The 117,500-nt window shown below is 40.6% G+C and overlaps 8 protein-coding genes across 16 annotated transcripts in view; 5 read left to right on the top strand and 3 right to left on the bottom strand.

The window, feature by feature from the left end:
• tyms (thymidylate synthetase) overlaps window positions 1–4,186 on the bottom strand; it is a 15,987-nt gene extending 11,801 nt beyond the window's left edge. For both annotated transcript variants that reach the window (XM_035998086.1, XM_031292868.2), the window contains exons 1-5: window positions 3,817–4,186; window positions 1,557–1,630; window positions 1,062–1,236; window positions 254–355; window positions 1–130 (exon numbers count right to left, since the gene is read on the bottom strand). The exon at window positions 1–130 is cut by the window's left edge and continues 46 nt beyond it. In XM_035998086.1, coding sequence (XP_035853979.1) covers window positions 1–130; window positions 254–355; window positions 1,062–1,236; window positions 1,557–1,630; window positions 3,817–4,051 — 716 coding nt within the window. In that variant the 5' untranslated portion in view covers window positions 4,052–4,186. The remainder of the gene's footprint in view (window positions 131–253; window positions 356–1,061; window positions 1,237–1,556; window positions 1,631–3,816) is intronic.
• A 2,045-nt stretch (window positions 4,187–6,231) lies between these two features.
• LOC116045281 (clusterin-like protein 1) lies at window positions 6,232–10,958 on the bottom strand. The gene is given in 10 exon segments (XM_031292866.2): window positions 6,232–6,629; window positions 6,632–6,791; window positions 7,157–7,371; window positions 8,160–8,288; window positions 8,361–8,817; window positions 8,937–9,098; window positions 9,515–9,579; window positions 9,582–9,653; window positions 9,750–9,856; window positions 10,666–10,958. Coding segments are annotated over 9 exon segments (1,392 nt in total). The 5' UTR covers window positions 9,844–9,856; window positions 10,666–10,958; the 3' UTR covers window positions 6,232–6,591.
• A 2,999-nt stretch (window positions 10,959–13,957) lies between these two features.
• Window positions 13,958–46,969, top strand: LOC116045308 (collectin-12). Its single transcript, XM_031292920.2, has 10 exons — window positions 13,958–14,285; window positions 15,198–15,248; window positions 37,792–37,914; window positions 42,613–42,699; window positions 42,787–43,830; window positions 44,014–44,511; window positions 45,029–45,165; window positions 45,308–45,417; window positions 46,473–46,618; window positions 46,726–46,969. The coding sequence occupies exons 1-10, from the start codon at window positions 14,279–14,281 to the stop codon at window positions 46,743–46,745; spliced, it is 2,223 nt and encodes a 740-aa protein (XP_031148780.1). The 5' UTR covers window positions 13,958–14,278; the 3' UTR covers window positions 46,746–46,969.
• A 718-nt stretch (window positions 46,970–47,687) lies between these two features.
• Window positions 47,688–57,933, bottom strand: hacd1 (3-hydroxyacyl-CoA dehydratase 1). The gene is made up of 7 exons (XM_031292921.1): window positions 57,815–57,933; window positions 53,971–54,088; window positions 53,792–53,810; window positions 53,581–53,669; window positions 53,028–53,149; window positions 50,479–50,657; window positions 47,688–49,068 (listed from the first exon to the last, which is right to left on the bottom strand). The coding sequence occupies exons 1-7, from the start codon at window positions 57,931–57,933 to the stop codon at window positions 48,986–48,988; spliced, it is 729 nt and encodes a 242-aa protein (XP_031148781.1). The 3' UTR covers window positions 47,688–48,985.
• Window positions 57,934–58,493: 560 nt separating this feature from the next.
• LOC116045351 (transmembrane protein 236) lies at window positions 58,494–65,117 on the top strand. 2 transcript variants are annotated; one of them, XM_035997995.1, is made up of 5 exons: window positions 58,494–58,738; window positions 60,566–60,846; window positions 61,053–61,125; window positions 63,032–63,155; window positions 63,768–64,465. In XM_035997995.1, the coding sequence occupies exons 2-5, from the start codon at window positions 60,575–60,577 to the stop codon at window positions 64,463–64,465; spliced, it is 1,167 nt and encodes a 388-aa protein (XP_035853888.1). In that variant the 5' UTR covers window positions 58,494–58,738; window positions 60,566–60,574. The 2 variants fall into 2 exon arrangements, with proteins under 2 accessions (XP_035853888.1, XP_031148846.1); XM_031292986.2 differs by lacking the exon at window positions 58,494–58,738 and having other exon boundaries at window positions 60,575–60,846; window positions 63,768–65,117.
• A 2,269-nt stretch (window positions 65,118–67,386) lies between these two features.
• On the top strand, window positions 67,387–80,077 carry mrc1a (mannose receptor, C type 1a). Its single transcript, XM_031292957.2, has 30 exons — window positions 67,387–67,627; window positions 67,746–68,147; window positions 69,445–69,618; window positions 70,666–70,821; window positions 70,911–71,024; window positions 71,212–71,352; window positions 71,451–71,633; window positions 72,533–72,690; window positions 72,769–72,885; window positions 72,975–73,090; window positions 73,336–73,484; window positions 73,840–74,039; window positions 74,129–74,244; window positions 74,339–74,417; window positions 74,512–74,656; window positions 74,975–75,013; window positions 75,464–75,627; window positions 75,784–75,848; window positions 76,017–76,117; window positions 76,231–76,370; window positions 76,585–76,693; window positions 76,802–76,974; window positions 77,224–77,329; window positions 77,502–77,734; window positions 77,815–77,980; window positions 78,071–78,223; window positions 78,306–78,422; window positions 78,997–79,155; window positions 79,241–79,273; window positions 79,358–80,077. The coding sequence occupies exons 1-30, from the start codon at window positions 67,498–67,500 to the stop codon at window positions 79,588–79,590; spliced, it is 4,371 nt and encodes a 1,456-aa protein (XP_031148817.1). The 5' UTR covers window positions 67,387–67,497; the 3' UTR covers window positions 79,591–80,077.
• A 1,906-nt stretch (window positions 80,078–81,983) lies between these two features.
• On the top strand, window positions 81,984–90,975 carry LOC116045340 (zinc transporter ZIP12). 4 transcript variants are annotated; one of them, XM_035997992.1, is made up of 13 exons: window positions 81,984–82,231; window positions 82,822–83,324; window positions 83,939–84,253; window positions 84,331–84,538; window positions 85,707–85,858; window positions 86,012–86,183; window positions 86,720–86,892; window positions 87,019–87,174; window positions 87,384–87,455; window positions 88,464–88,536; window positions 88,672–88,830; window positions 88,937–89,124; window positions 90,474–90,975. In XM_035997992.1, exons 2-13 carry the CDS (start codon window positions 83,085–83,087, stop codon window positions 90,600–90,602), a joined length of 2,037 nt encoding a protein of 678 aa, XP_035853885.1. In that variant the 5' UTR covers window positions 81,984–82,231; window positions 82,822–83,084; the 3' UTR covers window positions 90,603–90,975. The 4 variants fall into 4 exon arrangements, with proteins under 4 accessions (XP_035853885.1, XP_035853886.1, XP_031148826.1 ...); XM_035997993.1 differs by having other exon boundaries at window positions 82,004–82,231; window positions 82,814–83,324; XM_031292966.2 differs by having other exon boundaries at window positions 82,007–82,231; window positions 83,034–83,324.
• A 3,913-nt stretch (window positions 90,976–94,888) lies between these two features.
• The window catches only part of cacnb2a (calcium channel, voltage-dependent, beta 2a), a 70,952-nt gene continuing 48,340 nt past the window's right edge, over window positions 94,889–117,500 (top strand). For 2 of the 4 annotated variants that reach the window (XM_031292961.2, XM_031292958.2), the window contains exons 1-2: window positions 94,889–95,139; window positions 97,192–97,284. In XM_031292961.2, coding sequence (XP_031148821.2) covers window positions 95,056–95,139; window positions 97,192–97,284 — 177 coding nt within the window. In that variant the 5' untranslated portion in view covers window positions 94,889–95,055. Of the gene's footprint in view, window positions 95,140–97,191; window positions 97,285–105,716; window positions 105,983–113,792; window positions 114,162–117,500 lie in introns of those variants that run through there. The other 2 variants (XM_031292962.2, XM_035997991.1) reach the window with 2 other exon arrangements.

Raw genomic sequence — 117,500 nt, 5'->3', positions numbered from 1 at the left:
CTGGCGATATTGAAAGGCACCCCCAGGCCCATATCACCTGAACGCTGGTACAGCTGACACGACAGCTCGCCATCACACACGTAGAACTGACAGAGGGCGTGGCAGGGGGGCAGAGCCATGAGGGGCAGGTCTGCAACAACATATGACAAGACGAGATTTAAAATGATAGAACATCACTCGATCAGGTTTAAAGAGAGCTTTAGAGCAATTAGAGATTCATTCTCAAGAAGTTTAAAATGTGTACATGCCACACCTTTGGGGTTCCACGCACACATGATGATCCGTCTGTCCTCTGGATTCTTATTGATAGTATCAATGACCTTCTGCAGCTGGTCAACACCTTGTCCCGTGTAATCTGTTGAAGACATTTATAAAAAAGGATCCTTTAAGATCTGAGGCACAGTATTAAACAGTTATGTGCGTGTAGCTGCTATTGTGCAATATGCCTACCAAATATGATCTATTTAAAGGAATATTTCTACATTAGTCTTTATGCTAAGCTAACTGTCTGCTGCTTCATATTTACTGTCCAGACATAGGAGTGATAAGAATCTTCTCATGTAAACAAATTTCCAACTAGTCCTTTAAGATTGCAAACATTTGAAATATAGCTGTTTCTATTGTGCATACATCTCTTATAATGTACTTATATTTTTGTCAGAGATGGTCCTGCTTTTAGAAATAGAAGCCTAACTGCAATGCCCAATGTAGATCCCGCAACCAGTTGCAAAGTCTTTACAAAAGATACCCAATTAAATGTCCATTAATACTTTGTGTGAATAACTGCCTGGATGGTGCCTCAGCCAGCAGCATCTCCAAACGACTTTGATCATTCAAACCAAATCCACATTTGGTTACTTCAAATTCTACTTAAAACAGAGTGCATTTGTGATGACTTGATTTAAAAAAAACGAGATGTTTAAACCTTCAAAAAGGGGAATATGTGATTGTAAATATGGACTTGAGTAGATGCCACACACTTAATCCATGTAGCAACCAATAAACAAAACAAGCCTTTGTCACTGCACGTTAAACTGGGTGCAGCTGTACTGTAACTGTACCTGCATGCATGTTTGTGTACTCTGCACCAAAGTGCCTCCACTGGAAACCATACACAGGCCCCAGGTCGCCTTCCTCTCTCTCTGTTAACCCAAGGTTGTCCAGGAAGTCCCGGGACCCGTTGGCTTCCCAAATCTTCACCCCTTTCTCTGAGAGCTCCTTGGCATTTGTTGATCCCTGTGACCACAGTAAAAGAAATATCAGAGCCCAATTCAGTGCTTTTTGACACAAAACCTGCATGTGAACCTAAAGAGTGAGTTCACCCAAATTGCTAAATAAATATTTTCTCAGCTATCTTTTCAGGCATGTAGCCATGATGTAGATATTTTCTGGTTTAGGTTTTCAGATTTTAATCTGAGGTGTCTCAGGAGAGCCATGGTAGTCCTTTTTCCAAATGGGGATATTTTACAATCTACAGTAAGCCATTAAACCCAAAACTATCTGCATGGCTTTATACCACTAGAGGAAAAATTATTTTATTTATCTCTCATCCTCACCTTAATAAACCACAGCAGTTCTTCAAGGATCCCTTTCCAAAATACTCTCTTGGTTGTCAGCAGGGGAAAATGATCTACAAGTAAACAGGAACAGGTTATTTGATATTACGACATAAACAAACATGATTATAAAGATCCCTTAAATTTGGTTATTAAAAACTATGACTAAGGGCGTTTTCACACATGAAAGTCCGAACCAAGGTCCGGACCAAGGTTCATGTTTTTGTTACATTGTATACATTTGATCCGGTAAGTTTTGGTTTCACACTGCAGTTATGCAAGCGCACTAAAGATCTATACGTGACAAAACTACGTCCTGCCGTCATCACATACGTGAGCTGCGTCTCCAGATACTTATAATTGATTGGTTTGTAGACGGGCTTCCCCATCCTCTCGTATCCTCTCTCTGTGTCGGAGTTTTTTCAGCTGACTGCTGCTCTCCCCTACTGCCGCGGCTCTTTTTGTTTTGTTGTGATGTTGAGAAGCAAGACACTGGAACTTTCTGGAGAATTTATTCAGAGACAAACGGAAACCTACACTGTACATTTACTACCACTTAACAAATAAACTGCTGATGTATTCTCAGCTCTCGTAGCAGACAGCTGTCTGCTCTGAGCGCAGTCACCGTCACTCTCATGTAGCCTACACACTAAGCACCGAGCTATTCCTTAAAGGAGCTTCCCCGGTCTTGTAACACAAGGAGAGCCTGCCAGAGCTTCTTCTATTTGGTCCGAAAGTCCGAACCATCCAAAAAATGCTTTCACACTGTAAACGAACTGGACCATGGTTCAGTTTGGTCCGGACCGAGACCACCTCTTTTGGTCGGACCAAAATTTGGTCTTTTGATCCGGACCGTGGTCCGGGGGAGGTTTCACACCTCTAATTTTGGTTCGGATCAAACTGAAAAGTCCGAAAGTCCGGACCAAATGAGGTATGTGTGAAAACGCCCTAAGACATGTATGGGAAATGTATTACAAATAAACCTGTCAGTGCTCCCTGGTGGACAAACTATGTACTGCTGATACTGTTTTCTGAATGAACACAAACATACAGTGGCTTGCATAAGTTTACACACCCATGCTAAAGTTGACAAAAAAGAGAAATAAAAAAAAAAAAAAAAACATCTTTTGGAAATTGATCTTAATGCCTTAATTAAAATAATTAGGGAAAATCCAACCTTTAAGGACACCAATTTTCTTTGTGAATTTATAATGTATCGTAAATAAATAAATGTTCTTCCTTAAAATACAGGGGGCATAAGTATACACAACCCCTATGTTAAATTCCCATAGAGGCAGGCAGATTTTTATTTTTAAAGGCCAATTATTTCATGGATCCAGGATACTATGCATCCTGATAAAGTTCCTTTGACCTTCAGAATTAAAATATGTATGCATAGTATCCTGGATCCATGAAATAACTGGCCTTTAAAAATAAAAATCTGCCTGCCTCTATGGGAATTTAACATAGGGGTGTACTAACTTATGCCTCCTGTATTTTAAGGAAGAACATTTATTTATTTACGATACCTTATTCAGTCACAAAGAAAATTGGTGTCCTTAAAGGTTGGATTTTTCCTTTTTTTTTTTTTTTTTAAATTAAGATCAATTTCCAAAAGATGTTTGTTTTTTTATTCCTCTTTTTAGTCAACTTTAGCATGGGTGTGTAAACTTATGCAAGCCACTGTACATGTATTTGGCATTCCTGTAGCAATATATCTGTGATAAACTAATTTCAGCCGGGTTCATGTACTGTACATTTAAACGCATGTACTGAATAACGTTTACTTTACTTGAGTACTTTAATTCCATGCTATTTTAAACTGTTACTCCACTAAAATGGAGAACTATTGAATTTCTTACTCCACTACGTTTGACACCTTTATTTAGTAGTTACTTTGTAGATTAAGATTTAACAAACAAAACGTGGTTACTTCATAAAAAAGGATGCACTGTTGATTAATTAAACGACCAAATAGTGTGTACATCTCATGATTATTATGTCTTTAACGTTATATGACACTCTGAAGAGGGCCGTTCTGGATAATTTACTTTTGATACTTATTTTGCAGATGCTTTTGAATTTTGAATGCAGGACTGTTATGCAGGAGTATTTTTTTTTTTATTACATAGTAGTAATACTTTACTTCAGTAAAGGAAGGACCTGAATAACGTTACTTCCTCCACCACTGTTTACCAGCATTCTCAACATTTACAGTAAATAGATAATTACCAAACAAACAAAGTGAAACCTTACAAACCTCGCAGACTGTATCTGCTCTGAGCACCGAACACAGAGATGACTCCTGTCCCGGTTCGGTCTCCCTTCCTGCGGCCGTGCTGCATGATGTACTCGATCTGATTCAGATACCCGCGTTCATCACAGAAAACCCCGAAGTTCTTCTTTTCTTCCGCCGCCGCGGGCTGCTTCTGCTCCTCCATTTTACAACCGCTTGCTGTGTGTATTTCTGAAGTTGCGGGCATTTTTGTGGACATACAAGTAGACGATTTTACATAGACAAGACTGTTGCGTTGTTTGAACGCCAGTGAATATTTCCCGGGTAAATAAAGAAGACTTCCGTATTGACGAAGAAAACTCGCGAGAGTACTGGAAAAAAAGCGCGCCTTGCTTTTGTCAAAAACTCAAATAGGAACCATACTATGAAGGTAAATATGGTGCAAAAAGGGAGAGCTTGTAGAATACAATGTGAGAACTTGCAGAACAAAAAATCTGAACTTGTATGTTAAAATTTGCACTTGTAAAAATAAAATTTGCACTTGTAAAAATAAAATTTGCACTTGTAAAAAATATTCACACACATGTGATCTGAATTTGAAGTCATACAAAGAAAAAAAACATGAGAGCTTGTAAAAAAAATCTGAACTTGTAAATTGAAATTTGCACTTGTAGAAAATGTTCACACACCTGTATTCTGAATGTGAAGTTACAGAAAAAATATTCACAAATGTGTAGATTGATATTTACATGAACACAATGACAGCTGCAAACTTATAATGCAACATTTACTCGTATACTTTTTTTTTTTTACTCTGGTTCATTTTCCATCACAACCACAACTCAGTGATTACAACCTCTGGAATCTGTCACTGCAACTTCACATATGTGCTCTCTCGCATCACAAAGTGGCCAATCTGCGCACCTCGAGTTTCACAACACTCTTGACGATACATTTGGTGCAAAACTAATTTGTACCTGTGGACTTAGGCTGTGGAGCTCTGAGCTAACAGAACGGGAAAAGCCTTCTTATATACAGTCTATGGGAAAAGCAGGGTTTCTATCGCCAGATGAGGGACAACTCTGTCTGGCTTATTTATGTAGCATGGAAACTTGGTGGAATAGCATGCTAGCGTTAGCTAGCTAACTAGCAGCCAGCCCGCTTCTAAATAAATACCTTTTAATTGTCTAAACACTTTTTAACAGTCAAACTAAAACACTGGCGGTGAGCTCCACGGCCTGCAGCCGCAGACACATCCGGTAGCAGCGGCCCATCCCCCGGCCATGACCAGAGCTTGCTTTGCTGATGTTGTGCATCCCTGCTAAGAATTGCACCCGCTTGGGCAGAAACAATAATTTCTGCAGAATTCATTGCTGCCGAAAATTGCATCTAGGTAGCAAGGAAATGCTACTACAGAGTCTGATAAAACATTGATGTCTCTAAACCTTCTAAAATCCTAATCATTATTGATGAACATGACAAAGAGATTTACTATTGCCTAGTTTTTAAACAGTACTTTGCCTTATAAAATCATTATTTTCCCTAGTGGATGCAATTCTCGGCAGGGATGCGAAACTTGGCACCTGTTACCCACTGGTGACGGTCCGTCTGCGGCTGCAGGCCGTGGAGCTCACCGCCAGTGTTTTAGTTTGACTGTTAAAAATGTTTAGACAATTAAAAGGTATTTATTTAGAAGCGGGCTGGCTGCTAGTTAGCTAGCTAACGCTAGCATGCTATTCCACCAAGTTTCCATGCTACATAAATAAGCCAGACAGAGTTGTCCCTCATCTGGCGATAGAAACCCTGCTTTTCCCATAGACTGTATATAAGAAGGCTTTTCCCGTTCTGTTAGCTCAGAGCTCCACAGCCTAAGTCCACAGGTACAAATTAGTTTTGCACCAAATGTATCGTCAAGAGTGTTGTGAAAGTCGAGGTGCGCAGATTGGCCACTTTGTGATGCGAGAGAGCACATATGTGAAGTTGCAGTGACAGATTCCAGAGGTTGTAATCACTGAGTTGTGGTTGTGATGGAAAATGAACCAGAGTAAAAAAAAAAAAAGTATACGAGTAAATGTTGCATTATAAGTTTGCAGCTGTTATTGTGTTCATGTAAATATCAATCTACACATTTGTGAATATTTTTTCTGTAACTTCACATTCAGAATACAGGTGTGTGAACATTTTCTACAAGTGCAAATTTCAACTTACAAGTTCAGATTTTTTTTACAAGCTCTCATGTTTTTTTTCTTTGTATGACTTCAAATTCAGATCACATGTGTGTGAATATTTTTTACAAGTGCAAATTTTATATTTACAAGTGCAAATTTTATATTTACAAGTGCAAATTTTAACATACAAGTTCAGATTTTTTGTTCTGCAAGTTCTCACATTGTATTCTACAAGCTCTCCCTTTTTGCACCATATTTACCTTCATACTTGTTTGTTCAAAACCTAGATTCTTTATTCAGCATCTGAAGATCATGTGTGAATGCTGAAATATACACATTACTCAATTCAATTGTAAATATTCCCATGGCTCCAATATCAATGCTACATATTGCACATGGTTGCATTTTAATCATTGAATACAAAGTCAACGAAGGATTCAATTTATGATTGTTTCTTAGTTACCTCATCATTTTGGATTAAAACATACAATTTGCATTGTGGGTCTCAGATTTAAGAAATGCACAGGGATTCATGGTATTAAGTTGGTGGTTTCATATTTCAAATCAAATTTAATTTTACTCAAATGCAGTTTGGAGCTCTGCCAGGTGAAGCTGGGAGCCAAATAATGAACTAAGCCACAACGCTGCTGGGATCAATACCTCTTATCTGAGTGTCAGAGCCTCCTGAGCTACATATTGGATAAATGCATTATCATCCACCTCCAGCTCTGCTGGGACTGAGATGGTTATTGGGGCAGAGTCCAGTATGGTTACAACCACACTGCTGTCAGTTTTAGGTCTGATGCTCTTCATCTGTTGCTGTGGATTCACCTGAAAAATGAAATTGAGTGAAACTGCATCAGTGATGGCAATACAACAAATAATATTCTGCCATAGAAACAAAAATAATAACTGACAATATTCTTGCCTGCCAAAAATAATCATACACATTTTTAGGCTACATTATATACAGTCAGGTAATCTTTCTTTGGCTTGGCTTTGGAGTTTAAATTTAAACCTTGTTAATGCATTTTAGGTATCAAGTCTTTTATCTATGACAGAATTAAAATAGCATGTTGCAGGTAGAATTAACTGTAAAATAAGTAATAAAAATGCATTTGGCACTTAGCAACCCTTGTAACATCCCAATTTGACTAAGATGAAGTCTGACAAAACCAGCATTACTTCAAACATACTGTGATCACACTGAAGATGTTGTGTGGGCCCGCTGTGCTGTTGGACAGCTGGCTGACCCAGCCGTATTTGTCATCCATGTTTCTGTACCATCTCTGTGTGTCCGCTGTGTGTCTCTGGACCAGCTGCAGCCTGTCGTCGTACTGCAGACAGGAGGCGTTGAGCAGCATGTGCATCTCCTCCATCTCAGAGTGTAACTGCTGGACGCCGGGACACTCAAGTACAAATGATCACATGTACAGAAGCGTGCCATGTCAGTATAAACCTTTATTTTCTCAACCTCTTCATCAATCAACAATTTTGACAATCAATTAAATGTCTAAGTTGTTTTCTATCAGTGTTAAATTACATATAAAACAAGAAACCTGAAGATGGCATTAAACAAATGATTAATCCAACAGTCTAAGTGACAAATAATTGATAACGGAAATCATCAAAATATTACTATAGATAGATAGATAGATAGATAGATAGATAGATAGATAGATATTTATTGATCCAAAAATTGGGAAATTATAGTGTTACAGCAGCAAAATATCAGTCACACATCACAGAATATACATGAAATACTAGGATACAATATACATGGAATAATAGAATACAATATACATACATACAATATACATGAAATAATAATAGGATAGAATACAAGAACAAGTATTTAAATATTTAAAATATATACAAGTTGGGAATACAAAACGTACAACTGTTTAACTAGTAATGATATGGTGAATGTTTTCACTCGTGATGCCTATTATACCCTTTCAGTTGAAAGACGAGTTTGCAAAATTAGGACTTCAGTGTGAGCTCTGCAATGTATGAAATAGCGTTTTTAATTGTCCCTCTAGGTAAAAAGCTTATTATTTGGGACAGAATTTGTATTTAAGATACAAATTGGAACATTTTTGCACAACTACTATATGTGCATACTATATGTGACTGATAAACACATTTGGAACCAATAATGCTCACTCAAAAAAAACTGTTTTTGTGCCAGTTATTTACCTTGTAACAGATAAACTTCACATGCCTCGCACAAACTTTGGAGCTGCCAGCACTCTGATGCTTGTCTGCGGAGTGGTCTGCACAGATATCTGCTCTGGGACAGTCCCAAAGCAGAAAGGGATCCTGAATCTGTGTAGATAAACATACAATAACAGCAGTGGATATCATGATCTAATATCTAATACAAATGACATCAGATACCTGTGCTTGATTGCTGAAAGTACTCCTCTGCTTCTTGTATCTCTTAAAACACATCAGCCATGGTGGAGCTGAATTCTTCCAGCACGTTCCTCCCAAAGTCAGACACTGAATCAAGGATGTGATCCAGACCCACCGTCCTGAAGAAGCCAGCGCTCAAGTCGCCCTGCATGGCCGACAGCGGGCTGGGTCGGGCCTCTGCGGTGAAGGCCGCCAGGAAGGAATGCCCCAACACCTGTTGCATCCTTTTCACCAGTATGATGCTCTGGTTGTACAGGAGGCTGATGTTTGACAGCAGCTGGCTGAAGGATGCATCTGCCTGCAGAAGCTCCAGATCTGCTCCATCTTCTGTGACCTGGTTGTCAGGTGGGTTGGTGCGATCCACATTCTCCTCGTTGTGATTGTAAACATGATCCATGGCTTCCAGTTGGGTGGCCATTTTCCTGAAAAAATCCTCCACCTGCAGAGAGAGATTGGCTGAGAACCATCATGTTTGGAGCCTGTTACAAATCAGTCTTAACGCTTATCATTTTGGAGCTCTGAGACAGTTATAATAGGCTAATATAAGTCAAGTCAAACCTTAAATGAGAAAGAGGCGAAGCCACGGCGACACTTAGAGGTAAAGAAGGCCTTATAAGTATCTTCAAGACAAGGTCGACATTCATCGAAGGAAGACTTGGTTAAATCTTGATCAGCCTCCTTCAGTTTTTGCTCTGTTTCCCAGACCAGCTGCATTGCCTTCTGAAGGAACCCCAAAACAGAAAGTTCTGTCTCAGATACATTACCTCTTAATAAGCCAGAGTGTATAAGATGTGGTTTGGGGCCTTGGCACAAAGCAAAAAAAAAACAGATTCATCTACAGACAGTTCATTTATCCTGACTGCTGTAAAACTACACTTTCAACTCCCTAAACTAGCTCCACTCCCCCATTCATTATTCACTGTCTGCTTTGAGGTTTCTCTGTGAGGCTTCGCCTTCATGAGGCAGAAAATATGTCATGGGCTTCAGAATAACCCACAAAGACGAGGCATGTAACTGCTCAACTACACTGGTCATCTTCTGTTAGAAGTTATTGTGTTTAAATACAGCCTGGCTTCATGGTACTGTGTATATAATAGGTCTGCAGAGGCTGGATTGAACAGAAACTCATTTTATACCATCTTCTTGTCACTGCTGTGTCTCAGGGCGTCCATGAGATGTCTGTGCTTCTCCTCTTTTTTCCCATCACCTGCTTCACCCCCAGTAACGCTCGCTTTATCTCCTCATCAACACACTGTTCTCCTGCTGCAGACAGCTCTACACACACCAATGAAACACAATGTATTTAAGTTTTGCAACCAATATCAGTAAGAAAAGGTGCATCTAATTGTTTTCTATAGATAAAGGCATTACCTTTCAGCGTGTCCTCCTCACTCAGCGGAGGAGAGTCAGACGCACAAAGAATCACTTCAGTGATGTAAAGAATTTGAACAAGCAGCCTCCTCATCCTGTCCTGAGCTCTGTAAAAAAAGTGCAGAATTTACTCATTATTCTGCTACAGGGACCACCCAGCACCATATCTTTATATAAACAAAAGACATGCTTTGATTGTACTAACATCGACCTGCCATGTAACCTGCCACAAGGTGGTGCTATTTCTCAAGTAGTTTTAACATAGAGGACATTTAAAAATGAATACAACATAAAGGGCAACTAATTGTCCCAATGGTGGTTCATTAGCATTGGATATCACATCAGTGTAAAGCTAAATAAACATGATTACCAAAAGAGATCCCCAAAGCTACTGCAGTCAACGGATCCAATCACATTACATAACAAGGATAATAACACTGCAATTTAATTATTTATTATACATAGAGTACTCCTGTTCTAGCACATGTAAAGGTGGACTGTGGACATTTAGCAACAGTGTGCAACTGTTGATTCTATGTATTACATCTCTGTGTGCGTGTATCAATCAACAGAATTGAAAGAAATAAACAAAAACAGAACGTATGTATCAAACTGGCACTGAACCTGCCCACATAAAATAAATATGTCATATTGTAATGACTTCTCAATGCTAATGCTAGTTCCTTTAATTAACTTTCACTGAAAACACAGACCATTAACTCTATATATCTCTCAGGTTGCAGGTGTTACATCCCACTGTCCATGCATGTGTCATAAAATCAATCTTAATAGAAAGTTATTATGGCATTTGATGCTACCTGTGAAGAAATACCTTGTCCAAATCGTTATGTGGCAATCCTATATGCGAAACAGAAACAAAAGAAATTGCAAAATAGTTTTTAAATAGTGTATTTACCTTGATTATGAACAGATCAGACTCCAGAACAGAAGCAGCAGGGTGTGCTGTGTTGTGGAGAGATGAGAGTGAGGCGCCTGCTTCCTCGAAGGATTGTTCTATTTGTATTGATCTACTCAGCAGCACAGATCCTATTAGTGTGCATGATTAAGCCTTACGCACACAGCATAAGTACAGATCCATTTAGGATGGGTTTTAATGCATGGTTAACATTACTTGCTCAATTGTTTGCAGGTCTATCTCACTTAATTGTCACCCAGCATACTCCAGAGCCCTCCTCAGGTAAAACGTTCTCCTCAAATCTCCATCAGGCTGACAGTAATAAGCCTGAGCTTCCTGCAGAGACCTGGCACACACTGGCATGCTCTTGGTTAAGCTCTGTATTGTAGGTCTCAAGAGGAGCAGAATGACTGCATGTGCAAGTATGCACGCTAATACAAAAACATCAAAGAGGAAACCAGTGTTACTTTAACTACAAATCATGTGCATTCAAATTCAGCATCCATCATACTGTGTCAGCAGCACTGCATGAGAAAAAGACTTCTTCCTTCCTGTCTTTCAGGCCTCTACCAGCAGCGACTTTCTCCTGCTGCATACAAGACAAAGTGAGTTGTTCTTATCATGATATCTAAGCATGGCAGCAGCATGGTAAATGTGGAATTCCTGTGTGTTTTTGTAGCTCTCTGTCAATCTGAGCCCACTGCTATAAAGCCTTGACCCAGCAAATGAGGTCCCAACCTCTGTATGAGGACCAGCAGCAGCAGGGCTGTAGGATACCTGACCTTCAGCTGCTTTTTATCAGTTCGCCACGATCCCTATCTGGGCCCTAATACCAGCCTGCTGCTCCAATTATAGCCGACAGTAAAATAACAGTTTTGAAGCCTTTAGGAAAACAAGTAATTAGTCGGTTTATCATCTCAGGCTGGTCTGGAATCTAAGACATGGTGGACTAGGTCAAACTCCAGCTATTAGCACCAAGCCTGGGTTTGAAGGCTCTGTTATCCAAAGAAATTAGAAAAACAGATCTGAGTTTGATGTCTGTGTCACTTTTTTCTTTTCTTTTTTAAAGCTCAGAGGATTTTAGAGCTGAGACACTTGGTGTTATCTGTATCTTTTCCGTGTAAATCAATTGGTTTGAACTGAGCGAGTGTAAAAAGATAAGCATCAAGGCCACATCAGTGCAATGTAAGGCAGGGACACTAACCTGCACTGTGAAGATATGAGAGCAAATCTGTCTAATTTCTTTTATGTCGGATGCAGCTGTTTTCTGCCTTTGATCAGTGATCTGCATCTGCAGGTCGGAGAGATTATGGACACAAGAACTGTTATAATTATCACTGCACCTGGAGGAGTCAAAGGGTAATGGCCACTAGTGAACCTTACAGTCTAATTTTGATGGATTGTGGTCAGTATTGGCTGCCATTTGGGAATTATTTTGTGCAACAGAAATAATTGTAATGGCAAAAGTAAACATGCACATATCTAGCCTATATGATCTAATAAAAAAGTTAGGAAGGGTATTTTATATCTAGTTTCATATCAAACAGGCATAACAAGGAAGATAAAAGTACTAAATTATAAAGCATATGGTAAAACTAAAAACTAAAACTATTATGCCTGATAGGCTACATATCTAAAACGCAAAAATCTATATATTTATCAGGTGATTTAATGAAGTCCAAGAAATGTTGTTTTCATCAAACAAATAAATTAGACAACTTAATTTATTAAATCAACTTACTACAAAATGTTTCTAGAATTTGTTTCTTGATTTTTGTGAAGCTATGGGCTACTGATATATAGCCTAGGCTAAGTTAGCCTATTTGTACTACCAGGTTGAAATAATTTAACTAACTTTTTAAAAAAAAAAAGTCTTTTAAAATATGTAATGTTTTGTAGTAGTAACACAGGAATGTAGAGTTATTGTGATAAATCGGTTGATAAAATAACCCAAACCACATGAGTAACATATGCTATTTTTAAAGGACACAACACAGAGAGGCCAAATGGCCCTAAAGGAATATCATGTATATGAAAGTGATTTTTCATCCTTGAAGGAAATGAGATGTGAATATGTAAAAACACAGGAACTGCGCTGAAATGTCGCCGTTTCGGTGTCGTTTCACCTCCCCAAACCTTTGAAATTATCTATAATGGGTACCAGATTTTACCCGGGGACGCGATTGCCATCACCCCCCAGTAACTTAATCTCATCTCCGGCTGGATTACTGCAGCACCGCACGACGTCCCGGGGCCTGTCCGCACCTCCTCTATCCCGACACGGGGAGAGTCAGCAGGAGAGGACGGGACAGTCACTGGTATGACTTCAAAAACCTGAGTTGGACCATGGATGCATTAAGAGAACAGAAGAGTTGGACAGTGGTTGTGTCCAGAAGAAAGTGATGACGATGTAAAGTTAAAAAGAGAAAGTTAGGGGAAACCGGAAATGAGATACGCTGCTTCAAAAATAAGAGTTATGTGGGTCCTTTTTGACTGGGTTGAACATCAGTAGAGTTAAAGCAGCACTGTGTAAATGAGAGTCACTCGTTAAAAGCACATTTAAGTCCCTTTGAAACTCACGAATATAATCATTTTATTGTTAAATTACATTTTACATGTACATTCACGGTGAAAACCGTGAATCATGACCTGCTGCTAGAGCATGTGGGACTATGCATTAGTAGCCTACATTGCAGTTTGAGAGCGAAGAGTCTTTAAAGTTCTGAATACAGCAGTGCTATTGGTAAGCCCATGTTTGACATCTGAAACACGTTATCTTGTTTGTTTAATCAATACAAAAACAAAAGTGTAAAAACGATTTATGTAGCCCACTTTTTATTCTTTCTTGTGCAGAGCTGTTACTATTTATTTAGCTAGCAGTCTACAATTTAGCTACATTACTAACATTAACAGAAACTCGAGGAAGGATAGCTAACGTTAATCCCATAATATTGTGTGTTTGCAGTTTTGTACGAATTAAACCAACATAACATAGCGTGTTTAACAGTGAGCTTTAGAGGTAACGTTAATGGTAAGTGACTTTTGTTACCTTTCTTTGAGAACATGGCTAGCTAGGCTAGTTTCCCCCATCTTTCCAATCTTATGCTAAAGCTAACTATAACGGCTATACTATATATATATATATATAACTATAACATCATTTCCCAAAATGTCAAATTATTTCTTTAATTGAGATCTTGTGTTTGGAGGCATCAACATAGAGGCTAAATATTAAGAGTGAAGAGTATTTTTTATTTTCTTTGCTCTCTCTACGCAACAACAAAAACGATTTAATTCTGAAAGCGACACCGGAAGTGCAGCTCGCCTTTCTGTTTACCACTGGTAGTAACAGACATCACTTCTTCCTCCTTCAGGCTCCGGGAACATCACCTCACTCCTGCAAAAACTCCCCTGAAACTAAGCTAGCAAGAGACAATGGGATTTTAAACTGAAGACTCAACATGAAGACATACTTATAGTTGTATTATTTCTTTTATTAGTGTGTGTCGTTCTTCGTGAAACAAGTTTACACTTTTGCACTGGATGCTGAGATGCGCAGAAAGTGACAGCGCTCCTCATCTCTTCTACAGTCCTCAACGAGTTATAAAACGCCATGAAAGGTTTGTTTCCTTTACGTGTAGCCGCTTTTAAAGTGCATGTGTTTTAATTCAAACAAACAGATTATACTCTTTACAGGTTGTTGTGCCTATTTCTTTGTGGTGCGCGATTCACATCTGGATGACATTACGGTACTGCGGTGCAGAAGTTGTGAAATACTTGGAGTTTTTTTCTTACACCACTTATTTGCATCTTATTGACGGATATAAAAGACTAAATAATGTTTGAACAAGTAGGCTGTGTATCCGGTAAAGATTTTCAGTGAATTTCACTGATGATCAGTGAACAAACCTTGTAGTGCATGTGGTTTTCAGACTTGGTTAACTGCTGTATTTGTGCTAACACTCCAAACAGTAGCCTCTTAAAGCAGAATACTGTATTTGTTCCATCAACAACTACAATATTGTATTCATTTTACCAAGATAAACTATGGGGAAATAGCACAGGAACCTCCTCTGACCCCCCACCAACAAACACACACTCAGCTCATCCCTCCCTACATGTCTCCCCCCTCAGTCCCATCTGTTTACCATTACCAGTGATGTCCTCTCTGCTCTGCTCCAGTCTTCAGTGTAGTGCAGCAGAGTGTAATTAGGGTTTACTGTCAACAACCCAAAGAAACCGCAGCCTGTGGCTTTTACAGTTCTCTGGACCTCCTATCTCCACATACACACCTACAGACTAGAGATGATACTCCACTATCTCCAACCTAATGCCTTGTTGGCTGCCTCCCCTCTGCTAAACAGAGATCATTGTACTCAAGGTTAACATTATGAATTATTGGCTCTGTGCAGCTGCCCTGGAGCGCATCTTTCTGTTTTATTTTGTTTGTAGAATCCTACCAATTGCTTCAACGTACCCCCAGTAGCGTGCATATAACCTGCTCTTGTCATGTTTCTGATTATGTCACGCAGACGACTTTGCAGACGAGGAGGAAGTACAGTCTTTTGGATACAAGAGGTTCGGTGAGTGAAAAGTCCTTTTTCATATGGTGGAAGAGCGAAAAGCTGACACACTTGGAGCGCTATTCATAAAATGTTTTATTGTTTTCAGAATGAAATGTTATGAATTAAAGCCAAAGTGTGTGGGCTCTTTTTGTCTTTTCTGCTGTTACGTACCTTGAATTACCTCGATATTTATGGGCATGTCGGTCTAACTGAATCTTCCAGTTAACACATATGACACTCATCTGTCCTGATATGTGGCTCGGTCACTAATGGTTATGCGGGGTTTGGGTTTAACATAAATGTGGCTGACAGTCTGTGAGGTCTACCTCACCACAGGCCCAACGACTGCTCACAGAGCTCACCAGATCAAGAAGTTTCAGAAACTCTCTTCTCTCTTTCATTAACTTAAATTAAGTCACTTAAAAACGTTGACTCACAGGACTCCAAAAAATGTGTAGTTACTCAAACTGAAATTGTAATGAACATATATCTTTATGTAGTGGTGCAGACAGAGTTCACATGCATTTGGTTTGCATACAAGTGTACTAATACACATGCACCATGTAGCTAAAAAGTAGCAGGCGGACCCTATTTTCAGAGGTTTTCCCAGGGGACTTGTACACTGGTAGTGAACCAAACAAGAGCAGAATGATATGCTTTAAAAATGCTTAAAGGGTCAGTTCACCCAAATTACAAGCACTTAGCTCTAGTGGTATCAAGCCATGAAGCTAGTGTTGGTTGTATTGTTCTGGGTTTTGAGATATCTGCCCCTGACATGTTTGCTTCCAATAAATCCAATCCAATATTGTCCCCATTACACTGTGTAATCCGCAGACCTCACTGTCAACAGGTTTTATTTTCTGCCAAACAAATAGTTCGTATGACTAATACCTCCTGTAAAGTTGAAAAAAATTTATTTTCGTAAATTTGGCAAACTAACCCTTTAAAATTTGAAAGTTTTCCTGTGGCAACTACAATATGGTCCTTTCTTCTTCAGTGCATGCATTTGTATTTTATACATGCACATTTGTTACTCTCATGCTGCATTAATGATCGTTAATCACAAATACTTATGTGTATAAAGGATCGGTTACTTTCACCGCTCCTCCAGTTGCTGCCGTTGGGTTTGTGAGGCATATGTTTGCCATCAAGTGCATGCATTCATGCTTTTGGATAAAGAAGAAAAAACTGGCAGCAAGGGGCAAACACTGTGTCACACACACCCTCAAACACATCATTATTACTTTCCTTGGAGATGGAGCATGTGCTCCATCACTGTTAGATTCAACACTGATTTGGAATCAGGAGCCTCTGTGTCTCTGTATTTAGGGTGTTGCTGCAGTATGACTCATCCGCACAAAGTTCGGCTGAGGTCCATGAGAGTGGATGTGAGGCAGTGGACTACAGCATCAGCTGAGAGAAATTCAGACTGTGTTAAAACACAATGTCTTTTATCCAAGTCACTCGAGTAGAAGCATCCTGTTTGTCTTTCTCTGTGAGCGCATGCAAGTCCCGCTCATGGAGTACATTAGAGAGCTGCGGGGCGGGAGCCAAATCCTGCTCACTTTTAACTTTATCCAAATGAACTTTTGACTTTCGGAGGAGTAGGAAGAGCGAGTTGCTGAACTCTGAGCTGAGTGCTGTTGGCCCTCTCAGGGACACGGCAGCTGTTTGGAGGAGCCGACTCCAGAGGCTTTGTTGTGCAATAGAGCTGCATTCATGCAAACCATCACAATCCCTCATTCTTCCACTATTAGCACTATAATCTCAGTACTCAGGGGAAAACAAGCAGTTATTTCCTCTCAGCACGTTTTGCTTAAGTTTATTGCATTCTCCCAGGAGACTGATAGTGTTTAAATTGCTGTGATGTGTCAAAGCTGGGACTGTTATAAAGTCACGACTGAGAACCAATTTGACAAGTGAACATAGGTAAGAAACATTGCACGCAATACCAGTGGGTTTGGGTTTTTCTTAGCCTATTTACATACACATTTCAAAAACTTTGCTAATACTGCTGACCATTTTCTAAAGCGCACCAGAAGTTTTTCCAGGAAGCCATTGACTCCCACCAATTCTAGTACACAATGAAAATCACCTCTCAGTTGTTTGAAACATGGAGACATATTCCAAATTGTGAAGCACTTTGGGTAAAAGCATCACATTAATACGGTATATAAGAAATCAGATATGAACAACAAACAAGATGTCATGATCAGGACAAAAGAAGTTTGTATTTTTCTGGATTATTAGGCTGTTTCGGATCTTGTAGTTTCACACAAGCACTTGAAGATATCACAAATCAAGTGCCTTTTTGCAGCTGCATGACCACAGAAAAATATGAAGGTAACTATATGTTCACTGTGATGAATTAGCAATCTCCGCAAGTTGATTTTCGTACCTTACTGAAATGATTAGAAGTCAATGGTTGCCAATAAAGAAATTAGTCTTAAAACTCTTGATATGCCTTGGAAAATGGACTCCAGTATTGTAAAAAATACATGGCTTGTAGTTAATTGGCAAAAATGTGCAAAAACACTGTGGTCTTTAAAGCAAGATGCTTCAACGATAAAGAGCGGGCTTGGAAGTTTTTCTTATAACAATGCACCAGGAAAGATAAAGGAGCAATGAATTCCAAGAAAGTTCTTTACAAAACTCTCCTCCAATTCCTTGAATTCCAAGATTTGATGCACCCATCTCAGTTTTGTAAAAAATGCTATAATGCAGTTGTGATAAAAATCTGACACAGCTTTCATTTAGTTTCTTCACTGATTTGGCAGCAATTCATCTACACCAATTTTAAATGGAGTGAACTGTTTTCTGACTCTCTATCTTACACAAACGTCATCCAGAAGGCAGGCATACATCATGTGTCTTTACACAAATGCACGCATAGACAAACATTTTTCCACTCTTTGTATACAAGTGGAAATGCTCAAAAAACACACACACACACACACACACACACACACACACACACACACACACACACACACACACACACACACACACACGTACATTCACTGAGTGAATTCATCTGGTAATCCCATTCCCATCTCTCTCCCTGCCAAGTTAAAGCCATGCCGGAATTGCTTTTACAGTGCTCAAGCTTTAAACATATTTACTTTTTCAGTGGGGGGTTGACAAAAGAAGGCCATCAGAATAAAATTGAAATTTACCTGAGCTTTGGCTGAACTCCCTTAGAGCTGGTATAATCATCGGTCATTGGCAGTCAGCAGCTGTTGAATGAAAGCAGTTTGAGCTAGCACAGCAAGTTAGCAAGCAAGTCAAACATGAAAGGATTGAGGCCTACAGTATATCTTTACTTATGTTGTAGCCATTAGATACATTTCAAAGGCTGAATTAAATTGTCTTTCTTAGGAAATGCTAATGCAGAACAGCGTGGCAAAATGAGTTTTCCCAAAGGGTACTCTGTAAAGGAAGATGAAGCTCTGTACATCACATATTGACAATAAATAACTATGTGAGAATTTCTCACAATTCAGTGAGTTTACATTTATAAGTGACACCATATTTTATATAAATGGCATTAACCACCATCCTGCACTGGGTCTCATGCCGTGCGTTCCTGGATGGTACTACTGTATTGATTTTTACTGGAGGCATGTTGGTCAGCAGGTAGGAGTCAGGGCCAGTCATGATAATAAGCAGCAGGTCCTCCTGGAATCTGCACTCATGTCTGGATGGGGGTCTTTCTCCCTCCGCTGCTGTGTCTTCTGTTCCCACACATGTGGATTTGGAGAGGTTGGGCTCAGGAGGTTTGCGGCCGGCGTGGAACCTAGAGTGCACTAATCTATTTCCTGCACTTGTTATGGTTTCTCCAGCGAGGCCCGGAACATTCCTGGAGCCGAGCATGGCGTTGGAGTGTCTGTGCCTGGAACCAGCTGTGTCAGCACAGCCAGGGATCGGTTCGGTCCGGTGGGTTTCTCTGGCAAAGAGCATTCCCCCGCTTCACAACCACCTTCAGCTGTAGTCATAATGACACCTCACCCACCACCTCATCCATCTTGGTTAACATGGAATCAAACATGGTTATGTTAACACTACTAGCCAACTTTTGTCAGACCCTGACACATTTAATACATACTGTCATGTGATACTTTGTAGTGTGTGTCGGAATGTCTGATGAGGATTTTTATGCACTTTGCTGTGGTTTCTTGGCCTTTTTTACAGAGTTGTGTTGTGGTTTCTTAAATTCTGCCTCTTCGTTCTTTCTTAAAATTGCATGACAGGTTTTGATCACTTAGTATTTGGTAAAGCATACAAAGCCTTCTTCATTGTCGGCCATACCACTGTCAAAAATGTTCCTTTGGCCTTGCGACTTCACAGTCAGCTTGCCTTCGCAAATATATTTATTCTCATCTCATTTTGCTGCTAAAGATTACATTTTCTCTCAAGTGATTATCATAGTCCATAAAGTCACAAATCCTTTCCTGAATTGCAACTTATTGTTACAACTGCTGTAATCCATATTTTTATATTAACAATGGATCAAGTGACCATTTATAACTTGAAAGGTGTTGCTCACAGTGAAAAACCAGAAGATTATTACTTGACTCTGCAGTTCACCTCAGTTTTGTGGAGCTTTATAGCATATTTCAGCTCATTGTTTTTGGTTTTACAGCTTGTAACTTTACTGGTTCAGTCTCCGGAAAATAAAAAAGCTCCAGAAACCCACTGTATGTGACCAGTTAGCGACTAGCTGGTGAACATAGTGGAGCATTTTGCTGCTAAAGAGCTGCAGTACATCTCTCAGGAGTTGGTGGAGACCAAAAGAGAGTTAAAAGGAGAGCTAATAATATACTCACATACATCAGATGGACTCAAACGCGACTCAAATGAATGCTTGAGTTCCTCTGTGTCTGCTGGATGAATGCAACTGTTTGCTTACATGTTACCATATCGACCCATCTCTCTCACTGCCGTTTTTTTTTTTTTATACATCCATGGCCTCTTCCCTGTCCTGTGCACGAGTGTGAACGGAATAGTCTTGTGTGGCTCAGCCCGAGCCACTTTGTTTGTTCCCCATTTCCAGAGCCAGGGCTGTATATGAACACCGGTTTTTATTTCAGCACACGCACAGAAAGGACCTTGAGGAGATATTCGCTGATTTTGACAAAAAAAAGTGTTTTAGATTACATCGCAGACTCCACCTTTAAGTGTTTCATAGTGAACTTTGTTATTGAAAGGAGCTTTTGCAGAAGGTCTAGACGTAGACATATTGACCTGCAGCGGGTTAAACAACTGTTGTAGAGAGCAAACGTAAATGGAAAACACTTACTGAAGTCACCTGCTAAAATGGGGCAGACCAGCAATAAAACACAGCGTTTCTCTTTGACTGTCAAAAAAGTAAAAATTGGCTTTTGGCATAGTGATGCAATTGGGTGCTATTTAAAATATAAAAAATGTGTTTATTCAATTCACTTTTAAGCATTTTCAAGCACACGTTTTATTCTTTATACTGTACATGTTTTCCTCCAATAAAAGGTAGCATACATCTTTAACACCTGTTGCTTGTTGATTAATTAACCTGCCCATTCAGTATAAACAGAACTGTGTGCTGTTGCTCTGTTTGGCTCTGATGATGATCCTGGAGAGTCAAAATGTCTGCTGCACTGCAACTATAATTTAAAAAAAGATAGTTTCTTTTAATTTCATACAGTCATGTGCAGGAGATTCCCAAGTGTGTTTTTGCTCATATGCGCTAATTCAATTGCAATAGCATGCACTTTGATTTTTTTGTTTGATTTGTCTCAAAAACCTTCATACCCCCCATACCTCAAAGCAATTATAAATAGAGAAATAGAGAAATTAAAGTGGTGACAGAAGGAGAACGAGGTGAAATACTGTAAGGGTGCGTGTTTGTGTGAGTGAGAGCGAGAGAAAAATGTAGGCAGACAAATTATATTTCCCAAGAAGACACCCAAAAACAATGAAGTATAATGTGATTGAAATAATTGAAATAAAGTCAGATGTCAGCCAGTGGCTTACAGAAACCAGCTCCATGTCTTGGTTTCACATGTCAGACTTACAGTTAAGTCTTATTTTCTTTGTGTAGGGAATGGAAAGTTCACCCAGCGAGTTTGGAGCAGGCTGTAAACAAAAAGATGATGTACAGACCCAGGATGAGGGATTTCCTCGTATCTGGTTTTGGGAGAATCTCACACTGTCGGACAGACAGGAGGAGAGATAACACCAAGATGCTGAATGAGCTAAAAGAGCAGGGGTTGCTGGGCGAGAGGGTATATTTTATCCCAGGAGATGGGGAAGGGAGTGAAAAGGAAGTGGGAAAAGGTGGAGGAGAGGCAGCCGGTTGTGAGAGAAGGGCAGGAAGTGGATTGATGGCTTTAGAGGTGCATGAGAGGAGTTCTTTGTGAGGAGATAAGGGTATGTGAGTGTGTGTGTGTGATGGTAGTTGATAAAGAAGAGAGGAGGAAGTTGTACTGGTATAAGATTCAGCTGGAACTGTTTATCTGCACACCTTTATGACATAAGAGCATTTGCACTCACAGATGCAATTAGAAAATCATTAGTTTAGCGCTGCAGTTTTTCAGAAGTCATTACTCACGCTCTCAGACGTTTAGACACACTCTTATCTCTGTTATAATTCAATCCTTTCAACCAGGAATCCCACAGAACTTTTGAAGGCAAAAAACTGCAGCCAAAAGGGCAAATGGCAGCCGATCACAGAGGAATTTTATGAACACATCATTTTTCTTTTTTCTCTCAGTTTACAATAGTACAGCCTTGGATGACAGAGCCAGGGGTGGAAATTACTTTTACACACATGCTGTCCTTGCCTGAGCTTCTTGGATGTCAATGTTACACGAAAAAATAGTAAGTAAAGTAAAAATATAAATTCATACTAACAGACGGCTAGTTACTTGCATATTATGATTTTAACATATATTCAGATATTTTCTGTTTGTATTTGGGACCCCTTGAAAACAAGATGATGCATCTCAGGAGGTTTATCGTGATATAATAAATTTGACTACTAATATATTTATTTGTCAAAAAAGTAAAGTTTTTAATGCAAGGGCCTGTTTCATCAAATTTGCAAAACGAGATCACTTGCCCTCGCATTTATTTCAACACATTTCAGAAATCGTTACAAATGCCATACAGTACTTGCAACCCATGCATGGGAACTCAAAAGCCCTGCTGTTCTAGCACATTTATCTGTAATTTGCGAGCAACAATCAAATGTGACGTTGCAATCTGGACTTGGGAGAAACAGTGAGTGGTCATTGATAATCAGTTTGAAGCAGCAACGGCTGAGATATTCTAACTTTTAGTCCCTAATATTAGTCAAGATCCAAAGACCTCGGACCCATAATGCAACTTGGTTGTAATGCAGTCTTTTGCCATGACATGATTCACTTTTTTGGTACCTGTAGTTTTCTATTTCCGTTTTCCACTACGTATCGGCTCAGCTCGCTTGGAACCTCAACCGAGGTGGTACCAAAAACAGTACCAGGTACTATCCACAGCATTTGTTATGGTAAAACAAAAAAAGAGTGAGTGGCAAAACGGCATTAGCGTTGAAAATCCAAACCCAAACTGTGATACCCGGATGATGTAAGTTTCTCATTGACTTTAGAAAGTTAATAATGAATTGAGTGACATGTAAAATCAGTGGACTGCAACTTTAAGTAAATGATCTGAATACATGTTACAACACTGGGCACTGTAGAGAAACCACGGCAAAATAGATGATTTTAGCATCACAGTCAGTTCAGAGGGATCCTGTAAACTTTTGTCCAAACCTTCCACCCCCTCCTCTCTCGCTCTGTTACGCCTTCTTTAGGTTGAATAAAACATGACTTTGGGCGCTAGATAGGAAGAGCAGGCATCAATCGGTGATGTTTTTGCCAGGACAACACATGTGCTGGTAGTTAGCTGCTATTTTCAACCTGGCCTGTGATCATCCGAGTGTCAGTGACTTGACACCTTTTAGAGTGAGGAAAAGCAGCAAAGTCCCCCTCCAGCTCTCACACACCATAATAACCCCGGTGTCCTTGATGTGACCCACATACAGATGTCAGGGGAGGGTTTCTGGAGTAAGGCCTCTATTTAAGAGCCTTAGAGGGGGTGTTTAAACAGGGGGTCTGAGTCATTGATTTAGTAATTAAATAAAAGAATTGCAGAGCACAGAGAAGGCGCTCCAAGACACCTGCGTTCCTTTAATGCGTCCCGTGAAAAGGCTAGTGTTCCATTTGGTGAGCTGCAGTTCTTTGTTCCGCAGGGAACATGCTTCTCCATTAGATCTTACATTTGTATTCCCTCCAGTGTGTGTGTGTGTGTGTGTGTGCTTTTTTATTATATTCGTGGGGTCCAAAAACCGGGGAATACAGTATACTTGTGGGGTCTGCACAGCCTTGTGGGGCCCAAAATGCTGGACCCCACAAGGTTAAAGGGCTGTTTGAGGGTTAAGACTTGGTTTTAGGATTAGGGTTAGAATTAGGTTATGGTTAGGGTGAGGGTAAGGGTTAAGGTTAGGCATTTAGTTGTGATGGTTACGGTTAGGGTAAGGTGCTAGGGAATGCATTATGTCAATGACGGGTCCCCACAAAGATAGTGAAACAAGTGTGTGTGTGTGTGTGTGTGTGTGTGTGTGTGTGTGTGTGTGTGTGTGTGTGTGTGTGTGTGTGTGTGTGTGTGTGTTCAGCCTTACAAACACAACATCACACTCTTATAATACAAACGGATGACTTTTATATGTGAGTCTCTTGTTTCATTGTTTCAACGAACACCTCCGGCAGCAGAACACAGAGGGACTATTTAACAATATATTTGGGGATTCTAATTCCTTCTCTTTTAGTATAAGTAATAAACCTCCTAAATCTTGTTATTCACAGTCCAAAATGTTAATGAAAGGGGGGAAAATGACTGTGAATGGTGCCAAGATCAACTTACAGCTTCCTGGTTTGCAAAAGGGAGTTGAAGCGGAGAGGAACAGTGAGGCGCTGCTCCAAAACTCTGTCAGACTCATAATGACTATCACATTTTCCATGTGTGGCAAAGACTGCAGACAGAGGGAATTCACTAAATTCATTTTCTGGCACTTTGCAGAGCTCTTCACAATGTTTGCCATGCATGCATATGGTTAATTAAATTAAAAATGAATAAGATAAAGTGTATTTCTGTTGTTCACATACGTCAGAAAATGTTGGTGCTCCACTTTGAGTCAAAGCTACTCTGAACATGCAGAGTTTGTGTTAATGTAGCCCACATTCACAATAGTCTGTATCATAAAAATAAAATGGTTAGAACATTTTCCGTGGTCATTTGACAAAATGGCGATTGTTGGTCCAGTAGTTGTCAGGGTGACAACACACGTCAGTGGGGCCGTAAATTGTGTGGCGAGTGAGGAAGAGGGACACTGACAGGGACTGTCAGCAGACCGTTAGACCCAGCCCGCTGTTTGGCTCATTCTTTGTAACCAATGCAGCATGAAAGCACGGCGGAAAAAGCCAGCCAGCCAGCAAGCCAGCCAGCAAGCCGGCCAACCAACCAGTGGACATCTTGTTAGTTGGCTAATGTTAGCTTGCTGACTCTGTGCCCCACCTGTCGCAGAAAATTAGCCGCACAAACCTGTCACTCATCTGGCGATAGCAATGTGCTTTGTGTGGATGAAGCATTCACTTGTGAAATCTGACTCATTTAGCGGCTGGCTCTCTGCCTCGTAATGTTACTACTCCACTGCTCGTTTGTCCATTACTGCAAAACCTCACTTCCGCGACTTACCACCATGCTTACCGCAAGTGGGTTTATATGGAAGTTTATACATTGCCATGGCAATGGTACACCTGCAAACAGCTGCCACTCTGACCATTCTTCTACGTCGATTTGAATGGGAATAGCCTTTGTATCCATTTTATTTCTATGGTCTCTATTCAGTGACTCCATATGTTTTCAACTTCCCATGTATGGCAGGTATGACCATGCTTTTATTGGCATTACCTCTCCTTATAGGCATGTAAAGAAAAGTACCAAATACAGGGCCGTATTGCAATAGACATACAGTATGTTAAAAGGAATAGAAGCAATTTTATGTCTTAAAAAGCAGTAGTAAAAGACAATGGTTAGAATGTAAAATGTTAGCCTAAAGTGCGTGTGTCTGCACGCATAAAGTAGGTCATTTTTAATCTGCTGAGTCAGTCTGGCAGTCTGGTGGTGTTGGCCTGGATGCTGGGGGTCAACAATCTGTGGGAGGGGTGCGTGGGGTCTTTTATGATGCAGCCAGCTTTTTTTGATGCATCTTTTGGTGTAGAGGTCCAGTGTGTAGGTTTCACTGTCAAATTGTCAAAAAAGTGAATCCTATAACTTTCTTTGAGTATGTGTATTTTGTTTAGTTTTGTTTAGAATGAAGTACAGGATGAAAGAATACGTGATCACTTCAACAGTTTTCTGTTACCCGTCTCTGCAGAGCACACAGCAGTTTGATAACAAAATGTTTTTGCTTTTTGGAGTAACAAAATCATCTCTTTGGTCCCTGATGACTCCTGTGCAGCACAGATTCTTCCAGAATCAGTTTCCCTTTCCAGCACTTCCTCTAGATTACCCTAAACACAACTGTTTGTGTAGTAATTTAAAGCCATTGTCTGGTGTTGATTACTACTTTCAGTAAGTGGTGTGATTCACGACCCAGATGTCAGACAGCTCCTCTTGATGCTTCGTCTTGACTTCAGGCTGCTCTGAGGTAGAAGAGCGTGCCATCCTCATGTCTGGAGTGTGTGTGTCTGGACAGATTTTGGCAGAAAAACTTCCTCTTCTTCCTGACCAGGCTGGCGTGTTGTCATTCAGACTGACAGACCACACCCCTGCATCCGACCGCAGATGTGGTGGGCCACCCAGAAGGAACTCCAACACCCATGATGCTGCATAACAGAAGGCATTTCCATTGTTACCTACCTCAGAGAGCATCCCGTCGGTTTTTAGACCGGTTTTTGTATTTTGTCTTGCTGACTTTGGAGAAAAAGTGTATCATTTTGTAATTGAACATTCTGCTTGCGGTTTGCGCTCACCCTTGGATATGAATTATTGTTCTGAGCAAATCATACAAGGTTTCCATTCAGAATTTTCCACTTTCTGAGCAGTGCATATTTTGTTCAAAAGATATTTTTTTTAAATACTTCTTGTACACTGTAAAAAATAATCAGGTTGAAGAATCACCTGTGAAGTTACAAAAAAAGCTCAACTACAAGATTAGATTATATAACCGTATTTTTCAAATTTGCATACATCTCTTTAAAGCCCAGTTTAGATCAAAGAGTCGTGACAAGACGAGTTGAAATTTGCAACTTCTCGCAACCAGCCGGTCTGCAGCGTTCTAAAACCTGCCAGTTCACACCAATGCGACGAGACGGTGTATCATCTCCATAACAACACCTCTTTGTACTTCTAACTTCGTTCTAACTGTGTTCTAACTTCTGACTTTCAGGCTTTTTTTTATAGCTGGATATATCATTTGTTGTGTCTAAATATGAATGTGGATAACGTTAGTGATATTGAGATGCTTGCTACAGTTGCATTTCTAGTGATGAATCTGCAAAAACGCGTTTTCTTTCTCTGATTCACCGCTCTATTCTAACGTCGCTGGGTGCTCCCTCTCTTCAGTCACTCTCTAGCTCGCTTGACCATATAATGTTACCGTGATTTTCTGGCGGTCGTTGACGCTCCGTCTAAGACTCTGCCATTTCGACCAGCTGTTTGTAACATAAAAATAAAATGGATTATGGATCATTTTATTTTCATAGTTTATAGCTGACTTTACCAGCTGACTTCTCTATTGGCTGTTGAAGCAGGTGACGTCCCTTACGTTCTAAAACCAGCCTCTGCGACTTAAACAGCTGAGTCGCAGCGAGTAGAGACCATGATCTGGTTTGAGTCGAGTTTAGAGCGCTGAAACTTTTCCCTGCGACGTTCTAAAATCGTCTTGTCACGAATCTTTGGTCCAAACTGGGCTTTAGGCAGTCTAACCTTCTAACAACACACAACAGACAGTCACAATATTCATATTTTACAGCCCTCAATGTTCTCTCAAAGCCACTGTTAAATGATAGAGCTTCTTATTACAAGCAACCCTAAATCACAGAGCGGCTTTCTCCACAATGACCATAATGTTATACCGACATTACCCACAAGTGACACCAGAGCAGAAACCACCGGGTCGGGAAGAAAATGTCAGTCTACAGTTAAAAAAAAAACACATTCAGAGAACACAAGAGGTGCTTCGGTGTAGACCTGTCCTCCGTCCATATGGCGGAGTGAGCGGTGGATGTGGCCAACATGGTGATGTGTTTGGCTGATGTGGGCATGGCCTGTAAAAGAACTGTCCCATTGAGATTTTCCCCAACCGGCTTTCTGTCAAGTATCCTAAAAATCTGCAAGCTCTTTAAAGCCTACCTGGTATTGTCTGGCAGCAGAACAGGAACTGTAGTTCAGTACATTTACATTTCAGACACTGTTTTAGAAGGACATGAAGCGTGACAGTAGACTGTTACGACAGCTGAAAAATGAGGGGGTTTTCGTGGTCATTTTACTACAATCTGGGTTATCTTGGAACATGCTTCTAGTGGCCTTTATCGGTTCTGCATGTTTAGGTGATTTTGCATTAACACTCAGCTGTTGTGGTTGCAGCTCTGAAGCCTAAATCCCCTCTTTAAAGCTACATTGTGTAAGAATTTCTCCCATCTAGCGGTGAAATTGTATATGACAACCAACTATATATTACTTTCTAGCCCCTCCCATTCCGAGCGCGTTTTAACTCCTACGGTGGCCGAACCCGAAATTAGCTCTTAGAATCTCCATCGTTTACACACAGCTGTTCTAGCCACTCCAATATTAACTTTGGTCTTGTTGCTTTGCCTGTCGCGTTGTCATTTTAATTCTCTTTTTCGCTTCCTTGGCGACTCTGTTACATGTCCTCGAGAATAGGTGTGATCCTCCATCTTCAACAGGCTTTAAAATCTGCCGGCAGTCGCGAGTAATCTCCCGGCTGGCATTCGTCACGGTGCCACTGAGTGTAAAAGCGCGAAAGGCGGAGGTATGTCCCTCTTTGGCTAATGTATTTTAAAGATGGAGGCGCAACATGGCTGCCGCCATTTGAGCGACTCGCTCGTATGTATTCTGAATGATTCTGAATGGCAGATTCTACACTTACGAGAATACTTTGATTAGTTGGTGGAAGTAATTACACATGAATGAGCACATATTTGTGAAAGAACAAAGGGGTTTTTGCTAAGAATCAACTCAAAAAATTACATAATATAGGTTTAAGGGGAATGACCTCAACCCTAATATGCATTTTGCATGCAGGAGTATACAGTACACCACATTCTTTACTATAACCAGGATGCTGTTTATGCTGTACTAGCAAGTAAATAAAAAGTTTTGTGAACAGGATGCAAACAAAACAGAAAAATTGTAGTCTTTATTGCCTCAAATACATTTTTTCTTGGTTTATTTTCACAGCTTCTTATCAAAGGGAAAATGTCCACTATTTATTTTATTTCTGGTTTTCTCTAACTGGCGACATTCAGCTGTTTGTTTTTCTTTGAAGTACTTGCTAGTGCTCCTTCGGCACTGGGGGTCTTTGTAGTGGTTTTCACATTTTTACTGGCACCTGAAGCAACCAGCGGGAGGTCTCTAGACATCGATCAGATGTGGTTTCGGAAACAGAAACTCAGATCCAGATCCTTGCAGCTGAGAGTCGACTTCAATATTGAAAATGCTGAATGAAAGAGACTTCTTGCGGTGCAACATTGTTTAAAAGAAAATAAGATTCAAATACTGTATGGTTACATTGTGAAGTGCTGCACTTTGTAATCATGTCTTCCAGTTGAATGGCAGCTGACTGAAAACAAACAGCCGTTGAATCATATCTTTCATTGGATAAAGTATTTCTTTTGTTGTTCTTGTGCTGCTCTCCTTCATTCTCTCTTTGAACTGACTTCTTCTTTTTGCTGATGGTGTGTCTATGGATGTTTCCTTCAAAGTTGAGCGTAGGCAGGCTATCAAATTATGGATGCTAATGTGAGGGTTATTAAACAGTGGGCCACACACACACACACACACACACACACACACACACACTTACTAGAGAGCTGCAACGTTTTGGGGTGCTTAAGCTCTGATGTTTTGCTTTGTAACCAAAGCCCAAGTCACTCCGTTGGGCCCCAAATCCCTAAACTGAGTAAGTCCATTCCCGCTCCCCATCTCTCATTGTTGATGTAGTTTTCTGGAAATACGACCTGTTTGTGTAACTGCAGCGAGCGCTGAGTCTGTGCAGAGCCGAGCGGGGCCTCCGGGCTCATGGGAGGGGGTAAGGCTGCAGGGCGGGACGATGCTGCTGCGGGCTGCGTGCCTGTCTGACCTCAGCTCATCTGAAAACCATTTTGGAAGTGTTTATTTCTCTACCTTTACTATCAGTCAGTGAGATGTCATTATCGTAGCATGAGGAGTGGGCAGTTTGGCCATGTTCTCTGTGTCTGTTCCAAAATTATTTGCAGAGCTGACAGACCACTCTCTGTTTCAAGAAAGTGAACAACTACAAAGGTTCTTTGCATCTTTCCAACTTGCACATTCAGTGGAGACTGGCTGATATAAGTATTTTTGCACTTATTAAGCCAAAATACAACTAACAGAAACCCACATTTTCTACTTCTTGCCTCTTTGCTTTTTTAATGTGTCTAGATTAGATTAGATTAGATTCAACTTTATTGTCATTGTGCAGAGTACAAGTACAAAGACAACGAAATACAGTTCAGTCTAATGGAAACTCATAAACCTGTCATTGGATCAAACGGATCTGAAAGATGAATTTGATTTTTGTGTAGAAAATAAAAGTTCTGCCTCACTCCCCCACAGCGAGGCGGCAGACAGTTGGAGCCTGAGCTGCTGGGTGCTGCAATCTTGTTTGCCTCATAATTTGACAATGCCTTTTGTTGGATGTGATACAAAGCTATGTCACAAATATTCCTTTTTTCTCTCCTTCCCATTTTTACGTGGATGATCTGGCCCATGTCACAGTCCCTGAGAGGTTCCTGGCTCTCTGTGGACGATGTGACAGGGGTTACTGGCTTTTACAGTTCATCCGTCATTGCTTTCTCTCCACCTCTCAAATCTTTAAATGATTTAGCTTTTTATCACTCCCCCGTCTTGTTTTCTCACGTTTCGTTTTTTTTCTCTGAATTCATTCTTTTGCGACTGAGCATTGGCCTTGTCCTGCCTGTCGTCATTCCTCTACTCGCTCCTCCTTCATTAACTTATAGCCACGAGCATCATGCCCGTCTGTCTCACGTGATGGAGGCGTATGGTTTCCATCATATGAAATAAACGAGATGGAGCCTGAATCAGGCCACACATGGAGCCGAGATGGTGCCAGTTTCCTGCAAGGCCCCAAAGCCATCCCATGAACTCAGAACCCTTTGGCCCTAATTCTGCACTTCCTCTGATTGCGTCATTGGCAGGTACAGCCTTGAAGTGAGCGCAGTGGGCATGCTGCAGGACGGAGTATATTCTCCAAGCTGTTAAACAGTCAGTTATTAGGCGAGGTAACCATGAAGCCAGGACCTCCGCTGCGAGAGAGCTTTCTGCATTGGCTGTGGATTGTGTTCAGTGTGTACTCTCTTCACATGTTCCTTTTAAAAGGAAAATTAATCCAAAAGTATAACTACAAGAACTAGTGATTTTATTTTAATGTCCATGTTTTTGTTTTGTGGTTCCAGAGTTATGTATAAAGAAATCCAAATCACATTTTCTCTGCCGGAAAGTCTCCTTTATCTCCTTCTGTATGGCTACAAAGTTGAACACAACAAGTTTACTTCTGATGCTTCCTAGAACATTTTAAAGTAAGAAATGACCAATTGAGATAAATGTCACCAAGACAGGCTTAGCGAAAGTAGGTACACCAAGGTGCATTGAAACATATTTCTTTAAAATCGTGTCTCAAAGTCACTGATTTATGTCCACCAACACTGAGAGTCATGCACCAGTACACACACACACACACACACACACACACACACACACACACACACACACACACACACACACACACACACACACACACACACACACACACACCATTGCAGCACATGATTTAGTGCAGGCCACCTCACCATGTCATTGAGAGAGCTGAGCGGTGTATGACTCATTCATTGAGCCATCATCTCCCTCCTGACTGTAAAACATCTTGGCTAAGATTACAGTGTATCAGAGATCTTGTAAAACTGAAAAATAATTCTGCTTGAGTAATGAAGGACATATGGCATAATGGATGACTGTTTAAGAAAACTATTGGAAACAAACAACTACAGTTTTGGCATTCAGTAAAACAAAAACAAAAAACATTTCACAAACAGCAGAGACACTGTTGGTAGATAACAGCTATCCACTCTGTAATGTAATGAAGATGCATTTAATCAAGTTCTGGACTTGAGTGCAATTTTGAGGCACTTTAAGCCATGTGTAGAATGTTTATGTGATTGAAGTATATTTTAAATGATTCTGAGGGCATAATTTTTGTCTGCAGAGAAATTAGACGATTATGGTGAAAACTGGAGAAGTTTGTGTCACTTTGCGTCCGTTTATCTCAGTGTCGCTTGAATCTGTGGGATGATGGGAATGTTTAGATACTACCACTAGGGGGTGCCACCGTCCCAAATCTTTAAAGCAACAAATAGTGGCTTAAATATTTCCGTTTTCAGTCGAAAAAATTTGCACTTTTTACTTCTCTGTTTTATCTGGCAGAAAACTTTAACACGGGAGGCCGCTTTACAATTTGTATTGTATCCATGACGACTAAGCTTCCTTAACCTACCCTTTCCCTAAACCTAAGTTGTTTTTGTGCCTAAAAGAAACCAAAATGTAACCATAGCGTTATCATATCATAAAATGGATTTACTTTTGAAACAGTGCTGAGTCCTTTCAATAGTGATGAATATCAGAAAGCACTTGCATGTAATTCTGGAGAGCATGGACATATTTTGTTGTTTAATTTGGATGACTTGTTCTTTCTGTCCCTCTTCATTCAGTTTTTTTCTGTCCCTTTTTCTCTCTTATATCCATTTCCTTCTTTCTCTCAAATGTTCCTCTGTCCTTCCTTTCTGCCTTTCTTTCTTTCTTTCTTTCTTTCTTTCTTTCTTCCAATGCCTGAAATAGTAAAAATTGAGGATATCAAGTTACCTCTCCTTCTTCACAATGATTGTTTTTCATATGGCATTGTAGAATTTTAAATACAGGATTTTTACTTGTAACAGAGTATTATCCCGTTCTGATATGCTTTGACTTAGTTCGAGGGTTAGAGGACTTCTTCCACTGCTGTAGTTTGTCTTGAACTCCTCTCTTTGTCTTTGGTGCCAGGTATAATTCACTGATTGCCCTCTTGGAGTAATGTGCACTTTGGTTCCTGGAAAGGGGTTGAGTGTTTGTTAGGCAAGGCAGGGATCCAAATCACAGTTTTTGTGACCTCAGCTCACAGCTTTGTGTTCCCATCCGTTACTATAGCGTCCCTTCTGCTATTTACAGTAAATAAACATTGTCTTTTAATGAGCAGGGCCCACGCTCCGGCCATGCTTTGCTGTGGAAATTACTTTGGCATTTCTGGGGCTAATGACCGGCCATATGAGATGAAAAAGATGATGTTTGGGTAATCCTTTGTTTCAGGAAATGAGGCTAGTGAAAGACACAGGCTTGAAGACACTTAATTACCACTAAGGTGGACACTGTCTGGATATTATTTCAACATAAAGGTTTTGCAGGAACAATGGGTGACTTCATCCACCCAAAGCACACAAAGACATTCACATTTGAAAACCCGCTGGTGTGTTGTTGTTGTTGTTTTGGAAAGGCTCTTTGTCTTTGGAGCATCAGTTTTGTTTTGCTATGAGCAGTAAAAGTGTTGTTGTCAGCTTGTGGTCTGAGCATCCTTGGACGATGGTTATTTTTGTGGTTGTGGTCGGTCAGATCCGACTGTGTCTGGCGAAGGGAAAGATGACGAATCAGAGTCCGATTTAATGACGAGCAGCCAAACTAAAGGAAAGCGAGTCTCTGATGTTAAACTGTGAACAAGGAGGTCAGTGTTCACTTGTGTTTTTCCACAGTCAGTTGCAAGTTCTTTTTCAATATTTAATAAAAAAGTGTGTCACACTAGAAGCTTCTTCTTTAACTTGATTACATAACTCCACACATAGCCAAACTTCATGTGCTACAAACCTCAAGATATTTTATCCATGTGTGAGGATTTGTGCATCTGGGTCGTGTTAGTGTAACAGATAGTTGAGAATGTGTGAAAGACGTTTGTCCTGACTGTCTCATATCCATCTGGCCATTTGTCATGTAAACAGGCCATACCCTAGGTGTCTCTATGTTTGGTTTTTCTGATTGTGTTTAATATATAGGGCTGCACGTTATGAGGGAAATATGCAATAACCTTGTTGAATATCGCGATAACGATATTACTTGCAATAGATAAACATATATTGAAATGTTCCCAGTTCTGCATTTCTGCTGCTTTCAGTATTCTGCTACAATACAACACATTGCTTGTTGAATTTAAAACAAATGAAAGGAAATAATTTCTAACATTCTTTAATTGAACACATTGAACATGAAATTGAATGTAAAAGGCACCACTAAAAAAAGAATGACAGTTACATTTTAGTGTGCAGTTTTCTGCTGATATTTTCTTTCAACAACACAAAAAAATCTCTGAGTGTCTTTCGCGATATGTTGCAGCCTTTTGCGATGTGTTTATTGCGGCAGTTTATATCGCGATGACGATAAAAAATTGATATATTGTGCAGCCCTAGTTTAATATGGAGTCAAAACTTGATTTGCTTTGTCTATTGTATAGTCCCCTATAACACTTTAGTAATGCATAATATCTTGGATTTAGGTTTTAATTTCTTTATGCAAACTGTGTCGAATCAAATCATATTAAACAAAAACAGCCCGAGTAAGAGGACATGAATGTGACAATATAGTTTACAAAGCCACATCCCATGTAAGCATGGCTGTGGTTATTTGCAGGGTAAAATAGACCAAGTTCAAACTGAGCTAAATTTGGTGAAAAAGTGAGCTTTATAGATCGTCTATACTTACATATAAACATTGTTTTAACAGGACTTCAATGATTACCTTTTAACGTGTAATTAGGACCTGCTTCTCATTGAAATGTCGTCATTTAAATGCTGTTGAAACACGTAAACTAAACAGTTACTTTTCAACCCAATTTAGCCCAGTATAACCGTAACACCTTGGATGACTTTTATCTCTCCCCCTGTAGGTATGTGGCAGAATCTAGCATAACTAACTAACTAACTAATGCTAGTTATTAAACCTCAATACGTTTTTTGTACCGACCAAAATGTTTCCAGACGTTTCAAGTACAGAAAGCTGGCATCATATTGATATATGTTGATATGAGTCATACTCTTATTCAAACTTTCTTTGATCAAACAGTTTCAAAGTGCATGTATGGCTGTAAACATGAAATGAAAAGATTTTTGTAGAAAACATTTACGCTACTCAAAGTAAAGTGAGGTGAAAATACCTGAGTTTCAGTACTGAAACTCATATTGTTTGATTAGTAGTAGCGCTATACCGATCGGCCTATCGCATTATCGGTCAATATTAGCTTATTGCAGATATGGCGTAGTGGATTATACACTATGTTGGCCGATAAGTAACAAGACATTTAGTTTAAGGTCATGTAACTGTTGACTTTCACTATGTATCTCGGTCGCAATTCTTTAAAAATTCGGGATCCTAGATTGTTTTGTCTATGTTCCGTGTTTATGTTTTTTTTTTACTGTCGACAGATATAGTGTTATTGGATTTTGTAAACTCCCAGATATCAATATCAAAAATCCAGTATCAATTGAGCTTTAATTAGTGTTTTTGTAAACCCCGCCCAAATAATGTAGCCACTGATATTAACCCACTCAACACCAGCCAGTTAAAATCTATTTTGAAATTGAAGTTGATTGCGAACAATAAATGAATGGCAAACAAGCCCTGATATCTTCTTTATGCTGATGCTGTACGTGTATTTAGAGACATCACAAGGTACAACAGAGATAGGAAACACAAATGATTAGCACATAATGTAAAACCAAGAACACACCAATATTATCCTAAAGCCTCACTCAGCATTCCAGTCCAGCATCTGTCTCGTCTCCTTATTTGTCCTGCTCATCCAGGAAGTGACCCACTGGGAAATGAACAGCAAGCAGGTCGCAACCCCCGATAAAGCCTCGGACAGCCCACTGGTGTGTCGACACTCGGGGGTTGAAGAGATTACAGCTGCTCCATCTGATGTCTGTGTGCTCATAGAGGAGCTGTGAAACTGAAATCTCTCTCTTTGTTGTTGTGTTGTTGGCCATGTGTTTTGTGTTATGTCAGGTGTCCTCCATATTGATATGGATATACATATATGACAGCCAACGCAAAATTCTCCACTTCTCCACTGAGCATTTGAAGATCACCAGTCAATGAGCACTGAAATGGAAAAGCCTTTTGCTTGTGCAATAGTTTATCCCCTTACAAAGTGTTTTGGTATCATTTCAGTGCAGCAGATTTGTAAACACTGTCAGCCTGTTTGGATTGGAACAGCAAATTTGGGCAGCAGTGCTTTGATTACTATGAACTGATGAACTGATATGCTTGTTTTTTTGTGGAAGCATGCATGGGCTGACACTCCAAACATGTCAGCAGTCATGAATGATTCAGAAGTGCAATCATTTATCGTGGCTGTATTCCCAGAGTGCACTTCTCTCCTTTCAGTCACCGGTGGCGAGGGAAGACTTTGGTGACTCCTCATACACAGCTGTGTTAGCTGCTTTGTGCTTAGTAACTGGCTCCATACACCCAGAGCTGGAGCTGAGACAAATGTCTTTTATGTATACACACTTGGTAATACATTTTAAGGAGCCCGTTGAGGCTCTTTACATGATTAAGACATGAGCATCAGCCATGTTTTAGGGCTCTAAAAGCTAAGTTCACTCAGGTGTGTGTGGTACAATACATAAGCAGACAACAACACACCACAAAGATCAAAAAGAACGTTAATCTCGCGATAAAAAAATTGACGCCGTTAAAATGGGTTTGCGTTAACGCCGTTAATAAGACGTTTAACTGACAGCACTAATTAAAACCCTTTTCTGAGTTTGAAGCTGCTATAATCAATATTTTTATATTCACTATCAAATGACCATATATTGGCCAATAGTATTTTTGTTCAACATAAATAACAAAACCATCTTAATACTGATTCCTTAGAACTCTGGTGGAAAAATAATATGTAATGGTGATTCTTTTTTCATTTCTGTAATTTCTTAATTTGTACCTGCATTAAGCTTGCACAGCAGCAGCTTTAGGCAGATGAAGTAAAGTAGGTCTCTGTTTTGGTGGTGGTGTCATTTGAGTTGGAATCAAAACCATAGAAGGATTAAATTTAAAACCCTTTTTAACTCAGTTAAAACTTGCCCACTCTTTTTACCGTAAATCTCGTGTTCTCTCCGGTTGGTCGGACGCTGAGGAGGTCTCCCTTCCAGCTGGACTTGGTGTTTAACTGAGGTCTAACACTCGGTGATCATTAACAATCCCTTAACACCCATAAGAATGAATCAAGTTGTTAACTTTGGCATCTAAACTCCCATCGAGACCCCTGACGAGCCAATCAACGCTGCATTTTTAATTTATTGAAGTATTACCTCATGTATAAAACTAGATGTGTGGTGAAATGTTTGCCGCTAAATGGTCCTGGCTCTTTACTGGTTGATGAATAATGCCCTTGTAATTGACTGGCTTTCACATGGTGATAGTCATGTATTGCACTCTTTGTGCTGCCATGTTGAATAAGAGCTATTCCTTCATATTGTGTTTGTAAAGTGAGTTTCATTCCAGGTGCATGAAAACCACCCCCAACCTTTCCACACACTTCCTGAATTGAAAATAAAATGCAGCTGTGTTCCCGTCAGCGCTATGGATCTCGCCACTCATCTGTCATGAAAGACATCCTCGGAAAGAAATATTTCACAAGTGTCCCCACCAGCTAAGGCCTTTTAGTTTGACTCCAAGTCAACTGAAGCTGCAAGAAGAGAACTGGAAAAGTGCAGATTCACACAGAGGCAGTATCTAATGTTAAACAAAAGTACAACACGCATGGTTTACTTTCAGTGCTTCTCGTGTAAAACTCATGAAGTCTGAATCTTTGTGCATACAAAACAGACATCAACTGAAAAAGAGGAAGTTTGCTGAGTGAAGACTGAGTGAAGGAAAATAAGCATGTTGCTGAGTGTAAACAAATCAGTGGGGGGGAATGTTTTTGTGTCCCCTGCCCCTTCACCACCCAGGCCCTAAGGGAACTGCTGGACTCTTAAATGTAGACTCCAGGGCTGTTTGTCCAGATGTGGGACTCCTGGACATGGAGAGTCTCGAGCTAACACCAACTCTACCCAGCATGTCCTTTTTTTAGACCCCTCTGCTCCAGAAAAAAAATGTATTGGATCATGCAGTCTTTCTTTTTACACAGGGATCCAGGAGGGCACCCAGTGCACTAAGTGTAAGAATGAATGGGCGCTGAAGACCTCCATAGCTCTGCTCTATGTGCTGTGTACTCTCCTCACCATCGCTGTTGCTGTGCTTGGATATAAAGGTAAGACGGCCCAGTGAACTACACTCTACACTCTCTTCCATCACTGTGAACTGATGGGTACAATTATAGGATGACAAACATTTTTAAACATCACTTTGGTGCTGCAATTCGATTTCTAAAATGTTGAAATGATTTGCTTACAGTGTGCTGAGAGAGTGGGCGTCCAAACATATCTTTTGGTTTCTTTTCATGCTGCCAAGAAATAAGAGCTTTTCTGTTTGATGTGTATGAATACACTGAGAGAGTGTGTGTGTGTGTGTGTGTGTGTGTGTGTGTGTGTGTGTGTGTGTGTGATAGAGCTCATCATTACCAGAGTGGCCTTCTGTGTGCCCTAGCATGACATGAATCTTCTTTGGCAACATTTTCTTTTCATTATTGAAAGGCAATAGATCAGTAATGGAAAATATGAGGAGAGGACCACCACACCTATAAGAAAAAAGCTGCAGTCTTTCTCTCTGAAATCACTCATACATACAGATACTGGGTCAATTCACCCAAAAAACTATTTCCAAAACAATCTTACTTAAAGAAACAGTTCCACACTTTGGGAGACACCACTCTCATGTGGTTTGTCTGTACGTTAAATATGAAGCTACAGCCAGCAGCTGGTTAGCTTAGCTTAGCACAAATACTGGAAGCAGAGGGAATCAGTTAGCCTGGCTCTGTCTAAGGGTAACAAGATTACCAGCACTTCTAAAGTTGAACATTGTTTAATCTCCAGTGGTTGCCTGGCAACATCATAGTGACGACAAGGCAGAAAGTTACTACCCCTGAGAAAATAGTTCAGCACTTGTTATTAATACTTCAACATGTTAATTAGTGAACTTTAGAGGTGGTGGTATGCAGATTTTGTTACCTTTGGCTAGCTGTTTCTTCCTGTTTCTCCCTGTTTCTAGTCTTTATGCTAAGCTAAGCTAAATGGCTGCTGGCTGTGGCTTTATACAGTATTTAGCTTACAGACATGAAAGTGGTATCAATCTTCTCATCTAACACTTGGCAAGAAAGCGAGTAAGTGTTTTTCCTCAAATGTTGAACTATTCTTTGAATGGGAGTGGTATGTAGCCATGCATATACCATAGTTTGGGTATTATTTGTCCAGGTTTTGAGATAACTGTCTATCTATCGGTTTCAGCTGCTGGCTCAATACAATGGAGTTCAATTTTCATTCATTGAATTCATCAACAGCATCTTTCCACAGACCTCATTGTCAACTATTTTTATATGGACTATTTATTCAGTAGAAAAAACTGTTCACAACGTCCCGTAACTGGGACACTGATTTTCATTCAACTCCATTGTATTGAGGTGGAGACAGAAAATGCATATTTTGTTGTAATTTCAGTGCACAGACCCTTTAAGTTTCAACACTGACCCCTCTCTCTGTGCTTTCTGTCTCCACTCCACAACCTTCTCTCAGTTTATTTTATGAACACCTCCAAAGCTCACTCCTCCGGGAAGGGCCTTCAGGCTTTGTGGAGCTGAACGTCCTGTTTGGCTTTTTCACATTTTTTCCAGGTCGGGAAACGGTCTTTCAAAGAATTGAACTCTGCATGTTCCTGCTATAATTGTGCAAAACGCTCCAATATGCGACTGCGTATGTCCCCTCCTTGTGTTACGGTTAAGGTTTGTGAAAGTTAACATGTTCAGGGGTTATCTGTGCGTCTTGAGTGCAAAAACAATGATGTCCCCTTACTCTCTGAGCTCAGTTAGCCCTACTTGTTCCATAGTGCATTTTTTCATGCAGGCCTAATTGATCCCAGATGAGCAGTGAGTGAACTCAGAGCAACTCCAGCAGAACCCACTAAAATTGGGTTTTTACTGGCACTGAAGTAGTGCTCTGTCAAGGGAACCACAGCTCAGGCTAAACACACTCCTAGCTCCAGATGGTTATGTAGTGAGACCCAGAGTGCTCTATGCACTTAACATGTGTACTTCTCTCTGTCCTCCATCACGGACCCACAGAAACGTCCTCTATGTGACTCTTTTGTTTTGATGCAATTTAACCTTAGAGGTTTGGCCTGGATTCAGTGTCCTCTCTCTCCTACAGCCTTGTTGTCTATATTGTTGTCTACAGTTGTCTTGATTGACACGACCAAAAGCATGATGAGGTCATTCTTTGGACTCTGGAGGATTTAAATCCCGCTAGTTTTCCCTAAAGACAGTAAGAAAAGAGACTGGAGGAGGACATAACCTGTGTATTTTACTTCACTTCCTATGTGAATGTCCTTTTATTCTCAAACCTCTCTTGGTCTGGTATGACCAGTAGCTTATAGTGGCTAATGTTAGCAAACTTTAGTTGCTGTGTAAGTTTCTGACTTTGTGACTCTTCTCTACTTGTGCTACTGTTACGCTATGCTTTAGCATTTGACAGTCAAACAGTTGAATGTTTTTTATCACAAAAGTAAAAAACAAGGCGTAAACACACCGTACCTCACTGGGAGGCATATTTGTTTTTTTCCTGCTTGTGGTCCCATTACACTCACACTCTTTCAGGTCACCTGAAGAAGCCCTGACTTCACCTTCTGGCCAGCTGCTGTTATACTAGCTTCTGTGACTCAGTGCAATCTCTCACTAAACATTTCTTTCAGCAGTCTTTCTGAACACATTAAATGAGTCCCTCGGGTGTACTATCCATATTCTTAGACAAATGTACTGCAGCACTGGCTATTAGAAGGATTTAAAGTTAAATAACAGTTAATTATTTAACATTTTGCTTAAGCATTTGTAAAATACCTGCAGAGGAGTTTGCAGATACTATCCAATCCTGAGTACTGCCAGCAGGTTACCTTTCAGGCTTCAGGTACAACCACCACCAGTAGTATTAATGAAAGCCACAGGTTTATATGTAGATGCATTTCCACTTCATTTGTAAATTTGACGTCAAGCATTTACTCCTCTGTCCTAACAGTTGTACTTTCAGTTGTACATGGAGTTTTGAGATTGCCCTGTGGCTAAAATATAAAATAACCAAAGCATGGAGTGTACAATTCAGTCGCTTCATAACTATTTTTACTATTTCTGACTTCATATGTATAAGGAAGCTGGATTTTACAAGACAACCCGGGCGGTTTTAAGAACCACTCACACAAGAGCTGGAAAGAGTTCAAACTGGGTACACACCAGCTCATTTTTATAACACATATACCTATAGGGTTTCTGCCAAAATAATGCTTTTCCTCTGCAGCCCTGTTGCAATTTCAACTTCTTTGCATGTGTGTTTTATGGTTCATTTTGCCACAGTATGATGCAATGAATCTTCCAGAAAGCCAGTTCACGAACAGAACATGTGGAAAAGGCCCAGAAATGTCTGTGTTTGGGAGTCCGCTTGTGTTAGTTTCAGTTTCCAGGCTAGTGCACGCGTGAGTGTCAGTGAAAGAAGCAATGTGCCCTAGGTGTAGCCTATGGTTTGGTCTGTGAACGGGAAGTCAAAGTGTCTTTGTACTCTGCAACTGTACGTTCTGTGTCTGGAAATGTGTCCCATTTCATTTTATGTGTGGAACATTTCCTGTCAAACAGTAAAAGATCTTTTTTACTTGCAGTCTGCAAACTAAAGAATAATTTTCTATTACTTTTGAAGTATTAAACCTAAAGAAATTGCTGTGATATAATGTGTTAATTAAGGAGCTTTAGAAGTGCTGGTAGGCTGACTTCGTTACCTTTGGACAGAGACAGGCTAGCTCTTTCTCCTTGTTTCCAGTCTTGCTAAGTTAAGCTAACCGGAGGCTGGTGGTAGCTTCATACTTAACTTAACAGATAGACATGAGAGAGGTAACAATCTTCTCATCTAACTCTCAGCAAAAAAAGCAAATACACATATTCCCCAAAATGTCTTGTTTTGCTATAAATTCTATATAGATGGGATATAAAGTAGTGGAAATTAAGGCCAATATTAGTGCTAAAATAAAAGGCTCTACCTGCGTCTTCTTTTGGAGGGATGGATGGATTTGAAGAAGCTCATGTTGTCTTTCTGGTGATTTGAAAGCCTTGTGACTGGACTGTTGTCTTAACTGTTGGGAACAAACAGCTGGGGTGCAGCTTCCCAGCAGAGGAGCCCATGCAGTTCCTAGTTAGAGGATGTGTCCCCCTGGCGAAGCTGGTGGTAGAAGTGGGCTGATTTCCTGGAATCCCAGACACATTCCAGAGGAAATGAACGATGGTGTCGCCTGTGGGGGCGTGAAGAGCCTCCCTGCCACAGCGTCTGTCTACTCTGGGCTGTCTTTGATCCGCCTGTTTACTGAAGACCCCAGGTCACTTCCTGTCCCCTAGGGCCCTCGCCAGTGTCTCCCCATGTACCTCCAACCTCTGTGTCTGTCATTGACCACCCACTCCATCTTTGCTGAATCAATGTTTCTTCCTCCCTCCTCCTGTCTCTTTCGCAGTGCCTACCTTTCTCTGTCTCTCACCCACAATTTAATTCCAGTCCAACTCCAAATTCTGCTTTTTCTGTGTCTCGCTTCCTTCTGTCACACTCTAAATCTGTCCTATCCCAAGAGATTACATTAATCGAGTCCAGCATTATTACATGCCTACCAGACATGTAGACACATCTCTTATAGTATCTGTCAGTGGTTTCCTTTCTGATCCCTTTTATATATGATGTCTGTGGTTGCAGGCAATTCTGGTCTGTTAATAAAGGATGGAGCCTGTGATGAGACTATGACACTAACCTTTGTCCTACCTGTCCTGTTTTTCTTCCAGTGGTGCAAAGAGTTGACAGTGTGTCTGAAGGTATTGCAAACTATGGAGGAAAGATAATGGCTGTTGAGACTGATTTGAAAAAGCTTGGTAAGTATCTGGGTTTAAATTGAAGTAAAACCTACAGTGAGGGCCTGAAACATTTTTGTAATTTATTGTACAAATCTCCGTCATCAGATGATCAAGCAGGGGAGAAGTCGGAGAATACCACCACAGAGATCCAGGCATTTAAGGACAACATCTGGACTCTCCAGAGGCAGCTTTCTGCAGTGGAGGAACGCATCCACAGCGATCAAGTTAAGCTGAGTCAGCTGCAGAACATTGGCTCAGACATTCAGAAAAGCCAGGGCTCTATTCAGGGACTGCTGGATAGCAACACAGCCACCTTGCACTCTGTGAATGGCACCCTGCAGTCTTATGGCGGCACCATTGGGGGTCTGCAGGACGACACAGCCCGGCTGCAGAGAGAACTCCAGCAGCAGGTGAAACTTCAGGACCAGGCGCTGCTCAGCATCAGCAGCCTCAACTTCACACAGGCCCAGCAGAGAGGCCTCATCGCCGTTCTGCAGCGCTCAGTGGATGACACCAGCCAGGCCATCCAGAAAATGCGCAATGACTTTCAGAGCCTCGAGCAGAAGGCCCGGCAGGCGCACTCTGATACCGAGTGGCTTCGTAATAAGGTGGAAAACCTGCAGGTCATGGCCAGTAACACCTCGGCTCTTGCAAAAGCCAACAACGACAGCCTGGAGGAGGTGGGATCACAGCTGGCTTTCATGGCCAACCAGCTCCAGAACACCAGCAGCCTGGCTGATGCTCACGACCAGACCCTGAGGGAGATCATGGACCGGCAGAGGGACTTCGGTAACCTCACGTCCACCAAGTTTGACCGGCTGGAGGTGCGGCTGGATGAGTCGGAGCAGAGCATGGACCGCGTGACCGGCAACATCAGCTTCACCACGCAGCTCCTGGGCGCCATCAACCTCAACCTCAACGACTTGCGCACGTGTTCCGAGACCGTCGGCCGTCACTCGGACTTCTTGCTGAACCTCAACAGCAGCGTGACAGACGTGAGGACAGATGCAGCCAGTCTGAGGTCCCAGCAGGAAGAGCTGGCAGCACGGGTGGACAAGGAGGTCACCAGCCTCTCTATTGTCATGGAGGAGATGAAGCTGGTGGACAACAAGCACTCCCAACTAATAACCAATTTCACTATTTTACAGGGTGAGGGATGCAGTGTTGTACTAATGAAATGTTTGTTTTAAAGTTAAAGACTTTAGTTAGATAAGAAGATCAATACTATAATATAAGCTTTGGTGTCAATCTTCTCATCTAACACTTTTTGTCAATGTGGCGCTATTCTTTTTAAAATACTTCCACTAGCTTACAGTTTGTCCCATTTTTCAGGTCCCCCTGGTCCCAGAGGACCAAGGGGGGACAAAGGACCTCAGGGACCATCTGGTCAGCCTGGCCAGAAGGGAGAGAAAGGGGAAAATGGTGGTCCAGGGATACGAGGACCCAGAGGAGAGCAGGGTTTCCCCGGACCATCAGGTCTGCCAGGGTTAAAAGGCCTGCCAGGCGTATCTGGCAGCCCCGGATCCAAGGGCTCCCGAGGGTCAGGAGGAAGGGCCGGACCTCCTGGAGCTAAGGGAGAGCCAGGTACTGCCGGTCTGCCTGGAAGAGACGGACAGCCTGGTCCTCAGGGGGCACAGGGCCCACCGGGTATCAGAGGCGCAATGGGACCAGCTGGTGAGCAAGGGCCAAGGGGACTGCTGGGACCAGTGGGGCCCCCAGGGCCACCAGGACCACCGGGACAACCAGGGATTCCAATCCGGGCTCCGTTAATTCCTTTGGGCCCTGTGTCTCTGCAGGATGAGGCAGTAGCTCCTACACTCTGGGCCCCAGGTACGACTTTAAGTCTTATCACCAGTTGTAACGTTTCTGTTGCAGTTTTACATTTCAACACTTTGCTAGAATCAATTTACGAGATCCGGAAGTATTGAACTTAATCAGCTAGCATCAATGTACATTACTCAACTAGAATATTCCCACGATGGCATTTGTTTTTATCATTCCAGAAAAATAATACAATATTACTCAGAATGAATGGCGCGATAAAAGAATAGTTTTACGTTTTGTGAAATAGCGTATTCACTTTCTTGCTGAGAGTTAGATGAGATGATTGATACCACTCTAATGTCTGTACGGTAAATGTTAGGCTAGAGCCAGCAGCTGGTTAGCTTAGCTTAGCATAAAGACTGAAAACAGGGGGGAAAAGCTAGCCTGGCTCTATCCAAAGGTAACAAAATCCGCAGAAATATGACAGTAGTATCATTCTTGGCAAGAAAGCAAATAATGTCCCAAAATGTCAATTCTTTTATAATGAATACTATTTAGTATAGTTTTTGACACTGTTTTACAGGATGCCCTTTTGAGTGGGTGAACTACAGAGACAAGTGCTACTTTTTCTCTAAGGACCTTCACAGTTTCAATGACGCAAAGGCAACCTGCGAATCAACGTCTGCTTCATTGTTGATCATCAACGATATGGAGGAACAGGTGACTCTTCATGATTGTATCTTTAGCATGTAAAGAATGAAATCCACTAAAATCAATATGTACTGGAAGGGAAGGTCGACCTTGCTCTGTAATGTGAGGTAACTTCTCAGTTGGGACTTTTTCTGTCCTCTTGTGATCTCAGAAATGGCTGAAGAAGCAGACTATTGGAAAGGGCTACTTCTGGATGGGTCTGACCGACAGGGAGGAGGAAAACGTTTGGCGCTGGCTGGATGGGACTGAACCTGCTTTCGCGTCAGTATTAAATCAGAAAATACCTCCATCATAGGGAACATCTTATCCTGTATGGACGTAGGTGCTGTTTCTCTGATGGATATTCTGTTTCAGAGCTGTGCAAAACACTGCTTTCCAATCATAATAATTACAAGCGGTAGGTTTTCACTTACATGAAACAACACCAAATAAACATGCAAATTCTTGTGATATTTTCTGATTGCTTTGACATGCAAAGCATGCAAAGCTCAACTCCTCTATCCCAGCTGCCCATTCAAACAAAACAAATACTTTCACATTCAGAGCAGCCAATCAGAGCGGTGCACTCTCTTGCAACAAGAGCAAAAATCCAACATTTAGACTAACATTAAAGCTTACAAAACTGCACATAAAGGATAAAGATACAATAATGAAATGCATCAAACCAACACTGAATAGAATCTGAACACAGCAATATGTCATAAAAGCCTAGTTAACCTCAAAGATCTCCACTCCAAACAGCCAAACAAATCAAAAGAAATCAGATCAGGTTCAGGTTACTGTATTGGTACCCATAGGTAAACTAGGTTTACAGTCCAAGAGGCAGGACATCCTTAAAACTTTGTAGACCACCACATAACATGCAACACACAAAACATTAAAAGTAACATATAAAACAGACAGTAGAACATGGATAAAAAACAGTACATGACGACATTGACTTGTGCAGTTATATGCAGAAATTCTACAGCTAGTAAATGACCAAAATGCTTGTGCGTTGTGTGCAAGTAATTCTACAGTTTGTTTAACAGAGTGATTGCCGCTGGGACAAAACTGTTTTTAAATCTTGGAGTTCTACAATCAGGGACCATTAGCCTCCGTCCAGAGGGGAGATACTGGAATTTCCTATTCAAAGGTGTAGGCTATCTTTTAAGATGGCCATACTCCATATCATATCATATTATATCATATCAGATGATCCAACTTCAATTCCTGCTGCAGTTTATTGTCTTTTCCAGCATTGTGGGTTTCCACCAGACTCTTAGAATAAATACTGTAAATCTAAAGTGTGATCGCCCCCTGTTGTTTGCCTGCAGGAAGTGGAAGCCAGGTCAGCCTGACGACTGGGGCCATGGACATGAAATGGGAGAAGACTGTGCGGGGCTCATCCATGAAGGGTTGTGGAATGATTTCTTCTGTGAAGATCTCATAAGCTACATCTGTGAGAAGGAAATGGAGACCTGTACGTCTGTTTTTGTCTTCTTTTTTTTTTCCTTTCCAAATGTCACTGTATCAAGGGGGGGATTTCCTCAGAGGTGTCCTAATGTCATTCTGTGTTTTTTTCTGCAGCAAGATTGCCTGGATCGTAGCGATGTCTTGAAAGGGAGCTTGCAGTGAGCAGCTAGACATGTGGCACTGGTCCACCGACACGGCACATGGAGAGTCCATACGGAGAGAGCAAAGGGACAATTCTCCTCCAAAGTAAACCCAGTCCAACATCACCAGCAAGTGCAATACAGCAGGGCAATCACAGAAGGAGGACTTTTATTTTTTAAAGTACCAAATCACCAATCAATTTATATATATATATATATATATATATATATATATATATATATAAATATTTTTATGGTTATTTGAAATACATTTTATAAATCTGTATTCCACGTGCAACTGAATATCTGAATGTATATTTCATTATCCAAGTTTTGTAGGAAATTATAAATTCTATGAAGTCAAGTGGACTTACTGTTGTGCTTTTCATAACATGTAATTGTCTTCAAATGAAAAGGTGCAAAATGATGCGTAAAAAAACATGAAATGTCGCTGATATGCTATCTTTGGGGAACCTGTTATCTAACCTCATGAATGTCTATATAGCATTTTCATTTATACAAGTAGAAACCAAAGGAAGTATTTACACATAAATACAGAAAAATGTCACAATCAGCTTGAGTTTTAGTTCAGGACTGAACGTTTACAGTTTAATACTCAATGTATGATACAGTATTTTGTGATTATGAGATTTATTTTTCACTATTACAGACGTACATATGTTTATGAATCTCTGGATGCTACCTACAAATATAAAATGTGCCATTTTCTGCACTCAGGTACTGTTTCCTGTTAAGAAAAACACTTAAACAACACTACAAAAGATGAAGGAAACACTCACAAATAAATATGTAAAAACTAAATGAGGTGTTTGTATTTGTTGGCTTATTTCTACATTTGTATGCAGGTCCAGATAAACAGATCTGGTAACAGATGGCTTATCTGTCTGCATAAGTGTGAAGGTCATCACAAAACTCTCCATTGTAGAATTTAGTTTATTGATTTTGCACAAAAAAAGTATTTTCACATTTCTATTGTTCTTTTCTTGAAAAATTACTTTTTCCAGTAATTTTTGTGACATCGACTTTTATTGTTTCTCTCCTCTAACCCTGATTATAAGCAAAAATGTTGCTTTTCTTAGATAACCATGGGCTATGCAACATTTCCTCTCAATCATTTCACATCCTGTTTTCCTACTCAATCACAGTCAATCCTTCAGCTGCACAGAAGACTGAAATGATCTTACAATAGCACCTTTAGCAGGAGGGAATCTAACTACCTTTCTATTAACACGGACATGAGATTCTTTATGTTAAAAAACAAACAACAGCGACTGAAGACTGCGAGTGCTCACAAAAATCTAAATTGTAGTCTCACCTACAGCAGTCTAGAAAAAGCTGCTACTTTTTGAAGACTCAAATCTGTTTAAGATGCTCTCTTGTAAATTAACATTTGACATAGTAAACATCAAAGCAACATAGAAGAATGCAGGAGCCAAGCAGAGAAAATGTTAAGTTTGAGCTGCGCTCTAAGTGATACATTATGTGAATAAATTAAGAAATATGCTATTAACCGCTAATTTCACATTGCATCATTTACAAACATACACAAAAGAAGCAGCATATTGTCTAAATGTAGATTTATTGTTGAGGTATGATAGAACTAGGAGTAATTTCTCTTTTTAAACCTTGTTTTGTACAGCCACGCTTCTTCTGTATAAAATCATTTCGGTGGAATACACTTAAAAAATAATAATGCCAATTGGGTTGGTTGGGGGGATGAAGTTTGGACAACTCAGGAGACACAATTTACAATCTTCCTCCCATGTTCATTTCACATTTCCCTGGAAGCCTCTCGTTTATCCTTCACACAGGTGTTATGACTCGGCTGTGGCTCATGTTTTTCAGTGCAACAAGGTGCAGTAAGGCTGGTGAGCGAATAAAGGACTGTGTGCTGAGACATAACTTCCAGCTTCTGTCTCAAGCTCCAGCAACGCTGGAACTGTAAACATGTTTCCAATATTACCATTCACATAGGAATTAATCCTGTAAAGACTTAGGATCAGTGATTATTGCTCAGTACTGGTGAACTCCTTTCTTCCTGATTGTTATTGCTCTTGTTGGACAGGTCGTCATCTGTGCGGCTCTTCCCGTCCCGTACAATGAAGAACGTTAACAGCCAATGGTGCTGAAGAGGAGGTGGCGATGAAGTGGGGGGTGTGAGGGTGATGGTGGAGGCAGGCTGGCTCAAACGAAGGCATGAGGTGGTGGCTGGTCTAGTCGTCCTTCTCCACTATGACCTCCCCATGAAGCACCCTTCTCCTCTGCCGCAGCATGTGGAAGTAGAGCTGAGGAAACACTGTGGGAAAATAAACAGGATCAATGAACCCAGACTGAATTCCCAATGAAAAGCAGGACCCCAAGAAGCATTTTCAAGACATGCAAAACTTAATGTTGTGAATAATGTTACATTCCATTGAAGAAAGTCGTTCTCATCAGTTTTATTTGTATCCTAAATTGCAACACTGTTTTCCTAACTGTGTGAACAAACCTTGGGACAATCCTTCTGCCCATCCTGACTCTTTTGTATCTTACTACACGTCATCTAAATGAATGTAGCGATTCGACTGTTAGAAAATATGTATATCCTTGTGTGTCTCATTAAACCTTTAGAACATTGTGAAATGAACCCTGCTTCATGTAGCTTTGTTCTCCGAGATCTAGATGACAGGATTCGAACCACAAAACAATCCTGATCGTATTGTTTTGCAACACTTAATATTAAATGTGTTATGTGCAATATTTATGTATATGTATGCGATTCAATACAACATCTGAAACTACAGCAACTTTCTCAACATTTGTTTGTTATCAGCTTCTTAAAAGTAACATTTACTGCATTGATGTTGTGCTGTATTGGATTATAGCCTACTGTTATGTTATGATCTCCATCCCCTTGTATATAACAATTTCACTCTGCACAAAGATGCTATATGTAGCATTTTAACATCAGTTAATAACATACAATTGCAGATGTGGTATTGTGTTTTGCTGCTTTATACTGTAGCATGAAAAACAAAGATGGCTCCAGGTCTCTCAAACATTTAAAGGAATAGTTTGACATTTTGGTAAATATGCTCATTTGTTTTCTTGCCAAGAGTTGATTCAGAAGATTATAGATAGAATACCACTCTCATGTCTGTAGGCTAAATGTAAAGCTAGAGCCAGAAGATGGTTAGCCTAGCAGTGACTTCCTGGAGTCTTGTCGTCACCCTGAGGTTGCCAAGCAACAAAATGAGACTCTTTGTTTTTTATAACATGTTAATTAGTGAGCTTTGAGATGCTGGTAGATGTATTTTGTTACCTTTGGACAGAGCCAGGCTAGCTGTTTTTCCCGTTTCCAGTCTTTATGCTAAGCTAAGCTAACCGTGTCCTGGCTCCATCGTCATATTTAACGTGTAGATATGAGTGATATCGATCCTTTCAACCAACCTCTTAGCAAGAAAAACAACACCGGTCGCAGAGTCTTTCATTGCCACAGAACAAAATTGGGGTTAAAAGGACGTGGGATACTACACACTTGGCTCCAAAATGTTGCCATGCTTTTTAGACCCTGCTGTCACAATACCACAAAAGAAGCCATCTCTAAAGTCTCATGTAGTGGAAGATGCACAGATGAATCATCAATAGAGGGGTCATCTATCCTGGGTCATCTTCCTCTACATGTTTTATCATAACATGCCGTGTGGGGAGTAAAAACCCTCCTTACGTGGGATGTAGGACAACATGGCGATGATTAGGCAGTAGTAGTAGTCGAACGACACGTTATACTTGTTGGGGAGCCTCATGGAGTACATTCCAGATCTGCGTACGAACGGCAGAGCAGCATAAATGGTCAGCAGTTCTCCGGCGACTCCCAGGGGATACAAGACGATGAAGAGGTTGTATCTGGGAAGGAAAAGATGTCTGCGGTCACACACCTGCAACTAACACTCACTGCAGTTTAAGTTTGCGAATGTTAAAACACTCACATGGTTAGATGTCTACACACACAATCTACACTCAAACTGTAACAGTGCAAACTTTAGAGGATGAGTTTAACAATCAAGGCATGCTCCTTAAAATCTTCTTTTAAATTGTAAGTAGGCTACACTCACGCACAGTTAGCATAAGCCATTCATAGGGGGTTTTCTGGTTTTCTCCCTGGTCTAATTTCATGTTTTAAACCTGCTTTAGACCGGTAATCAAACACAATCAATTCAGTCCCCTTCATATTTTGTTAAACTGTGCTGTTTTCTTGGAGTTCCTGGTGTGTGTTGTTAAAAAAACTTTTGACAACTTTTAACATTTGAGACTTAAAAATTGGCAGCCAATCAGCAACTGACAAGTCAAGAAGCTACAAAAATCACATCGACATCCATGTTTGCTTATATTTAATTTTACTTGGGTTTGAATTCCCAACATTGATCAGGTATTCAATGCTGAGCCAGCCTTCAATCATGGATATTGAGGATTCACCACCATAAAAATAGAAAAAGGAAAGCCATTCCATCAATGGGGAGCCAAGAGAAAGAAGTTGAGGTAAAGTAGAATGACATCTAGGTCATCCAAAAAGTGGAACTAACTCCCTAATGTCTATAGAGTGCCTCTATACTACATATTTTAAAAAAGCCACTAACGATGGGCGCTGACTAAAACCTGGACAGGGAGCTGGGTATGCCTTGTGAAAAGGGATGTGATTTGGCAGATGTTGTAGTGGGCAAAGCTGCAGGATCAGGTTGTGGCTGCAGTTTGGGCCTTTGACAATTGTCAGTGCTCTACATGGTTGATTACTACAGTGACAATGGATACATTTTTAAACTTAGACGCTTAAATGTATGCACAGACAGTTGAAGAAAGTTGGCTTTACTTTATAACTTGGTAAACAAATCTGGGAATGCGACATAAAAATATGTTTCCGAATGTGTAATAAAATCACTAAAGTTCAGAATAGATCTGCTCTTCATAAAATCATTCACAATCTTCTTGGCTTTCTGTTACAACTGCCTGTCACACATAATTGTGACGTGCCTGCCTCTCTTTGTGACACCATGTCAAAGAGAGGCAGACACGTCACAATTATCTCTGTAGTATGATATATGGCATGACTCAGGGCTATAGAAATCCTGTATTTAGTTGAGACCACAGCAAAGGCTCGGGGGAGCGTCTCAGCGGATGTGAGAGAAAAGTTGGGCGAACATTCCATGACCAAAACAGATGGTCTTAAAAACATGAGCAGCTGAACATGAGCCCCTCTCGGGGTCTCCTTCATGCTTAAAGAAAGCAGTTAAGGGTGGGGGGCAGGGAGGAGAGTGGCATTCAATATATGAGAATAAAAACCTATCCTACGACGCACTGAAGTAGCAGAAAAATTCACATTCTTCTGGTGAACCTCTGTCTGCAGAGACAGAACAGTGTCTCACTTAGTGAATGAGTTGATGCGAAATGTAAACGTCACTATTCTGAAGTGAGATAGTCTCTCTCTTGGCTGTGAGAGGCCAAGCCTGTGTTGGACAGCTATCAATGTGTACAGCTGACGTTCCTCCCGACGACTCCAGTTTCAGCTGAGCTACTGTAGCAGAGAGACTGCCACGTCACAAGTGCTCTTCATACAGTAGTAGGCAGGCATTATGTCACTCTAGAGCTGAGAAATATGTTGATCGTCATCACATTTCACTGATAATCATTGACAGACAGTGGTTTCATGTTTTATGTTTTTTTGTGCTGATATGATTATCTAGGCTTTGACATTAAAACAATTGTTGGATTGCTGTCCTTGTCAGAAATTGTTTTTTTGAGTAAGTTACAAGAAAAATCTACGCCATTATCAATCATAAATCAAAAATTAAATAATTAATAAAACATCTAAATAAGCGCTAAAATTATTAAATGTAACTTCTCTTCTCCAACATCAGTCATGTTAGCCTTTGGTTCATCCACCATTGACAAGAGAATGGCTAATGAGGTGCTAATCAATAAACACACACATGCTTCTCCCCTCTGTGTGAGTTAGGCGATACTTACACACACACACACACACACACACACACACACACACACACACACACACACACACACACACACACACACACACACACACACACACACACACACACACACACACACACAACTTCCTCATGTAAAGCCGTTCTAGGCCCGGGGAGGGCTGCATGCCAGAGGTGAAATCGCCAGATCAGTGCCGACATGCTCAGATAACAATGTCCGACACAGTAATGACAGTTCAAGCTCATCCCGGCCACGGGGTAATGGCATCTCCACCTGGCCCATTTGATGAAGTACGGCAGGTGGTGGAGCAGGTTGAATGTGTAGTAGGAATATCTGGTAATCTCTGTGATCGTCCACACAACCAGGAATAGGATTACGCTTTCTTCATTCTGGATCTTCATTTAAATCGTGAAAAAAAATGGAAAATATACAGAGGAAAGAGAAAGTAACTTGTTTAGATGAGTCAAACCAGACAAGTGCAAATGTGGGACAGCAATGATTGTAAATACAAAACAAATACAACTATAATAAAGCACATGGGTTCTTGCCGTTTTCATGCAACAGATGCTTAAAATACACAGAAAAAATTGTCTAGTAAACCCTATGAGACCTTTTATTATGGAATGATATTAATATGTATGCTGTGTGTAAAGGTAATACTATTGAAGTGAAGTTTGTGATTAAAATAGTATTTCTTGTGTATTTTTTCACAGACAGCAAAGAAAATAACCAAAGATTATGCAATTTTTCATTCTATTTTGCTCGTACAACTAAATAAAACCACAGTAGCAGAAGAATCTGTGCTGTACTGTGCTGTGATTGTCACCTGTCTGATGCTGTTGGTGATGAACCAAACCATGAAAATCCGTGAACACACTTGCACCCCGGTTACAATCACAGAAGTCCTCACAATCCCTGCAGCAGAGCAGGAGAAAGAAAACAACAACCATTACAGCTGCAGAGATGTTGGCACAATAATATACATTTGTTTACATTTTAACATAAATTATAAGTCATAAACAAAAATCATCACATACCGATGGCACAATGTCCCACCTGTAAGACAAGAAACATACAAATCTATTAATTACCCTCATCTACAGTACCTATTTAAAAGCATTGTCATTTCTCACTGTAACAAAGTATTTTATCAGGTCATGCTACGACTGTGCAGCCATGCGAATGACAGCAAACGCTATTCCACTCAAATTCTTACCTCAACTAATGCAAAGGTCTGGAAAAACTTGAGAGTCCTTGCTATACTTCTGTATAAACCCTTTCGTGTGCCTTTCTGGATGTAGAAGCGCATCATTGCCATGGCCAAAACCAGCCACCTGCAGAAACAAAACAATACATTACATAATGGCACCACTTAGTGCGAGATGAATGGTGAAAGAGTTTCCTGTGTCCCTGGTGGAAACTGAAAACCGTGTTATTAAGCTCTACATATATTGTGCACAGTGTACATTTTGACATGGCAAATGCTCATTTTTTTCAAACTCAAACCTTAAACCTACTGCATCTTCTCACAGCTCTGTTACGTGCACTTTTCTGCATCTGACAACCGCTGAGGACATTTTATCTGGCTCCTCCTGCACTTCTTGTAGTGTAAATCAACAATGAAAAGATAGAAAATGTGCACATTATGCACAGTTAGAGCAGCAGCAAACTTGTTACTGCCCTACAGTGACAATAGATATTTAGTGGTAACTATTGACTTGATAAAACAAGCCGTAATGGCATGATTACACTGGTAAAATCATGGCTGAAGTTTGAGACGACAAAAGTCTTTTGTGTTTCAATTTTAGTACTTTCACCAAAAGAAAAGATGTGGCATTACACATAATCTACTACAGTAGGAGCATAACAAAGAGCCCATGGTATTATACATCAAAAGTTAACCTAACTACCCATTAGTTCTTGCAACATTTGTGGCTTTTGTAAAACATATTAGCATATAAACACATTTCCAAAATGTAACCCACATCCCAATTTCAGCAGTTTCAAGTTTAAAAGAGTCGTACTTAAATTATTTTCACTTTCTCTACAATTCTCCTTTATGACAAACATGTCAACAGTAACCAACCCTTCGTATGAGACCATGCAAAAATGATATTCCTTCACTTAGACTTGAAAATGTCTGAGTAAAGGCAGCTAAACAGTTGGGGAGGCTCCTGAACTCATGTGGATGTATGTAAATAGTGAAATACTACCAAAATGTAATCCAGGTGTAACATTCAAAAATCCTTTGAACAAAATTGTTGCGTCGTCTCCCTCTCTGAACCAACTTAGCAACATACAAAACACAATCAAATCAAAGTGAAGCTAAACAGGAGGAGACTCTTTATAACTAACTACACAATGATTATCTCACATAATTGTTGACAGGATCAATTAACAAGCTAAAGAGTTAATGGCTGGAATGGATACAGGGCTGCAACTCATTGATTAATCTGCTGATTATTTTCTCAATTAATCGTTCTGACTTTTAAATATCACAAAAAAAGTAATACGAAAAATGCCTATTATACTGTCTTAGAGCGACATTTTCAAGTTCCTATTTTGCTTAACACAATGACCTATCAGCTCTGATTGGATACTTACAATTTGGGCTGCTCTGACAAATTGTGTTCTGTATCATGTTATTTGTTTGAGTATGTGAAAACCAGTTCAGTTGATGTCAGTGTGATCATTACATGTGAGGTCAAACTAAAAATGTCATCTTCAGCTGGCATATTGAAATCATCTCTTCAGAATCAGACAGACATTGTTTTTGCATATATTCAAACAAAACTGTATATGTTTATATATATATATATATATATATATATATATATATATATATATATATATATATAAGAATAACCATCATTTTAAAATAAATCTCACAATATGATACTGCATACTCTAGAAGTTAATGACGACATGACTATAAAAGTATTGATCCCTGCATGTTGTGTTGATGTACCTTACCTTAACATTAGCCTAATACCTTAATTGCAGTGTTAGAATGTAACTAAGAACATTTACTGTAGTAATGCATTATTTATTAATAATGTAATAAATAGTAGTATAACAGACACTGGGCCATTTTCCAATGCATTGAGTAGGAAGGCCTACATTGACTTGTAATACTTTACTATACTTTCCTAGCATTTTCCTGACACTATTGATTATAATATTATGATACATAGGCTTCGTGATCTGGTTGGGATGTCTGGATCAGTTTTAAAATGGTTTTCATCCTACCTTTCTGGTAGACGTTTTAGTGTTTATGTGAATAAGATCATGTCTGAAACTTCAGAGTTGGCATGTGGGGTATCTCAGGGTTCTGTCTTGGGACCTATTCTGTTCCTTTTGTAAATATTTCCTCTAGGACAGATAATTAGTCAATTTAGTGACATATCTTACCATCTGTATGCGGATGATAAGATGTCTTCTTTAATTAACTGCTTGACTAGTATCAAACAGTGGTTATGTGACAACTTTTTGCTTCTGAACTCAGATAAAACAGAAACATTAATTTTCGCCCTCAGATAAAGCAGCATATTGGTGACCTAGGCTCGTCTGTCCAGCCAAGCCTCAGGAGCTTAGGTGTTGTTTTTGATTCAGCCATGTCCTTGGAGCACCACTCTAAGCAATTAGGACTAGTTATAAACTGTTTCTTCCAACTGAGGAATATTTCCAAATTAAGAACACTAGTGTCAAAGGTTGAGTTGGAGATGATCATTCATGCTTTCATTTCCTCTTGCTTAGATTACTATAACAGTCTTTTTACCTGTTTGAGTAAGAAGGAGCTTTACCGTCTCCAGGCTGTTCAGAACTCTGCTGCAAGGCTTTTAACTCACATTAACAAAAGAGCACACTTCACACCTGTTTTAGCATCACTTCACTGGTTACCAGTCCAGTATAGAATTCAATTTAAAATCCTGGTCCTTACTTTTAGAGCCCTGCACGGTGAAGTTCCTCCCTACATCTCTGACTTGAAACAGCTTCATACTCCCACCCATAGTCTGAGGTCATTAGGTCAGAGGCTATTAGTGGTTCCCCGCACTCATTTTAAAACTAGAGGGGATCGATCATTCCAAGCAGTAGCTCCTAGGCTGTGGAATGACTTGCCTTCCTCTCTACATTGTGTGAATTCTGTTGAATCTTTTAAAAAGCAATTGAAGACTCTGCTATTCAAGCAGGCTTTTAGTTAGTCAAGGGTTTTTATGGTTGTTTGTTTTGTTTTCTATTTGTATTTAAATGTTCTTGTATTTTAATGTTTTATTTACATTTTTTATCTGTGAAAGGTGCTATAAATAAACTTTACTTACTTACTTATACTTTTACATAAGTAACGTTTTAAATGCAGGACTTTTAGTTGTAACAGAGTATCTCTAGACTGTGGTATTGTTACAATTACTTAAGTAAAAGTATTTTTCCCACCACTGCAAACTGTAGGCACGTCGTCTAATCATTATTGATCCGGTGAGTGCCACTGATCTGACAGCTCTGTTATAGCCTATTCATAGCTGAAGTGACATGAGCAAATAAGTATCGATTCCCATCCGTTTGTCCTGTCAGTTTATCATATACACACGATACGAAATGCTCTGTTTGAAATTCACAAATGTTATGTTGTTATAAAAAAAATCTGCCCATTGAGCATTTCAGTGTCCCAGACCTGGGCTCCAGTGTCAGCGCACTTCGGCTATACTTATCACTGCAACTGTCTGCCGCACTGTGGGCCTTGACGTTGACACCATCCAGTCAGCCCTATTTGGACACGGCTGCAGCGCTAGCCTGTCACTTTAACCAAACGCCATTCATTCATTTTCTGACACTCACACAGATACCCCTTATATTTCTATATATTTTAAAATATCAAATTGTTTACTCAAGTGTTCCCCAACTCGTGTGAACTGCTAAACTGAGCGAGCTGAACAGGCACTTTCGGCTTGCCACAGAGACACACAGTCCTATAAACAGCAACACGCGCTTACAGTTTTTTAGGGAGCGGCTAACTTATAGACTTTTCTTATTAATAGCCGGGCGGGGCGGATAAACGCACGTACCCGGCGGTCATGGCGATGTTGTAGAAAGTGAGCCATGCGGTAGCGAGGGCGCTTTTCGTTTTCTTCTTGTTGTTGTTTTCCTTCTCCTCAACCGTGCCGTCCTCCTCGCTGTACGCCATGGTACCGGGGGCAGGGTGGGGAAGTCAGGAAGGGAGCTGACAGCTGGGGCTGGTAGGGAGGGGAGCAGCATGGTCATCCATCCTGCTCCCCCATCTCGCGGGACTAGTGCAACAAGTGCGTGGCCTGCCGATGGGCCAGGAGCTGTTAGTATAGTGATAAAAAAAAAAGAAAAAAAGAAGTAGCCTAGGCTACTCAGATAATAGCCTACTTAAAAGTAGCAATACCTCAGTGAAGAAAACGATGTTACAATTAAGGCCCTGCATTGACATGTCATTTAAGTAAAAGTACGGTATGTAGGCCTAAGTATTATCAGGAAATACTCAAAGTATTAAAAGTAGGCCTAAGCATCACTCCTTAATTGATCTATTAGTCCTAAGTGTGAACATAAAGTCATAGTTAGCCTAATGGTGAGCAACAGGAATTCATCATAGCTATCCTGTATTAATTTCATAACCTATATGATTTGTGCCCTTATTAAGAAGTATTACTGAATAGTTTTAAAAATTGTGTTTTAATTGTGTTGGCTTAAGGGACGATAATTGGGGGATAGCTGCATGCTGAGTGTGGAATACAACAATGCGCATGCCCACAGCTAATTACCTGTTACCCCGCTGCAATTTGATTGGCTTTTTGCCAAGTGCTGTGGACGTCATTTTCAGGTAGTTGTTGGAGTTTCTGCGGTCACCATTAAAGACGTGGAATATCTTCTACAGTAAAAATGTGTCTGTTTTTTTGAAGAAAAACTTGAGATGAAACACCTCGGTGCCCACCAGCCGCCGGATATTGTTATAAACCAAACCTCTGGTAAGAATAATCAGATTCAACGTGCAGTTGTTCTCCAGCAAAAAAATGGCTAACTGCAAGCTAGCTTGTCAGGGAAGAGGCTCTTTTTGCTTCCCTTGTTAATTATTAAGAGGAGATGGTACCTGGTCAAAATAGCCTTTTCAGGTTCTCCAGCATCTTTCTGAGAGGATTACCAAACACCAAAGCAGTAAAGTTGGACTTTGCAGACCAAACATGACAGTAGCTATACCCAAACTGACAGGGCATAAAGTGAGCAGCATAACAGCACTTTGAGGAGAACAGGTATGCTCAGTCTGATTTTCACCTGTGTTAAACTTTGTGGGAAATTTGAAATAGCACATTATGTCAAAGAGACATAAGAGTGCATCATAGAAAAGGCATATGTTTTGTGGCGGAAAATACATAGATTTCTATCAAATAAGGCCTGTACTGTACCTTCCTCCACAGCGCTGCGGAGGAGGGTCTGGCTAGTCCACACAGCATTCCCGGATGGGAGAAAAACGTGCTCTGGTTTATTGCCATGTCTTTAAACCAATCACAATTGTCTTGGGCGGCCCGCTGCAAAATAGCCTCGGGAAGGAACCTGTTGTTGTTTTAGTCGTGCAACAGAAAACTCAGATTGGACAGATAGTCTAACTAACTGTCTGGATTCACCCTGCAGAGATGTGAGGAGCAGTTAACCATAGTCCTTTATAAATCGACCAGAGTTTAAAATTCCAACAAAAAGAAAGCGGAAGGAAACGGATATTCGGCTGAAAAGAAGGACATCCAGCAGAATTTCCGGCGCCAATGGACCAATCCCAGAAGTGGAACGTCGTGGATATAGACTACTGTATGCGGACCGATCATGCTTACTGTCATGCTTAGTCCCCCCCCCCCCAAGGGTCCATTCTGAGTCAGGAAAAACCCTGGTTTCAGGTTTTGGGTTCTAAACAAGTCAACACCAAACTTTCTCTTCATTATTAGCTTGAAATTGTATGAACAGGGTCACAGCATGAAAGATAGTGTGCATGGATGGATTTTGGACTAAAAGAGACCAATGAGAAAACAACTTAATTCATCTTTTCAACTCATGCTTTTGGTTGGCTAGCCTGAGGGCATGTTGCATGGCTTTTTGTCATGAAGACACAACCAGTATTATTATCTTAATTTGTTGATAAAAATACATGTTGAAGCAGTGTTTTTGAGCCTTTGATATGTTTCAAGTATTTGTAACATCATTGTGTAGTATTTGATATTTTACAGTTATCACATTTTGCCACTAGATGGCAATGTTTAAATATGAGAAGAGCCACAAGTGCCTTGGATGTTGCTTTTACTGTGAGTCCATTTATGTTTGCTGGTTTGGGAGAATGTTCAGGTAGAATATATGGTATAACTAATGCAAAGCTATGTATTTTAGATGCTCAGAATAATGTAGGTAATCTATTATGTGTAGCAGATTGATAAAATGGGGTTTTAGCTTCAAAAGCACTGATTAAAGTATGTTTTTTTTTTTTTTTTTTTTTTTTTTTTAAGACTAAATCATCTCACTGAGATGTCTGTAGTACAAACATATCCTTCAGGGTGTGGAGTGAGACAGCCTTTGTTTTTATCCTGTATATAAAGAGAGTAAAGAGCCAGTCACATCACCGTCACACCGAGGTATACAATGCCTAGTGCAGTGTAAGCAGTTGGGTGAGCAGAGAGCTAGGGCTGTGGTGTGTGGAAAATGCTAGTGGAGGCAGACAATGCACTGGTCCGAGGCCTGACCAGCCCTCAGAGGGACAGGGGTTGCCTCACTGCGACAACAGCCCCGTCTCCCTCCCTTCTTTTTCTTTTTTTGAGCTCCACAGCATGGGCTCGGGGAGGACGCTGAAGTTCGCCCTGTGCGAGGTGCTGCAGTTTGCAGGCCTGTGCGTGCCACTCTTCATCGTCATGCAGAGGTTCGCCGTCATCGTAGCAAAGGTCAAAACATCTATGCGGCCCCCCGGAGATGGCAGCACGGCCTACTGGTTGATCGTGGCCTCCTCCATTGCCTATGTCACCTCCACCGCCCTGCTGGTCTGGGTACCCATGAAGTATATGGTCTTTGCAAAGAAGAAGTGTCTCATTGGGAGGAAGAAGTGGTGAGTTTCTCCTGAGGTCAGGGGCCTTAGCTGTGTATGGTCAGCAGCTGGGACGGCAGTGCAGCACTGACTGAGATCTGACCAGCTGGTTTGTCTGTGGCTGGTTTGGACTGCACTAGGCTGATGAATACCATGAGTTAGCAAGTCCTGCAACTGACTTTTGTCTTCCTTCCTCACTTCTTTCCCTCCCTTTGTCTTTGTATCAGGAGACCTGTGGCGCTCGTATATGTGATCCTGTCCACATTGCCCTGCTTTGCCTTTCTCATCGCCAGCTCTGAGGTACAACATGTTGTGGAGTGTTTGACATTTGTTTCATGTGTTGTATTAGTCTACCGGTACTCTGATTATGAACTTTGATCCTTATGTTGATACATTTGTAATAGATCCTTTTGTAGTTATTTTTGATGATTGCGTTTATCATCCAAACGAAGCTTCTTGGAACTTAAAAAATACCCGCCACAACTTTACATTTGGGACCTAAGTTATATAGAATGTTGTTGGTGAGTGGAATCACGGTGCGAGGCATCTGTGAGTGGAATAAAGGTGATGATTTGCGAGGAACCTTTTGGTTCTCAGGGGATGAATATGGATAAGGAGCTACTGATAAGCAGCTTGGTTCCTCTTCCTGTCCAAACTGCCCTTGTCAAATCATCTGTCCATGAGGCACATTTTCACTTCCTCACTGGCTGCAGCCCAGGTCCTATTTACTGTTTTATGTGGCCCTTTCTAGAGCCCAAGCTGACCTTTTGGCCCTTGCTTATCTGGTGTATTTTACATAAGAGCCATAAATTCTGCTAAGATGACCAGATGTCTGCTTTGATCTGTGTCCTGTTGGTATGAAGTCCTGACTCAGGCAAATATTAGTGCTGCAAGTGATTTAGACCACAGACCCAGTACTAGAGGAGGTCAGACATCTATATGTGAATGTTTGCAGGGCTCAACGCTAACTTTTTAAAGTGGTTGCCGGCTTGGCAACCAGGCATCAGCTTTTGGTTGCCGAAATTGACAATACGGTTGCAATGTTTTAAACTGCCTATAGTTGGAGCAATTCATTTCTTATGTAACTATACCACACATTTTAATAGTGTTGCCATATAATTTCCCATCCCTCTCAAATATGGGTGCAAAAGATCACAAAACTCACAGATCAAATCAAGGTTTTGAGTCACGGATCGGATCAGTTTTCGGATCAGCACAAAAGGGGGAATTTAAATGATTATAAAAAAATTAATAATAACTTGTAACAATAATGACTTATTTCACCAGAAAATTGCTGTTAAAATACAAAAACAGATGAGAAAAGAGTATTTTACAATAACTTTGAATGCACCACAAGGTTTACTAGTTTTAAGTAAATGCAATATTTTGTCCTTCACAGCAGTGACCAAGTGCTAGTTTGTCTTTTAGCTCATAGCTTTAGCAGCAGACTGTTGTACGTCCCGCTGTTGGAATCCTCTACAGTGAAATACAGTCACACTTTTACACCGTTTAGCTGTCAGCATTTTAACCGTGTTTAATCCAGTTACTACTGTAGCTAACAGTAGGCTAATGTTACCTGGTGCCAATTGTAACGTGTTAATAGTGTTTACTAGCGTGACATGCAGCGATGTTTCTGTTGCCTGTAATGTCTGTTTCGGAGCATCAGAGAGCAGGACAGACATTTAAGTGACACCGTAACGAGGCACCGAAATCTGCGTTGCCGTTCCGTCCGGTTGATACCATTAGCACCGCATTTTAACATGCGCCGTTAACTTGAACAGAAAATTGTGTCAAGGCAAACGCGCGTGTGTGGAAAGCAGTCGCACAGCAGCTGAAATGTTGTGTTGCGCACGAACATAGTGTTTACACTCTACAGAGATAACCAAATACAATATTGCCTTCTTTTGAAATACGATTTTCCAGGTTTGTAAATTTTGATTTGTTTTTATATATAAAACAAAACACAAATATTGAACAGGTGGTTGCCAAAGGGGGCAACCAGAGGCCACAAAACGGTTGCCAAGTGACTCAAATCTGGTTGCCAAGGGCAACCGGGCAACCGTTACTGTCGAGCCCTGGCTTGGTGCAGAGGTCCTTTTATTGTTGATGTCAATTGTAGGATAGGTACTCAGATGGTAATCTGAGTAGGTAATCAGATGAAATGTTCTAGTATGTTGAATTTATGATTTTCTGGCTGTTTGCCCAGGTTCAGATAAATAACCACATGACACATGATACGTTCATGGAGCTCCCTGTATCACTAGTGCTCTTCTCTCTCATCTGTATCGACGTTGTGGAAAGGATACGCCACTGCAGACTGACCGGCCAGGGTGAGCGCCGCTCTCTGAACACATTACACAAATCTCTAACCGAGTGCTTTAGATCCTGAACTTTCCCCTGCCAACTTCTATAGTGAGTCAGCCTGGCTTTACATTACAGGAGCTTGGAGGCAACAAATACAGCCAACAGTTCTTTAAATAATTTATCCAGAACCATTTGAACTTCTTATTCTTTGACTCTGTGCCCGCAGTTGAAAAATATTGATGCACCTGAGGAAATGAGCAGGACATTTGTTAGCCATTTCTTGTAACACAGTGCTGAACTGACAGAACTTCAGCAGTGTGTTCTAAAGGGAAGCATTGACGTGGTTTGAGTAAATTTCTTGGAAAACTCAATCCTTTTGAGAATTTTCAATGTCAGCTGTCTCAGGAAGTTTTGGCTTCAACTACACAGCAGAATATTGTTTGCATTTTTACTATCACAAGATTTGGTGGTGGGTCTTTGGCCAAACAATATTCAAAATAAAATCATGCTGAACATTATGATTCTTGTCTCGTTTGGCTAATTTTCAAAAACAACCCCACGGACACCAAACTACATGAAGATAAGCAACATATAAAAGGTCTTTTCAGATTTGCTTTGCTCTGACTTTCTCTCCCCAGATAATGACATAGAGAGAGATGCTGACATCCCCTCCACTGTCCTCACACATGTGGAACAGGTAACACCAGTCACACCTATCACTCCAGCTGCATCGGGGCCAGCTGTGCCCGGGCAAGCCAGGCCAAATCCTACACCACCGGGAGCAAACCAGCACAATGACAGGAACCAGAACGGAGCAGGGGCTCAACCAGAGACCAACGGCACAGTCCTGGGGATACCAGGTAATCCTGGGAGACCATTTAGCATCTCTGGATTGAGCTCACAATCGGCGAGCACCACAGCGTACCGCATATCTCCGTACTCCTACACGGGTCCACTGAGATTCCTGTGTGCCAGCGATGCCCGAGCGGATGTGTTTGTGGACAGCTTTATGTTCTGGATGGACACAGTAGAGATGGTGAGGGTGGCAGGACATCCCCTTGTCTACTACTCAGGCTGGGTGTTCCCCATCTACATCTTCAGCTACCTGTCTTGCCTGCGGGTGGTGGTCATGCCCCACAGCCCCCTGCTTCCCTCACTAGGAGTGGCCGTGCAGGACTTTCCCTTCTTCTTTGTGCGTGTTGGCCTCATTGCCTTCTTTGGCTTTGTCACACCCCTCCTCTATCTGATGAAGAACCTGCTGGTCTGCCTGGCCTTTGTCTATTTCAACTTCATGACCAGGCTGAGGGTCTTCAACACAAAGAGGATGTTCTTTTGAGACCAGCACTTCAGGCAAAGACAGAGCACATTACAACGTATATTACAAGCAGTAGGTTGGCACAAAGGATGCAAAGATTCAGGAGGAGGTCGCACGAGCTGGCTTCATTAGTTCAAACTTAGTTATAACTTAAGTGTTTACTAAGCGCAGATTCTCTAATATATTGAGATTTGTTCCTAAATATTCACACCCAGTAACTGCCAGGTGTGACTGTTAACTAGCTAACTGAACCAACTAATACAAATAACGTTAGTTGACACAGAAGAGATATTTTGTTAAAATGCATGATGGTACTTTTCACAGGCCAAAAGGGAGCTCTTAGGCAATGTTTTCCCATATAATGTGTCAAATGACTGTTGTGTTATGTATTAATTACCTTTATGTTCAAGCATACTTTTTTTACCCCTCAAAACCCCTCACTCTCACCAAGCATGGCACTTTGGGAATGTACCTGTAATGTAATTTGAGAGTTTATAGCCGATTTCTTTTCTACCATCATAAAGTGCAGTGAATATGTAAAAGCATAAATACATGTTGTTTAGATTAGGTTTTTCTTTGCTAAGTTATATTTACAAAAGAGAAACAAAGTGTGAGTTTGTATCATTGATACATATATTTTGGTAAGATTAATAAAGACAACCATTTAAATATATGTTTTAAGTTTCAGTAGTGTGATGTATCATGTATGCAGAATGTTTTAGACCTCAAATCAAACGTTTTACACAGGAATTCATCCCATTTCTTCCCAATCACTCCCCATAAGAACAGGTTGCCTGTCATTCTGCAAAACATTCTCATCGAGTGACTTCCCGCAATCCTACATTGTCCAGAGTACAAGAGCACAATAGCGCTGACAGCTAGAAGACAGTGTCATTACACCTGTAAAACCTGATGTAATTCAAAACAACAGCCCTGCAAAAAACATACTACCTCTGTGAAGGAAATCATTTTCAGGGTGGGTCAAAATGCCATGAACAAAAGAATGCAATTAATTACAATGATGAGGTTAAACAAGATATTTATTGCTGGGCTGTTTGCATAAAATTGTACGTGTATTCATAATATTACGTCCACTTTCCAGTATTATGATAGTTCTCTTGTACTGACGCTTGTTCTATGCTTATTGTAAGAAGATCACTTTGCCAATTTAATTTATTCACTTCAAATGTAATCTGTGGTTCCTTAACCCACCAGAACCCACTTATATTTAATCTTGTGTAATTTGTATTCCGACTGATATGATCATTTCTGCTAATGTGTACTTCTGTCTGTCTCACATCTTAACAATCAACCCTTTTTCACATCTTAACAATCAACCCTCTCAAAAAACAACTTGGCAAAGCATGCATTTTGCGCTTTTCTTTCGTACATGTCATGCTACACCTCATTGTTTATTTGCTCTAATCAGTATTTTTTTATATTAACAATTGATGAATTGACTGTAATGTGAAAGATGTCGCTCATAGGGACAAACAGGCAGAGAATTATTACCTAATTCTGTAGTTCCCTTCAGTTTTACTAACCCTTTTCAGTCTGGTTTAGATCATTGTTTTGGTTTTCTGGCCCACTTTCATCAACCCAGTTTCCAGCCAGTAGCGCGTAGTGAAAATAATTTGATAAACCGACTGTACACTACCTTCTACTACTACTGCTCAGCACCAAACAACAAAAGAAAGACAATGTTTGCGATTAGCTTGTGAAAATAGTTGAGCATTTAGCAGCTAAAGAGACAGATATTTCCTTTAGGAGTTGGGTGAAACGGAGCTAAAAAGAGAGAGAATATTGGATATACACGACTCCAAATGCTCCGTATCTGCTGGATGTATAAAGACAAATTTGTTTGCTTGCACAAACAACTTTAAGGTCCTATTATGTCACTATTGTGTTTTTAACTTGTTCTTCTGCCTCCAAGTGGACAAAAAATCCATTAATGCAACTTTACATTAGGAGTTTTATCTTATTTTGATTAGTAAAAATACAATCCAACCCTACAAAAATTGAAAGGCATAATGGATGCATTACCTAGATTCAACTCCAAATGTTTGTTTTCTCTTTGAAAATATGATTCAAACCCTTTGCTAAGGCTGCATAATTTGTACGTTCAATTGTTGGCGAACATTTACATCCTGTCAAATGTAGTTTGCAGTCAATAGATGTTCATTAGAACATACAACTTGTGTTAGATTTTACTACATTTTTTGTTTAATTCTGCATTGTCCTTATAAAGCACAGTTATCTCACAGGTACGTGTCTGCTTCCCAATTGTCTGCACCGTTGCTGGGCATCCCTGCAGTATGAGGCCAAATTGGTCAGATCCACTCATCCACTCCACTCATTTCCCCCAATAGGAAGCAGGATTTCCTCCTGTCCTTTCTTTCTATTGACTTGTATCACCACTGCACTCCTTACCCGAAGCCCTCGTGGACCTCCTGGGGGCTACTATCCCACGAAAACCTTCACATCAGCAAAGTGCTGCAAACCTCATTTAATCCTCATCTACTCTGGCCGGGTAATTGTGAAACTGTCACATTTCTGATTAGATGTGAATCTCCTGAAACGTTTTCAAAGCCAGTCTTGCTGAATGACATCTGCTCTCTTGCACAGATTTAGCACAGACTGAAGAGCTATTTATAAAAGATCAAAAATCTTAGATAAAGGCAATATACTGAAAGCCTGCTTGGATAAATTAATTCCCAAAATCCATCACCCGCTTCCACTTTTGCCTTTGATTTATTAAAAATAGAATTAGTGTCCGATCCTGCTGACACCTTGAGTTGCCTTGAAGCTATCACCGGTGACTTTTTTTTCTTGTTAAATAGTGAGATGAGATTGCTTGCGTCCCACTTCCTGCCTTCCTTTCCTCTGCCAAAGAAAATTCTGTGGAAGCTCATGGAAATTGCTGTCGTTTGACCAACCTTAGCTACCCATGTGACAGGATACCCATCAGTGTGATTAAGGGGGGAAAGCACCATGTCTCTGTGTCATTGTTGCTCCATGTCCCACACCTTAGCACACAGCAGACTCCTTCTCTCATGACTGCAAAACTCCTACAACCTCATCCAGCACTGAGTGCAAACTATACACTAAGGATAATGCTACCCTGTTCAAATGTCGCTGTGGTCCTCTGTCTCCTGCAAGTCCTCTGCATTACTGCAGACATAGGTACGTAACCTTGACACATTTTCTGTCTATTCAACTTGGCTGTGAGTAAAATTATGTATGTATTATGAGTAATCGGATTGTGAATTAATTAGTTTGAAGCTGTTCTGTTCTGCTCCAGACAGTGGCTCCTTCCTGATCTTCAACGAGAACCACAACAAGTGCATGAAGGTGGACAGTGCCACCTCCATCACGGTGGCCCCCTGTGATCCTCATGCCAAAGCGCAGCAGTTTCGTTGGGCCTCCGAATCGCGCATCCTCAGTCTGTCCCTCAAGCTCTGCCTGGGGGCCACAGAGATTAAAGATTGGGTGAAGGTGCTCCTCTTTGAATGTGATGAGAATAGTGAGCTCCAACACTGGCAGTGCAAGAATGAGACCCTCTTTGGCCTAAAAGACCAGGACCTGCACTTAAACTGGGGCAACCGCAATGAGAGGAACATAATGATCTACAAAGGCTCAGGGCTCTGGAGTCGCTGGAGGATATTTGGCACCCGGGGTGACCTTTGTTCAAAGGGGTTTGAAGGTAGGAATTGTGGGGACAGCCCCAATAGTAGAATCTTATCTTTGGAAAGGTTGGAAGGGTGTTTCAGAAAGTCTTGCCAAAGTGTTTGTCGTGTAGAATCTTCCCATGCTGGAGATTGTTCTTCTTGTGATTTCTACCATGTAGACCAAGTAATCTATGGCTGTAGATTAAAAGTCATTTCAAATGTAAAGAAAGGTCTGTTCAAGTGATGGACTTAAAACAACTTAAAACAACCCTAAAAACAACTGTTTTAAAATCATAATTGAGAATTAATAATTGATTATTCATTGATCATATTCAGTTTGGCTTTTAATAGATTTCATTCTGCACACAAAAAGACAATCACATCAGACCTCAATTTACTAAAAGAGCAGGTTGTGGTCCTGATGCTTAGTTTGCTTAGTTGTGGAAAACTCTACGCTCTTCTGAGTCTGGACATAGTTATTTACCCGAAGAGGCAGTATGTTAAAATGAAATACAGGCATCATAACAAGTACAAAGTTTAATTGAAACATCCTTAAACCATAAAACATGGTGGTGCTTAAATTGAGGAGTGAGTGATTTGATGAAAGGGGACTCATCAGGACAAGTGCAGCAACAACATCCTGCAAAATCTGTAGTCTGACTGTCAGACTTCAACCCACCTGTGACTCAACTTAAACTACTGTAGTCCTGTCTGTAAATGAGAGCTATCCAACAGATCTACCTACAGTTGAGCATCTACGTCAAGAGCTGCAGATGCGCAGCCAATTAGTAAAACAAATTAAAAAAAAAATGTTACTGATTAGAAATATATTACAAATGGTACACTAGTCATTAGCATATTAGCAAAGAGCCAAAAGTATGTGGACTACCCTGTCTGTACATGCTACACCTCATCTACTCTGTACACAATGATAGTGTATCTAGTAGTCAACAATAGTGTGCTTCCGAATTTGTGGCTGTTTTTCACCATATTACCAGTCTTGTGCACAAAGTAAGGTCCATGTGTGTTGGAACAGGAGTTGCAAGCCAGGCTTTCTCGCCCAACATCCGTGGACAACCTTGCTAATGCTCCTATGGCTGAATGGGAGAACAAATCCCTGGCCAGGTTCCAAAATCTTGTAAAAATCCTTCCCAAACAGTGGCTGTTATAGCATATATATATATATATATCACAGCTGGGTGTATTCATCAAGTGTCCACATACTTTTGTCTGTCTATCTAGTAGGTTGCTGATTTGCTGACTTTGCATGTTTTATTTTGCTAAAAATATTTTTTTTTATTATGTTTAACGTCATGGTCTGTGTCTCCTCAGAGGTTTTCACGATAGGGGGGAATGCCTTTGGAGGCCCCTGTCAGTTCCCATTTAAATTTGGGGAGAAGTGGTTCGCTGAATGCACAAAGGAAGGTCGCTCAGATGGACAACTGTGGTGTGCAACAGAGAGAGATTACAATAAAGTGAAAAAGTGGGGCTTTTGTCCCACCGGAGGTAAGAAACATCCATATATATCAACGAAGAGACTGTGTTGCACAATTTTTATGAAGAATTCTGTTTATCAAACCATGCAGAACTATGTTATTTCTCTAAATGCTATCATTAAAGAGGTCAGTGGTGACAGGTCTGCTTTCTGACCCTCTCTTCTCCCCCAGCAGCAAAACACTACCACTTCCTCTCATGAGTTGTCAACACAGCACTGTCCTTGTTTTCCTCTTCTCACAGGCCCGTCTTTCCCCTGACGTTGCTCTAAAACTTGGGCAGGAAAGGCACAGAAAAAGAAAGGGAGCTCACTTTTACTATTGTTTTTTTATGAAACACAACACAGTCCTAGACAGGGACGTAGAAGATGTTCCTCATTCATCTATTTTTACAGTTTTGAGACACTTATTGTCAGTGTTGTGACCAAGTCATCTTTGCCCAATTCTCAAGTAAGTCCCAAGTCATTTGGTCCAAGTCTCAAGTCAAGTCAAGTCTCGAGTTATTATTTTTTTTGGCAATTCAAGTCAAGTAACAGGTTATGTCAAGTCAAGTAAGGTTGAGTCCTTAGTTAAGGCAAGTCAAGTCCCAAATCAAGTCACCTTTTTCATCTTGCGTGACATTTTTAAATCCAAAAGTGATTATTCGTGGCACAGACGCAGCCATTGTGGTGGTCTGGTCCGACTGAAGGCTTCCACAGGGGTCTTGGATGTTAGGTGTTGCCATAGCAAAGAGTTTGACTGACAGCCCGTCATCCAATCATGACAATGACATACCAGGAAGCTTTTTGAGTCGTCCAATCATAATTCACAGTTTGCGCTGCTGCGGCTGCATAGCATAATTGATAGTTAGACAGAAACGTGACGACATTAAATTATATTAGTTTATATTTAACAGCTAACATTCAAACTTATGACTCGAGTCAACTCAAGTCAAAGTCTCAAGTCCACATCTCTGCTTATTATCTTTAAAATCCATTCAGGTCAACAGGTTCTAGATTACTTTTACTTCATGTAAATAATTTCCCTCAGTTTGATCATTTGTGTTTCTACCATAATGAAGTATCCTCAGGTTGGGACACTGACCCGGTCACAGGGGTTCAGTATCAGAGGAACGCACAGTCAGCGTTGACCTGGCATCAGGCCAGGAAGAGCTGCCAGCAGCAGGGAGCCGACCTTCTCAGCATTGTAGAGCTACATGAGCTGTCATATATTTCAGGTACAACGTCAACCTTGTATAAGTTATCTGTACAAAACAATGTTATATTATTGAACTTTAACTGCATTATTATGTTTGGGTTGACGTAGGGTTGACAAATGTGTTGGGAACATCTCTGTGGATTGGACTGAACAGCTTGGATTTTGAGAGTGGATGGCAGTGGAGCAACGGAAACCCGTTCAGATATTTAAACTGGGCCCCAGGTTAGTGAAAACATAATAAACTGTGACAGGAGCAGAACATTTTTGTATGTAATGTGACCGGCTGCATGATAACAGTAAGCTTCTTGAATGATTACATATTTACAGTTGGTGTTACAAATGCTCGCATAAATTATCAATGAATTATTACATTAAAAACAAATGATACATGGATTGATGTTTCCAATAGGCCATCCCTCGTCAGAGCCCGGGCTCACCTGTGCAACCCTAAATGCTGCAAAAGCCTCAAAATGGGAGAGCAGCGCATGCACCAAGAAACTTGGTTACATTTGTCGCAAAGGAAACTCTACCAGTCTGCCTCCACCACCAAGTAATATAATATAATTCCAAATGATCTGGCTTATTATTAGAGTGAGTCTTAGTAGTACAAACCAAATATGTTCACACCTTTTTGGTTTCTATCCACAGTCAAAGACCAGCCCAGCTTCTGTCCCAGTCACTGGGTTCCATATGCAGGTAACTGTTACTACCTGCAGAGGAGTAAAAAGATGTGGAAGGACGCTTTGGCTGCGTGTCACAAAGAGGGTGCAGATTTGGCCAGTATAAACAGTATAGAAGAGCAGAGCTTCATAATATCTCAGTCTGGATACTGTAAGTGTGCAAAAAAACTTTTTTCAAATGATTTGTTGTTTTTTAAAATAATCATCTGTGCTAAAAATGATTGATTTTGGAAGCCTTTGATATTAGAGAACTTTTTAATTTTAAAGGAAAAGTTCGACATTTTGGGGAATATGGTTATTTGCTTTCTTGCCAAGAGTTAGATAAGAAGATCGATACCACCATCATGTCTGCACGGTACATGTGGGGCTACAGCCAGCAGCAAATTAGCAAAGCTTAGCATGAAGACTGGAAACAGGGGGAAATGGCTAGCCTGACTCCGTCAAAAAGTAACACAATCCACCTACCAATACCTCTAAAGCTCATTAATGAGCACATTAAATCTTGTTTGTTTAATCAGTACACAAACTGAAGGGTAAAAATTACATGTTATGTGAAGTAATTTCGTTAAGTCTCTGTTGGTTGTTTGGCAAACTCAACAAGTGTCAACAAGACTCCGAGAACTTAAGCAACTGCTCCGGGAAAGGAAATAATGCGGCACATCACTAGCAATAAAAAACCTGGGGGTGAAGTTTTTACACATTTGCAATTTTAGTAGTAATTAAACAAATGAAATGTACTGTGTCTATTTGTGAGCTTTAGAACTGCTGGTAAGTGGATGTTTTTTTAACCTTTGGATAGAGCTAGTCTACCTGTTTTCCTCTGTTTCCAGTCTAAGCTAAGCTAAGCTAATCAGTGGCTGGCTGTAACTTCGAATTTAGGAGAGTAGTATCGATTTTCTCATCTAACTCTCTGCAAGAAAACAAACAATTGTATTTCCCAAAATGTCAAACTATTAATCTAAAGAATAACAAAACTAAATACAGAAGAGCATAAATGTTACTGTACTCTTTGACCACATTAACATCTACATGTGCATTTGAAACCCTCAGTGTCAACAGATGTGCTCTGGATTGGCTTGAATGATCAGAGGAACCAGATGCTGTTTGAATGGTCCGATCACTCCCACGTTACCTTCACCCAGTGGCAGACTGGTGAGCCATCTCATGCCACCAACCTCCAGGAAGACTGTGTCCTAATCAGAGGAAAGGTAACAAATACAAAAGGTGATGAATGTGATGATAATACCAGTGGCACTGTTCTTATCTGCTGAATGTGGCCCATACAGGACGGGAGGTGGGCTGACCACATGTGTGAGAAGACGTATGGATACATCTGTAAGAAGATGGCCTCCACTAAACCAGCTGAAGGCGCCCAAGAGGAAGCCAACCCGGGATGCAAACTTGTGAGTGATGTTTAAATAGTGAGTGTAATTATACAACAAAGCATTTATCAGATTTTGTCTCACTGTGTTTATTTCTTTATCATCTCAAGGGCTCAATCAGGTTTGGTTCTTATTGTTACAACATTGGATCTGAGACAAAAACCTTTGATGAGGCAAAGCTGGCATGCTCAGAGGCTGGCGCTAACGTGGTGGATGTGGCTGATAGGTATATTTTCTTATTTATGTCATGTTTATGTCAAATTTACTCCTGACACACCTGTTTTTATGGTATTTCAATCGCTTTGATTCCCATAAAAGTATTAAAACAGGAGTTGAATGCTCTTTTTTTTTTGCTTTGTGACATCTAAAAGTGAAGATTAATTTCCATTAACCATCTAATCAATAAATCTCAGGCTTTATTTTGAAATGATTTTATTGCTCACCTTTCTGCTTTTATATGTTTTCATGCAGATATGAGAATGCCTTCTTGGTCAGTTTGGTGGGTTTGAGACCAGAGAAGTATTTCTGGACAGGTTTTTCCAACACAGACGACATAAACACTTTCAAGTGGACCACCAGAAGAAAAGTCACATTCACTCATTTCAATGTGGGCATGCCAGGTATAGCACACTTCTCTTCAGCTTTGCATGTGTGCTTCCTTATCATTTTCATAGTGTATTATACAGCAGGTTATACAGCAGCCTATGTACTGTTTATGTCTCATGTTGGCATGCTAATGTTAGCATTTAGCTCAATGAACCTCTGTGCCTATACGTTTAGCCTCACAGAGCATTGTCTGTAGATTTTTTGTCATTTGTCGTTGTATATCTTTTCTGTTATTATCTTTTCTTCCTCCCCATTACTTTTTTACTCCATAACACCTTTCTTGATCGTAATAATTGATCGTAACCTTTACATCTTTGAGCTCAGTTTATCAACATTTTTTCCCATTTCATTTGGTGTGTTTAATAAAAGACAGAAAACAAGGATGTGTTGCCATGACAACTGGGATTTTTGCTGGATTATGGGATGTTGTCAGCTGCAGCAACAAGGAGAAGTATATCTGCAAGAAACGAGCAGAGGGTGTTCATGTGACAACAGTCCCACCCACCACCCCGGCCCTGAGCTGTCAGTCTGGGTGGACTCCCGCTGCCAAGAGGAACGTCTGCTACAAAGTAGGAGGACAAACTGAACTAATCTGTGAAGTTGGTGCAATTTTAAGTACATAAAACTCAACACATTTTCTTTTTCACTCATTAAAAAGATTTACAAAAAGTCAGCGAGTCTTAGGAAGACTTGGCATGAAGCGCAGGACTTCTGCAAGGCCATTGGTGGAGACCTGATGAGCATACACAGTATGCAGGACCTGAGCAACGCTCCGTATGTTAGCTTGACAGCTTGTATATGTCAGAAATCATATTATGCTAATCAATCATTCAAGTAATCAATACTGGTGTTTTCTGCTGTCATAAAGGTTTCATTCCTCTGACCCAGCCTGGATTGGCCTCAGCCTTGGTACCAATGCAGGTTTTGAATGGTCCGATGGGTCGCCTGTATGTAGCATTTCTTTGTTGTTACAAAAAGCTTTACTCCCTGTTATTCTCAACTTTGGCCTAATTACATGTGTTTCCCCAAACTGTTTTCAAGTTCGGCTTTGAGAACTGGAGCTTTGGGGAACCAAACAACCACAATGACAACGAACACTGTGCAGAAGTCCACTTTTACTACGGGCGTCACTGGAATGATCGGCACTGTGAACACTACAGTGACTGGATCTGCCAGATACGCAAAGGTAACACGAACCGTTCTCATCATAGAGCAGCCGTCTACATAGAGCCATGGGGCGACCTCTAGCTCACCCAGTAGAGTGTGCCCCCCATGTAGACTCCTTGGCAGCGGCCCGGGTTAAAATGTCCTTGGTGCGTGCCATCCCCTCTCTCTCTCTCTCCCCCCTTTCCTCTCTAACTGCACTATCTAATAAAATAAAAAAACGCCCAAAAGATAATCTTTAAAAAAGAAAGTTTTGTTGCGTTAGTTAGAGTTATGTGATGTTAAAGTACAGCTTTGCCCTCATGTTCAAGCTCTTTCTTCATGGTTCTTGTACTTTCAGGTGTGACTCCCAAACCTGAGCCTGTCATAGTTGCACCAGGTAAGTTTCAGCAGTGACCTCTCCCCGAAACAGCCCCAGCTTCATTTCCTTGATTTACTGAGCAAAAATCTTTCTGTTTCACCATTTTCCTCTTTAATCATGCTAGCGGCTCTAGGGATGACAATCCGGTCTGTCGGTCCACCACTTTGGTACCGACTAAAATATCTCAATTATTACGAATTGCCATTCATTTTGTACAAACATTTATGGTTCCTGAAGGATAAAACCTAATGACTTTGGTGATCCCCTGACATAAAAAAAAAATCCTTTACATTGCTTTATGACTAAATACTTGCTAAACATTGTTAGCATGCTGACATTAGCACCGCTGTGTGTAAGTACTGCCTCACAGAGCTGGTAGCATGGCTGTAGACTTTTAGCCTTTTTTTACCATTAATCCCTAATAGTGTGTCTGTGGGACATCTAATAACAGTTTTGTTCTCTTTACAGTATACAACACCACAGAAGATGGCTGGATAATATACAATGACACACAGTATTTCATCAACAATGACAAGTTAGACATGGAAGCTGCTAGAGCCTTCTGCAAAAAGAACTTTGGTGAACTTGTGGTCATCACAGGGGATAGTGAGAGAAAGTTCCTATGGAAACAGGCAAGACATTTTTTTACCAAAGCATAAAAATGTTTAACATTGAGCATGTATTTTCTCAAAAAAAAAATCATCCAGTGCCAAAAGTATTGAAAACCTTGTGTGTAACAATTGTTTTGGATTCAATGTAATGTTTCTCTTTCCATTATGTTCCAACAGATAGTGAAAGGCACAGAAGGACAGTACTACATTGGCCTGACAGTGAATTTGGATAAGTCATTTAGGTAAATCAGACAACATTTAGGCACATTACTACTGTAAGAGGTATATTGGGTACTTTCCATTAGCCATCCATCAAAGTCTATTCTGAAATTTTAAACAAACCACAAATACAGATGTTTTTTTTTTTCTTATTAGTGACGTCTTGTTCATGATCTTCTTCCCATTTTCAGCTGGCTGGATGGCACCCCTGTATCATACACCGCATGGGAACAGAATGAGCCCAACTTTGCTAATAATGATGAAAACTGTGTGACTTTATACAAGAACATGGGTGAGTCTAACACTCCATACTGTGTTTGTTTCATAAATATTAGCTCGTCCAACCTAATCATTTATTTCTTTTGATTATTTAATGATTGTTATCTGTAAATTTTGCAAACATAGGGTACTGGAATGATATTAACTGTGGTATGGAGCTTCCTTCTATTTGCAAAAGAAGCAGTAATTTTATTAATACAACAATGGCCCCAACCACTATTCCTAAGGGAGGATGTGCACCAGAGTGGCTCGCTTTCCAAGGAAAGGTAATGATGTATAACTGCACAGATTACAATTCTGAAACTCTGCATAATATGCGTTGATGAAGACAAAGACTTCCTCTTACTTTCAGGATGTGATTTCAACTCTGTACTTAAATCTGTTGTGGGAAAATGTGCTCCCATTTTTTTCACACTGGTTACCTACTGTCCCTTTGCTTGTTATTCTAACACACAGTACAAATTCATCTTGTTTACACAGTGCTACAAAATAGTTGTGGGGGAGGACAAGAAGAACTGGCAGGAAGCCAGGACGGACTGCTTAAACCAGGGAGGAAATCTGGTTTCTATCGTCAATGAGAGAGTGCAAGGTGAGCGTTTTCTTTTTCGTTGTCTGTAAAGGTTACAATTCATCGTGCAGCGATGTAAATAACCCACGATTTTAGGGAGTTAAAGAATAATTTTGTCTTCTTTTCTAGCATTCCTTACAATGCAGATGCTGAGATACAAAGAGGACTTCTGGATCGGCATGAATGATGTCAACTGGGAGATGCACTTTGTGTGGACGGATGGCAAAGGCATTTCATACACCAACTGGGCAAAAGGGCATCCAACAACAGTTCCTAATGGACGTTATTCATTTATGTCTGAGGTTATTCCAATGTCAACTTCTATATCCAAAGCTATTTCTGTCCAACTTTCTCTCTCCTATAGTTTAATTCAACAATGTGATGGTCATATTCTCGTGGACTATTTGCAATGAACTGTAAAAAAGCATGAAAGACACCTGAAAAATATACTTCTATCATTAGATAACCTGTCACCTCTACCATGTGTATTCTAACCTCAGACATTTAAAATGTCTAACTAATGTACTTGTACCGTACTTTCTGCCTGATAGTCGTTTGACTGTGTGATGATGGTGGGCAGTATCACAAAAATAAAAGGATTCTGGAAGGTGGAAGACTGTGACTCCAAACATGGCTTCATCTGTAAAAGAAACATTGGTGAGTAACATTTTTAGCAAAGCCACATTATCACGAGTTCTACTGACATACAGTAACTAATTGTCAAGCATTGTGTAAATACTAACTAGGGACAACATCAGTTTAACATGTTGTGTTACAGAGGTTGTTTTCAGCTGAATGATTTGTTTCATGATGCTTCTTGTTTACACAGATTCTCAGATTGTAGTCCCAGCCACAACTGTGTTACCAAAGGCCTTCTACAAACTTGGCAATGACTCCTACAAACTGGTGGCCCAGAAGATGAGATGGGATGAGGCGAGGAGGCAGTGCCAAGCAGACGATGCAGATCTGGCCAGTATCCTGAACCCTGTCACCCAGGCATACATCACCTTGCAGATTTCCAAGCACAATGAGCCTGTGTGGATCGGCCTCAACAGCAATGTGGTAAAGAGCTCTACCTGTACCAGGATTTGAAATTGAGACCTTTCAACTTCCACTAATGCAGCTAATGTTTTTTTTCACAGACTGGTGGGCGGTTCCAGTGGGTCGATAACTGGCTGCTGTCTTATACCAAATGGGGCACCAATGAGCCTAAAAACAACTTTGGCTGTGTGTATATGGACGTGGACAAAACATGGAAGACTGCACCATGCACCAATACCTACTATTCCCTTTGCAAGAGGTCACCAGGTCAGACAATTCCTCTATTCCTGCACTATATACTGCACATAACCAAACACTAAGCATGGATAACAATGCAGTCTCCTGTCTCTTTTTCAGACGTAGCACCCACGGAGCCCCCACAACTCCCCGGAAACTGTCCAGAACCAAAGAAACGGAAAACCTGGATACCTTTCAGAGGCCATTGTTATTCCTTCCTCAGCTCAGTGGTCGACAACTGGGCCCATGCCTCAGTTGAATGTCTGAAAATGGGTATGTTTTGAAGACTTTTCACTAATAAATTATTAAATAAAATTATGTTATGCAATCTTGATAGTATGCTATTGTTCATCAGGTGCTTCTCTGGTGAGTATTGAGGACCCTCAGGAGAGCCTGTTCATACAACAGAACCTGGAGCTTCTGCAGGACGGTGCCAAGTCCTTCTGGATCGGACTTTATAAGACTCACGAAGGTGAGCATGTCTTGCAATTCCTTTTTCCATTGTATGAAAAACTGAAATTGTGAGTTTCCTTTGGTGTAAGGGTTCTCTGGGCACCAATCTGAATACATTTTCAAAATCGGTAAACAGTGAGTTTTTCTTATCATACTATATTTAGTCTTTGGGCACTTGGGACTACTTTTTTTTTCTACGTTTAATTATATTTTAGGGAAAAAAAACAAAGACTAAATATAGTATGATCAAAAAATGTCTGTATCTCAGAACCTACAAGGAGCAAAATCAAGTATTTAGTATCTAACAAGTTGAATATCAAAGACATTCACACATATGGAGTGTAAAAAAAATATACCATATGAAAGACATTTAATAAACACATTGTTAGTGTTTTTCCTCATTTTTCAAAAATTCTGACTTTTGACTATTGATACAATTGTGATTTGTTTTCATCTGATCTAAAAATGTCAAAGTTGAACTGTTAGATACTTGCTCAAGACTTAAGACCAATCAGAACAAATGTTGTGGAATTTTTCTTTAAATATATTCTTTGGGCACAAGTGGATAAACGTAACGAGCGTCCTTGTTTCAGGTGAGTGGATGTGGATTGATAACAGTGTTGTGGACTACGCCAACTGGAAAACGGGAATGCCAAAGTCAGAATCATGTGTGGACATCGATTCTGACAGTGGGCAGTGGAGTACAAACAGCTGCAGCAGATACAGGTCTTACATCTGCAAAACAGCCAAAGGTAAATTTAATCTGCTGTTATGTAGCCTACAGTAGTTTTAATTTGATCCATCAATCACCTTATTTGAATATGTCTCTTTTCTCAGTTATTACACCTACAGAAAAGCCCCCATCTGTTGGTAAGTTATTTTAACTAAGATATTAAATATGTTTCAAACTCCAGTTATGTCCCTGTTAATACTTCTATATGTTTGCCTCCTCAGCCCACGTCGTTAAAGAAGCTTCTCATGGGTCTGCTGGCATCACTGTGGCTGTAGTGCTAGTTGTAATCGCCGTAGTTGGACTCGGTGCCTTCCTCCTTTTTCGTAAACGGATAACCACCCCTGTCTTGGGAGAAAGCACCTTTGACAACAAGTTATACTTCAACAATCCAATCCGAGGCCATGTAGACACCAAGGGTCTGGTGGCCAACATAGAGCAGAATGAACAAGCATAGAAAGACGCGAGAGCAGTGGTAATCAGCACTGTGAACATGATATGATTATGGTTTCATACTTTATTTTGGCTCACTTAACTGGGAACTGAATCTCCATCAAGCCCTGTAGTGTTTTACCATTTAAAGAGGACAGGATAATGATTCATAATTATTATATAATAATTCATACAAGCACTGGCACTGCACTAAGTGAATTAGGGAGAAGATAATATAAGTGAAAATTTTACAACACATTTTACATGATTATGTGATTTGTGAAATGTGTACATTCTTTTTTTTTTTTTTTTTCTTATCCACCAATCAGATCAAGATTTTGAACATTTGTAGCGCAAGCTCCAGTTAAAAATCAAGAGAGGGTGAAGATTATTCACAGTTATCAGATTTTTCTCACCTGGGTTTCTTGTTATTATTCTCCATGGGCTGCTCATCAGCCTATTTCTGGCTTACGACATTGTAAATAGATGCTCAATAAAATAAATGAAACAAACAAAACTGAATTGTTCTCCCTTTTTTTGCACTTTTTTCTTCTGATAGACCAAAAACAGAGCAACAACTGTGATAAGATGCATTAAGACATACCTGTAAGTGACAGAAACAGTTTTTATAAGAAAAGAAAGAAACATAGAGGTGACGATCACAAAATGTTTAATGGACATGAGTACTGGCACTATTAGCCAAGCTAAATGCTAATACCGGCATGCTAACGTGCTCACAATGACAAAGCTAACATGCTGATGGTGAGTTATAATGTTTACAATGATCATTATCTTAGTTTACTGTGTTAGCATGCTAACACATAGCAGTAAAAAGTCAGGAGATCACGAAAGTCAGTAGGATTCATCCTCTGGGGACCACGAATCTATACAAAATTTCATGGCAATCCATTCAACAGTTTTTGAGGTTTTCAGTCTAAATTAAAGTTACGAACCGACAAACTGTAAGTGATAGACCAATTAGCCATTAGTATCCCTGGAGTGATGGCGCTAGCATGGCTATAAATCTCAAATAAAGGCAATATTTTAAACCTTAAAAAAGCCTCTTAAGTGGCTGGGTTGGCTCAGTGGGTAGAGCTGGCGCACATATACTGAGAGGCTTATGCCTCGACGCAGAGGTCCAGGGTTCAAGTCCGACCTGTGACGATTTCCTGCATGTCTTCCCCCTCTCTCTCCCCTTTCTCACCTAGCTGTCCTATCCATTAAAGGCAGAAAAGCCCCCCAAAAAAATAATAATAATAAAGCCTCTTAAGAATGTATCAGCCCTATTCTTCTTTGATTTATTAGAGATATACTGTGTCACCTTTTATTTAAGTGATTACAGGAGTAAGAGTGAGATGGGGATGCTTGAATTCTGCCTTCTTCTGCCAACAATAATAATAATAATAATTATAATAATACATTTATTTTATATAGCGCTTTAAAAAGGTACTCAAAGGCACTTTACAAAGTAAAACAATAACAAGTCAGTACAACAGAAATAGTAACTAAAAATAAATATTAAAAAAGGTGAGGCAAAGCAGCATAGGGGCAGAATAAAAAAAAAGCAAACAAATGGGAACACAGCTAGTTTGGTTACAAGTTAAAAGCAGCTTTAAAGAGATGGGCTTTGAGTGCGGTTTTGTAGTGAGTAAGTGATGTGGAAAGTCTGAGGTGTTGGGGGAGAAAGTTCCAGAGGGAGGGGGTAGCAACGGAGAAGGCCCTGTCCCCCCAGGTTCGGTGCTTGGGGCGAGTAAGAGGGGAAAGGAGGTGGGCATCTGTGGATCTGAGGTTGCGGGTGGGGGTATGATGGTACAGGAGGTCAGAGAGGTAGGAGGGACAATTCTGTGGAAACTTTGGGAAATTGTTGTTGTTTGAGTTTCATTGTTGCTTTATTTCACACACAAGACCCCTTCTCCAATGACTAGACAACTATCCTACAGCGTCACTCACCTTTGATTGCAAACTGGACAAAAATAATGTTTCCTTGTTGGTATTTTGCTGTGGTTCAGTGTCATCAAACTGCTGATACAGGTACTGTATATACCAGCTTTGGTTGGAATACCAGCATGAAAGTGTTGTTTAGGGACTTCCTATTGATAATAGTGAGGCATATGACCAGATTATTAAATGTCAGCCAAATATAACAGATCATTTCAAATGTAAAACAAAGGCCAATGATTTTTGGTTGTGAAAATATACAGTACATTTGTTTAGATTATTTCATACATAGAGGAAAGACAATTAGATCTGACCTTGATTTAGTAGAAAAGCAAACAATCAAGTGATGTGTCTGTTCTGTAAATCTGTTTTTTTTTTTAATGATTTTTGTATAAAAAGTTATTATTCTTATTCTCCATTTCAAAGTATTACTCTGTCAGGCATCAGCCATTCAATCCCCCCCTACCAGCCGCTGGCCACCCCCATCACCTAATGTTGAAAAATGAGGCAGCATTCTCCATGGAAACCACAGCCCTCTGAGGCTGTTGCAGCTAATCCTCAGGAGCTTACTCAACTCTTACTTCTCGTGAGAGGGTTTTAGCAGCAGCACCAATGCCCAGGAATTCTCCCCAAACAAGCTCCGGATCTTCTGTTTATCCCACCGGAGGAGGAAAACAAACCGCTGAGAGCAGCAGCTGAGAGGAGCAGAGGGGAGAACGGTTCATCCGGTAAGCTTTTTCATCTATTCTATCTCAGGTAGCCTATTACTGTAGCTTGAGTCCTTTTTATTGCTCGGTCGGATTGACCTGCAGGGTGTACAGCGTGGGAGGATGTTGGAAAGCGTTTTGAGAGAAAGCTTGGCATGTTTTGCTGTGCATGTTTGATCTTTGATGACTCAGAGATCATTCAGAATGAAAAACCTTTCATTTGAACGTCACTGCTAGTGCTTTTATATATGGAGTCTCTGGGGCTCAACATACATGCACTCGCTCAACAGCTCCTGTCTTGTTTTTGAACAACTGATGCTGCTATATAAGGAATCTGGTTCAATATTTACAGTTCTGAAAATATTCAGACTTCCTTAATACAAGTTGTAAACTGAAGAGTAGCAGCACTTCCAGGGATCTCTGCAGAGAACTTTGTTTTGATGTGGATCTCTATGTTGTTACTTTGTGTTAATAGCTTTTCCCTATTCCCTTGTTTTCCTCAATACTCATTTCTTTTCTCCACCATCTCCCCCTCCATGCCCCCTACTCCCTGTCCCTGTGCTCCCTCTCTTGCCTGCACTAATCCTTTTGTTGTGGAGTGAGGGGCCCAGCCTTTGGCTGACCGTTCAGCACTGTGAGGGTTGGTTTAGTTGAGGGGTGCCCACCGAGCCCTCCTGTCCTCCACCAGACCAGGCAGGCCTATTATCAACGCCTCCTTCAGCTCTTCTTTTCTGGAAGCTTTCAGCTCTCTCTTATCAATCACCTTGATCCAAATTTCTCTCTCAAATTGTGTTTGTGTCCGTCATCTCCTTGTTGTCTCAAGCTCTAAGCCAGTCCTGGGAGCTTGAGGGAGTCGGACAGACTTGGTAGGAACATGCACTTCCGGAGCAGTGCTCCCACTTTGCTGCTGTTACCGCTGCTTCTGTGTCTGGTGGAGGTGAGAGGGCAGGAGCAGGGGTACCTGCAGGAAGCTGTCAGGGCCTTGGATCTGCCCCTGGTTACCGACGACGAGCCACAGCTCCAAAAGAACCACATTGGCACCCTGATCACCAAGCTTCTCTGGGAGGTGCACTGTGCAGAGCGGACAGGCCCCTCTCAGGATGTCTGTGACAAGGTAAGGGGTACAATTGTCTTAATGGTATATCGTACAACAACTTTTACATTCACATGCTAAGTACTTATTATTATGTATTCATCCCATTTCTGCCTGCTTATTCCAAGAAACGTGCTTGTTATGGCTGGAATGTGAGTAAATGTGGAGGCTTAAGTCCTTGACCTCTGTGGGGCATTCATGCTGAGTGGCTTTAGACATCCCTCAGTTTGACATAATAAACTCCATAGAGTGAGTTAGAAGTACTTCACATGTTTGTGCAGGTGGCCTGACAGTAGGATAATGTGTATGTCAAGCCTTGAAAGTTAGATTCAACAATTAAGAAACAATCGTTTTGTCACTGCTTGCTGAATAGTCTGCTCTCTCTAACAAAGAATAGTGCTTTGCCCACTCTCCTAACCTTCTATATTTATGTGTGTGGGTCTAATCGGGTACAAGCAGCAGCACAAAGCTGCCATTTTTCTGGTACTGTAGGGAGAAAATAGGCCTTTTATCAAACGGACTCTTCTTCCAAGGTCACTCCCTTTTCAGTCGACACTCACATGACCTGGTATTTTCCGTCCTTAAAAACAGCCTCAAATTGTTTTCATTTTCTTTTTTTCCTGTTTTTGTTACAGTGCCTGACACCAGATGTAGCTCTCTCTGTGCTAGAGCATGATGGGAAGGCTTACCTCACTGAGGAGGACTATGAGCGGATCTCCACTGTTCTGCTGTACTACATAATTAACTTGCAAGACCTGTGTGTGTCAAATGCCGCCTCCCTTTCCTCGTCCTCCTCCTTTGGGAACTTTCAGTTTTACCTTTTGGCCCTGACCAATCTACACCCGGCTGAAGACAACCGCTTTCTATCATCCAGTGAAACACAAAGTATTCTGCAGCTCATCAACCAGCACTACAACCCCTCCAATCAAGACGCCTCATCTGATTTGCAAGTAAGGATATTTTAGAGATCTATCCCGTCTGGACAGGTGCACCTCCAAGTATGATCATTTCACCATTAATTCCACAGTGTATTGATGCCGCTCGCCTCTTTCAAGATGTTAACGTCCAAGAAAATCCAGGTGCTGGTGTGTCTTCTGTGCCTAAACTGGCCGCTGCCATCATCAACCATATCCTGCAGGGCCACTGTTTCAGACAGACGAATCTCCCGTCTCCTGTTTTCTTTACCGACTACATCTTTCAGTCCCTAAATTGCACAAGTTACCTGCAGATCAAAGGTAGGTTCAAGAGCACAGTTGTCTTGTTTGTTATGCACATTAGTATTGATCATGTGCTTCTCTGCTGGTTTAAGGAGATTCCTCTCTGACCACAACTACTTAAAAAAAACTGCAATTTATTATCTTTCTATGATATAACTGTTTTTTGCCACTTGGGTCAGCTGAAACAAGCTAGAAACACAACACTGACAACCAGTTAGACAGCAGTTACACATCCAACAAATACTGCATGGAGCAACATTGGCATCCATTTGGAGTCAAGTCAAGTTTCTGCTCCCCTGACAATTTAAGTCCAATATTCACTCTTCTCTTAGCTCTGTTTTTGGTCTCAACCAACCCCTGAGAAAAATATCTGGCGCTTTAGCTGCTAAATGCTCCACTATGTTGACCAGCTAGTCGATAACTGTGGCTTTCTTCTGTTTGGTGCTGAGCAGGTAGTGTAAAGGTGGTTAGTCCAAGCTTTTTCACTAAAAATAGTTGCCTGCTGCCTACAAAAACAACACTACGGGAGTGATGAGAGTGAACCGAAACAGTTACTGTAAGTTGGGGGCTGGAAAACCCAAACAAGGAGCTGAAATATGCTATACAGTCGGGTGATCATTCTCTATTGGTTCATCAGTACAAGCAACATCTTTCACATTGCACACTCATTTGATCCATTGTTATTATAGAAAATATTGCTTATACCAGCTTTACCGCTTCAATCTTGTCAAGTCAATTCTTCATTTGAAGGCGTTTCCTGTCGCTGCCACCGAATAGGAGGAATGAGTCATCATGCATGAAAGTGCAACTAACCCCCCTGAAGATTTTCATCAGAGAGGTTCTAAATAGTGTGTCAGATATGTTTCCATGCTGCTAAAAAAATATACAGCCATCTTTTATATAAAATATGGTCAAATTCATTATTAAAAACAATGCTGGCTATCTGCAGGTTCAACCCAAAATCTCAGTGCTATATTGGACTGTAATACTGGTTACAATCGTTAATGATCAGTTTTCATGCCAGAAAAGTTCTCAAACCAAAAACACAGTCATCTGTGTGTTTTCTTTAGCTATATTCTTTAATCTCATTTGCGTAAAGTTGCATTTTGTCCCAAACAGACACTGATTAATTTGGTTAAATCTCACCTGGTGCACAGTATCATGATGCAGGTATTTCTTTGCTTAGATTTAGAGGAGTTGCTTCATCAGCTGGGAGTAGGACAGGAAGCAGCGTCACACTCTCACAACAGGAAGAGGCGGAGTTCACAGAAAGGGGCTGGACCTCCGCTGGATGGTTGCAACCATCAAACTGGTGAAATGACCAGAGACTGGGCGCAGGTGTGGCTGAGGCAAATGTTTTATTTAGTTTAAGACAATTTTTCTGTACAGTGACTCGCAAGAGGAATGATAGCATTGCTGTAATCTGTGAAGCTTGTTATAATGAGCCTCCTACTCATCCACAAATTTGTCTCTTTCTTTGAATCTAATCAGGTATGTTTTTCAGCCAATCAGCTGGTGGATATTTTTGCTCTGAATCCTCATTTGCCAATTTCTAAGGAGCACCTCAGACAAATGTGCCCAGCCATCATTCAGCAGTTGCTAGGCAATGCCTGCGAGTCTGCAGAGCAAAAAAGAAGAGGATCTCTGCCCACAGCTCTCGAGAGTAAGACATTTTACCTCATCAGCATATCACTAATAAATACATTAGGCACTTAGTTTGCAACTACATCAAGCAGCTTTGCATTGTGACTTTTTTATTTTTTTACTGAATTGAGGAGAAGCTTTTCCATCAAATATTTTTCAAAAATATTCATCAACTGAGCTCATAAATAAGGTTTACCATAATTCTGGGAAAGAGAGCCACATACTGTACTAGTGCAGGAAAACATGCAAGGAATTGGTTATGAATTACTTGTTAAATCAGTTAGCGGCCAATATAGACTTTTGTCTATGAAAAGCAAGTCATGTTTTTTGGTTTATTTTTATAAAAGACAAAAAAGACATACACTAATACAAATTGCAGGGTCATCCCCAATAAAAGGAACAAATACTTACAAAAAGATTAAAATGTAGTCCTTGTAAGACTGATCTTCAGAGTGGTGTTTTCCTTTATTTTATTTTGTGTTATGATCAGACAGAATTTAAAATCTTAATATTTGGACAGAGAAAAAATGTGTCTAAACTCTCTCCTCCCTGCAGAGTATGGCTACAGCACGGCTGCCGTCCTGCTCATCACGGTGGGCTCCATGCTCGGTATCTGCCTGATCTTCTTCAACTCCTGCCAGGAAACCTACACCCTCATCCTGCAGCTGTTTGTGGGCCTGGCGGTGGGAACCCTCTCAGGAGATGCACTCCTGCACCTCATACCACAGGTATAGGACACAGAGCAACTGCACCATCCTCGGTAACAGTGAGTCAAGCGCCATACATGTATAAAGATACTCTCTGTTGACTGTGGAGTAAATATCTAATTGTTTCCCTTTCTGTTTCCTTTGGAGATCCTTAGCCTCCATGATGACACTCTCAGTCATGAGGACGAACACTTTACAGAAGGAAAGGAGTATCTGTGGAGGATTCTGGGCATTATCGCAGGGATCTACAGCTTTTTCCTCATTGAAAGAATATTTTCCTTTTTTGTTCCTTCTCATGGCCATGTAAGAGTTTTTTTTTGCAGCCCTTATCAGTTTAATGACAAAGATACTTTAACAAAATACTCAAACCATAGTGTGTCAAGGAGAAGGGACTGATTTTCTTTATCTAGCCAGAGGTGTAACCTAGAGTTTTCCACGAACAAGCCTTGTCTGAACCTTTGCAGAGATGATTGTTGAGCAACAGCGGTCTCATGACTTTCTTTTGTCTGCAGGGTCATAGTGACATACCCTTAGAGCTCAACTGCAATGGCCAGAGGGGCAAGTCTATCTCCACCATACAGCTGGTGAGTCTCATCACTACCCAGGCTAAACTATAGTGTTTTTTTTATATTGTTCTTGGCAGAAAAAACCCGATTCCCATCATCATCCCTGGTATTTTCTTGTTAGAGGAGATGCAGGGACTATGACAAGGCAGTTCCTGGAAGTTAAACAGCAAACTATTAAAACATATCAAGTACCTAGAAGAAAGAGGAAAAACTGATGCTTCTACATACGTGGTTTCCAACCTTTTTTGTCTGTTGTACCCCGCAGCTCTGTCAGATGAGTTCAAGTACCCTTCACCGGCGCCACCAGTCATGTTCCAAAGTGTTCATTTGATTGTTATTGTGGTTATTGCGACAAGAAATGTAGTTCAGCATCACATTCATTTGCAATGCTATTTGTGTTTATTTTCCTCCTAAACACAATGTGTATTTCTTCTTGTTAAATCGTAACGTCAGCGTTAAAAACTAAAGTTTAATTCCTACTTTGTGCAACAAAAATTCCTTGGCTCCTAAAAAACAAGAAGCAGATAATAGAAATAAAATGTATTTGACAATTATTGCCCAACCTTCATTTATCCAACATCTCTGAGCACACATACTGTACATCAAGGATATAATGAATCCATTCAATCAATGTTCACATTTAAAGAAGGACTGAAATTCACTTAAATCTTGTTGTCCTGTGCTGCTTTTATATAACAGGCAGTGAAGCGTGGTGTGGGAGGGAGTCAAGGAACAGGGCATGTAGGATGTTGGAGAATGAGAAGTATTAAATCATTCAGAAAGTACTTCATGCTTGTGTTGAATACGTACATCAAAATTAGAACATTTCGGACACAGAGATGGGTCACTTACATAAAAAGGGACCTATTTTCTAACTATCCTTGTAACTTAAAAATATCCTGTTTTGGTGAATTTGTCCCATTAAGCTCTAGCTTTATTTACAGTAACTCTACCATTTTCAATTTATTAAATTTGGAATCAAAGGTTAAAAAAGTGGTGTTGTGAATAATTATCTGTATCCTGCAGGGACCAGTGGATGACTTGGACTGTACAGATGTGTCTCCCGAACACGTAGACAGAAGGAGCCCTTCACATCAGAGTAAGCTCCTTCAACATGAGTTGCACAACACAGCTGAATGTGATGTTCTTTGTAATTAGTCGCCTGGCATGACAGAGCGATTGTCACGGTCGGAGGATGAGCTTTAATGACACAGACTCCCTTTTGTGCTCCCAGGACAAGGGGTTCCTCTGCTGGCTGTGATGGTAATCGTGGGAGACAGCCTTCATAACTTTGCCGATGGCCTGGTTGTTGGGGCTGCCTTCTCCTCTTCAGCCGAGACCGGCATGGCGACCACCGTGGCCATCCTGTGCCACGAGATCCCACACGAAATGGGTGAGAGGTCACGGTTACTCACTTTTGTTGTTTTTTTCGGCTGAGGCCAGGAAACACTCACTGCTTGACTGACGACTTATCTTTTTTTTGCTTTCTGTCTCAAAAGGGGACTTTGCAGTGTTGTTGAGCTCCGGACTCTCAGTGAAGACTGCTGTGCTAATGAACTTTCTCAGCGCTCTGACGGCCTTCATGGGCCTCTACATTGGACTGTTTGTGTCCTCAGAGATGGAAGTGCAGCGGTGGATCTTCGCTGTTACTGCTGGGATATTCCTCTATTTGTCACTGGTAGAAATGGTAAAGGAGCCTTATTAAAGAATAAGGCTGGTGACACTCTGTCATTGTCAACAAAGACAAAAACGACCAATTAATTGATCCTGATATAGTTTTTTTCTCTGTCCCATAAGCCTATTCAAACACATCAGTGAGCCACACTGCTGCACTGGGTACCATGTTCCTTCCCCAGGAACATAGGCACTGGGTTTATTTTGAGTCACCCCACATACTGTATACCGTCCAGGTGCAGTGAAAACTCACTAGAGCAGTGATTCCCAACCAGGTGTACCCAAAAAGTTACTTCTGCAGTTTCTAAAGGGGATACATGCAAAGATTGTGGAGTACCTCAGCTAATTTAAAAAAAAATATATATAGCCTACACATATTAGAATGGGGGAAAATAATTGCACAAATAGAATTACAAACTGATGCTGATCTTAGGCATATTTATTATCACAATAACCTTCTCACTATGGTAGTCGGAGTCCACACGTTTTCCACTAACCTGAGTCAACTGGAACATTAAGTGTTGGAAACCTAAAAAGTAATATAAATGGTTGAAATGTCCAGTTACTGCCTAGCCTGGTTGACACCAGACCCTTCTCAGTTGTAACTGAGAGTGGGTCTGGGGAAGGTTCATTCACAGCCCATTTCCAAAGGGGTGTTACCAACGGACGCCGCTCAAATGCCTCTGGGCACAATTGGATAGTCCTTCAACCAATCAGACCAACGATCCGGGTGACGTAGCAGCGACAGCGGCATCAACGGGTTGCTGCGCTTCAGTGGCCGTCATGTTGAATGTAAACAAAAAGCTGCTTGCAATCGCTGTGCTATCGTCATCGTGTAAAGACCGCCTCAACGGTTGTGATTGGTGCCTCGATATGGAAAAATTGGAAATGGGTTTGAATGGGCTCTTGGCCAGACTGACTTGCAGAGCAAATCTCAAATTAGTTCGTCAGGATTTTCCCAGGCTAGTTAATGCCACTCCAATTGTCCAGATGTTAGTAATGTAAATACAAACTTGACTGACTACTGAAAAAAATAATAAAAGAGGTAAAATACCATCAAGGGGTACTTGAGCCCATCTGATAGGGCTGTTGGAGTTATGCCTACTAGAGCATCAAATGTGTACTAATGTGCAGCTGAACAGCTCCCAACTAATACACTTTTTACTTCTATTTGATATGTTTATGTATTATTATGAGATAGACTACCACACCGTTGGTTTTGGTCTTTTCATGGGATTTCTTTACAACAACAAAACTATAGAACAATGCCAGCCATTTCTTTTAAAAGGAATCATCTTTTCAACCAATTTTTCCACCAAACTATTGATTTTATTTTACTTTTCATTTCTGTCTTTCTTTCAGCTTCCAGAGATGAGTCGAGTGAAGACCGACAGACCATGCCTCATGTTTCTCCTACAGAACCTCGGCCTGTTGATGGGTTGGGCCTGTCTTCTGCTTCTTGCACTCTTTGAACATGAACTCAAATTCTAAATATATATGAGTCGTGTGACGTATATCTTTTCACACAGGTTTGAGCCGAAACAAACGTTGACTTGTTTTCTAGTGTTTTTATTTTTTATTTAAAGTGCTAGTGCTAGCTATTTCATTATGTTTTAGTCTCTGCACTGGATGATAAATGTACGATAGCTGTTTGAATCCTCTTTTTTTTATTGATGATTTATTTTTGTATGTTAGGTATTCGGACACTAAATTGTTGAAACTCTAATAATGACCTTATTTGGCAGATTCAGGTACAATTGTGCATATTTGTTGTTTTGTGAACTATCAACATTGCCTCAGATAATCAAATCATTTGATTTTAAAGTCATGTCTGACAAGCAAAATATAAAGTATTGCAAATCTACTTGGTCTTGGTTTGTATGTATTTGACGTCAGTGTCTTTATACTGATAGGGGTATGTGTAATTTAAACAATCATCAAGCCCATGTGTCTTATTTTATATACTGAATTGGGCAACACTTTAATTTACAGGCTCGTAATTTCCGTATAATTTCCGAGAATTTGCCAAGAAGTTTCCTGAGTGAACTGTGAAATTTGGTGTTATTATAAGGAACTCAGAGAGACAAGTGTTCATTTATGAAAATTCGAGTTAATTGATTCCAATTAAATGGACACTGGTGATTTAGTATTGCCCTTCCACGAATTGGAGAACAAAAGACTCATTTTAAAAAGATTTCCTGATTTGTAGTCTTTTATTAGACCCACTCTGCCTGCTAATTACCCATGTCTTTCAAAGTCAACACCCGCTTTATTTCAAGGAAATTCATATTTTCCCTTTTGTACAGTACCAAATGCTTTCAAGGAAACTTATGAAAGAATACAGACCCATTACATAGAGCATTACATTGATTTGAACTTAAATGCAAATTGATTTGAACTTAAATGCAACACCTGATTGGTATAATGAGAAACTCTTGTATTACAGTAGGTGCAAAGAAAGGACTAATACCTCTTTATTAGGCATACGCTGCACTAACATACATTTATTTTTGAAGCCCCGTTGAGAGAAACGTTGCCCTGTTTCAGCCTTTCATCTCACAGGCATTGTTCTTTGTTTTTGAGTCCTCTCTGTAATCCAATATGAGGGCACGTCCACCCACCTGAGCTACTTGTTCTCTTCATCCACCAACCTGGATGACTAATGCTCGCTGTTCAAGACAGAAACTCCGGAGCGATCCGGCCCACACAGCGCACATGCTCTTTACAAGCCAGAGTGGGCCTGCAGAAGGAGGTGGAGGAATACATCAGTACAATGAGATAAATCAAACACAGTAAATCAACTTATTTGTACATAAAATTGGATTTGTGATATTGAAAGAATGAGTGGGCTTAAGAGAAGATCTTCCTGTTTTTAATCAGCTTGCTGTGATTAAATTCTAGTGCTCCCAGTATCAACATATTTCTGTTAAAATTGAACAAACAGCTATCACGCGTCTGCCTTATTTGTGTCGGGGGATTAGTTTCATTGCACAATTTGCATGGTGATTATGTTAATTTGCCATTCCAAGCTTACTATCAAAGTGCAAAGTCAGTTGTTATTGACAGTGTCATGAGATTATTTGGCTATCACGTCAGAAAAAGCTGACACCATTTATTGTGACTTCCCGAGTAATGTTCAAACAATAGCTGGAAGTGCACTGCATTTCTCCTATTCTAGCATTTCTGTTATTTTTTAAATGCCAACCCCTTTGGCATTTCCAGGAAAGCTTCAGGTCTACTGGTGTGCGTTTAAATATCCTCTTTGCACCAAAAAGCATGTGTGTATCTTTTCAAGGCAACTGCTGCCACAGGATGGAGGAAGGAAGGGATTTTTATCTGGGCCATGTTGGTGTGAACACTTGCTCATCAGAGACCTGTCAGAAGAAGAGTTCAGCTCATGGGTCATCAGGGCAGCAGAATACACAGAAATGATGGGAAATGCCAAGAGAGAGAGAGAGAGAGAGAGAGAGAAACACACACACAAGAAAAGGAAATATAAGTTTTTTTCCCTTTGATTAGAAAGGATCTGACTGAATATCATCCTTTGCACCTGTTATTGTTATCACACAAAACCACATGGTACCAATATATAGTTACTGGTAGTGTGGTGTTTATTATCTCTACTAAAATCTGCTGCTCAGCTGGTCACGAAGTCTCTAGTTTAAAGGCGTACACCATCAATTTAGTAGTGTACTTTTATAAAGTTGGGAGACATATTTTTTGTAAATGATCATAATCGCAGCAGCAGAGGCTGAGATATCCTGATTTTTAATCCGTAGGGTCCCAAAAACACAGGATCCTACATTTCCCACGATACAACTCCACAGCATCTTTCACTAGCCCATCCATGCCTGGTAAACACTTAAATCTGTTAAACTCCACACAGTTTGTAACTCCAGCTTTCTGTTAAAGGGGCGCTATGCAGTTTTGGGCATTTCTTCGCTGTTTTCTTGCTTTTTGCTCGCAGGTTTCTCTATAGAGCTCCCCCTACAGCTTCGGAAAAGATATTTGGCAACTCCTATGTTTACTTGTGTCTGACTCCTCGCTCGGTCAGTTTGCCGTTTCTGCTTTCTCTGTTCCTCCGACAATGTTTTCCTAGCTTTCTTCTTCTTTTTAGCCGGCTCAGCCATGATGATAGTGTGAAAAACTCCATCGCTACCTTGTTAGCCGGTTCCTGAATGGGTGTATGTGTGCAGTGCCGTGAAGCAATTCGTTACATCGCGAGACCTGACATCATGCGATACTTCCTGACGCTGAAGCCGTCGGCTCGGCGGTTGCAAGGGTGGTTTTTCCGTTCACAGGTGCTAGGGGGGAGCGAGACGACCACCATTCAACTCGAAAAAAGTCATATAACCATTCCAATGACTCCAAAGCTGTTCAATTAAGGTAAATTAAGCTAAAAAAAACTGCATAGTTCCCCTTTAAAGATTTCCCCAAAGCCCAAGCCAAAATAACCCTGATGACATCACTACAGTATGACATCAGCAGGGTTTATTTTTCAGACTTTGAAAAACCTCCCTTTCAGAGCCACAGAAGACAACATACAACTGTTTTCACTGGCTGAATAGTACTAACTAGTAAACTGACTTTTATGTGTAAAATCAGTGGAGTGGCCCTTTAAAATGCAAACACACATGAAACCACTAGAGGGAAATAATGAACAACAAAACTTTAGAGCTGTCATTGTGGAAACTTGTCTGAGGACAAGGGGTTCACTTCAGCTGCAGTATTTGGTTTGATTGGTCTCATTTTAGTAGATATACCACTGTGTACATGCTGTGCATCACAAAATGCAGCACCTTTCCCTCACCACTGTGGAGAACTCACCTGAATAGGTACAAACGTACAGGGAAAATATTCAGTTTTAGCAAAATTCCCACTTAAATCTAGAACTGAAACAATTAGTTGATTAATCAATTAGTTGGTCAACAGAATTTAATCTGCAACAATTTTGGTAACTAATCGTTACACTTGCTTAATCAAGCAACAAAATGCCAAATATTTTGTGGTCGCAGCTTATCACAGGTGAAAATTTAATGCTTTTGTCTGTTTTATATCATTGTTAAATCCAAGCACGCTGTGTACTGTAAATAGCTATGTATAGGCTACATGCATACTGTGCATATTCACCTATTAAGGAGGCTAACCTATTACATTAATCATTCAATTTCATAGTCCCTTGCAATATTACATTCCTGTTTAAAATGTACTATTTGAAACTATTTGACTTCGCTATATGGCCTATACATTGTATGTTGTTGTTTATTGATGATTTCTATTTATATACGCATCTATTTTTTTCACCTACTTGTCTGTACATAGTAGTTAAATGTTTATTTTTTGACCTATCGTTGTTCAGCTTTGTTGTCCTTGTTTTTAGCTGTAGGCCTATGTTTATTCCTATATTATTTTTATTTGATAATGTGTTGAATGTGAAAGGAATACTTTCACCCACTTGTTCATTTTAATGACTGTAATGTAAAAAGGCATTTAAACTTATTATTCTCAGACTTTCTGCTTGCAAGCTGTTATTCGTTGTCATCCTTTTGTGCTGTGAGAAGACAGAGGTGTTGGTGTTGGATGAGGGCTCATGGAGCAGGAGAGCTCTCCAGTGTGGGTACAGTAGGAGGGCACTGATGATGAGGCTCTGTGGTGCTGAAGGCTATAATATCCGAGAACTGAAATCATCTTCACGATCATCTGAACTAGAGGGAAACTGCTTCACAAACCTCTACCGCACAAGCTCCTCCTTTAACCCCCCTGTCTCAAACTTGAAGATTGGCGGTGCCAGCTTAGCAGCAGCAGCAGCGGCAGCAGCGTCTCGTTTTCTTCTTGTGAACCGGTGACTAATTAAAAAAAATGCGGGTAACATTTAGTTTCGGACATACCTGCGGCACCTTCCCAAGCCGATTGTTGAATATCTGCTTTTATCAATGGTCCTATAATGGTCGTCAATAATACTCCAAAAACAAGAGCAGAAACACCTCTGGACAAACACATGGACTCGCTGGAACATCCGATGTTACAAGTAAGTTAATTAACATTTAGGCTTAATGACACGGATATATTTAATTAAAAAGTTGTTGTAGTTGTTGAAAGTTAGCTTAGCATGCTGAAGAAGCAGGTCAACTTTAGCTCACCTGTCCACTTCCTCGCTCCTATTGGTGGCTGCTATGCTATCTTAAATTAAGTTTACATCGGCTCGAGAGTCCGTTTTTGAATTCTAACGGTTGATTTTAATTCAAAATGTTTTCGAAGCTGTTAATTTTGAATGGTAGGCTACTTTATGTTGGTGTGAAGGAGGTTGATGTCTCAAACTTCTTTTTGTCTTTTTAGCCAAATATCTAATGTTTTAATCTTAGTAGGCTACTACAAATAGGCTACAATTTAAAAAATGTAATTAAAATTAAAAACATGTTTAGGTAGGCTAATACCATTTAAGTCCAGTGATGGAAGAAGTATTTGCATCCCTTTTATAAAAGTAGTGATAACACCATTTCAAAAAGTTCTTAACGTTACTTGCTTATCCTATATAACAAGCAGCCTATCATAAGTAGGCTGCTTGTTATATTGAATTTCCTCTTAGAGTGTTATACTATTACATACTTTATATGTGTTATTGATGTATTGACACTTTCAATAACTGAGATGTTTCAAATAAAAAATCATAAACTGCAAAGCTGTCAGATAATTGTAGTGAATTAAAAAGTGTAGTATTTCCATCTGAAATGTAGTAGAGGAGACTTAGCTATAAACTAGCATAAAATATAAAAGCACAAGTGCTTCAACGTGTTACTTAAGTAAATGTAGAGTTACGTTCCACTAATGTTTTACTCTATGAAAATATCTGCTAATACAGGATGTTCAGAAAGCCTCAGGTAAAATATTAGAGTGCATTACACATCTTGCTCATGCTGTACAGTGCATTTATTCAATAGTATTGTGTTATTTCTATGGCTTATTGAGGTTAATTAAACCTCATCCTGTTCTTCAGACTCTCTTTGCAGCTTAAACTGTTCTACATGACTGGCTTCTACAAACAGTCAAAAAAGTCTCGCTGTCTCTTTTTATATGCATGATTAACATGTCCCTTGGGAACGGGCTGGAATAAAAGGCAGATTTGAAATAAATTTCTGTTTTTTCCAGTTGCTACTAGCAACACATGCTGTATGAACACTTGAGCTGAGTGCATCACTTTCCCAGCCCCTGATCATATCAGCTTGCATATTAGAGACCACCCACATAATTACCTTTTTTTATTTTTTGATACCTGTCATAATGTTACACTTCAAAAAAACATTGAAAGCTGTACTTAACTAATTGAACTAACAGTGAGGCTCTATGTCTACACTAAAAGGATAGCTTCACATTTTTGTCAAGCCTGTGTTTAAACAATACTCGCATGCCCATATGCACTGTGAGAGCAGATTGACTGTTTGGTCTCCAACATGCACTATAAATCTTCCCAGCATCTTTGTTGCTATCATCAGATATCTTGTTTTGTCCCGCTAACAGTCCGCAACCCAAAGATATTTAGTTTACTAAAGATAACCCTCCGATTCTAGAGGCTGCAACCGGATTTATTTGGCATTTCTGCTGAAAGAATGACCTGAACAATTATCAAAATAGTTGCCAATTAATTTTATTGATCGACTAATCGATTAATTGACTACTTGTTGCTGCTATACGTCGTTCACTTCATATTTTAAGCAAACATGGTAAATATTCTCTGGTTGCAGCTTGGCATTTGCTGCTTTTTGCTTATATATAATTGTAAACTGAATATCTTTGGAGTTTGTACAGTTGACAAAACATTTGAAGAGATCAACTTGGACTCTTTCTTTTCTTTTTACTATTTTCTGACATTCTACAGATAAACCATAATTGATAATAATATAATAACTTATTTGCAGTTCTAGTTGGAAGACAAACTTGATTTTTCTAACTCTGACTGCTGAAGACTAGCTGTACTTAAATAAGATTGAGGATTGTGAATGTCTTACATTGGAACAGTAGCCTACATTGGAAGATGAGGACCTCTTCTTTAACATTTCCACTCATCTTTTTTGGCTGTTTGTAGTCTCAAGGCAAAGGAGCTCGAAGAAAAGGTCGTTTTAAAGGTTCAGATGGCAGCACCTCCTCCGACACCACAACCAACAGCCTTGTTCGCCAGGTAAGGAGAGCTGTTCACTTTAAAAAACGTTTAAACTTTGGGGCACTCCCGTGGCCTAGGGGTTCCCCACAAGTTCTTGGTTGAATCCGGCTGGGGATCTTTGTTGCATGTCCTTCCCCATCTCTCTCTCTCATTCATTTATTGTCATCAGATCAGCTGTCTGATTATTAAAAAAAAGGCCGCAAAGGCACATGGTGCCACAGTCTGTGGAACATACGCTATGGTACGGAGAGAGTAGGTTTCTACTGCCTATCGGGAAAGTTCTGTTTTTGATAAGGTCCAAGGAAGATGTATCTGATCATTTTCTGCACCATACATGAATATCATAAGTAATATAATTTCCTGGCTACAGATGCTTCATTCAGGAATGTAACACTTGTGTGTGTCTTAAGTGTGTGTTAATCCCTGACAGTAAACGCAAACTGGCATAAGAGCCCAGCCTCAGTCATCATCATCCATCAAAGATGAGATGTGCATCGCAGTGAGAGCCCTCTGTAAACACTGTTGGGTACAGTATGTAGCAGTGACACAGTGGCTTGTTATAAAGCAGATCCTGCGAGGTACACACTCAACGTGTCTGGTATTTGTTGAGCAGACCTGCAAGGGACAGGATGGGCCGGGTTAAGGATGCGCGCCCCTGCCTAAATGTTTTTGCCTTTTTTGGAGGAGGCACACATCGCCTCGTCTTTGGCATGGCTGCGGCAGAGCGACGGGAAGCTGGAGGAGATCAGAGCAAAACGGTGACTCCTGGCCTGCTGTCTGCTTCGTCTCAAGGCCACGGAAAACTTCTGAATGAGCTGCTATCATCATCAGCTCAGCAGGAGCTGCTTGGTAAGAAATTGCCTGATTTTTACGTGGGAGCTCGTGCTCATTCCCACAGTCGTGTCCCCAAATGAGGAGTTCCCCTCCAGTCTGAGTCATCACAGATAAAGTCAATTAGGCTGAGAGCGAGCGTCTTTCTGCAATGTAACGCCACATCCTACAGAAATAAGAGGCCATTAAAGTAAGCGACACTAGAGGGATGTGGTGAGAGTAGAGGAGTAATGTGTTTCAGGGTCAGTGAGGCCCTCGCATGCTGAGCAGAAATATCCCCTTATAGATATTTGCCGCAAGAGGGCCCCAGAAATAGCAGACCTTCCAGTAACTTCTCCTCTGTTTGGATAATAATGTAAATACAGTTTCATTTGTTTTATCATAACAGTTTTAATCTGACCTGTTTTCCCTCGCCCTCATGCTCAATCATACTGCCTGTGATTATTTTCACAGAGGAATGAGGACGTAATATTTAGATTGCTACACTAACACCATCCCGGGAAAGTATGAAGCTAACCTTTGTGTGGTTAAGTCACTGCCTATTCATCAATCTGTCTTTTGGTTCTCGTTTCTTTTTGGTTTGTTATTCTCTCCGTCAACCGTCAAAGCTGCTGTTTTCTAAAGAATGTTGTGCATGACTGGATTTCAGATTGTGTACAGTATATTGCCTTTTGCTCTCCCTCCTGTCTGACCTGTTGTTTTAAAGCCTCATAGTCTTGGTATTCCTGTAGGCGTCTTAAGAACAGCTAAGACAGGTCACTGTGTGATTGATCCAGCGCCGCTCCAAGCGTCATAAAAAAATGGCTTTCCAGTAACTGTACATAAACAGCTCCTAAACGGCAGAATTACTCATGCTGCTACAGATAGAGGGCACAGGGCAGCCAGAGAGTAGGTTGAGAGAGAAAGGATGAGAGGCGTTCCCTGTGGCCGTGGCCTGATGCCCGGGGGAGTATGGAGGAGGCTGGGAAGGGTGGAGGTACAGGCCAGACCAGACCGCTCAGCCGTGGGAGTAGCGAGGTCAGTGTTGAACTAGAGCTCAGCTCTCCCATTAGGGCAGAACTGTCATAGATTTGTCAGCAAACTTCATTATCGGGTGGATGGCTTTATTTTTTATTTATGTGGAGGTGTTGTTGTTTTTTGTTGTCTTGTTCAGCAATGTAAGCAAACATCATCTCACCAAACAGTTTGTGAGTTGTAGTGCATCGTCCTTCTGTTTATGCATATGCTGTTTATGCATGATGAAGAGCTACAGATGCTAATTAATAGTATTGAGATTATGATTATGTAGTCTACATCATTGTTTTAGCACTGCATTGATTTCCTTTTACAGTCCAGACATTTACGTCAACCCATTTCTCAGGAGGCAGAAAAACAGATGTTTCAGCATCAGGCTGATGAAAGCAGATTATCTGTTTGTCTGCCTCGAAGGATAGTTTGACGCTGGAACCAGCAGTCAGTTAGCCTAGCTTAGCATATAGACTGAAAATGGGGAAACAGCTAGCCTGGCTCTGTCCAAATGTTACAAAATTCCCTGCCAGCAGCTTTAAAGCTCATGAATTAACGTGCTCTATCTTGTTAACACCAACAACAACAACGCACCACGTAGCACCTTGAGTGCTGTATTTTCTGATCATATTGGAAACTCAAAACTGCCCATAGGTGTAAATGTGAGCGATTGTCCATCTGTACACTGGCGACGTGTTTAGAGAGTTTGCCTTGTGCCTAATGCATCCTGGGAAGTGATCCAGCCCCACATGACCCTGAATAATAATAAACTTCTTTATATAGCGCTTCTCTAGAAACAGAGTTAACAAAGTGCTTTACAGAGAGTGAGAAACAAAGCTCACAGCAAACAACAGGATTAAACACGAGGGGAAGAACTGCTTGAAAGCAAGTCTACAAAGGTTTGTCCTAAGTAGTGGATTTAAAAATCCTATCTATCTACCGGGTATCTCTAATGATGAATGTCTGATCACCTTTTTTGTTTAATTAATGCTGAGTTTGATGAGTTCTACTTTAGGATGTCAGTTTGCCCTCTGGCTTAGAGATAATGGATTTAAAATGTAGTTATAGACACCAGGTATTAAATGTAAAATTATTAAAATAAATTCTGTAAGTGACAAGATAACACACAAAGAAAAGCATACATTTTAAGGAAACAAAAACAACAACGGAGGTAATAAAATGACTGAATAGATTTAATATCAATTTTGAGAAATTTGAGAGGCTAACTTGAATGAGACTTATTTCTGCATTAGAAACAATATACAGTACAGTAATTCAAACTGTGATTACTGATAATTTGCAGAGTATTGTGTCATTATTAACATCCTGCTGCTTCCCACACTCACACTGTTTATGTAAGTGGTTGCACCAGGCTTCGTATCGCAACCCACTGCAGCAGCTTTTCCATGGCACATTGTTGCAGTTCGACCTTCTGTACATTCAGGCTGAAGAAATGGGTTTAGTGATGAAAGGCTGCCTGCAAGGGTGTGGTGAGGGCAGGAAACCCCTTCTCACTCTCTCTCTCTGATTGTGGCAATTTTCTTTTTCATCAGCCTCTAGATTATTTTTTCTCTTCTTAATGGAGAGAAGGGGTGACGCAAAGAGCTTATTACTGACTCTGATACTCAGATCTGGCAACCCTTTAATTTTAAGATAGCAGTGCCATACTGTAGTGGTATGGAGTAGCTGCCATTGGAAATCTTGGAAAAGTGAAGTGTAACATTAACCCTGCAGACCTTTTGCCTGGAATTTGAGCAACATATGTCATAGCTTTCCTATAGTAGATATTTCTGGGGAGCCATATGTGTTTTCTGGCATCAAACTGCAGAAATGATGCATGGGGTTAAAACACTGGAAATGTTAGAATGTGGAAACCACTGCTGCTCTATCAACCATCATAGAAGCACCAGACTGCCATCCAGTGGTAGAAGGAATGAATGTAGGTATTAAACTTGGTGATAATTTACAGTTATCTGTGCCAGAGTAACCAAATCAAGCTACAAAGTCTGTTTTTGAGCTCTGAATTTTTCCTGTAAAAAGTATTTGTCCCTGACATTTGACACTAAAACCACCCAGGAAGTTTCTTTTTATACAGATTTACATATCGTCACCTTCCTAAAATAATGGCTTTAGTCATTTTTTCAGGTTTTTCAGAAAACACAAGAAACAACCAAATACTGAATATATTTATTAATAATTTCACTCAACAATGTTATGACAATAGATGACTATTGACATACTAATAACAATGTCTGTCAATTATGCAAATTAAGAGGAATAAATGCCTTTACTCTAGGCACATTTTAAACCTTCAACTCTGTCAATAATCAGTGTGTTTACATGCAAAGGAACCTCATCACTTACCAATTGGGGACGAGCCCTGAATCATGGAAATAACCTCAGTGATAGAGTGGTAGATTTTTGTTCTTCTTGAAGCGGCTGCCATTTTGAAAAGCTTGTAAAATTCACAAAAGTCACATTGTCTTTTGACTTAGGCAACATAAATCGGCCTAAGTCACGCTCTTGACATAGGCCGTTATACTAAAGGTGTAGAATCACATGACCTGTTCAACTGTTTTGGCAAGAAAATCATTTTTGTCAAAAAATGACTTATTATTTTAGGAAGGTGACGATATGCAAAGTAACAGGTGTGGAAAAAAGAAGGGGGAAAAAAAAAACAGGGAAAAGGCTTTACAGTAGTGAATGCCTTGACTTCACAGTGACCTGAATCCACTCACCCCACCCTGCTGTGTTACAGCGAAGGCTAAATTAATTTGGCACAGTGTTAATGCACTACCCCCCTAGTGGACAAGGGCAATGCTTTCTGCTGTTATTATGAGTGAAGTCTTTCATTTAAATAATGTCCATAAAAATGCTACAGTATATTGAGCATTGTTTTAGATCATAAAGATGGATGCAGCATGTTACTGTCATTCTCTAAACCACTGATTTGAAGAGAAGTGCTGCTGATCGTTCACACTTTGTGATTGTTTTAGTGATTATTGCTCATATTTTAGTAGTGATTATAACCCATTCTATGAAATGCAACGAGTGCTTCTGGGAGTTTGATGTAGTCGCCAGTTGTTGTTGTTGTTGTTGTTAAAATGTCACATACAACCACATCACAATTTACTAACGTCCAAAGTGACGTCTTCAAATAACTTGTTTTGTCCAGCTAACTGCAAGCAAGCTGAAACTTGGTAACGTGTGGCATTTGTTTGAAAAATGATTCAAACAATTAATCGTTTAAAAAAAAAAAAAAAAAGTTGCTGATTTATTTTCTGTTGATCAAGATATCGATTAATTTATTATCGATGCTTTCAGCTCTCTTCATAAACTGCATACATAAACTACAAATGGCGCAACACATCCTAAACTGTATACTGGGAACGTAAACCTAAAGTTATTGACAATTTTTTTGTAGTTTTTAATCATATGGATGCATTTAATTAGCTCATTCTCATGCCTTGGAAGTTTGCTCTCGTCATTAGGTGCCTGCTGCCTCTGTGATTGATTGAGATTGTATCTGGCTGGTGATGAGACTTAGGAGTAGATACGTCTTTCTCTGTTGCATGTCTTGCTTTATCTCAGTTGGTTTCTATCTGCTTGTGAACAATGGTTTTGTGTAGGTGCTAATCTAACGGATATGCTGGCAAGAATGGATGCAGTTTTTTGAGTAAATTACCTTTTTAAAGGTGTGTCCAGAAAGCATGGTGAACCTATATTAAACAGGGAGTATTTTAGTTTGTAGACATGATCTCCTCCTGCAGTATTTTTTAATGGTGTCAGCAACAACTGAGTGATGATGACTTCTCAAAAGGGGGCAGGCTCTGACAGATTACCTGATAGATAGGATTCCTGTCTCACTGTGAGGTGCACATCTCTCTGTTTTATAATGATGCCTTTCCATCACAGCAGACACATGTCAGCCAGTGAATTATTGGCAGTGAACTAAAGAAGCTTCAATGTTGATGAAAGACGGTGCCAGATTTATGTTTGGCTGAGCGTCTGTCAGACCGGAGCGGGAGATGTATGCTACTACTACACTGATACCATAACTGATGAGCACAACGCTTTTCAACATGATGCACCATCTGCACAGGGCCACTTGAGTGCAGAAATGCTGCATGTATTCACCAAAACATCACTCCTAATGAATAGGCACCCTTTCAAATCCCCTTGAAATGTGAATTGGGGGGGGGGCAGCTAGCTCTGTCCAAAGGTAACAAGACTTGCCTACAAGCATCCTTGTTTTATCATTTGGTTTCAGTACTGATCGAAAGTATTAACTGGTGAACTTTAGAGGTGCTGGTAGTCGATTTGGTTACATTTGGACAATGCCAGGTCTTCTAAACTAAGCTAGCCAGCTTCTGGCTGTAGCTTTATATTTACAGCACAGACATACATGTAAGAGTGGTGTTAATCTTTTCATCTAATTCTTAGCAAAACAGCGAAAAAGCATATTTTCCATATATATTCCTTTTTAAAGTAGCAAAAGCTATTTTTAAACTTAAAATAACTATTATTAAATGATGCCTTTTTTGTAAAGGGGTGGCTACAGAGGTCTGGTAAGCTCACTTCTCCACTCCACACCCACAGATCTTTTTTATTTCAAACCTATAGTATTCAGCCACAACCACCGCTGACTCAAGTGACATCACCTGAAGCAATTTATCAGATTCCATTTTACTGTCTTAGGAAAACAGCCAGCGGAACCCAACCCTAGCTAAGTTTAGGTGCATCTTTAGTACCTCCTACAATGCCTTATGTCTTCTTAATCAAACCTATGGGTTACAAGTGCAATATGATATATAGCAACACCAGATATTTTGTCTCCGTAAGGAGGCAGACAGTTGAATTTGTCTTTATCCCGATACAGCACTGTCTGACAGCAGAAATCATGTTGTTATTTTCCTGGTGCCAAACTACAGTCACTGTGTGGGACCTCACACAGAGGAACAACAATGATAAAGTGTGTGTGGCAGCAGATGAGACAAGCAGCCCTTATCTTTATGAAACAAGATTCAGACTCTTCAGCATCAAAGTCAGCTTCGCACAATATTAAGACAAAAAAAAGGGTGACATAAGGGTATTATGGAAAAGGACCACAGCCAAGTGCTTGTACACAGAGAGATACCAAACCAAAACAACTTTTACCTACAACATGCCATCTCAATGATCTTAATATCTCAGGCATTAATTGCAAATACCATATGAAATGTACTACTTAACTTTTTTCAGTAAATTCTTTAATAGCTGTTTTACCAATTTGTATCATCCTGTCAAATTATGCAAATATTATTGAATTGAGTTTTAGGCTTCACGTTGAATGCAACTCAACTGAACGGATGCAGCTAGGGTCCATTAAAAAGCCACAATGTGTTTCCTTTAATGCCTGCTGATTAACTTCTATCTCAAACCCCTGTACTTTCAAGAAATGTCTGCTATTATTTTAATATTGCTACAAATTCATATCATTCACAAATTAAATTGATGAATTATTTGCAAATGTTGCAGACAAGACAATTCAAAGCGAAAGGGCGTAGTTGGAACATCAAAATTCAATCCACTGTGCATGCTGTGTGCCGTTGTTGCCAGATTAGATTCATAAACAGTCCACCGTCATGCTGTGTGTATGAATCTCACCTCTGCAGCTCCCCACCACATGTCTTTCATTGAACACTGAGGCAGAGAGTGAGAATATGTGCACTTCTAGCTGACACAGCAGTGAGGCTGCCAGTCAGTCTGTACTCAATCACCTGAACGCAGTGGGGAAGGGTAAGAGTGGAGTGGAGCTGCGTGAAGGGAAGAAACAATCACGCTAGCCCTGCGCTCACACTCGGCATGACCGAACTGTGTGAGCGACTTCCCTCTGCACCAGAGGAAGAGTTAGTTGTGCTGCTGCTCGGCTCTGTGCATGAGACACACTCTCTCTCTCTGTAACATGAAAGCACAGTGTAGTCTCTTCAGCAACCAGTAGCCGTGTTAGCTTCTCCCAACCTCTCACACAGAGAAAATATAAATGATAACGCAATGCAAATGAGGACTGCGCAACACAAAGGAAAAAAATAAAGGAAGAGAGTGAAGAGGCAATACAATCTGAGAACAAATGGGAGGCAATAAGTCAAGACGAAAGCCAGAGTGTGTATGTCAAGCTTTTAAAGCAGACTGAACCTTGGATGAAAGGAGGCGGGGAGTATAGAGGCAGCATCCTCCATTAGGAAGCAAGGGACAGCGGTCAATAAAGGACACTTAGAACTCCACCTCCTTCCCATGCTGAGAAGAAACTTGTATGTGATTATGAGTGTGTCTAAATCCACCAGCAGCTGAACTAGTGTGCCAGCCTGCAACTGTACCTCTCTGCTACAGCACAGCAGCACTGCAGAGGATTTGGCAGCCCAGAGGATCTTGTTGGAACGGTTACAGATTTCGGGGTGGGGTAAACAGTCGGTTCAGACGTGCACCTCACTGTCAGCTCGTGGGCACTCTACTGCAACAGTCTGGAGATGGGTAGAAGATGAAGAGGGGGAGGAGGGGGCATCAGAATCTGACTTTTTAAATTCTGAGAGTTTCTGAGGCGGGGATTTGGCGTACACGTGGGGGGTGGGTGGACAGAAGTAGGGGGCTGGTGTGGACGCGTCAGTCCTCTGCTCCCTCTGCTCACTCCTCCCGTCAAGGATCTCCTTTGTCCTCGTCATCTCCTCTGCGTCTTTTGGTGGTCTGCACCCCTGTGGGCCAAGCGCGCCGGCATGGACCGAGGCTGAACGGATGCTGCTGCCTGACAGGGAGTCTGTGAGACGGCCGTTCGTTCCTCCCTGCCCTGGTCCCCTTCATGCCGTGCTGTGGGCTGGGCCATCGCCGGAGAGCACAGCTTCCATATGTGAGTTTGAAGCTGCAGATTGCACAAGGATTGGAGTAGAGAGTGTGCTTGAGAGAGATTAAGAGAAGCTGATGAAACAGACTAATGTGCTTCATGCGCTTTATCATTGTTTCACAATGGGTTACTGTATGAATAATTTATATGTATTGGTATTTCAATACATGCACAACTTTATTGAAATTGTCAGTGTAGCTTTGAAGCACCAGACTGAATGGATCAGTGGATGCCTGCCAGCTTTCCCCCTTGATGTTGATCACTGCTAGATCTCTATCCTAAACCAGTCCTGAATGCTGCAGGATTAAGCTGAAATATTTCAGATGCACTAGCCGGACAGTTTTCTGCAGAGTTCTGCTCATGCCGCCAGACACAATAAATATTTTATTTTATATTTATTCCGGTGCACAGCTGAGGTTGTAATGTTATTGAATACAGAGGGTTCACGCTGCAGGCACATGCTCGGTTGACAGCTCCACTTTATTGGGCTTTGCTGGTTTATTTCATGTGTCCTTTGTGTTTTAGTGTCTGGAATTAAAAGCTGTGTATTATAAGAGAATAAGACCACTGTGGCTTTTAGGTGTAATGAAATGCAGTGAGAAGAAAATGTGGGGCGTGCTTTTGCTAACTGGTATGACTTGAGATGGGAAATTTAAAATTTAATGATGCATGCATTTTTCTGTACCGTCCTTTGCATTCTTAATTCTGTCATTCAGATGTGGGTGTTTTCTGTAGACTCCTCTGTGTATAGCGAAACGAAAGAGGAATATGTTCTGCTTTCTAGAGTCTATTCCACTGTTCACCAATAGAGCAAGGCAAAAAATACACACAACAATCCAGTACTGCAGATAAAGATGTTCCTCCCTAATTGAGTTTTAGAGTTTTACCACTAGATGGCCATGTTACACTTTTACTCTCTCTCACACACACACACACACACACACACACACACACACACACACACACACACTCATAAATGCATAAATACACCATTCCATCCAGAGAGAAAATGCTTCAACATCCTAAAGGCTTTGAAATAAAGTTTTCATGAGGTGTGATTTTTTTTTTTTTTTTTTTTTTTTTTAATTGTCAGAAATTAGTTATGATCTCATCCCCAAATCTTAGACAGAAGCTCATTGGACAAAATGTTCTGAGCTCAGTGCAGCCTTAGATTGACTAAAACAGTGATATGTCAATACAGAAAGGTCTGTGTATTTTAATAGTGTGAAGACATACTTCTCTAATGTGACATAATTACGGGGTATGTACACCTAGTCACAAACACAACATGGTCATGTAATGTTTCCTGACTTTGAGTTAACAAGGATTACCTGAAAGCTGGATTAAACAACTGACAGGAGTGAAAGGGCTGAAAGTGATTCACCAGTTATGTAATTTGTAAAATTCAGCCAAAAGAAGGCTGTTTTTCTTTTGAGCAGCCTTTGAAAAGGGAACGGGGGTCTGGTCCGGCCACGGTTTTATAATGAACCAAAAATATTTTTACATCTCTTGTGTGCTCTGTGCTAATGCTTCCTACGCCACCCCGAATAAACACCACTGTACGCGTGCACGCTTACACACAGACATGCTAGGAGACATGCACTGTCAAGTTCACGGCTCGATCCGAGACCTACACCTTATTATACATCCATGTCCGAGACTTACTGACATTGTTTCTGGTAAGTAACGTTAAAACTAACAACACAGTATCCACTGCAGTTATCCAATAGTCAAGACACACTTTTATCATTATCAATGTACGACAGCAAACAGATAGCCTTACTGAGGAAGTTATCATTGATAATTAACGTGAGTTAACACGTTACCTAACACGCGTTAGGTAACGACGTTAGCTGACAGTCTCCTCTCCAGCTTGTCATGACAAACGATGTATAACGTTTGTAATCATTCCCCTAAACGTTAACTAACTTACATGACAAACTACATAAAGTTAATCTTTTCTTATCGAAAGTATGAGTACTACTGACAGTATGCTCCAAATGTGCCTTAACGGGCTGCAGGGTCTCCATCAATGGGTCCAGCCCAGAGGGCATTAGAGCTGTTCTTTTCAAAGCCCAGGAACATTAAATGTCGAAAGTCAGGGTGCAAAGTTTGTCAAAAGGGAGGTAGGGAGAGTTGGAAAATAATATCTTATTCCACCATGACAAGTTGTCTTTCTGGATTACCTTACTTACTTACTACATTACTCTTTTGCCCAAGTAAAGTATGGTAAAGTATTTGTAATTTATTTTCACCATATGACCTGTCAGGTATCATCCAGTAGAAAACATTTGAATTCAATAGCTGTTAATTTATTTGATCTGCTGGATCAATAGACTGAGATTAAAAATTATGTCTAATGGTTTGTTATGTTTAACCCTTGTGTTGTCCTGCGGGTCACCGGGACCCGTCCAATTTATTTGACGTTTTGTATTGGCCAATACGGTCAAATAAACGTATAGTTAACCCTTGTGTTGTCCTTCGGGTCACCGGGACCCAGAGGACAACACAAGGGTTAAGTGATGCTTTTGACTTAAGCAAATCATCTTGCCTTTGCTGTCTCACAGAACGGTCTAATAACGTGTGAATGAAATGCTTTCCTTCAGAATGAGATTTTCATCCTTTGACATTGACACCTGTTGTGTACTTTTTCAAAGAATGAGTGCTTAAGGTCCTTGTTTCACAAAGTTAATATTAAATGTACAGATTGGATGCTCTATATGTAATAAGTATTTATAAAATTAAATGTCCAAATTTAGCGTGCAAAGTTTGTCATTTGGATGACACTAATGTATACAAAACTGTTTTTATGGTTAAATCGCTTACAAGAACACAACATTGTTTACATTGATTCGTTAAACTTTAAAATGTACGAAATTTTCTTCCAGGGGAGCATACCCTCGGACCCCCCTAGATGGTCAGGGGTCCGCTGTATCCTTCTCACCTTTTTTACCCATGACCTGTTTGCATGTTTGGGTTTTGCAGGCTGCAGTAGGCTGAATCAACTTTTACTGTACATCTGAGTAAGCTTTAATTTAACTGATGAGTGGTTTAGTGTAGGACCAGCTGTTGAAACTCCACACCAGACAACCTAAGCCCCATGTGTAAGGTGTTTGCATGAAAACAAACCATTCAGTGTGGTGGAGTATCACTGGCAACACACGTTTGTGTTTAATTACTGTGGTCAAACTAAGCATGTTGAAATTAATGAGCACTGTTAAAACCAGAGTTTGAGCTCACAGAGGCCAGTCCAGTAACTACAGCCTGTACTGACCTTGAGAGGACCCCAGCTGACGTGACGCGCCATTCTTTCTATGACACTCCTATCACATGTTTCCAATATGGAGCACCAAACCACGTTTTACGTCTGAAATGGGGTGGAACATAATTCCGCTCTGGATGGAATGTGGAGCACGGAGACCCGGCCGGATGGGACTCCGTCTGACGGACTGAATGGCCAGTCCCAGACACTCCTCACGGAAACTCCAGCTAATTGAAGACAGCCGGCCCTACTCCATTTCCCCATTTGTTTGCTAGGCTTTCCTGCTTGTCATGATGCAGCAGTGGTAGACAGTGCTTATATGTGAACTTAGCAGAGAGTCAATGAAATGCATGAAAGTTAATCATGAATAAAAGACTTGGAAGTATGTGGCACACCATGCAGTACAGTACACTTTCTTTTTTGCAGATGGCTTATAAATCTGTGGTTTTGTAATGTGCTAATTTGTCCTTGACATTTAAAGCATTTTCCCTAAACATCTTAGTATATTTGTGGATGCAGTAAAAACAAGACTAAGAAGTCTACAACTATGTTAACTGGGATGCTGTACTTACTGTATAGGGCAGACAAGGCAACTTTATTTATATAGCACATTTCAAACACAGAGGCAATTCAAAGTGATTTACATAGGCAAAGAAAAGCATTAGAATGACAATCAAAACAATAAGCAATACAACCAGAATAAAATCTGTTAAGATAAATTAAAAATTTTGCAGGTAATAAACATAAACAAGTATTGGACAAATTAAAAAAAAAAGTTGTGCCAATCCACTAATTAGATGCTGCGATATTTCATGTGATAAGTGGAAACTTGACTTGCTGGGAGCGCTAAAACTACCACATAGAGAATGAGAAATGGCAGATACTGGAGAATTACACAGAAGACTGTAATTATTCCTAGAAAATACTGAGCTTGTGTGTGCTAGTGGTGAGCTAATCTCTCATGGTGAAAGTGTGACCTGGAATTCCCAGTTTTCCAGGCTTTGGGATGCATGCCCAGGGAGCAGTGTCGGGCCAGCGCAGAGTAGACTGGAGCAGGGTTTCCTTGGCAAAAGTTGTGCGTTCTTTCACTTTTCGAGAGAATATGGAAATGTCCAGAAACTAAGCAGCTAATTGGCCACAGAAGCCTTTAGGAATGTCTCGGATTTAGATGGATTTTTACTGCTTTTACATAATATATTACCTCACCGTGGGACTGGAAAGGGTGATATATATCTGTGAGGGCCTATGTAGAGTATAGCTTCACCGATGCCTGGAAACACTGATGTCAGTGACACCGTGTGCTCAATGTGTGTGCACTGACCCTGGTTCTGTTACATCTGGGCTGCGAGTTTTAAACCCCTCACTTATGTGGAAACGGTGAAGTCATAGGAGGAAAGATGCATCTCTTTCCCTACAAAATATACAGTACTTTGCTACTATGCTACAATGAATGACCATATCACTACAGTTAGGCTTTCTGCTTGTTTGTCTGCTTGAAAAAAATCCCTTATTGGGGGAGTCTTGGTAGTCAAATGTTTGAAATGCATATGACATAACCACAACATACCCAGTTTGATTCCAGCAGGAGACCGCTCTCTGCATGTCATACCCCCACCCTCTCTCCTCCCTCGTTTTCTATCTGTGCCTATACCATCAGCTGTCAAATATAGGTGAAAATGAAAAATAATGAATAGAAAGTGCTTATTGGATTCTTGGCTTAGTCTCTCAGCTGTACCAGCCTTTTTTGCCTGTCATTTGTAAGTGTGTGTACGTGTGTGTTGAGGTTTTTTAAATGTATGAAAAGTCATGTTTATTCTTTATTCTATTGAAAAAAAAAAAAAATAATTATAATATATAATAATATATAATAATAATTAACAAAACCAAGGTACAACAAAAAGTAGTGGAATTAAAAACCTAAATAATATTAAAAACGGACATGACAAGAAATGATATCTTCAATCAAACGAGAGGGCTGATGGGAATATCATTAGTTTTGCAGGTATTTGGTCAGAGTCAAAAATACACCTTTTGACCTGATTGCAAATTGTACAAAATGTGCAGCTACTGTATTGCCAATGTCTGTAAATAAATATTGTGAATAATCTTTACTAGTGTGCTGTTTTACAACCTGCTGCATGAAATCCATACATATGAAGTAATTTGCTCCCTGTGGTGAATGTTAATTTTAGCCGCCTCTCTCTCTTCCAACACGTCATATTGGCTGCTTGACTGCTATCAGTGGAAAGCAGCTGCTTTGAGGCCTGGAGTGGCGTCATCCATTTCTGTGAGGCTTGCCGTTTCTGGCACAATCTATTCAGTAATTGCATTTATTAGGGTTACGTTTCACTATGACACATGGCTTGAGATTCTCTGCTGCTGTTTTTATTTGCTGTATATGAGACACGAGGTTTAGTTTAGGGTTCACTTTAGTTCAATTTGACACCGTAACTCCCCATAAAATACTTAAACTTGTCCTCTTCCCCATCTTTATTTTCCACCGTGTCTTCAGTAACAACTTACAGAAGGTAAAGAATCTGCAGCAAAATGGACAATCATGCTATCATTAGAGAGATGAAGGAGCTGTGGGCTCTGCTCACGCCCATTAAACTGGCACCTCAGACAGTGAGGGCGGCCAGGCCAAACCGAGCATCACTTAAAACAGGAGCAGATGTTCTTTGAGGCCAATTAACAGTGGAGAGATGCAGACAACCTTGTGCACCAGAGGAGGGCTGACAGACACTAGAGACAATTAATTAGAGCGACAGACGTTAAAAATGGATCAGGAGCTGTGTGAAGTCTTGCTTTAGGACCCTGTACTCCTAGGGCCATGTTACAGAAACTTCTTGACTTGCAGATCATATCTTAACTGTTTGGTAACCATGGTAATTAGGGTTAGGACCATAGACTGTATAATATTAATGGACAAAGCATCCGGTTCGGCGAAGTGCTGCAAATGCCGAAGTGCCTTAAACCTGCATTCTATCTGAATTCCAGCAGGGGGCGACACGTGCGGTTGTCTATCTATGAGAAAGTGACCCACTTATCACTTGATTTGTTACCTCAGTAAACATTTTCATAATGAGTTTATGGTCTCAATTGCTAGTTTAAAGTCTTCCGCAATACAGAATGATGTTCATTTTTTTAATTATGGTTTTGTTGATTTTAAAAGCGGCGATAAATGCAGGGGGTGTTTTAGGCCGTGGCTATGATGTGATTGCCAGTGAAAGTGTGTAACGTAACGTAGAGTGTAAGGGCTCCTCCCTCACTCCTCCCTCTCGTCTAAAATTGTCACATCCGCAACCAGGATGGCTGTGTCCGTAACGGCAAACTCGACGACTGATAGCAGATCTCCACAAACCAATGGGTGACGTCACACATGCTCTGTCCATTAATATTATACATTTAGCAAAAAGCCATTACATATGAACAGTTCCTAATTCAATGTTCCTACCCTAACCTATGGTGGGAAATGTGAAAGCATCCTAACGCCCCAAAATCTTGAATAAACTTTGCTAACTTTAGGATAACTGTTGAGCTGTCCTAAACGTTTTACTTTAAAGCTCTTTTTTTCTGCTAAGTTTGTGGCTCTCACGACCGACTGCTAGAGGTCACTCACAACGGCCAGCTACGCAACACATGCCACTATATCGATGAGGACTGGCGGGTTAAATCATTGCTGCACGACCATTACACAGCGGTTGTTCTGGTTGTTGATGCACAGTCTGTAGTCTTTTTTACCACTGCTGATCTGTATCTTCTCTGTGGTTCAGTTCCACTTAAGTGCATCCACTGGAATTGGCAAAGATAGCCTTAAAACTCTTCACTGATCTTTTACAAGTAATCCGGATCGACTTGGCCAAACAGACGGCCACAAATGTAGAGCTGAGGGAGAGGAGCTGATGGAATCAGAGAGGAAAGATAAGACAAAAGTGAGTAAGGGTTTAGGTATGAGAGTAAGAGGCGAGAAGGTCAGGACAACATTTAGAGAGTAGATTTAATTCTGGGTCAGGGAGCAATGCCACTACTGAAAGAATAGCGATGAAAGAACGAGAGAGGGAATTCCATTTTCGCTGAGCATCTTTCATCTGTCACAGCACTCGTCTCTTAGCAAAGAGGTGTCATGACAACAGGTACCAGCTGGGCGAGGAGACTTACCCCTGAGAGGGAGGGAGGGAAGAGTGTAGAGGAAGGAAAGTGAGATTAAGTAGGTGGAGAGGAAGGAGAATATATGAAACAGAGAAGGGAAGGATAATGAGTGAAGGAGGCACCGATGGTAGATGAAGACGAGGTCAGTTACCAAAAGTTTCCCTCTGCTTCTCCCTGTTTTTTTGTTGTTTCTGGAGGTTTCAGCGACCTGCGAGTCAGGGGAGAGCCCCTTCCTCACTCCAGAGAATCACTATGTTCATCCTAATGCTTCTATAAGCTCACCCTCGGGAGCCGGCCACAAAGGTCTGCTCTGCGATTGGGCGCGCGCTGAGGCTCAGCAGGGCGGGGTTAAACCTGCTGGGATGTTTCATATTCATACTCAGCGTGAATACATAATCAGTCCACCAGGTCACTGTGTGCTGTCAGGAGGAAGGGACTTTAACTTTGCTGGATGATTCTTATGTGATCTTGACTTTTTTGCCACGGGAAGAAAACTTTGCATTCGTCCTCTTCTATGTGAAGTGTGGTCTGATCCTGCTGACAGATGCTAGGTTCAGTCAGAGCAGACGTTTTGGGTTCGCAGGTTTACAGGGCAGATGATGACCTATGGCTGAGCGCTGCGTGCCCCCGGCCATCACCCTTGATCCCTCTCTGACCTGCCCACACAAGAGACTGTGGGGCTGAAATCTGCTGAGGAGGGGGCTCCTCTCTCCACCTTACTGGCCTGCTCTTGTTGCCATGATCAAACAAACCAAGAATAAAAATGTCTCATGGGTAAGTGAGATGTGTTGGTGGAGTTTTGTCCTCTACTCTTGAACTACTTTCTCCTTCTGCGTGTCTGGCTTTTTCTGTCTATGCTGTGGTCCTTTCAAAACAGCTCAAAGCGATGTAACATTTCTGCATCACTATTGATAATATTTTCTGGTTTAACAGATTATGTAGAGACTATTACAGTATATTCCCATTGGTTTTTGATGCTCCTGTGCCCAGTAGCTATTCCAAAGATAGGCTTAGAGATTTAGGTATTATATAACTACAAGCTACTACATGCCCACTTTATGAAATCTGGTTATCAGTCTGCCAACTCTGCCTGTGTTACAAGGAATGCAACTGATGTTGATGAGTTGAAATTATTGACACACATAAGGCTGAATCGCCAAGAAAATGTATAATTGTTTTTGTACTCATAATAACAGTAGGTACACTAGTAGTTTTCATCATGTTGTCCCAGGTTTTTTTCTTTTTTTTTATGTGTAAGAGTTTGATATCTGATTCTTTGCCAGTGCAGACGGATCAGGGGAGATTAGAGGAAGAGTGGCTTTGCGAGGATGAAATCAGCTACTTGGGGAAAGGGGGTGGGTGGGGGGGGGGGATGTCATGGAGTTACTCCAGAATCTACCTTCGGTCTGTCTATGGACCTTAACAACATTTTTTCTCTCTTGATTCTGCAGTCGTATGACCTCCAGCCACTCAGCTCAGCTTCTATATGTAATCTCTGTTGGTGGAGTTACTGTATGTCAGGTGCAAGTGACACAGTCATGGTGTCATAAACCTGAGGCCTAATTCTCCTCCATATACACCATATGTTGTGCTCTCCAAAAACACGCATTCATGTTTGGCACTGCGATAACTTTGTATTTTTGTCCAGTATATTGTATGTGTGCACGTGTGCATAAATAGAGGAGTACATATGTGTTTTCCTCCGGAGGGAAACACTGCTCCACTTTTGCCTAACCCACCCATATGCTGCATATGTCATGCTGCTGCTCTCTGCAGCCCAGCTCTCTGTCCTCACAATGAACCTGATCATTCCTGCACACAGAGCTGCAAAGTTGAGTACCTTAAAGTACCTTAGTCTCTAGTGAAATAATGTCACAACTAGTGCTGCCTCTCAGTCTTAATTCATAATTAATTTAGCTTACCAGCGAATATCAGCAGAGCAAGTCTTAAAACAGTTTTGCCAGTTTTTACTTTACAGCATGGATTTTCATCTTTTTTTGTAAATGCTGTTTTATTTAGTTTTCTTAAATAATTACAACGGAACAAGGTGAATATACTAATTGGGGGGAAAATAATAAAGAAACTTAAGCTAACAAAAGACATTTTAATTTTCAGTTCTCAAATATTTAAGTCATTAAGTGAAAGCAGACACACATTAAGTACCATTTGTGTCGATACAGGGGTACATACTATTATACACATATTACATATAAAGATAATCTTCAGACCAACTGTGTATATAATTAGAAAAAAATTGATTTGATGCTGTAATGTCCACATGATCAAAGGATCTAAACAGGGAAGTTAATTATAATTACTCCAGGTTTAAACTGGCTGTAACATCTAAAATCACCATTTCATTTCTATGCATATAACACGACTGTTCAAACTGATAATGAATGGTATGGAAATATTTCTTTAAATTAGCAACTAACTACTAATTTCCCTTTCACACACAGGGGAAGGGGGATGGGACTGACTACATGCTGTTAGTCAGTTGGCCATAGTTTTTGTAGTCTTTGTGGTTTTTGTAGTCATTGTGGGGAGTTCAAGGTACACTTTTACTGGGAAAGTTGACATGAGGCCATACAAGAGTTTATCAGTTGGCCTTTGTCATAGTGTGTCAGGGCCCTTGATGAACAACATACTGATGATAATTTTGCAAATATAGCTTTGCAAAGAAAAACTCCCAGACACTGTCTAACTTGCAAACATATATAAAGTTTAATAGTCGTGGTCTAGTACCGAAACGTTGCAGACTATTAAACTTTATATATTTTTGCAAGTTAGAGAGTTTTTCTTTGCAACTTTTGACCTGCTTGTCCCCTTCTGACGCACCTTTCTTACATTGTAGATGTGTGAAGTATTTTTCTGTGCTAATAGAGCTTTAACAGCTGTGGGTTGGGCTATAGAAAAAAAAGTGTGTCCAAAATGGAAAGAGATGTATTCCCCTGGGAGCATGAATGTGAGTTTCATTGCAAATCTGCACCATGGATTTTAATGTTTCTTGTGTGCCCGTCATAGACTGTATAATATTAATGGACAAAGCATCCGGTTCGGCGAAGTGATGCAAATGCGGAAGTGCCTTAAACCTGCATTCTATCTGAATTCCAGCAGGGGACATGGGTGACGTCACACATGCTCTGTCCATTAATATTATACAGTCTATGGTGCCAGTAGAAATGTTTGCCTGATGGTGGTGCTAGTGGCAAGGTCAGGGGGTCATCAGAAACATTTTGACTCTGGAAGCCATCAAGTAATGGTCAAAGAAAAATGTTTCATTGGTTAGGCCTACTGCATTATTCTCACGTCGGTCTCCGTAAACCTCCATTCTTGCATTACAGCCTACAGCTGCGTTGACTGCACAAAACTTCTTGTTGATGATTGGCTCTCTGGTCTGTAGTACCCCAACCCAGCCACTTAAAAAAAGAGTAGAAAAAGGAAGCAAGTAAAAACGGCACACATGCTCTACACTGAAACGAGCTTGAAAATGCACATGCATCTTTTCCTGCTTTCTGAGACTTAAACAGCAGCCTTCTTGTGTGCTTCATATGGATTTGTCCACAGCTCCCACTACAGTGTTCCCTCCCTCATGGGCAGATTGGCTTCAACATGATATTGAGACCTTTTAGACAACACCTGGGAGGGTTACCAAAGTCATTAGTTGTCATTGACATTGAATATCCATGCCAAGTTACATGACAGTGTGGACAGTCGTTGAGATGCCCTGGACTAAAGTGCTGGATGGACTTGGACTGATCAACAATTGCTATCCTCAGATACTGCTGTTAGTAGAGCAAACATCTCACCATGTTTGAGATGTTTTTTTGTCAATTATCCCTTCTAAGTGGCAGCAATATTACAAAACTTGTGTTTACATTAGTTCACGTTGCTACTGATGTCTTTGCAGAAAATGCAGATTTGTGTGATGCAGTTGCAGCACCTCTGCAGTGCACTGATCCCAGATATCGACTTGTCTATCCAATAAGCCTAATGACTTTGAGGGACACATTCATAATCTGAGTGGTGGCAGTGCCAGGCGGATTAGGACTCCAGATGGTGCTGTTACTGCCTGACTGTCTGGCCACAGATGAACAGCTGCAAGAGGTCACA

This window comes from Sander lucioperca, chromosome 23 (genome assembly GCF_008315115.2).
Source record: "Sander lucioperca isolate FBNREF2018 chromosome 23, SLUC_FBN_1.2, whole genome shotgun sequence".
Lineage (NCBI taxonomy): Eukaryota > Metazoa > Chordata > Actinopteri > Perciformes > Percidae > Sander > Sander lucioperca.
This window is presented reverse-complemented; position numbering and strand designations above follow the sequence as displayed.

Excerpts from the sequence above, each read along its gene's own strand:
- LOC116045340 (XM_035997992.1), top strand. The coding sequence starts at position 83,085 with ATGCACTTCCGGAGCAGTGCTCCCACTTTGCTGCTGTTACCGCTGCTT. Across the intron at positions 86,184-86,719 it reads TCTGCCCACAGCTCTCGAGA|AGTATGGCTACAGCACGGCT; the intron begins GTAAGACATTTT and ends TCCTCCCTGCAG. Across the intron at positions 86,893-87,018 it reads TCCTGCACCTCATACCACAG|ATCCTTAGCCTCCATGATGA; the intron begins GTATAGGACACA and ends TTTCCTTTGGAG.
- hacd1 (XM_031292921.1), bottom strand. The coding sequence starts at position 57,933 with ATGGCGTACAGCGAGGAGGACGGCACGGTTGAGGAGAAGGAAAACAAC. Across the intron at positions 54,089-57,814 it reads AACATCGCCATGACCGCCGG|GTGGCTGGTTTTGGCCATGG; the intron begins GTACGTGCGTTT and ends TTGTTTCTGCAG. Across the intron at positions 50,658-53,027 it reads TACTTCATCAAATGGGCCAG|ATACAACCTCTTCATCGTCT; the intron begins GTGGAGATGCCA and ends TTTCCTTCCCAG.
- mrc1a (XM_031292957.2), top strand. The coding sequence starts at position 67,498 with ATGACTGCAAAACTCCTACAACCTCATCCAGCACTGAGTGCAAACTAT. Across the intron at positions 74,418-74,511 it reads AATGGTCCGATGGGTCGCCT|TTCGGCTTTGAGAACTGGAG; the intron begins GTATGTAGCATT and ends ACTGTTTTCAAG. Across the intron at positions 78,423-78,996 it reads ACTTTATAAGACTCACGAAG|GTGAGTGGATGTGGATTGAT; the intron begins GTGAGCATGTCT and ends TCCTTGTTTCAG.
- LOC116045351 (XM_031292986.2), top strand. The coding sequence starts at position 60,575 with ATGGGCTCGGGGAGGACGCTGAAGTTCGCCCTGTGCGAGGTGCTGCAG. Across the intron at positions 60,847-61,052 it reads CTCATTGGGAGGAAGAAGTG|GAGACCTGTGGCGCTCGTAT; the intron begins GTGAGTTTCTCC and ends TCTTTGTATCAG. Across the intron at positions 61,126-63,031 it reads TTCTCATCGCCAGCTCTGAG|GTTCAGATAAATAACCACAT; the intron begins GTACAACATGTT and ends CTGTTTGCCCAG.
- LOC116045308 (XM_031292920.2), top strand. Across the intron at positions 43,831-44,013 it reads CAATTTCACTATTTTACAGG|GTCCCCCTGGTCCCAGAGGA; the intron begins GTGAGGGATGCA and ends CCCATTTTTCAG. Across the intron at positions 45,166-45,307 it reads TCAACGATATGGAGGAACAG|AAATGGCTGAAGAAGCAGAC; the intron begins GTGACTCTTCAT and ends TTGTGATCTCAG.